At 47.6% G+C, this 143,832-nt stretch overlaps 2 long non-coding RNA genes across 4 annotated transcripts in view; both read left to right on the top strand.

Moving 5' to 3' along the window:
* The window catches only part of LOC109268405 (uncharacterized), a 12,197-nt gene extending 4,436 nt beyond the window's left edge, over positions 1 to 7,761 (top strand). Inside the window, exons 3-4 of one of the 2 annotated variants that reach the window (XR_008418104.1) lie at positions 3,122 to 4,697; positions 7,448 to 7,761. This is a non-coding gene — a long non-coding RNA (uncharacterized LOC109268405). Of the gene's footprint in view, positions 1 to 3,121; positions 4,698 to 6,612 lie in introns of both variants that reach the window. The other variant, XR_008418103.1, reaches the window with a different exon arrangement.
* A 35,570-nt stretch (positions 7,762 to 43,331) lies between these two features.
* Positions 43,332 to 78,143, top strand: LOC109268395 (uncharacterized). Of its 2 annotated transcripts, XR_002080634.2 has the most exons (7): positions 43,332 to 44,060; positions 44,313 to 44,713; positions 64,846 to 64,977; positions 69,091 to 69,249; positions 70,690 to 70,787; positions 75,866 to 76,470; positions 76,630 to 78,143. It is a non-coding gene; the product is annotated as an uncharacterized LOC109268395 (long non-coding RNA). The 2 variants fall into 2 exon arrangements; XR_002080629.2 differs by having other exon boundaries at positions 75,866 to 78,143.
* The last annotated feature ends 65,689 nt before the right edge of the window (positions 78,144 to 143,832 follow it).

Genomic DNA, 143,832 nt, shown 5'->3' with positions numbered 1-143,832 from the left:
CAAACTTGGCCCTTGACTTTGCTTCCTAGTTTCCTCTCCTCTTGGTCTCCGAGATTTCCCGTACGTGAGCCTCACGGTTCTCTATCACAACAGGGAGGGCCCGACAGATCTGAGTTTGAATCCTGGTCTTGCCATTTACTAGTTGTTTGACCTCTGTCAAGGGATTTAACTCTTGGGGTCTCCGTTTTATGATCCGTAAAATAGTTTCGTGGTGATGAGAAAACCCAACGAGCTCTCAGCGTGTATTAGGCATTCAGTGAAAGGAAGCGTTACTGTTTTTCTTGGCCAAGGAATTGGGGTTGTACTCACCTTCTGATATTTTTCCACTTTGGCTACCTTGAGTAGAAACTCCCATCATAGCCCCCTACCCTGGCTTCAAATCCAGACTTCCCTTCCTCCCTCCTGGCTCCCCATCCGGTCTGCTTTTGTATCAGGCAGATCGTACCTTTGGCTTCTAGTGGTTTCATCCATGTGAGTTTGGCTTTGAAGCCAACAACGACTGGGTTAAGAGATCTTCTTAAAGGAAGGCATAATACTCATCTTCTTAAAGGAAGGCATAATACTCATCTTCTTAAAGGAAGGCATAATACTCATCTTCTTAAAGGAAGGCATAATACTCTCTTCTTCAAAAAATTTATTAAAAGAATTTTTTTTTTTAACATTTATTCATTTTTGAGAGACAGAGAGACAAAGGGGCAGAGAGAGAGGCAGACACAAAATTCGAAGCAGGCCACAGGCTCCGAGCTGTCGGCACAGAGCCCGATGCGGGGCTCGAACCCACAAACTGTGAGATCACGACCCGAGCCAAAGTCGGACGCTTAACCGACTGAGCCCCCCAGGCGCCCCTCTTCCAATAATTTCTATTAACAATCTGATTTCAGTTTCCTGACCTCTTTGAACTCGGAATGAAGTTCTGGACCCAGCTTCCTGCAAGGATTGAGCACAGTCGGCTGGAACCAGGGGACCCTTTTACCTTCACCAATGCCACATTGCTGCCTTGTCCTGTTTCTTGGTGGAGATTTACATGTTTTTCATGCTGTCTCACTCAGTTTCCTCCGTCACCCGGTGGATTGTTCTTCGTTTACAGATGAAGAGCCTGACGTCCAAGGCAACTAAATGAGTTGTCCAAGGTCGCTCAGGAAGGAGGAGGGCTGGAGTCGAACCCTGTCTTTATGCCTCCACAACTTGTACTCTGTCTACCGTGGGCCTTCTCTGCATCCCAGTTTCATTATTTACCCCATGAAAACAGAAAGACTCTGTCGCATCAGATAGCTGTGAAGAGCCAAGCAGGAGGCATCCGTGTGGCTCTGGACAAAGTTGGTCAGAGCCGTTCAGAGCAGTTCTGACTATCTTGGGTAATCAGTGTCTAGACCGATCTTGTCACCAGGCAGGGCCGGAGGGATGGAGACCAGGTGGGGAGTGACTGTGTGGGGCCGTAGAACTAGGGGTGACACACAGGTCAAGTGAGGAAAGCCAGTCGAAGACGGGCCACGGTCTCAGATGCCCCGATGTGCACTACTCAGGGGTGACTGGAGGTAATAAACGACGCCTTCTCTGTATTGACTGCCAACTGGGTTGTCTATAGTGACGCTAAAATGAACTATTTAGTAAATCTAACCCAAATGGACTCCTGCTCACCAATTACCGGCCCCATTAACTTAGCACAAGTTTTCAACCTGTTTTGTACAGCTGATATAAAAGGGCCTCTGGTGACGGTAGGTGAGGTCTCCAGCAAAGTCTCAGAGTGGTGCTTCATGGAGATTCTTCCTGCAGTAACATCCCGAGTCAATCATGGACTTTCCGAGCTACTGAAGGAGCCCATCAGAAGCCATCTGAATGCGGGTGCGCCCCCTGGTGCGAGGTCCAGGCTTCCAGGGTGGGGGGCAGTCTAGCCGCGCTCCTTCCAGAATGGAGGCTAGACCAAGCTTATCTGTCTTGGCGGCACAGGCCAGGGTGAGGTGCCCACCGCAGAAACACTCTGAAAGTGGCAACCCAGCGTCCCCGCCAAGCTCGGCTGTACCCCAGCCGCCCTCGCCTGCCCTTGAACTAACTAATGCGTCCGCCTGGAGAACTGCGTGTCCCCGGTGAAAAATCTGTTAGCCTTTGGGCTCCTCTCCTAAATCCCTTTGTGGTCTGGCTGACTCCTGGGTTCTTGCAAAGGGGTCGAAACGTGTGCAGCCCAAGCCCCTGCTTTCTCGAGACGCGCGTGGCGAAGCGTGGGGGTGGTCTGTGCCGTGGCGAGCGTGTCCCCGCGCCACTGGCTGGGCGGCCGCGCTCCTTCTGTCGAGGGCGGTGGCAACGGCGTTCTGGGTGGGAGTCCGGCGCAAAGAACCCACACCCTCCCTGGAGCCTCCTTCCTTCCTCCGCCACTCCGCGGGGTCGCCCCCCAGCCTCCGAGTCTTGTTTCGCGTATTGGGACCACGTGCACGTGACGCGTTGCGAGCGGAGAGTCCCCCGCGGACGACACAGTTCTGCTTTCTTCCGCTCAGCTTACGAAATACGCGGGCAGTTTCCCGGGCCTGCGGTGAAACCGAGAAGGGGAGGGGCGCCTGGGCAGTTCCGTCGGTTACGTGGCTCAGGTCGTGAGCTCACCGTGGTGCGCGGGTTCGAGCCCCGCTTGGGCTCTGTGCTGACAGCTCGGAGACTGGAGCCCGCTTCCGATTCTGTGTCTCCCTCTCTTTCTCGCTCTCTGCCCTTCCCCAGCTCGCACTTTGTCTCTCAAAAATAAATAAATGTTAAAAAAAACCAAAAAACAAAACAGAGAAGGGGAAATGCAAAGGCTTCTGGGCCTGGGAGGCCCGGAGGAGTCAATGAATGTCTGTAGCCCTGCGTGGGTGCGCAGCCTGGAGCGCGCAGAGCGAGCATCTGGGGCGTCCACACCGCCCAGGAATCCGCAGGGCAGCCTGTGCCCTCTGCCTGGTGCCGGCGTAACCCGGCCTCTCCCGGAACTCACCGTGGCCGTGCAGGGGAACACGCTCCTTGCCGGAACGTGAGCCGGGCTATGGTGCCCTGATGTTTCCCCTCCTGTTTCTGGCTTCAAGGGAAGGGCCGGGGGGATCGCAGAATGCTGAAGGGACAGGCAAGGACCCCCTCCCACCTGTGTGTCCTTCCCTGCCCGCAGATGGTGGCAAGATCCTGCATGCCGTGACTCCTCCAGGGTGGACGCCAGGCTTCTTCATCTGAGCGTCCTAGTGCCGAGCCCGGGGCAGGCCCTTCTGAAGGCCACGTCTGCCCACCCGGGCCCTGGCAGCGGGTCCCCCTGGGCTCCCAGTGGAATGAGCCAGAACCTGCTCACTGGGGTCAGCAGGCCCGGGCTCAGTCACCGGGAGCTACCTCTAGGGTTAAGACCTGTGCTGCCCGCTGGTCCTCTCAAACTAGGTCTCTTCCTGTGCACCGATGAGAAAAATCAGGGCTGCAGCCTTCCGGGATGTACTAAAGAGGAAACGAGATGGTGTCTGTCACTGCCCTGTAGGGCGCCTGGGACAGAAACAGGCACCCAGCAAAGGTAAGTGGGCTCCCTCCCTTCTGTCTCCCTCCTTTTGTTTCTAGGTTTTCCATACTCGCGAACTGTTCTGTCTCCGGGAGGAGTGAACACAGCACTGGGCTTCGAGAATGAGCGCCGGGATTTTCCTGCAGGATTTGCCTCCTTCCAGCCTCCTCACTTGGAGCGAAGCCCTCCCGAGAGGCAGCCCAGAGGACTCCTCCAGGACGTGGGGCCTGGCCTCACACTGCGGAGTTGAAGTCTCGCTCTCCAGTGCTTTGCTGGGCGGTCGCACTGCCCCTCTCTCTGTTTCTTCGTCTGCGATACGAGAAGGACCACGGTTCCCGTTTCCTTGGGTTGTCGTGGGGATCGGAGGAGACCGAAGTACCTGTGAAACGCTTGGTGAGACTCCGTAAGGTTGAGCTACTTCTTCCTCATCTGCAAACTAACGTGGGGATCATACTCCCGACCGTGGCCGCGCTGAGAAGACCAGCAGGCCGAGTAAAGAGTGTGAACACGCCTTTGGAGTCTGCAGAATATGCTATACATACAGGAGTCATTGTTACGCCGCCCTCGGAGCCTTTCCGGTGGCCTCTCGTGGACCATGTGCTCTTCCAGCGGAAACGACAGCTCCAACTTTGTGTCCCCACGAACTTCTCTTTTAGCGTCTGTAACTCCGATTGGCCTTTCTGTTCACACGCCTGACCCCTCACTCGATTGTACTCTCCTTGTGCTAAAGGAACGCATCCGGTTCGTTCCCGTACCCCCAGCGCCCAGCCAAGGGTGCGCAATAAATGTCCACAGAATGAGGGGCGCCTGGGTGGCTCAGTCGGTGAGGTGTCCGACTTCGGCTCAGGTCATGATCTCGCGGTTGGTGAGTTCGAGCCCCGCATCAGGCTCTCCGCTGTCAGCACAGAGCCTGCTTCGGATCCTCTGTCTCCCTCTCTCTCTGCCCCTCCCCTCCCCAAAAGTAAAGAAAGATTAACAAAAATATATCCGCAGAACGAATCTAGGACTTCAAAGGGACAGAGGTTGACCAGAAAGCCCTTGCCCCTAGCTCTGCTCCTTTATAATTTACTGATATTTCCCTCTCTTTGGGGAAGAAGGGAAATCTCATTAGATCGTGAGCATGTTAGTCTGGATATGGGTACAAACAGCTGTACAAGACCCAGCATTGGCCCGGCTGGGCCGTGAGCAGAGACCCTGATATGACGTGGTGAGTTTTCCTCTCCTGTTTCCTGCTTCGAGGTGGGGGGCTGGGGGGGGATTCTGATTTGTTTGGTTTGCACTGGAAATAATAGAGGTGGTAGGGGGCTGTGGGTTCTGGGTTGGTTGGTTTGCATTTGAAAGTCAGGCTCACTGGAGAGCTGTGGGACTGTCTCTAGAATCTGCCAACCCTAGGAGGGGAGGGGAAGTTCCTCCAGGATCGGCAAGGCCCCAAGAGGTCAAAGCATCAGAATACAGAAGTTGCTAGAAGCCTGGGGTAGAAGAAATCTTATTTGGAAATGCTTGATGAGTGACATATAGAAAACAAGCGTCTGCAGTCACATGCCATTTCCTGTCTGGCTTTTGGGGCCTGGTGTGGCCAGATCAGGGCAGGCACCATGGAAAAACGGCAGGGACATTTGAGCATCAGACGTGGTACCTTGGGAACGCTCGCTAGCATCTGGGGGTGTGGGGGATGGGTGCGCTGAACTGTGTGTCTAGTCTCTAGGTCTTGGTTGTGGGTTATCGGAGAAGAAGAGAAGGAAATCTTTCCCTGTGCGCAGAACTCTCAGGGCAAGCCCCTCCCCTGTGGGACAAAAGCGCAAATCCCTCCTCAAGAGGGAGAGGAAGAGAGAGACGTGAGGATGTGCCATGGCAATGGCTTCATCCGAGTCGTGGAGGACAGTGGTGCCTTCCTTCCTTCCCTCCTTCCTTTCCTCCCTCACCCTCCCTTCCTCCTTCCCTCCCTTCCTCTGTCCCTCCCTTCCTCCCTTCCCTCCCTCCCTTCCTTCCCTCCCTCCCTTCCTTCCCTCCCTTCCTCCCTCCCTCCCTTCCCTCCCTCCCTTCCCTCCCTCCCTTCCTTCCCTCCCTTCCTTCCTCCCCTCCCTCCCTCCTTTCCTCCCTTCCTTCCTTCCTTCCCTCCCTCCCTCCCTCCTTTCCTCCCTTCCTTCCCTCCCTCCCTCCTTTCCTCCCTTCTTTCCTTCTCTCCCTCCCTCCTTTCCTCTCTTCCTTCCTTCCCTCCCTCCCTCCTTTCCTCCCTTCCTTCCCTCCCTCCCTCCTTCCCTCCCTCCCTCCCTTCCTTCCTTCCTTCCCTCCCTCCCTCCTTCCCTTCCTTCCTTCCTTCCCTCCCTCCCTCACCCCTTCCTCCCTCCCTTCCTTCCCTCCCTCCCTCACCCCTTCCTCCCTTCCTTCCTTCCTTCCTTCCTTCCTTCCTCTCTCACCCCTCCCTCCCTTCCTTCCCTTCCCTCCCTCCCTTCCTTCCCTTCCCTCCCTCCCTCCTTTCCTCCCTTCCTTCCCTTCCCTCCCTCCCTCCTTTCCTCCCTTCCTTCCCTCCCTCCCTCCTTTCCTCCCTTCCTTCCCTCCCTCCCTCCTTTCCTCCCTTCTTTCCTTCCCTCCCTCCCTCCTTTCCTCTCTTCCTTCCTTCCCTCCCTCCCTCCTTCCCTCCCTCCCTCTCTCCCTCCCTCCCTTCCCTTCCTTCCTTCCTTCCTTCCTTCCTTCCTTCCTTCCTTCCTCTCTCACCCCTCCCTCCCTTCTTTCCTTTCCCTCCCTCCCTTCCTTCCCTTCCCTCCCTCCCTCCCTTCCTTTCCTTCCCTCCTTCCTTCCCTCCCATCTCCTTCCTTCCTTCCTTCCTTCCTTCCTTCCTTCCTTCCTTCCTTCCTCCCTTCCAAAATGTGATTGCTTGCTGAGTCAGTGGGTGCTGGGATGCAGGTGTGAACAAGGGGCGCCCCTTGCCTCAAAGGGCTCCCCAGCTAATCCACAACAGAAGCAAATAAATGCACCCGGCAGTCGGTTGGGCGGGGGGCAGGGGAGAATGGGTGAATTAGAGGTGGTGGGGCCGTCTCTGAGGCTCTGAGACCCTTCTTCTCCGTTGTTCGGTTGGTCTCCTGGCCTCACTGTGTGTGGCTCTTTGACTCCATCATCCACAGATCTCTGTGGACGCCAAGCTCAGTGTTGAATGGCACGAGAACTGGCTAGTTTGCCGTCAGAGACGAGGTCCGCTCACCAGGGCCCCTTTGTAATCAGCGCTGAAATCTGACCTGCACGGGAGACCCTGTCCTGAGCACGCTTCTCTTCCACGCCCGTGTGTCAAGGTCCATGGCCTCCACTGAGCTTAAACACACACGTGTGTCTCAGCTCCCTGCCCCGTCAGCTGGAGGCCAAGGGAGCCCCTCTAGAGACTGGACACTGCTGAGAGCCACAGGCATGGTGGGACCGTCTCCTGGGGGGGGGCCTCGGTCCGTTCGCCAGGGTCAGTACCACCCTCTTCAAACCCAATTGCTTATTGACCTGCCTTCCAGCTCCTTTGGGCCACCTCGAAGCCACTGAGGCCAAAATGACAAGCATAAAGATCGTAGCTACAAAGGGCTAGGTTAATAACAACTCTACTGACTTAATACTACTTGAATAACCCTTTACTATCTACAGGCCATATTTATCGCCGGTATATCCCCTACACCTCACCAAAAAACCCACGAAGTGCGTATTTACTGTTATTTCCCCCTCTGCGAAGTGGACTTTATCAGGATGTTTTGTGGCTTGTCCGCGATCGCAGAGCCAGCGACGGAAGGTGACGTTTTCCTGCCGTCAAGCTCAGTGGTCTGGACACTACTCCCCTAAGTTACTGCAAATGAATGGCCTATAGGACTTTCCAGAGCAGCTCCGTTTGAGGGTTGTTTATTGGTGGAAAAACAAAACGGCGTTTCAGGACCAGATCTTTTGGGGAAACACTCTTCGCACATAATGAAATGATTTTCTTTACAGTGGGTTCTTTAGAGCCTTTCCCTTGTCCGTCCTCAAGCCGTCCATGCGACCCTGTGGGACCTAAGCTGGCAGGAGGGCCTCCGAGGTGGCGTGGAAGCTGAGAAGAATTGCACAGAAGAGGCCGCGGCACAGAATCGAGCCCCGAAGGGAAACATACCAGCGTCGTTAACACATGAAGGTCAAATCCAGGCTGCTCAGTGTGCATCCAGAGCTCCTGAGTCGCCGGGCCAAGGCGGACCTCCCCCCTGCTTGGCCCCGGCTGCCGACGGTGCCCAAGATGCCGGGAGCCGGCTGTTCTCTTACTAAATTAGGCATCTATTGGGGCGCCTGGGTGGCTCAGTCGGTTAAGCGTCCGACTTCGGCTCAGGTCATGATCTCACGGTCCGCGAGTTCGAGCCCTGCGTCGGGCTCTGTGCTGACCGCTCAGAGCCTGGAGCCCATTTCAGATTCTGTGTCTCCCTCTCTCTCTGCCCCTCCCCTGTTCATACTCTGTCTCTCTCTGTCTCAAAAATAAATAAACGTTAAAAAAAAAATTTAAATTAGGCATCCATTTCGTTTGGCCGTCCGCGTTTTGAGAAGCTGTGGGGACAATCCCTGTGGTCCTCTGCTAGACGAGGGAGGCCCGGGGAAGTTGGTGGTGGCCAAGGATAACAAAAAGAAAAAGGGAGTGACTTTGTGGGAGAATGGCTCTCAAAGCACTTCTGTTTTTGTCTCGGGGAAGGTCGCGAGGGAAATGAGACAAGATTAAAAGGGAAAGACGGCCTATCTTCTCTGATGGATTCTTGAATAATTTCCAGCAAACTTCGTTCTCCTCACCGTTGGTGTTTGGGGGGAGGTGGTGCGGGGCCCATGACGGAGACCCGACCTCTTGGTGAACGTCCGAAATGAGAGTGGGTCCAGTTCGCTGGTCACCACAGTGGAGGCAGGTTGTCCCGTGGCAGCTACAGGGACTCCTCCTCAGCTGGGCAGGGCCTTCCTCTGAGTGGCCAGCTTCTACCTCGTCCGCTCATTCGTCAGCCTCCTGGGGTTCAACCTGCCCATCCCTTTTAGTAGCTAATCACCTTTCGCTCTATTAGCATTTTTTTTTTTTAATTAAAAAAATGCTTTTAATGTTTATTTATTTTTGAGAGAGAGCGTGAGCAGGGGAGGGGCAGAGAGAGAGGGAGACACAGAATCCGAAGCAGGCTCCGGGCTCCCAGCCGTCAGCACAGAGCCCGACGCGGGGCTCGAACTCGCGAACCGCAAGATCATGACCTGAGCCGAAGTCGGAGGCTCAACCGACCGAGCCCCCCAGGCGCCCCGTCAGCAATTCTTTATATTAACATTGCCTGGCTCCGTTTTCTGCTGTCGTGCCTCACCTCTGCATGAATCCTGACTGACACGGGTCATCGCAGTCTTTGAGCTTGTTATCTTTTCCTGGTGGACCCACTCTTGGCATCATAGTGAAATTGCTCTCCTCTCTGAGAGTGCTTGTTTGCTTTAAAGCCGAAAAGTTACTTGGTTTTACGGTCGTGTGGTGGGTCCATCTTTTTTTGGGTTAGTATTTGCTTGAATTTGTTTTCTTTTGGCTTACCCTCCACTTTCTGCATCTTTGTTTTTAAGGTGTGTTTGTTGGTAACTAACATACAGTTGCAATTTGTTCATTCTGGTCCTTGGGATGTTGGCCTTTCTGGGGTTCTGTCGGGAAGCTGGGTGTTCCGAGGGCCTTTGTCTTTGAGAGTCTTGAAATCTCTGAGCTTTCAGGTCAATCACCAAAAGGTGCCAAGAGCGAGAACCATCTCTCCTGGCTTCCTTTCTCTTCAGGCTTTTAGCTCCTGAAATCCTTGCTTCCTTAGTGGGCTTCCAATATGTTTAGATAGAAAAATTTTTGTCTCGCTTTTGTAATTGTCTTGGAAGGAGGGTTGTTATGAAACAAGTTCATCTGCCATAGCTGCGAGGGGGAATCTGGAGATATTCAGGCAGGAAAGTAGATTGGTTTCTTTAAGAAACTGGCTGGACCTAGGGGCACCTGGGTGGCTCAGTGGGTTGAGCATCTGACTTTGGCTCCGGTCATGATCTTGTAGTTTATGAGTTCTACCTGTGCATCAGGCTCTGTGCTGACAGCTCAGAGCCTGGAGTCTGCTTCAGATTCTGTGTCTTCCTCTCTCTCTGTCCTTATCCCGCTCTCTCTCTCTCTCTCTCTCTCAAAAATAAATAAACATTTAAAAAAATTGAAAAAAAAAAGAAACCGGCAGAACCTAAAGAAGCACCCCAAACAAGACAAAGGGAGGTGAAGCATATGTCACCCAGAGCACTCCCAACCCATGCTGGGAGCACCTCACTCAGGAGGTGAAGAAATGTCATGCCTATTTTTTTTTTTAAGTTTATTTATTTTTTTTGAGAGAGAGCCAGAGCACAAGCTGGGGAGGAGCAAAGAGAGAGAGAGAGAGAGAGAGAGAGGGAAAATCCCAAGCAGGCTCCACACCGTCAGCGAAGAGCCAGACGTGGGGCTCAGTCCCATGAACCGTGAGATCACGACCTGAGCTGAAACCAAGAGTCAGATGCCCAACAAACTGAGCCACCCAGGCGCCCCTGTAATGCCTGTTAAGAACTGATAAAAGATGGGAGCCTTAGGTCCACGGGGGGTGAATGCTTGATTGAAATGAGGGAAACAGGGGAAGGTGGGGGTGGTCCATGGAAGCACCCCAGCCACTGCTATGTCAAGAGAAGCTGATGGAAGGCAGCCATGGCCAGAAGCCTCTGATGCTGGAATAAATATCTGGAATCTCTGCGAAGGGACCCCCAGATTGAATTGACTCGATGATTAAAAAAACGTTTACACAGATAGTTGGAGCTTGGTATTTCTGTAGTTGTAGTTGTATTTCTTTGCGTGCTGCTCTGTATCCTATTTTTATTTAAGTTTTGGATAATTGTCAGTTATTCTGCTACAGGGCCTGGCACGTAGAAAACCTTAGGGGCGCTAGCGGGGGGAGCCCTGAGCATGATTGCATTTGCCCCAAATTCAGTGGTTTAAGCAGGAGCAAACTGGAGTCCGGTGGGGCTCTTACCTTTGGTGAACATTGTCTTTCCCGTGGAAAGTGCCGGTTATTTAAGCAATTTCCACACCCAACGTGGGGCTCGAACTCACGACCCCAAGATCAAGAGTTGCAGGTTTTACGATCTGTGCCAGCCAGACGCCCCTGTGTTTTGTTAACAAATGTGAGTTCCCCATCTTTGCCCCTTTCTCACGGAGAACGTAAATCCCGCAAAGCCAGGTGGAGTTCAAGAGTGTGCTGTTTGCCCCTGACGAACACAGGACTGATAGATTTACGTCTAAAAGACCCCTTAAAGGAGTCAGGTCCAGAGTCAAGTACGGGACAGTCACCCAGCCCAATAATAAGTGAAGGACAGAGGATGATACCAAAGGCCATTCTGTTTCCGCGGTCTGATTGGGAACAGGGCTGGCCCTGGGAGCAAAGGGGAGGGGACCCATTTCGGGGTTCTCCCTAAACCATCCGAAAACAGCTTCTGAGCTATGGCCCAGAGTGCGAGCAGTGATGTGGGAGAAACGTACAGCCTCTCCTGACTTTTCATTTCATTTGGTTCTATAATCATCCTAATAACTACCACATCCCGAGTTCTCTCTCTGTGTCAGGCAATGTTTTACGTATATTAGCTAACTTTCCCTCCGTCACACAGCTTTCTAGTGTCAGAATTAAGATTCATAGCCCGGCAGTCTGGCTCCAGCCCCTGCCCTCGTGCTCTGTTGCCTTTTTCTAGGCAAATTTGCTTCGTCTTCGATGGTGGTTCACCTCCAACTCGGTGAACTTGCCCCAAACCGAAGCCCCCCTTCCCCTGCCTCCCGGACCTGCTGCCGTGACGATTTCAGGTTCTGCTACTTCTTCCCACGTGGAAAGCGGGAGTTGTCCTGGGCCTCTGCTGGTCACTGCACGACTCACGTGAGACACACCCCAGTTTGTATCGATCGGATCCCTCAGGTCTGCCTAAAATTTTGTGTCCTCATCCAATGCTAACTGCCTGCTCCTTCCTCCGTCCCTTCCTGCCTGGACTGTTGCAGGAATTAGCAGCCCGCCCGTGGGCCCTCTGGCTCCAGTTCCCCTGGCCTCCACCTGCTCGCCTTGCCTGGTCCCTTCATGCCAATCTCCTGTTTAAAAAGCCTCTGATGGCCCTCTCCAACCCTGCTAGAACCTGAGGAGCAGTGGCTCTAGAGTTAGCCAGGTTGTGAGTCCCAGCTTCACCACTTTTTAAAAATGTTTTATGTATTATTTTTGAGAGAGAGACAGAGCACAAGCGGGGGGAAGGGCAGAGAGAGAGGGAGACGCAGAATCCGAAGCAGGTTCCAGGCTCTGAGCTGTCAGCACAGAGCCCGACGTGGGGCTCGAACCCGTGAACCCTGAGATCGTGACCTGAGCCAACGCTTAACTGACCGAGCCACCCAGGCGCCCCGAATTGTATGATATTTTCAGCCCAATTTCTTGCATATCCCCCATAAAATTTCCCTGTTTTAGCCACCCTAAACCTCATCACTCCACGATTCATCAGCATTTAGACTCAGGGTCCACTTTTTTTTTTTTTTTAAAGATAGTCCTTTCCCCATATTCCATTCAATATGGTTAAACCATATTGAAAGAAGCAAGAGTGAGAAAAAAGGATCCAGGAGTCGTGAATTCTAGGGTGACTAAAAGTCCTCCGGCTGCGCTAGCATAAGATTGGGGTCCGAGGAGGCACACAGTTCCTTTTCAGTCCTGTGTCTCTCCTCCTCGCACACGCCTGGAGCTGAGTGGGGAACGTTGCGGGTGTGGACTGAGAAATGGATTCAGCTGGAAGCAGATAACATTTAATAGGGGCAGAGAAGCTCTCCAACAGCCAGTGTTTATTGCTTATTATGTATGTATGTGGCAGGGCTGTGCTGACACTTGAGACACATTATCTCTCTCTTTCAACCTTCAAGACACATCTGTGAGATGCTGCTGTCACTCTCTCCATTTTACAGATTGGGAGACTGAGATTTAGGGAGCGAAGGGACTTGTCAGGATTTGAACCCAAGCTGTCTGATGCAGGAATCTATTATTTATTATCTTTGAAATATTCTCCAAAACCCTGCTGGACAAAGGGGGCCGATTAGATGAGTGGATTTCAAGTTTTTACCTTGATACACAGTAAAAAAATACATTTTATGTTGTGACCATGGTACACACACACACACACACACACACACACCCTCCCCACACAGACTCACACACATACACACAAACACCCTCCTTACACAAATACACATATGCACACACACGCTCTCCTCACACATCTCACACATGTGCATGCACACACACAGGTATGCTGACATATATTTACATATCCACATCTAAAAATGTACAACACAAAAGTTTCACAAAATAATAATTGCTCTTTCTCTGTGTTTTCTATTAGATTTCTATCTTATTGTAAAAAAAGCTAATTTGTAACCCGCCAGATTTGTAGGTGGTGACCTTCACGTTGAAAACCAGCAAATTAGAAGATTTTTAGCTCCTTTTCAGGTCATTGGATCCTTGTGTATCTTTATGTCTTGGAAACCCCATAAGGTTTATCTCGTCCATTAATCATTCTGGGAAATACCTTCTCATCCTGTGAGACGTAAACATTTAGCATCACATGGTTATAATATCTTAGGGTATTGTGTTGTAGAAATTATTAAAAATGTATTTTGTAGAGGTTTTTTTTTTGGTGTTTTGTAACAGGAGAATTTGCTTTTATTTCTCTTACCAGAAGAAATTGTATTATACTGATCATTTCCATATGTACTTTTCAAGTTGCTTGGCTGGGTTAACTTTTTTTTTTCTTTAAGTTACAAGGGCATTGTATTCAAATAAAAGGAACAACCATAATAGTATTAATTAGGAGAGCAATAAGGCTTTGGTCGCCATGCAAATGAGCATAATTGAAACAGAATTGCAGTTTGCAAATGGATTTTGAAACTTTCGTGGAAGAACTTGGATAAATATTCTCAGAGCTAAAGCAACTGCAGTCTGTATATGTAAATGAGATCAATTAATTTTAGCAGGGCAAATGAGACAGTCAATGATTTTCAAAATCTAGTAATTCGGTAACCATTAGTTTCATTAGTCTTTCTGTTTTAAACTTAATTATTCAAATATAGAACCAGATGGAAGTGTAATTTATGGCGAACTCACCCTTAAGTTAATCACAGGCGAGCCTTTCCTCCTACGGATGGAAGAACTGAGGATGGAATTGTAAACGATCAGTGCGGGACGTGGAATCTTCTGGTCATGGCTTGTTGGGGTCCACTTGGGCGAGAGCGTAGGATAAGAGAAAACGGTCATGGACTGAGACCAGAGTTTGGAACTCAGCGTTGAGTCTATCTTAGCATGGGCTGTGAGGAGGCAGCTTTCTTAGATCTAAAGGACCTCAGTTTCCTCATCTCTTAAATTAGGAAGTTATACCTGTATTGCACTCAGAGCCGCCGTGAGGACAAAATGAGGAAATATGTGTTGTCATTACGTAAGCGAGAGGCATGGGGGATCAGAGACGTTGAGCCACCTGCCTCGCGTCCCAGAGCTAGAAAGACATGGAGGTTCCCATCCAAGGCTGTCGGGTTCCAAGTGCTGAGCTTTATTTTTCTGAATCAAGGCCTTTATACCGTGTGGATGCAGCCAGTGGTCCAAGGTGGGCTTTTTTTTTTTTTTTTTTTTGCAGACAAGTGTACATTTCACCGCAGATTCTATTTCACTCCGGGGAAGTAGCAAATATGAATTGGTTTACGGTGGTTGGAACTTCTTTCTCAGAGTCTAGGAGGCGGGTCAGCAGGAGGATCGTAGAGCGGCAGAGAATCATCTGACCCCCAATAAGGAAAAAAACATCGGGGTGCAAGGGATCAGGAAAGGTACATGACTTTCCTGGCTTCCTACAGGACATCCCCCCCTGGGATGTCCACCCTGACCTTAGCTTCTCTGTGTCCCTGGCATAGAACGCCTCAGGGTCCCTTCCCTGCCTTCCCCTCCCCTCTGCAATCACTCCTCCTCTTGGGGCCCCCACCCCCTTCCCTTCTGCCTCCCATCCTCCAGGCTGAACCTCCCTGAGGGTCCTGTTTGCCTTTTCCACCGCTGTGGGCAACGGTCCCTGCCTCACAGCACTCCCCTCCCACGCCCGCTGCCATGGGCACGTCAGCACCCTCAGGTTCTCCACCTGGTGTCACTGTCCCCGATCAGGCCCTTGATAGCTCTTCTGTGAGCTCTTCCCCTAGGGTTCATGGACTCCTGCCTCCTGTCTCTGGTCTCTGCCTGCTGCCAGCCGCTCGGCATATTTGGCCAGATTAGGTGACCCGGGGAAAGGCTCCGATCCTGGCCCTCCGGTTGCAAACTCTCAGTCTCCTCTTGCGTGTTGGTCAAACGCTGTGGCAATCTGGTGCCGAGCTCCTTTCCTAAGCTGTTTTCTGTGGCTCATCTTCAGAAACCATCTGCCTTTTCTCCCTTCTGAGGATACACACGCATGGGGGTGACGGCCTCCTCCGAGGGCTGGGAGCTCGAGGACGCTCAGTCCGTCGTGTTCGTCTCTGGGTCTCTCCTGCACAGCCCAGCGCCTGGTGAGGGGCTGCTGTTCAGAAAGCTCTGGTTAAGTGGCTCCCCGGTAGGCCTGACCTCGCCCTCCCTACGCCTCAGAATCTTCATGCAGTTTCAAACCTTTTTCAATTTCTTCTTCTTCTTTTTAACGGAGGGGAATTTAATTTTTTGCGAAATGTATCGTATCTGGTAAAGAGTATAAAAAGCATATGATGAGTAGTTAATGATGACAAGTTGGAGACCGTGTACCAATCGCCCAGGTTGAGACAGGCCATGACCGGCACCTTGGAAATCCTCTCTCTGCTCTTTTTGGATACGCTGTTTCTGTTTCTTTTGTTCAGTTTCATCTCTGCCACCCCTCAAGGAAGCCACAGTCCTGAATCTTGTGTTAATCACTGTCCCATGTTTCTTTAAGTGGCTCACCAGTTATGAATAACCCTGGATAAGAAACAGTTGTGTTGCTTTGTCTGTTTTTCAACTTTTATTTTATTTTATTTTATTTTATTTTATTTTATTTTAATTTTAAAGAGAGAAAGAGACAGAGAGGCACAGGGAGAGGGAGGGAGAGAATCTTAAGCGGGCTCCACGCTCCGTGCAGAGCCTGATGCAAGGCTCAGTCTCGCTACTGACCTTGAGATCATGACCTGAGCCGAAATCAAGAGTCGGATGTTTGACTGACTGGGCCATCCAGGCTGCCCTGGTTTTGAACTTTAAATGATTTGAATAATTCTGACTGCGTTAGGACCATGGCCTACTTTTTTGCATGCAACATTATTATTTAGATTAATAGCACGAATATATAGCTTAATTCATGCGGGTGAATGGAGCGATGGTTCATTCATTCCCCCTGTTCTACAATAACCCATTTCATTCTATTTATGAGTCTGTTCTAATGTTCCAGTAGTGATGGATATTATTCTAGAATAGTATTTGAATTATTTCCAGGTGTGTGGGGCGCCCGGGTGGCTCAGTCGGTTGAGCGTCCGACTTCGGCTCAGGTCATCATCTCACGGCTCGTGAGTTCGAGTCCCGCGTCGGGCTCTGTGCGGACAACTTGGAGCCTGGAGCCTGCTTCTGATTCTGTGTCTTCCTCTCTCTCTGCCCCTCCCCCACTCTGACTTCTCATCTGACTTTTACTTGTTTGCCAAAGGTGTGAAGTGACATCTGACTGTGACTTAAATGTATATTGCCCTAATGACTAGAGACTGAGAATCTTTTAATATACTTATTGGTCATTAGCGTCCCCTCGTCTGTGACAAAGTGTCTTTTGCCGTTAAAATTTTGTTTTCAAATGTCTTTCGATCATTTTTCTCTATTAGCTTATATATCTTTTGAAAATTAATTTCTAAGTGTTCTTTATGTATTCCAAATACTAATTGTTTGTTGGTTACGTGCATCGAAAATACCATCTCCAAATTTGTGGGCTGTCTTTTTTCTCCCCTTGTGGAATCTTTTCATGTAAACAGTTAAATATTAATTATAAAAGTTTTCAAATGTACACAAAATATAGACAGGCTAGTGCAGCAAACCCCTTTAATTCCTCGACCGTCTTCCCAAACTATCAATTTTCTGTCATTTTGGTCTTACATTTCTTGACTACCACATTTTAATGTTAGAATATTGAAACAATCTCAAATGTATCACTTTATGTATGGGATGTTTTGGTAAATAAAATCTTAATGGGGCAAAAATTTCAATTTTTTCCTCTATGGATTATACTTTTGGTGTCCAGTTAAAAAAATCCTTTGCAACTCTGAGGTACGAATGATCTTATATACTTCTCACACCATGATGAAGGATCAGTTCTTTTTCTCCCAGCCTGCTATAGGCTACTATTTTTATGATATATAATAAAAACTAATTACCAGAAAGATGAAATTTTTAAAAACATATGAATAATAGAAGACCCAATTTTTATTATTAGATTCAACAAAACCAAAGTTATTTTGTCCCATTGGTAGAAAGGTTTCTAGTGTATACCCTCCATTTTTGTAGCAAATAAATCGCAGATCAGTTTAAGAAAAGTCTGTGGTCTGTGAGTTACTTTGAGTAGCCTTGTTCTATTATATTGTTCTCTAATAGTTTTATTATTTGCTCTTTTACATTTCAGTCTTTAGTTGACCTGGAGTTGATTTAATATAGTTATGTGTGAGGTAGAAACCCAATTTCATATTTCCCACATAAATACTCAATTGTCCTAGCGCCATTTATTAAAAAGACCGTCCATTCATCATTGATCTGCAGTCACTTTTGTCATAAATCGAGTGTCTGTGTAGGGGTGGATTTGCCTCTGGGCTTACTGTTCTTTTCATTTGCTTATTTGAAAATTAAATAATGTACTTCTAAATAAACCACAGGGGTCAAAGAGAAGAAGTCATAGTAGAAATGAGAAAATATTTGGAGTCAAATGATAATGAAAGTAGCGTATCAACATCTGTGGGACGCAGGTAGAGCGGTGTTTCGAGGAGAATTTATAGCTTAGCCTATATCAGAAAAGTGTAAAGTTAATGGTATAAGTTTGTATCTTAAGAAGCTAGGTAAGGGTACAAATGAAAAGTTGCAGGAAAGAAGTAATAAAGATCAAAGGAGAAGTCAATCAAGTAATATCAGGGAAACGGTAGAGAAAATTAACAAAGCCAAAATTTTGTTATTTGAAAAGATGAATAAAATTATAAACCTTCAGTAAGACTAGTCAAAAAATAAAAATGTAAGAAGAAAACACACACTATCAACATCAAGAATGAAAGAGAAGAAATTACAACAGAATCTAAGGATATTAAAAAGAAGAGTAAGGGAATATTATGAGCAACTTTATGCCGATAAATTTAATAGCTTTGAAGAAATTAAAAAAGATTCCATGGGAAACACAACTTACAAAAAGAAACTTAAGAAGAAATAAAATATCTGAATAGTCATCTCTGTCTGCATATCTCATAGTGAAAAACCTTCCCATAAAATACTGAAATGAGACAAAGACATCACAAGAAAGCTACGCACCAATATCTCTCATGAATATAGATACAGAAATCATCAACAAGATATCAGCAAATTGAACCCGACAACATATAAAAAGAATCATACACCACAACCAAGCCCCACATAATTATAGTCTGGATCTTTGCAGAGGAGCAAAGACAACACAATAAAGCAGAGACGGCCTTTAGCAAACGGTGCTGGAACTAACTTTCATCCACATGCAAAAAAGTGAACCCAGACCCAGACCTTACACCTGACACAAAGATTACCTCAAAATGTATCGCAGACTTAAATGTACAATGCAAAGCTCCTAGAAGACAACATAGGAGAAAATTTATAGGGCGCAGGGTGCGGTGGTCACTTCTCGTACAGAACACAGGGGCATGGGCCATGAAAGGAAAGAAATGAGAAGGCCAACTTCAAACATGTCTGCTCTGTGGAAGACGCTGTCAACAGAATACAAATACAAGCCACAGGCTGAGAGAAAATACTGGAAAGAGCCACATCTGACAAAGGAGGGTTATCCAAAATATGCACAGAACCCTTCAAACCCAACAATAAAGAAAACAACTTGACTGAAGCGGGCCAAAGACCTCAATAGATACCTTAGCGAAGGAGATACACAGATGAGAAATAAACCTACGAAAAGATGCTCCACGTCGTACATCATCGGGGAGATGCCAACGAAAACAACCACGAGGTGTTGCTGCACACCCGTTAGAATGACACAAATCCAGAACACGGACAATGCCCGATGCCAACAGCGTTGTGGAGCAGGAGGAACTCTCACTGAGTGCTGGTGGGAATGCAGAGTGGTGCAGCCACTTGGAAGGACAGTTTGATGGTGTCTTACAAAACTGGACGTATTTCGGCAATTTCACGCCTCGATATTTACACAGAGGAGTTGAAGATTTCTGTCAACGTGAAATCCAGCCCGTGGATATTTGTAACAGCGTTATTCAGGATTGCCCAAGCTTGGATGGAACCACGATGTCCTTCATCGTGAATGGATGAATAAGCCAGGGTACGCTCAGATACTGGAGTATCATTAGTGCCCAAAAGAAAGGAACTATCAAACCACGGAAAGGAGATGAAGGAGACTTAAGTGCATACTGCTAAGTACAAGAAGACCATCGGAAAAGTGTCCATTCTCTATGCTTTCAATTATGGGACATTCTGGAAAAGGCAAAGCTACAGAGACAGTAAAAAGGTCAGTGGTTATTGGGGGAGAGGGAGGGATGAGTAGCTGGAGCACAGAGGATTTTTAGTGAAAACACTTATGATACTACGATGGTCCGTACATGTAGTAATTACACATTTGTTCAAACCCATAGGACGTAAAACGCGAAGAGTGAACCCTACCATGAAGTACGCACTTTGAATGATTGCTTACCTGTGAAATGTTTGTCAAAACTCTTCAAGGTGGATATGTAAAATAGGTGAAGTTTATTATCCGTAAGTTACACTTTAATTGGGGCATCTGGGTGGCTCAGTCAGTCGAGTGTCGGACTCTTGATTTCAGCTCAGGTCATGATCCCAGGGTCGTGAGATTGAACTCCACGCTTAGCTTAAGATTCTCTCTCTCTCTCCCTCTGTCCCTCCCCTCTGCTCACGTGCTCCCTCTATGAGACAAAAAAATACATATACTTTAATAAAAACATTAAACATGATAGTGGTTTATCAAAGAACCATACGGAGAGTGTAAAGACAAACTATAAATCTACATTTTCAACAGCTACGATGTTTTTGATAGCTAAAGACCTACAAAGAAGACGAATCTAATAGAAAAAAATTGGACTAGAACTAGGCCAAGCATTTCAGAGAAAAGGAAATGTGAAATGGCCCATAAGCATATGCAAAGATGCTCTATGTCCTCAGAAATCAGGGAAATGCAGAATCAATGCCAAGTAAACACCATTTCCGCCCCGCCCCCCCCCCACCAGACAGACGGGCAAAATGTTTGTATTGAGAATAGGAAACAGAACTTTGCAGCACGCTGGAGGGGGTGTGAAATGTGTACGAACATGTCGGGAAAATTGACATTATCTTTTCAGGTAGATCCGTGTGGTACGTCGGACTCAGTGATACCTCGTCCCTCATAGGCTCACACAACAAATATCCCCTTGTTTGTGTGACGCAGGACTGCAGACCTATGTGACGTTGCATGTAATAGCAAAAAGTTGGAAACAACCCCAATGTTCATCAAGAGGAGAACGCATAGATAAATTGTGGTTGTTCCCCTGACGGACTACCGTACTTTGGCAAAGTGAACGAACCTTAGCTTCGTGCATCGACAACAGTGAACCTTAAAAGAAAAGTACAGTGAGTTGAATGATAAAAGCAAGTTTCTGAAGAATATGTTATTTGTATAGAGTCCTCAAAAATACAAGACTTCACAATTGTTTAGAGATAGATATTATCTGGTTATGTGAAAACGAGGCACCATAAACTCAAAATTCAGGATCATGTTTTCCTGTGGGATGAGGGAAAGGGGGAGAGGAACGCGCAATGAATCGTTAAGAATCTTCCTCACTCGGATCACAATGGTGTCCGTGTTGTAATTCTGCATACTTTATTCATTTCCTATATTGTTTTGTATGGATGATATTTTCATGATAGACCGTTTTGAAGGCTTTTTAAAGAGTCTTAAAAAATATCTCTAGCCCTTGACCTAGCATCCTCAGTGAGGCATTACAAATGCATCGCAAGTTACGTGAAGAACTTACCTGTATCGAAAGAAGAGAAATGAGACGGATCCTTCAGCAAGAGACGGGGAGCCCTTCATTTGTGGGGTCTGGAACACCAGGAGGTGCCTGGGGGTGTGGGCAGTGAGCAGCTTTAGCTCAAGGCCCTGGTGTGGAAGCCACACCGGCACCAGGGCGGGAGCCGACAGGGGACTGTCAGGGGCCGGGAAGGGCCCGCCAGGCCTTCCGGAGAGCAACGGCACTGCTGAGCGATCCAGACCAAGACTCAGGGCCTTGTTTTCCTGGTTCGGACACAACCCACCACAGGGAGAGGGACCACATAAAATCACTTCAGGTGGTTTTCTCGCTGGCCTTGACGAATGAGGAGCCTAAATGAGGCTTCAGATGATGTTGAAAAAAAAATAATGTGGTGTTTCTTGCAGTTGGAGAACAATGGACTCTTAATCCCTACCCAACACCAAAGAAGTGAATCAGCAGCCGTACGATGATTTTGTAACAGGACATTCATGATAGCGTTATTTATTACATCAAAAGTGGGGATAGTCATATGTAAATCTGTAAGTCTAAGTATCTATAATGTGTGCACACATGTGATAACATATATACTCGTGTGATATATCTTCTAAATCATATACCCTTGCACGTTGTATAAATAAACATCATGCATGTAACAAATACATACCAAAAATACAGTATACAAATATAAATATATACTTACACAACATAAATTAATATACAATAAAAGTAGTTATATAAATATATGTCTATTATAGTAAATGTATAAACATATGTTTGTAAGTACTTAAATGTTTGTCAACTTGTTGATATTATAGGTACTATTTTTACGAATGCCCTGGTATAGCTGGTAAAATGGTCACCGATGTCATTTGTGAGTGGTGAGATTAGAGATTATTCTTAATCTTGTACGTTCTTACTTTTCCACACGGTCCACAAAAACATGTATTACTTATTAAAAATTAAGCACCTGGTGGTTGATTTCAGGACAAGGGCATAACCGGATAGACCCGGGGCACCTCCCTCTTCCTGCATCCCAGGCCATCTGGTATCACTCAGTGACACACAGGTGCTGTGGCCCCGTGCGCTTTCCTTCGAGGGAGGCTCCCCACACGCTGTGCGGCTTCTGGTCCCGGGGTGGCTGCTCAGTGTGCAGGGTCCTTTTCACGAGCCTCAGTGACTAACCTTATAAATGGCTCTGGCATAAGTCTTGCAGTTTTGGCTGAAACAACATCGACCAAAAACGAGAGGGAAGGACAATTTCAGACCAAATTTCATAGCATCTTCGTGGGAAGGTTGGATGAGGTGAGCTCACACGTTGTGCGGAGCAGTGATGGCAACGAATTGAAGGCACGTGTCTCTGGTGGCGGTGGCGGTGGCGGGGGGAGGGGGGCTGCCCATCCCTGGGGTGGCCAGAGCCTCTGATGTGAGGCTGTCGGGCCTTCTCTTCTTTTGATCTGGTGGCTGGGGTCACTTTCAAGTGCTGAAGGTGACGAAGTTGTTTCTTCAGGATGTCTTCTTTATTGCCTGGTGAGAGACACAGGGCATGATTGTGGCCGAAGGATGGAGGCTGGAGGGTGCGGTCCACAGGCAGTGGGGGCAGAGGCAGCGGGTGGGAGCAGAGTATAGCAGGAAAGCATCTGCAGGCAGGAAGTCTGGAGACGAGGTCTGGTGACTAAAGAAATCACCAAAGGCCTATTTATTGAGCACTTACCTTATGCTAGGCCCTTACTGGGCTGCTTCCTCGGGAGGGCTTCGTTTAGTCCTTACCCCCTGACTTGTTCGAGGTAGGTGCTAGCATTCTCCTTAGCAGACAGGTCGACCAAACTTCTCCAGGTAACATGGCTTCCCCAGGGGGGTGGACGGAGGGGGTACAGCTTGGGTGAGCCTGGACTCAGGCCACCTGACTCTCAAGCCTGGTCCCTTAGTCACCCTAATGTTGTCCCTTCTCCTCTGCTTGGCACCAAGGTCTAGCATCATTCTTGCCTTTTGCTAAAACTGAAGGTTTTAGTCTACTGTCAGCACCTGGATAAAAACGAAGTATGGTTTACTTAGCGCTCCTCGTTTCTAATGGGCGGGACGATTTTGTCATCGGTGTCTCAATGACTGAAAGAGCAGGCATTTCCACGAACAGCATGGAGAGCAGAAACAGAACTGCACGATGCCACTGTCAGAGCTGGGACACCTGCTGCCATCGTGGCTCATGCTGGCCCACTGTGTACGTATGGCCGCAACCGTGCCATTGATGGAATTTTCTTTTTCTTTTTTTTTCTAAGTTCATTTTGAGAGAGGCAGAGACAGGGCGAGCTGGGGGGAGAGGCAGAGAGAGAGAGGGAGAGAGATGACCCCAAGCAGGCTCTGTGCTGCCAGCGCAGAGCCCGATGTGGGGCTTGAACTCACAAACCATGAGATCATGACCCAAGCCGAACCCAAGAGTCGGAGGCTTCATCGACTGAGTCACCCAGGAACCCCCCATTGGTGGAATTTTCTAATTAACTTGCCAAAATGGCCTAGTCCAAGCCACAACTTCTAAGTCCATTTCACAAAGATATGAAAACTGTCTTGTCAGGACAGCAAATCAATAGCAAAGTTAATATTGATGGAAAACCTTAAGTTTAGAGGGGCCAAGAATGACACGGAATTCCTAATCACAAGCTAAAAATCAGGCCAATAAAGAACCCGATCTTCTAGCATGCAATTGAAATCCAACTTGCCTTAATAAAGTTGGGAGTGTAACTCTTGACCCCATGCTATTTCCTTGCCTGGAAAGGAGAAGCCAGGGCTTGCTCCACTGCCCACGAGCTGAGGGGCCCTGGTCCGGAATTTAATGCCTCCGAGCCTCAGTATCTTCATCTGTGAAATGGGGATTTTCATCTTTGTCTCACAGGATATCTCACAGGAGTGTCATGATTGCTAAGGAGGAATCAGGCAAAACACCGGCACGTGGGCTAGACGGCGTGGAGGGCTCTTGGCCAATGGTGGGGAGGGAGCTCTACTTAGGGCTGGATCAGAAAGCCATTCTCCCCAACCAGGAGGACTCTCCTGACGACCTGAGTTCTCTAATCCTGTTGGTCAACGTCTCCTGAGTGGGCTAGCCTTCTTAGGATGGTTGTTGTGGTTGTTGTTTTGTTTAACTTCTAAGAAAACTTGGGGCGGTGTTTTGAGCAAATGCCTGCCAAGCTCTCTTGCAAAGATAGAGGCCAGCCATTGGAAGAATATTGAAGACAATATGAAGACCATCTCATGAGTTAGACGGCCCTGGTTTCAAATTCTTATGACCTTGAGTTAGTTATTTGACCTTCCTGAGTTTCAGTTTTGCCATCTGTCACATGTTCATTCAGCCAGTATTTATTGAGCACCTACCATGCGTCAGCCCTGGAGACAGAGTCGTGAGGGAGAGGACGGGGTGGGACAATGAGACGGTCTGATGATTAGGGCAGTGGAAGGAGCATGAGGCTGGGCCATGGGTCCTGGTCTGGGGTCAGCGGGCCTCCTGCACGGAGTGGTGTTTCTGGTGGGACCTGAGGAGATGCCACAGGACCCTGTCTTCAGAGGGGCTGCAGTAAGACCATTTCTGTGTAAACACCTGGGGACTGTCCTACGTGTATTTTTATGCTCTGGAGAACAGCTGGATGAGCTGTGGAATGAGAATGGCCCCTTATGGGTCACCCCGTCCTTTCTGGTTTTCTGATCTGGTGACTGGTACAGAGTTGTCAGCCTTGGGAGGTGGGGAGCTTGTTAAAAACACACGTGCCTGGGGAGCCTGGGTGGCTCAGTCGGTTGAGCTTCTGACTTCGGCTCAGGTCCTGATCTCACGGTCTGTGGGTTTGAGCCCTGCATCGGGCTCTGTGCTGATGGCTCAGAGCCTGGAGCCTGCTTCCGATTCTGTGTCTCCCTCTCTCTCTGCTCCTCCCCTGCTCATCCTCTGTCTCTCTCTGTCTCAAAAATAAATAAAAACATTAAAAAAATAAAAAAAAAACCCAAAACCACATGCCTGAGACTCCTCCCCCGAGGATACCAATTCAGTAGAGGAAATGAATCTGGAGTTTTAAACAACGTTCCAGGTGATTCTGATCTAGGCTCATTGCTTCTCCTAACCCCGTACTAAAGAAGGAGATTTGAGATCCAGGACGGGCGGGGGAGTTCCCTGAGGCCACGCAGCAAGTGGAGGGTGATGTCAAGGGGTTCGGAGAATGAGGTGAGGTGAGAGGGCCGAGCAAAGGAGTCCTGGGAGCTTAGCTCTTCGGGTGTGTTCAGGATAAGCACTTCACAGTCCCCCGCATGTTTGTATTTTTCTAAGCATCTTGGGTGTCGGCAGCCAGGGAGCTGATGTGAACCCATCCTGGTGTCGTCGGTTGCTGAGACAGGAGCCTGGGCTGGGCTGGGCTGGGCTGGGCTGGGCTGGGGGGGGGGTGTGGTTCCTGGGCTGCCAGAATGATCCTGGCAGGTGTCTCCTGCGGCTGACAGAGGGATTGGGAAGCCGGGCTGGGAAGTGGCCCTGCCATCTCTTCCCCTAATTCAGTTCCGCCCTGATACCCAGGATGTCCAATCGCTGTGGAGATGAGATGGCAACGTGACCATTGTGTCGGTGTCACAGTCTGTTATTTTCCAATGCGCGTGGAGATCCGTAATTGCCATGACACCCATGAGGTCTCCCTCCCCCGGCAGCGCCATGAGCCGCTGGAACACGTTGTAATTAAGTCTCCTCATTGCGCCCTCCTGCCTCCTGCCCCACGGATGTGTGGCACCAGGCGCTGATCAGACCCCAGTCGCAATGGCCACGTTCGTGCCGTCTCTGAGCAACTGTGTGCGCACTCCTTTCGCTGTCTCTGCTCACATTTGGCCCAGGTAGTGTGGGGCGAGATTGTGCTGATGAATTTAAAATGACAAAATCTCTTGGACAGGTGCCAGGATTGGCTGACAAGGCTCCTGGCACAGTGCGTCCGTGATTTGGACTGTCCTTAAAGCACCCCATTCCGCCCCTGACTGATACTTATGCAGCCGATTCTGTCTTGCTTGCTGAATTAATCGAGGTGGCATAGGGCACATTTGGGAAGAGGTCCGACTGCTTCCTGTCCAACAAGATAGACAACAGAGGACTTAAGGATAAAAGTCCATCTTGACTTTTATTAAGTTTCCTCTGCAACACAATTATGTCCTTCATTTTGACTCTGAGCAATACCAAATACCAATCCAATCCCAGCCCGTTCGCTTCTGGTCGGCCGTCTACACATTTTCCTTGCAAAAGTAAATTTGGAACTTCTATAATTACTTGGGAAAGATAGGCTAGGGTGGGATTTTCTTTGACTCAGTCGGCTAAGCGTCCGACTTCGGCTCAGGTCGCGATCTCACGGTCCGTGGGTTCGAGCCCCGCGTCGGGCTCTGTGCTGACAGCCCGGAGCCTGGAGCCTGCTTCGGATTCTGTGTCTCCCTCTCTCTCTGCCCCTTCCCCATTCACACTCTGTCTCTGTCTCTCTCTCTCTCAAAAATTAATAAACGTCAAAAAAATTTTTTAACTGGTATTTAAAAAATGTATTTTTATGTTGTAAACAGCCAGAGTTCTGCTGATACGTCGTTAAACTATATCTATTTTTTTCTACAGTTGGCACAAATAACAGCAGCTGAGGAAAAGAGTGATGCGATATGTAGGCAATGCTTTTAGGCGGGAGGGGGAACATAACAGTGGTGATATTAATCCCCAATATGATAAGTTGTATTTACGTGATCTTCCCTGTGCGAGCACGCTGGGTGTGTAACTCATCGTATATAATTTTATCCTTTTAAGAACACTTCAGGTAGATCTTATACCCAGTTCACAAAGAAAGAAGATCAAGGTTGGGAAGTTCCATAACTTTCCCAAGGCCAAAGATCCCTAAACTATCAGAATTGTACCAAACTCAGACCCGTCTATCTTCAAATTCACGTTCTTCCCCCCGCCCCCCCCCACCGCCCCCAAATCATAACAAAGGCGTTAAGGGGACACTTCCATTTTCAAAACTTCCCCCCTATTTCTCAAGAGTAGGAGCAAAGCTTTTCCTAATGTTTTTCCTTCATAGCGCATTTCCTTGATTGAAAAGTCACTGTCAATTTAATCATGACTTTTTTGTCAGGGAAGAATAAAAATAAACGTTTCTACTCCACTGTCTGTACTTGTTAAATAGAAGACAGCCCAACATCAAAACTGTTAAATTGCTGCGGTTAATATTATGCTTGTCATTTTGTTATTTATGATGTATTTTTCCCATTAAAGAAATATGGTCAGTGTTATCGGCGTAACGCTGTGGGGGTGAAGGACCCAAGTTCTTGTCTGCAGAGCTAGCCGAGTGAGAAGAAAGAGTAGAGGGTTTCCGAAGTGGGGGTGAGAGTGCCATGCTCTCCTTTGTGATTTCTTCGAGGATTACTCGGGCAGCACAGGGGAAGGCCCGGGGTTAGGAGCTGGAGACAGGGAGGCTAGGTGAGGGCCACAGCCCAGGACAGAGGAGAGCCCCGATCTGGGCTGCTGAGACGGGGAGGAGGGAGTGGGTTGGCCATGGGGAGGTGGGAGGGGAGGGGAGCGGGCTGGATGAGGTGATGGATGGAATATTCTGGCACGGGAAAGGGAGGGGCTTTAGGATTCCTGCTCTATCTGGATACAAGACTGTGGCTGGGGTGTCTGGGGAGGACTTCCGAGGGGGAGAACAAGACAGGGCTGGGACTTTTCCAAACGTAATTACCATTTCATAAATACAGCACTATGCTTTGTGTTCTGAGTTGTCATTAACAGCCCGAGCGATTTCTCATTTATATGCAAGGAGGCACAGTGCTCACAGAAAACTGCAAACAGTGGTTTAATATCTCCCCATAGGTGAGTTGATCAAGCTACAGCCGAACATTGCATGTGTGCCTGGGGACATTATTTTGCTAAAAACACCTCTCTGTATTTGTGACCGACAATCATCTGCATTCATTCAATGTGTTTTTGTTAAGGAATGTAGTCTACTATTTTCTTAGAGTTATCATTTACTGCTAATGTTGCTTTCTTTTTCTTTTCTTTTCTTTCTTTCTTTCTTTCTTTCTTTCTTTCTTTCTTTCTTTCTTTCACCATTTATTTTTTCTATGTGATGGGGCTAGGGAAAGAAAAAGAAACTATCATACCCATGGTGATGGCTCCCCAAATTTTGAAAGGAAGATTCCCCACGATCCCATATGAGAGGTCAAATGCCCCCTTAGGAGCCGACTGGAAACTGTAGAGCAAAGCACGTCTTCAACGTGAGGTTCCCTGAAGAGAACAGAGACTTGGTGAGTCTCAGTGGCAGCACGGGCTTCTGGGAAACACACAAACTTTAGAGTCGGAATGAATGGGTTTGTGTCCCAGTTCCGACTCTTACGAGCTGGGCGACCTTGACCCGGGCCAGCTTTTTTCTTTTCTAGTGCCTTCTCTGGAAACCGAGGGAGAGTTATGCCTTCCTTACTTAGTAGTGAGTGTAAGTGAGCTGTTTCACGCAAAAGAATTTTGTAAAATACGAAGGGCTCTACAGTGTTGAGTCCTTTTACACTTATTACATTGGTACCAAATGATTTTTTTTTTCTGACCATCACTTCCTACTTTAGGCTGTGCTCATTTCTCCCCCTCTAGACTCCCACACCACCCCAAACTGTACCTCGATCATTCATTCATTCCTTCGACACCCCAAACTGTACCTCGATCATTCATTCATTCCTTCGACAAATGTACGCACGGGGCATCTGCTAGGGAGCACCGCCCCCTGTGTTAAAACTACCCGCACAGTTTCTGAAGAGGCTATTTGATTTTTGAAGGCAGGGATTTGCTTTTCCTCTTCTTGAAGGAAAGGAGCATCTATGTGTTTGTTGCAGTCAGGGAAATTGGTATCGTCTTTCTTAGCAGAGAGCCTGATGAACCGGTACGTGTTTATTGAGCTGAACTGAGGCCTGCATGTGTCACGAGCCCACATGTGGTCTAGTTATGTTCCACATCAAGGGAACGTATTATGTCCCAGTCAAGGGAGAGGAAGAGGAGTTAAGAAGCCAACTGATCATTCTCTTCGAAGACATGGTTACGCAATTAACGATGCGACGATATTAGAACGCTTTAATTTTTAATAAACTAATTCTTCCAACTTAGCTGAATTAACATCCTGACCTATTTGGACCTCTTGGCTTGCTAATCTTTGCCCGACCTGCAGTTTTGTGTTTGCCCAGCTTCACACACACACACACACACACACACACACACACACGTGCACACACACAAGTTATTTTATCTTTTTTTAAAAAAATTGTTTATTTAAGTTGAAGTTAGTTAACATATCATGGAGTATCGGTTTCAGGAGTAGAATTTAGTGATTCGTCACATACCTACAACACCCAGTGTTCATCCCAACAAGTGCCCTCCTTAATGCCCATCACCTATTTAGCCCATCCCCCCACCCAGCAACTCTCAGTTTGTTCTCTGTATTTAAGAGTCTCTTCTGTAACTCTTAAATACCGAGTTATTCTATCTCGAAGCTTGTCTATCTACTCTGGAGCAGCACCTCCATGGACCTATCACTTGGAACAAGCCTATTTGATGGGACAGCAGGGCCTCCCAGCCTATGCCGTACCCTTGCAGGCCACCTTTCCTCGTATGGCCTGCACCCATGGATCATTCAGGATACACTGCTCCCATAGAGAAAGAACATATCCACCTACTTCCGAAATGGAAGCTCCCCCAGATAGAGGCATAAAATCCCCCCACCCCAACACAACTTTATACACTTCAAATTTGCTCTGTACCTGTAGATACGATTAAAGTACCTAGAGTCTGTCTACAGATATATTTTGAGTCTTGGTGTGTGTGTGTCAGTTCCTGTCTGTGGGACGTGGGGGATAAAAAGAAGTATGTGAGATCTGAAACTTGCCTTCAGGGCTTTTGATCTTATTGGAGAGATGCAACGTGAATTCGAGAAGGTGTGTTAAGATTACTCCACAAAGAGATGGTGTGACATGATAGGAAGAACACGACCAACAGAGAAACCAGAGCTCTTGACTGGGTCTATGGTCAGCTTTCCCTCTTGTTTAGGGCGTCCCTGTCCTCTCGGATCTCAGAGATCTGCTCTTATGGTGAGTTGCTTGATGATTTCACTTGAACAAAGGTTTCTGCCGCTGGTGAAAAATAAGGTTAAAGGCACTCAGTTTCTAAGGTCCTTCTGGTTTGTGCGGTTTACTCTTCCAAGAGAAGTCACAAGAGAGCAAGGTTCGTTCAGTCTTATCTTGACTGCAACCATCGTAAGTAGAATCCTTAAGACACAGACAAACATTTACTAAGTGTTAAATGATCAGTAGCTTGTTCCTTTCCTCTCTTTTTCTTCCTGACACCTTTTACTTTTTCTCCCCTAATATGGCGAAGCTCGACTAGATCTCGCGGCCTCAACTTAAAATCCAGTAAGTTCCACACTTGAGCTGCAGTTACTGGCTCTGGGCAAAGACAAGTGCGATTAACCACAACACCCTAAGTTTGGCCAAATAGAATTCGTTGGCTGTACCAGTATCCAGGAGACTTCTGTCTCTACTTGCTGCTGAAGGTCCTGGTGAATCCACGAGCAAAGCCCGTCTTGGGATAAACTCTACTTCTTGGGCATGTTGGTTTTGGAGGCGGGCGGTCCTGAGCTGGCTTCACTAGGACTGGCATCTTTATCCTGCTACTTTTGTGCTCTTCTCTGGACTATTTGGATGGGGAGCGGTTGCTCTGATTTCTCCCCAGAAATGTGGCTTGCTGTTATGAGCTGTTTATTCAGTCAGCCCTTTGAATATTGCGCGAATGTTTTCCATCAGTTATTATAGCGGGTTGCTGGCCATTGGGATGGTAATAAAATCTCTGACCCAAGGAAAGAATGTTTCACACATACCTAGCAACCAGAGAGAACTCGTAAAAAGTTCATTGCAAGGCAACGCCATGGGTCCTGGTGTATCTCCCCGTGAGCATTGCCGCAGAACTACTCTAGAGCAGATGTCTCTCCTCTATAGCTTCCAGAACTTTGTGGACGTTCCAAAACTTCCCTTCATAAAGCAGGGTACTTCCAGAACTTCCCTCTTTTGTGAAACTTCCAGAATTGTTCAATTAAAATGCATGTAGGTCAAAGATTCTCTGCTTTTCCTAATCATTGTATGTCCTTCCATTTTTCCACCTCTCACTTGCTCTAAAGGACTACTAGATCTTTCCTCTTCCCCCTTTTTCTCTTCTTTGTTCTAATCAGGTTGGAAGGAAGAACATCTCAAAGGAGGCAAGTTTCATCCAGGTGAGCCCAAAGCAGAGGCAGCTGTCCTGGTGAGTGGCTCCAGATCATGTGACGGTTGAGAAGCTGTGAAATGTATAAATTGAATATTTAAGGAGTATATTGAAGCTTTGAAGTTTAATGTGCTTGACATAGTAAAAATAAGCTGAGCTCAGAAATGAAGGAGGAATCACCTCTGATGTGCACATCACTTTGTAAAGTCTGTCTTGCCATCTTGATGATGATACACTAATCCATACATCTTTTCCCCACTTTCCTGTAAAACTTAAAGGAGTCTGCTTCCTCTGAGTAGGAAAGATATCAAGGATAATCATTACATGTAATACACCTCCTGAATGAGAGGCAGCCCATTGACCAAGGTTTTGAAAAGTCTCTTCAAAGGAAATGCCCTGATGGAGAAATGCGGCAGTGGTGTTTTCAATGGACGTGTGACACAAGGAGTTTCAAAGAAGATTTCCAGGAGGAAATAATACTGTAAAATTTCATTGTAAAAATGTAATTGCTAGTTTATTGTTTTCCTAGGTAAATGTTTCTCCTCTACGTGGCTGTCTGATTTTTTGCCTTTTTTGTGAGATATGATCTTGTGGTTTTTCTTCATAAGACTGTTAATGTGGCTTACATTGATTTACTTTTGAATATGGAACAAGCTTTGCATTCACGAGATAAACTCCACTTGATAATGGTATGTTCTTCTTTTTACATATTCCAAGATTTGATTTGCTATTATTTCGTCGAAGATTTTTAAGTTTCTTTTCAAGAGGATTCTTGGTCACTAATTTTCTTTTTTGGTGCTGTCTTTGTCTGGTTTTGGTATCAGGGTAATGCTTGTCTTGAAAAATGATCCCTCTTCTATTTTCTGGAAGAGATTGTGTAGCATGGATGCTGTTTCTTCTTTAAATGTTTCTGAAATTTGTAAGAGACATCTTCTGGGCCTGGACTTGTCTTTCATGGAAAGTTTTAAACTACATATTTGATTAATTTCATAGTTATAGGACTCTTTAGTTTCTCTATTTCCTCTTGTAAATTTGGGTAATTTGTGATTTTCAAGTAATTGTTCCATTTCACAGAAATTGTTGAATTTATGTTCATATTACTGTTCGTAGTGTTGTCCTATTATCTTTCTAAGATGGGAAGGGTCTGTATTAAAATTCCCTGGTTTATTCCTGATATCAGTAATTTGTGTCTTTTTTGTGTGTATGTGAGAGTTGCCACACATTTGTAATTTCTATCAATCTTTAAAAAAACAGGTATATTGATTTTCTCTATTTTCTGCTTTCTGTTTCACTGATTTCTGTTATTATTTCCTGCCTTCTGCTTGATTTAAGTTTATTTTGTTCTTTTGTCTGTGGTTTCTTAAGGCAACAACTTCAGTTATTAATGTGAGAACTTTCTTCTTTTTAAATTCATGTTATAACTTTCCTGCTAAGCATTGTTTTAACTGCATCCGACACATTATCAGATGTTGTAGTTTACTTTTGTGCAGTTAAAAATATTTTATAATTTCTCTGAGACCTCTTCTCTAACCCATATTTCTAAGTGCAGTTTTAGTTTTCAAGTATTTGGGATTTTTCTGCTACCTGTTTGTTATTGGTTTCTGGCTTCATTTCACTACGGTCAAAGAACGTGTGTGATTTCCATGCTTTTAAATGTGTTGAGGTTCGTTTGATGACACTTGATGGGGTTCCATGAATATTTGAAAATAACACGTATACTGCTACTGTTTGGTAGAGTGCTCTATAAATGTCCGTTGGATCCAGTTTGCTGAAGAAGTTATTCAGCTCTCCTATATCCTTGCTATTTTTCTGCCAACTTGTTCCATCTATTACTGAATAAAGAGGGTTGAAATTGCCAATGATAGTTATGGATTTGTGTATTTCTATATTCAGTTCTGGCAGCTTTTGCCAGTTGGGTTATTTCTTTTCAATAGATTCAGAAAATACCTGCCTTTTAATTGGTATGTTTAGATCCTTTACATTTAATGTGTCAACGGCATATTATTACGTATGCCTTTCCTTTTACTGTTTGTTTTATTTGTTCTATTTTTTTGTTCCTCGTTTCCCCCTTTCTTGTCTTCTTTTGGGTTATTTGTACAATTTTTAGTATTTAATTTTATCTATAGTGACCTTTGGTATAACTCTCTGTATAATTTTTTTAAGTGTTTGGCCACATTTTTCTGTAAAGGAGCAGACCGTAACTATTTTAGGCTTTGCATGCCATGTGGCCTGTTTTGCAAACTACTCAATTGTACCATTAGAGTGTAAAAGCAGCCTCAGACAGTATGTAAGTGAGTGATCATAGTTATATTCCAATAAAACATCACTTAGAAAAAATGGATGGCAAGCTGGATTTGGCGTGTCGGCCATAGTTTTCCAACCCTTGCTCTAGGTATTATAATATCCACATTCAATTTTTCATAGTATACTCTTAATGTTTTATCACTTTAAGTAGAATGTAGAAATTTTGCCACTATGTATAACCCTTTCCCCTTTATGTTATAGTAGTCTTAAATACTATAATCAACATACTTTACAAAGCCATCAATCTTATGATTTTTCCTTTCAACTGCCAAATATATTTTAAAGAATTCTATCAGAAAAGAATGATTTCTCACACTGACTCGGATATTATTCTCGGCTGTCCTTCCTTCCTTCCTGATGTTACAAGTTTCCTTTTGCTCTCATTTCTCTTCCGTCTGAAGAACTTTAACAATTCTTTTAGAGTAGGTCTGCTATCAATGAATGCTCTTAGCTTTCTTTTCTTTTCTTTTTAATGTTTATTTATTTATTTTGAGGGAGAGAGAGAGAGCGTGAGCGGGGTGGGACAGAAAGAGAGGGACAGAGAGAATCCCAAGCAGGCTCTGCGTTGTCGGTGCAGAGCCTGATGTGGGGATTGATCTCATAAACTGTGAGATCTTGACCTGAGGTGAAATCAAGAGTTGGATGCTTAACTAACTGAGCCACCCAGGCACCTCTCTTAGTTTCGTACCATCTGAAACTGTTTGGATTTTATCTTCATTTCTGAAAGATATTTTTCTGGGCATAGGATTTTAGCTGGCAATTCTTTTCATTCGGTACTTTAAAATAATGTTGTTTCACTTGCTCCTGGCCTCCATGTTTTCTGGTGAAAAATTCACAATTGTTTGAATCACTGTTTTCTGTAGGTAGCACATGGTTTTCTTCCAGCTGCTTTTAAGATCTTTCTTTGTGTTTCAAGAATTTGATTCTGATGTGTCTGGATGTGCATTTCTTTGAGTTTATCCTATTTAGGATTCAATTAGCTTCTCAAACATGTAGGTGCATGTTAGATTGAGGATTTTTTCCAGCTATATTGCTTCAAATACTTTTCAGTAATGCACTCTCCTTCTGGGACTCTAATGACACAAATGTAGACCTTTCTTATTATCTCCTAGATTCCTGAGGCTCTGGTCATTTTTTAAATAATTTCTCTCTCTCTCTCTCTCTCTTGTTCAGATTGGATGAATTTTATAACTCTTTCCTATGTCATCTCTATTTTACTATTCAGCTGATTCATGGAGGGTTTCTATTTTCTTATTTTATTTTTCTATAGTTTTTGGTTCTTCTTTTGCATCTTTGCTGAGCCTTTCTATTATTCCACTGGTTTAAAGAGCATTATGATTGCTTTCCAGTACATTTTTGTAATAGCCGCTTTAAAGTCTTTACAGATAATTCCAACAACTGTATTAGCTTGACATTGGCCTTTGGTGATTGTCTTTTCTCATGTAAGTTGAAATTTTCCTGGATCTTCGTTTGCTGAGTAATTTTGAGCCGCATCCTAGACATTTTGAGTACCGTGTTATTTTCAGATCTTTTGCAGTAGAGTTTAGATCTGTTCTGTGCATGCGCCCCACCCAGTGGTCTTTCTGCAGTTTGGGTGGTAGTGTCTCTTCTTTTATTCAGCTCTTGAATTTTTTGGTATGCTGTTTAGGATAAGATCTGCTATACATGTGCAGCTCAGGGGCGAGGCACAGGGTTTAGGAACAACATAAGGGGATTGCTTTCCTGAGTCCCTCTCTCTCCTATCTCTCTGGTATTGTCTGTTTCTTTGGGTCTCCTTGGTTTTGGTCCTCTGGGTAGAAAGCTTGTGTTTTAGTTATTCTATTCTGCCATACCCTTCTGTATCTGTGCCCGCATTCAGGATCAAGTGGTGAGAGAACCAGAGAGAGAAAAAAAAAAGCAATTGGGTTTCCTTTACCTGTTTGGAATCATATCTTTACTGGGGAGAAAGCTTTTCTTCCCTTGGAGTCTGTTATTGCCACGGTCCCTGCAGACATGGGACTGCTTGGAGGCTGTGGCAGGAAACCCAGGGATTTCAATACTCTCTTCAAGTGTTAGGAGCTCCCTCTTCTATTCCTCAGAGCAGAACTAGAGGACTTCCTTTGGACCTTTCTCTGTTTGTGCCCTGTTCTGCACTTCTGGGCTGCTGACACGTATCCAAGCCAGGGAATGCTAGAGAAAAAAGATGGTAAACATATTGTCAGGTCAATGGTACTCTTACTTCTAAGCTTCTCCCCATTCTGCCTGCTATTCTTTACTTTTCAGGCTCACACAGATGTTCCATGAGTTCTGTCTATTCTTTGTGCCCGTCTTCAGCTGGGGACATGGTACTGTGTGCTTGCCGCATCTGACTCAGAACTGGAACAGAGAAACTTACCAGGAACTGAGCTCCAAAACTGCCTGCAACTTAGAGTGGCCGGGGCCAAGTGTGACTACGTAGAAGAGGGGGACAGAGGCTACTGTAGGAGGTAAACATGTGGATGATGTGTGTCAGATTAAGACATTTCAGCTTTCTACTGAAAGCTATTGGACGATACTCAAATTTTGTGAGCAGGTGATACAAAATTCTTTGTACTGAGTATGGCTTTGGCTTACAAAGTGTGACAGGTAGTCTCCAAAGAGGAACTGCTTCTGTTTGGAGGGATCTTTCAGAACTTCTGCTGTCTCAAAATAGTCACTCTCATCTGAATACTCTGGCTGGCCACCTGGACCCAGGCTGTGCCATCAGACATTTCTGCTTATCGCCATCAGGTCCAACCTTTAGCAGCTTCCGGTGTCCTGGCAAGGGACGATTCAGGTATTTCCTCTTTCCTGATCTTCTTTCCTCGTTACATCTCTGGAAGACATCCCGTTCTTTAATCTCAGCATGGGTACGTGTGTACCAAGCAACAGAACAAATATTGAGAAAGAAATATACGTGGAGGTTGGTGGAGTAACCCAGTGGAGGCTGGCTGGTGTCGCCCTTGGGTGGGCATTTGCTCAGCACTCTTGTTGGCTGGACCCCAGGACAACACCCTTCTGCATGGCCTGGTGATCCCCAGTAGCAAGTCTTTCTCCTGAAACATTTCATGAAGTGGCTCAGTCAACTGAAAACAACCCCAACAAGTGTTCTGTAGGTATGATTTACTGGCTAAGGCCTCAAAGAGGCCTTGGTTTGTCCAGTTGCTCAGTTAGTTGATTTGTCACGTCATGTGCCCTTTCTAAGCCTGTTTGCTCATCTTCAAGTGGGGCGAGTGATGGTACCTATAACTTTGGGTCCTGGCGCAGGTTAAGTGAGAGGAGGTCTGTAAGGCTCTCGTCAGGAACCTGTTCATGATAATAGTGCAACAGATATGAAACACCCTTAGCGATGTTGGTGCGTTTGTCGCCTCCCCGCATCGTTGTCAGCTTGTCTGCCTCTTGAGACTCAGATTTGTGCTCCTCCGAGAACTTTTTGCAGGAACTAAAGGTGAGGCAGGAAGACAATGGGAGTCATTCTTTACCCTTCATTACCAAGAATAAGGACCTGCCCATTTTTTACCTTAAGATGAGATAAAAACCCATCTTAGTGTAGCTTCTGTCCATCAGCTCTAATTCTCCTTCTTTGGGTTCTATACAACACATCAGATCCTTTGTCCACACCATGGGTCCTGTGGACATTTTAAGAAAGTAATTTCAGTCCTTATTACATCCTTCTTTACTAAACAAGCATTTTGCCTTTCCCAGTGTAGTAAGATTATACCAGGATTCGTCTCTAGGCTCCTAGGTTTTATCCACTTTTTAGGCTGAGGTATCCATGTTTGCAGCCTCCAAATTCTCTACAGAAAGGGCAAAACATAGCGACAAATCAACCTGCATAAATGCACAGAGCGTCACTCTGCATGAGGCATGTGTACGTGGAGAAGAGAAGTGGCCCCACACTTTATAACATCCAGCCGAATCCTTTGGGGTTGACAGTGGAGGGTGAATCTATCTGCATATTTGAGGGGTGGAGGGGGCTCAGGGTTGGAGGCTGAGGTGGGCCTCTAGAGTTTACAGCACCGGAGGGATGACACTCCTTCCTCTTAGAACCCCTCATCAATCATGGCTGCTAAGGCCACCAGTCAAGACTGCATCAGGGCTACTGACTATTCTTTTCTCTTTGTTTCAGACTGAATGTTTGGTCCGTCCAACGTAGACCCAAAGGCAAGTCTCAAGGACAGGAAAAAGCGCCATCTTCCCACACTCTGTTTCTTCCTCAAAGATCTACCTTTTCTCAAGATGATGGGATTTTTCTCTTCTTTCAGGGGATACTCAGTCTTACCCACAGGGCTGGGGGCCTCTCCTTATATTCTGAGCAGGTCCAAAGCATTAGAGCACAAGAGCCCAGCATCTCCGCAAGGACCTCTTGATTATAGTTTGGCTTTCTGTGTGTTTTCCAATGGGGGGAAAGCGGTGGTCATACCGATGTGACCTTGAGGTTCTGATCACAACTAAAGTCCTCCTTATCATTTTAAAAGTTGACATTCTGTTCATTCCAGGGATCTTGGTAAGTGTGATTCCGTCCTGAGAGATAAGTGCACTTTTGGTGTTGGCTGTAAAATCATGTTATTGTCACAAAACTGATGGCCAGGCCTTGGATCATAGTAAATTTCCAGTGTCAATATTGCTCATGGCTGCCATTCTCTCTTTTGGACACATTTGTCCTACTGTGTGCTTTGGCTAGGACCAACCTTTTTCATTCCTATTTTAAACCTCTCCAGATATCATTAACCTCATTTTTCAAATGGGGAAATAGAAGCTTAGGGACATTGAGCAATTTCTTAAAAATCACATGGCTATGGTGAAGCAGGTTTAGAATCCAGGCCCGTCTGACTTCAACACTCAGGCTGTTTCTCCCTCATAGCTGACATTCATCTTCCTCTTTGGGCCCGGCATCTCTCTTACAACAACCTAGCATTACATGACATGTTCAGTGGTGAGAATGTTGCCTTCAGATGTTCTGGCGATGGACCTGAATTCCCACTCTTTGCAAATAAATACTTCCGTAGAGGAAGGATCAACCTCCATCTTTGTGACCAGGTACAACACTGTGTCACCAAACATGAGAGTGCAATGGCCAGGGTCTCATCACTAAAGGCATTTTCAGATAAGTATGTGAAGTGCGGTGGTTGGAACACAGAAGGCGCTCCGTCACTGGCGGTTCTTTTCCCGATGGAGGCAGAGGTACAAGAAGATAAAAGAATGTAAGTCAAGGGCTCTCACAGGGGTAAAAACCAACAGGGTCGGTTGCTGCATAAAAGATGCTCAGAAAATCCTTCCCAGTCATCCACCTCCAATAGACTGTTTGCTCCCTTGAGCGGAGAAGGCCAGACCAGACAGATAGGGAAGCGGCAATCTGTGAAAACCATCTGTAAGTGCTGACGGGACTTTGGCAGGGAGGCAGACCGGGATCTGTTCCTACTGATCTGTAAATCCAGCTTTCAAAACTGCTCCCCATGGGAGGCCTGGGATGGCTTAGAGTATTTCGTGGGTCAAGTTCAGGAACAACTGAGAGAGTGTTGCAGCAGGGCGGGAGGAAATGCCCCTGGACCCACTGCGGAGGACATTCCTCAGGTCTCGTCTCAGATGTCACCTCTGCAGAAAGGTCCTACTTGCCAGGTTCCCTGCTATGAATTGTATTTCTCCATATATTTCAGAGATCAACCACCTGAATCTTACTTATTTACTTAGCTTCTCCCAGCTATGATGTAAGCTTCATGAGGGCAGAGACTTCATTTGTCTTTTCTTGTCTTTATAGAAGTAGAGAGTCTGGCATATGGGGGACGCTGTAGAAATATTTGTTGATTGATTGGTTGCATGAATGAAGGAGCGGGCAGACAAGATGGTGAGGGATGGTGGGGAACCAGTGAGTGGAAGGAACCCAGCATTTGGAAGGATACTCTTTTGCTCCCAATCTCGATCCTAGAGTAACTGACGCCTGACCTCAACCTAGAAAGGTTTGTTTTCTTGTCTATAAAAATCTGTTTCATGGAATTATTATCAATACTGAATGACAGAACAGCGAAGTGACTGGCACAATGGCTGACATACAGGAGTACGACTAGACATTAGTGTCACTGTCTTCCCTCCAAGTACATAAGCACAACCACACATCTACCTTATGATAAGTAAGGTTCAAGTCAACATCTACTTCCGGTCCCCCCCACCCTAAGCCCTTGGGATCTGGAGATAAGTACGTTTCAACCTCTGGCCTCATCGTACCATTTAGTTAGAAACATAAAAATCAAGTTTGGAGCCGTGGATACGGAGTGGCATTTTCCTCATTAGTTAATAATGTAAGTGCCTACTTGATATTTCACACAGTTACTGAATTTGATTTTATCTCCAAACCAAGCCTAAGAGGTAGGTAGTATTATCTTAATTTTGCATATGAAGAAATCGAGGCTCAGAGAAGTGAAGTAACTTGCCCAAGGTCACTTGTCCTTGGACCTTGTCCTTGGCGTCCTAAGGGCCCCATACGAGTTCCATCAATGTCAATGTTCTTTCGACTGTGTTTTACACCTGCCCATTCCTTACAACTCCATCGGTGACTTTAGAGAAATTTCGGTTCTTTTCTCACCTATTTGCATGGGCAACGTGTATTCCCCTGATTCTAATTAGACCTTTCTTCTTGGAGTCCATGGAGGTTTTGATATATGCCTGCTTTTATTTAAGCTGCTGGCTGCGACAGCTTGGTTTATTTCATTTATTATAAAAGATGTGCACATATCATGTATTATGCTCTAGGGAAACTTAGTGAATCATCCTGTGATTCAAAATATCAAACGAGTGGTTTTTTTTTTTGAACTGCAGCCATCATTTGGTGCAATCCTGGTTGAGCCGTTAGGAAGTTTTCCCTGATGGCCATTATTGTTTTACAGTGACAACCCACAGGCTAAATTGAAAAATAATAATAAAATGCATGAAGGATAAACTACGCCCACATCTAATAGCATCACACAAATTAAATGCCGAGTAAAACAAACCAGGTACAGAAGATTCCATTCCCGTATAGTTCTACTTACATAGAGTTCCAACGCAGGCAGAGTTAATCTATGGGGAAAGAAGTCAAGAAGGGGGGGCGGGGGGTGGGTAGCATCCTGAGGAGGCAGGAGGAAAGTTTCTGGGTGCTGGTCATATGCCATTTTTTTTTATTTGGGTGCTAGTTACACAGACACGTTCATTTTGGTATATTCACTGAGCTGTCCACTTAAAAACTTGTGCGCTTTTCATATGCATGGTATAACTCCATAAAAGTTAAGTTTTTGAACACCACTGTGTGCTAAACCCTACAGCAGGGTCTGCACAACCTAATGAGTTCACAACTATAATCTTGACACACTTTCCAAGTTGATCTAGTTTATAACTATTTGACGGATGTAGAAACCGAGGCTCAGAGTATAAATTCACCTGAGATCCCATAATGAATAAATGATAGAGCTGAGCTTTCAAATCTAGAAGAACTGACTGCACAGCAGGCTGCCTTTCTATTTATGGCATGTTGAAATTGTTTAGCAGTCGTTTTGAGAAGCTTACCATTGAAATTAGCGAGACGTGCAGAAATCCAGGTGGACTAATTTTTTTTAAATGTTTATTTATTTTTGAGAGGGAGAGAGAGATAGAGATAGAGAAAGCAGGGGAGGGGCAGAGAGAGACAGAGAGAGGGAGAGCGAAAATCCCAAGCAGATTCCGGACTGTCAGCACGGAGCCCAATGCAGGGCTTGAACTCACGAACCATGAGTTTATGACCTGAGCCAAAAGCAAGAGCTGGACGCTTAATGGACTGAGCCACCGAGATGCCCTTGAATGGCCGATGTTCTTTTCCCTATGCCACGCTGCCTCTTTGTAAGTAAGAGCTTACTGTGTGCACGGCAGCCTTTTCCAGTTTTGAGCCGTGCACGCTGGCTGCTCATTAAACGGAAAGACTTCTCCTTGTAACTTCCAGCCTCTTACCCTTCCTTGTGTCCTTCGGTGTGGCCTGGAGAAGCACGATTAATAGCTCTTATTTACACAGGACCAGCCATGTGCCAGGGACTTTACACATTTTCCCTTTGAATTCTCACTAGCATCCCTCGAATGAGGGACCGTATTTTTCCCATTTATGGATAAAAAAGATTGAGGGTCAGAAAGGCTCAAGTTGGGTACCATTTTCTCCCTTCCAGTCTTCAAGAAAATTGAGCATCAGGGACGTTAATAACTCACCCGAGGTCACACAGCAAATAGGTGGCAGGTTTGCAGCTCAGGTCCAAGTTCAAAGCTCATGGTTTTTGAATCTCTCCAGTGCGCCCCCTCTCTTCCCTTGGTCAGTCTGTTAAATGCCGGACCGGCTGCCAGCGTGTCCTGACCCCCCCCCACTACCGTCCAAAGTTTTTACTTCCCAGCACATGCTCCCGTGGACACCTGCTAGTTCCCTTCCTGCTACCTGGCTCCCACGGGAGCTGCCATATTCGTACGTGACCCTGTCCCTGGTCACAGCTGATTGGTTCATGGGGGTTCCTGCTCCAAGCGGCTCCCGGCTCCACCGGGGGCGAGGTCAGAGGTCTGCACGGAGGAAGGACTTCTGAGAACTCAAATCAAACATCGAAATACATGAATGGAAACTAGATTAGCTTCAGAGTGTGTGGTAGTGACCGGAAACGCCCGGGTGAGAGGTTTCAGCTCAAAGGAAGCATTTTTTCACAGCAAGAGAGACCCAGTGCCCGGGAGAGGAGGGAGCTTCGGCGTTCTGATGTTGGCTCAAAGGCGGGCGTCCCCTTGGACGCCTGCTAGACGGGACAGTCCAGCCAGCCAGGCGATGGGCTGAGCTGCTTTGCGGCTTCCAGGCTTCCCTGAACGTGGGGCACGTGAGTCCTTTATCACAGCTGTCCTAGCCTGCTCAGGCTGCCACAGTGAAATGTCACCGCTGCGGGGCTTGAACAGCGGAAATGTACGTGCTCACGGTTGCAGAGGCTGGGAAGTCCAGGGTCAAGGTGCCAGCAGGCCTGGTTTCTGGCGCAAGCTCTCTTCTTGGCGTGCAGACAGCTGCCTGCCCGCTGTGTCCTCACACGGTGGGGACAGAGTCTGGTCTCTCTGGTCTCTTCTCATAGACACCACTTCTAGCAGATCAAGGCGCCACCCTTATGACATCATTTAACCTGAACTGTCTCCTAAAGGGTCACATCACCAAAGAAAGCCCACCCTGGGGGTTAGGCTTCCGCGTCTGAATTCTGGGTGGGGGGCTGGGGGGACGCATTTCAGTCTGGAGCAACGATCCTGGGGTCTCTCTGTTTACCAGACAACTGAAGCAAATGTTTCACAAACACACTTCTGTTTTGTTATGCCTTATTTTATAGTATTAAAAAAATTTTTTTAATGTTTTTATTTATTTTTGAGAGCTCGAGAGAGCAAGCAGGGGAGGGACAGAGAGAGAGGGAGACACAGAATCTGAAACAGGCTCCAGGCTCTGAGCTGTCAGCAGCACAGAGCCCGACGCGGGGCTCGAACCCACGAACCGTGAGATCATGACCTGAACCGAAGTCGGTCGCTTAACCGACGGAACCGCCCAGGCGCCCCTCTCCCCTTTATTGTGTATTTAGTTTTCTTGCTGTCCCACTTCTGTTGATAAATGCTTAACACTTTTTATGGTGTGGCACCAACCGTGGTTAAAAAAAAAAGAAAGATAAATAACCAGACATTCCCTAATGTAATTATCACAGCAGGATATGATGAACGTGTTATTACTCTCATTTTATGTATAAGATGATGAATTTCGGAGAGGTTGGGTGCCTCTCTCTAGTGGTCCAGCTTGTATGGGGGAAATCTTGGTCTCAAAAACGACTGATATTTGCCTGGAACTATCCAGGGCTCCCCACGTCCTCCTTGGCGGTATCTTCTAGCTTTGAGAGGGTACTATTCTTGGTCTACCTTTAGAGGGTGGGTGGCAGGTCCGGGTCCGTATTTGCAGTCATCACTGAGCCCCCCCCCCCCCCCCCAAGCAGCCCCTTCACACCCCACCTGTTCCCTCTCCTTGCACGCAGGGACCCTGGGGCTTGTGTGTTTCCTCCAGCAGCAACCATGGGACTTTGGAGGCTAGAAGAGTGTGGGAGCAACCTGCCCGCAGGTTAGGGTAGGGGCTCACATCTCTGCCGTTGTTACCTCGTCTGGAGCTACTTGGATCAAAGCAGAATCTTCTCTACTTCGCCTGATCCCTGAGCAGACGGTGGGCAGCTCCCGGGCGGGAGAGTATCTCCACCTCTGGGGTCTAGCACAGACCGGGGGCAGGTCGGTCTTCAGGGAGAGCATCAGTAAGCAAACAAGGACACCTCTCGTCGTACTAATGCCAATAATGTTGACAACTAGCCTCATCGCATAATTGCCGAACGCCAGCTCTGAGAGCTTCCTGGATTGCTTTCGTCTAATTTTCACGTTAACGTGATGATGCAGGTCTTATTTTGATCTCCGTTACCAAGTTTTTTTTTTTTTTTATGTGTTTTATTTTTTATCTTTGAGAGAGTGAGACAGACAGACAGACAGACTGTGAGCAGGTGAGGGGCAGAGAGAGAGAGGGAGACGCAGAATCCGAAGCAGGCTCCAGGCTCCGAGCTGTCAGCCCAGAGCCCGATGTGGGGCTTGAACCCACCAACTGTGAGATCATGACCTGAGCTGAAGTCAGACACATAACTGACTGAGCCACCCAGGCGCCCCTTGATCTCCATTTTAGACACGGGAGTACTCGGTCACAGAGGGGTTACATAACCCACATGCTCCCTTCCACACGGCTAACGAGCGGCACCCAGAAGGTAAATGCTGGCACCTTCGCTGTAGAACCCGAGATCCTCACTGCTGTGGACACAGCCTCCTCTTTCCCCCCCGGGCTCCTATCCTGGGTCTCAGGACTGGGCTCAGGGACCTGGGCTGCGAGTCTAGTAGAGTTTACGTCGACCCCTCCGATACTCCGGCATTTCTTCCTGGGTATTGTATAGATTGGATGCAGTTCTGAGAGCCTCTCAGCGCTCTGATTACATTGTTGGTTTATGCTGCTTTGGTTTCAGGTCATGAGGCAAGAAGGAAACCGTCTCGAACTCCCGCCAAGCCGTTCTGCCCAGCGAGCCTCTTCCCACAAGCGTGGGGCTCCGGGCGTGCCCGAGGCCCCCGCCAGCCGAGGCGCTTTCCTGCCTTCAAAGGCCCACCTTGAGTGCCTGCCAGAATCCGGCAACAGATTCTGGTCCAACTCATGCAAACCGCAGAACTCCAGGGCGGTTGAGGCCACGGAACACTGAGTTGAGATCAAGTGGCTTAATACCAAAAGAAAACATCTTCAAAGTTTTGTTGGAGGGAAAGCCAAACAGAGATAATGTTGAAGTCTCCAGCTTGCTAGTTCCTTTCTATTTGGTCAGCGCTTGATAGGATATGACGTCTGAGTGCCCCTGCCCACAGCTTTATCGTCGAAGAGGTGAGCGCGTTTACGTGGACCAAGGGACCCCAGAAAGGGGTCTTGGACCGCTGGGGATCGCCAGAGGCGTTTTTCCATTCCAGGTCCGCGGGGTGCTGATTTTGCATTGTTTCTCTTTGTTCCTCCTCAACACTGCTCTGTAGATTCCAATCTTTGGGGCCACATTTTATAGAGCTGGGAAGTGGAGTTCGCGGGAGAAGGAAGGAAAATAGCATTTCACTGATGGTGGTAGAAAGTGGCAGGGCTGGAGCCCAGTTGGCACGTCCTGGTTCCAAGTCCGGAGCTTTGGAACCACGTCTCAGGGTCCAACACATTCCCCCCCTTTGCCGTCGGGGAGCCTCGCACCCCCACGGGGCTCCACATGGGGTGGGAGCGTGGGGTCAGGAGGAGCGTGCCCATCGTGGACAGCACGAGCAGAGTGCTGTCTTGGCTGCTGGTGCCGGGCCACCCTCTCTGGGCTTCTTTGTCACCAGCCTCTGTTCGTGCCCACGCAGCATGAGCAGACGTGACGTGAGCGTATGCATTTCGGGGGCCTGGGGGGCAGAGTCTGGCCTAGAGATCAGCGTGGGGGAAGTTTATCCACGAGCCCTCTTTAGATTAAGAGCAATTGGAAAAAAAGAAGAATGAAAAAAGAAAAGAGCAATCGAAAGGAAGGACAGGAGCAGGGCGGGCAGATGGGGAAGTTCGACCGTGTTAAGCCGCAGAGGTTTGGGATTTGTGACCCAGAGCAGTTAGCTCTTACCTTAGTGAGGGCAGGAAGACGAAGAGGTTGAGGGACACTGGGCAGAAGTGGGGCGTGCAGGGTTGCGGTGTAATTGCACAGATGGGGGGGCCCGGGGACGACCCCCAAGGGCTCTGTGCAGTGGAGAAGATAATGAGGAAGCCGAGGTGGAAACCGAGCCCCTTCTCTTGCTAACCGGGTGGTCTGGGGCTGGTGTCGGGATGACCGATGGCTCTAGTTGAGGGGAGACGGCTCCCTGAGCAGCGCAGGGGGCCGGGCTCTACCCGGACCGACACCAGCTTTCCGGGGCAGGACCGAAGCCACAGAGTCTCAGTCGTCGGGGAGGGGGTCGCGAAACACCCCCGGTGGGTCACAGGGAGCCCTCCTAGAAGCCATGCTACGCTAAGGGGGCGGCTGAAGGTTTAGCTAAAGCTTTTCCCTCCTTCGTGTTCGGAGTCCCAGCTTCCAAAGAGGAGCCGGAGGAAGGAATCCAAATGGGTCACTTGGCAGAAACAGCTCGTCATCCCGGGTGCCCGCAGCATGGGGGTGCGCACTGTGGACTGGCGGGAGACGAGGCGGGCGCACGCACCTCGGGGGGGGGGGCTCTGAATGCCGTGCCAGTGCGTCTGGACTTGGGCGTCCAGCCGGCCTGCGCTGCCTCAGAGCCAGAAAGGTGGCGCGGGGGTGGCCTGTGACCTGAGACGGGCACATTTATAGAGGGCAGTGCCTCCGAGGTGGAGGCAACGAGGACGTAAAGCAAAGAGCAGCAGGGTGGCTTCGGTGCTGTTGGACGCGGGACACATCGCAGGTGAGGGATGGTCAGGGCTTAGCAGCTGATTTCGGGGGCGCGAGGAGGTGCGGGGACGACACGGCCAGCGACTGAGGGTGAGTCCAGGGTAATTAGGGTGGGAAATTCCGCAGCGTCCTCCGGGCCCTCCCTCAGGACAGAGGCCGTGCCTCTCCTGCCTCCGCATTGGCAACGCCTTGCCGAGCACGAGCTGGCGGAATGCAGCGAACTTCAGGAATGCCATCGGCCCCCGTCTCTTGCTTCCCACGGCCTCGACTGGACCAGGTGGCTCCTTCCCTCTGCCCGAGCCTCGCGACCTGACTGCGCCTGCCCGAGGTTCCCGGACTCCTGGACTCCAGATGCCGAGGACTCCTTGGCTTCTGTCCGAGCGCAGCTCCCAGCAGCCTGGGCAGGTGGCCTGGGGACGTGACGAACAGCGAGCGTCCGGTGTTATTGCTTGGGGACGCGGGCCAGGTTGTGGGGGGCCGGAGTTAGCGAAGCAAAATACAGGGCCCCCGGTTCCGTTTGAACTTCGGACACAAAGGGAGTGCGTATCAGGCAGTGCACGGGACACACTCCCTTGCCAACATCTGAGTTTCGGAGCTCGCTGGGTGTCCTGGGTTTTCCTGGCAAGCCCGCCTGTGTCCCCCCCGTCCCCCACCCCGGCCTGGTTTGCATGCATGGAGGGGACTTTGCACCTCCCGGTCCCCAGGGGTAGCTCTACCGACGGCACAAAAGGAGGCAGCAGACCCCCGCCCTGGCCAGCCCCCGTCCTCGCTGCCAGCGGCCGTGTGCCTTCATTGGCAGCTGGGCGGGCGGCTGGACCGTCATCCATCACGCCGCCACCAAGGCGTGCTAACAGACCGCTGCGGTTCCAGTACATTGATGACGGTTACCATCCTAATGAAGATTTGTGGCCCTGCCCGAGGAGTCCGTTTGTTGTCTCCAGCAGATGGGACGACGCCCTTGGGAGCGGCTGACGGGAGGGGAGGTTCCGGGCACGGGGGTGGGGGGGAAAGGACACAGTGGCCAGACGAGCGCCTCCGCTCAGGATCTTAGTCGTGTCTTCCGCTGTATCAGGATGCCAGGCAGGGAAGGTTCCTCCAAGGAGTCAGCTGGAACCCCCTGTCCACGCTTTCTCTGTCTTCCCTGCTGGGTTAATGCTTCCATGTTAAGACAGGGTAATTCACACACTCCTTCCGTAGAGGGAGGGAGGCCGTGCCAGGCTGAACGCGCCAGCCCTGGCTTTGACCCACTAGGTGGCCTCGTGGAGGTCGTGCCTCCTCCTTGGGCCTGTCTCGCCCGCTCCAAATGCGGGCGTTGGACCACACAGCCACCAAGGGCCCCTCGAAGCCAGAGACTAGATGGTGAAGTTCAATCCCATCGCACACTGGGGCAACTAAGGGCCCTGGACATTGAGCCCCAGGGCTTTCGGCATAATCGAAGCATAGAGCCCCACTGTTGGCTGTGGTCCAGGGTGAAATTTTGGTCCGAGCCCACGGCTTGCTCTGAGCAGCTCTTTACCATTCAGAACGGAGGTCATGATCCAACCCACGGCGACATTACGGCTAAGGACATTTTGCTGAAGCCGCGTCCTGACCTCATAGCACAGCAGGAACCCAGATCCACAGGGAAGCAGCTGGAGCACGATGAAATTAGACACGTTCTGCTCTGTGTGACCTTGGGCATGCCATTGAACTTAATGAGATCTCAGTATCTGCATTTGGAGACTGGAGTTGTCAATTTGTGAGCGTTGAGGGTCCACAAATGCAAAATGCCCAGGAGAATGTTTGCTTTGTGGGAGGGGCTGGCTCAGCAGGTGGCAACAGGCCCCCCCCCCAAAGGTGTCTCCCATTACTCTACCCCCATTCTCTGGGTTCGGGCCCTCTGGCCTCACTTCTGGGCTCACTGCTGTTCCGGGACCGTGCTCGCCCTGAGTGCTGTCCTATCTCAGGACCTTGCACTTGGGTCGCTTCAGGCCGAAGCAGCCCTCTCCCAGATACGTGCACGGCTCATTCCTCACTTCCTGCAGGTGCTCACGGCCACGCCACATCGTCCAACCTCTCTAACGTGTCATTCCCTTGTCACAGTGCAACTTCCTGTACGTTTCACATACTTATCTATTTGCCTGGTTGCTTCCCCTTGGGTAAAGTGTAAGCTTCAGGAAGTCGGGGTTCTGGATGATTAGAAAAATTTTTTTTTAATGTTTATTTATTTCTGAGAGAGAGAGAGTGAGACAGGGCATGAACGGGGGAGGGCCAGAGAGAGGGAGACATGGAATCCGAAGCAGGCTCCGGGCTGTCAGCACAGAGCCCGACGCGGGGCTCGAACCACCAACCATGAGAACATGACCTGAGCCGAAGTCAGTCCCTTCGGCTGAGCCACGGTGAGCTCACGGACTGAGCCACCCAGGTGCCCCTGTAGATTATTTTTTTTTAAATGTTTATTTATTTTTGAGAGAGAGAGAGAGAGAGAGAGAGTGCACATGTGCGAGGAGGGGAGGGGCAGAGAGAGAGGGAGACAGAGCACCTGAATCTCATGAACCCTGAGATCATAACCTGAGCCAAAGTCAGACGCTTAACCAACTGAGCCACCAGGCGCCCCCTCGCTTATTTTTATCACTAATGAATCTCCACTTAAAACAGTGCCCGGCACACAGAAAGCACTGGAAAATATTTGTTGAACGAGTGAATGAATGAAGGAATGCACGAGTGACGGGAGGGAAACGCTCTCGAAGCAGCCGCATGGAGGCCAGCATTGGGAGGTGATGACTAGGAGGCAGGAGGCCACCAGAGTCATGCTCTGCAGGACCCTCAGAGCAGGGAGGGGGCGGTGGGGTGACAGGGGGGTGGGATGGGTGGGTGGCTTTCTGGACATGGAGGTGATAGGATAAGCTGAAGTGTCACTTGGAGGGGTGACAGACAGGGACGTGTCACAGAGGACTCCAGTTGTGGGTAAATGCAGGTTCTGAGCTGGAGATCGCCTTGGGGGGCAGGTTTGCAATGCCCCCATCCGGGGGCCTTTCTGACAGGGGACACTGGAAGGAAAGTGAACTGTACCTCCCTCGGAGGAGCCGGGTTCTGCTTCAACCTTTAAGGTGAGGCCACCATTCGACCTGAAGCCATGCGGCTCATCTTCCGGGGCTGCGGATGGTTCCATCACGAAGGGACGGGGAAGGTGTGATAGAGCCCATCTGAGGTCCGTGGGTCCGTGTGGCACCCCGGGCAAAGCTAAGCTTTAAAGTTAGACCAATTTGGGGGCCCCTGGGTGGCTCAGTCGGTTAAGCGTCTGACTTCGGCTCAGGTCGTGATCTCACGGTTTGTGAGTTCGAGCCCCACGTCGGGCTCTGGGCTGACAGCTCGGAGCCTGGAGCCTGCTTCGGATTCTGTGTCTCCTTCTCTCTTCACCCTTCCCCAACTTGTGCTCTGTCTCCCTATGTCTCTCAAAAAATAAATAAAATGTAAAGTTAGACCAATTTGGTTTCAAAGCTAACCCTTGTCACTTACTAGTTAAATTTCACTGGACTCAGTTTCCTCATTCTCTACAATGAGACGGTAATTCTGACCTCATAAAAATGCGAAGTTCACGTGATGCCATGTCTCAAACCCTGTGCCAGGCACACAGTACAGAGCGAATAATTCACTCATTTCCTTCCTCCTCTTCCTGGCTTTCCATAGGACACCCAGATCCTGATTTCTCTGCCCCCACTAGCCACTCACCCCTATGCTGATGGAGTTGCATGATACAAAGCTTATAATGCTCTTAACCCGTTCACACCTAAGAAACTTAGTATTTCCACGCCAACGTGCCCCACGGATTATGGCGAAAGGCCGCTGAATACGTAAGAGGAAAAGCTATTGCTTTGCTCGGTGTTGCTTGACGGGATTACACAGAAAGGGTAAGAATTCTACCCTTCTTTCTCTGCCATCACCTTTCTGTTAGATTTTTCTCACACCAGGTGTCCAAGTCCCAGAGAGAACACTTCTTCTTCCCCGTCTGACATTTTCAAATGTGTTGATACTTACCCAACGGAGTGATTCTCCTGGAGACGCTGCCACTCAAAGCTCCAACCTGAATGAAGAAGCCCCCAGAATTCTATTTATGTCGTAAGGAACATATTCCACCTCAGAGCGTCAAAGACTTCGCAAGCACACCTGCCGCGAAGAGTGCAGTACGGCTCCGGAGTGATTCGAATTTTCCTTCCACCAAAAAAATAATTTTGGCAGCTTGGGATCAATATCTTCCCTCCCATATGTTTCATAGTCTCTGTAAAGTATAATTGAAGACACCCTTCTCAACAGTACTTTTCGGTGTGAATGCACTCCGAAATCCTAAAAAGGTAATTTGAAAAGGAAGGAGACTAACGTTTGGCTTGTACCTAGCGCGGCGAGATAGTGTTATTATGCACCTTGCATTTGCGATCTCATTTAAGCTGCACAGCTGTGAGAGAAACATAGTATCAGGCTTCTTGCGCAGAAAGGGAGGCTGAGGCTCTGTCAGCTTAGGTCACTGGCCTGAGGTCCCACCGTCAGCGGTGGCGGGATCAGGATCCGAAGCCCGCGTTGTCTGACTCCAAAGCTCGCCCTCTCTGAACGTGGCCTTGGACTCTCCACACCGAGTTCCGAATTCTCCACCCTTCCTGCCTTCAGGCCTTTTGTTTTCACCGAGAACAGAAACTGAATCAGTGGAGGGACCCGAAACCCGGAGACCAGATTTTGGAAGAACGTTCTTGGCCCACACTTCCAGGCGGACCGCGTCCAGTTCGTCTTCGCTTAGACGGCATTGGTGTCCTTATTTCCTGGCATGGAAACGGAAGCCAAGTTGGACAGGGGAGCCCACGACCTTGGACTGAAAGAGATTTGACTCTATTCTAGGAAATGCCTGCCTTTCTCCGGGAGGTGAGAGGGAAGTGGTCCCGGCCAGGGGAGACGGATTCTTTCCGCTGTGGCTCTGACAAGCCATCCTGGCAAATGTCCCAGCCAAACTTTCTGGGCTGCTTTCGTGCTCCGCTGCATGATTCCTTGGTAGGGTAGGATTTGGCTCCGAGGCTCCCTCCGCCCATCAATCTTCATTTTCGTTTGTTGCTGTAAAGATACATCTTGAAACATTCAAGAGGCGAAGGAGGAGTTCATCCGTGTCACAGACAGCATGCTTCAAGGATTGCTGTTTTGTCAACCTGGCCAACTTGAATGTCAAAGAACGTGCTCTGGGAGGAAGTGGCCTTGGAAACCTTCCTTGCTTTGCATTCTGTCCCCGTCCCCACCTCCAAATTTATCCAGAGCAGCAATGACCCATTTTATTGTTGTGGCCGTGACCACGAGGGCAGGAATGCCTTCTGTGGCCCTGGGAGCTGGGTGGTCCTTTGACCCCGTGGTATTCCCAGTTGGCACGGCCCCAGTCCGCTTCCTGGAGGTCAGTGGACTTCTGTCGGCTGCTGGGGGATTTCTGCGCGACTCAGCAAACACACTGGCAGTTCCCTCAGCGTCCACACAGTGATGATGTTAATTTCCTTAGTGCCAGGACCTGTGTGACTTCTAACTCTCACGCATTTGTGAAACTGATGAGTTGTTGACTGTCCCCTAATATGTCCTGCGTTTCTGGTTGTGAGGAACTCCAGATAGAGGAAACGTTCTGACAACTGGAAACTTAGTTGAATGCGTCAGCACTTCTTAGGAAGTGGAGAACTTCTCAGGAGAATGGGAGCCCCTGTGTGCTGTGCTCTTGAAGTTCGGCTTCCAGGGAAATGTCTTCATGGGGGCCCCGAAGAACAGGGAACATTAACTGAGTTCCTGCAGTCGAGCTCCTATGTTTGTGACCTCTGCTACCTACTTTATTTACACGATCTTACTTACTTTCTGGCAAGCAAATTCCTATTCTACAGAAAAGGAAACTCGTGCTCAAGGAAGGCAAGGGGGTGATAGTGTTGAACTTCCAAATGGGACCGTACGCGGAAAGACTGAGCAAAACCCCTTGTCAGTCTGCTAAGATGTTTCCCAGCGGGGTGAATCCTGAGGCTAATTCTCCATCGTTTAAGGGAGGACCTTTAATCGTGTTTTAGTTCACCAAGATTGTGCTCTATCCCTCGGGACAGACTCGCGTTAACCAAACTCATAAGGCTGATATAAAACACACACCCATTGCCAATATATTAAATTAGTATGGGAGGCATAACTACCACAGTGGCCAAGATGCTTGCAGTGGCCCAAATGGCACCTTCTCTTTTTGTGGGCAAGTTGCACGGGAAAGCAAATTACAATTGGAAAGATCCTTCGTAGAAATGCATTCAGGGTATGCATTATATGCTATGCAATTTAAGTGTCCTGTGGCCTTAGGCTCCAGAAGCTTCTTCCATCAGTTTTCAAACTAGAGCCAAACTTGCCCCAGAGCCTGGACAGGCTGAATCCCTAGACCTGGATCCCTCTCCCTTGGCTACTGCTGGCGTGGGCACAGCTTGGTGACTGTCCCTTTCTCTACTTCTAGGAATGACCAAGCTCTTTCAGCTTAACTTTGTCAATGGCTCCAGCCACAATAGCTTGGCTTACAAGCCATTCTGGTTTTTTATTTTTTCAGCTAAATTTGAATATCCCAGCTTTGATCTGGTGTCTGTGGCGCTATTATTAACTCTCTGTTATTAACTCGATTTTTTCTAATTTCCAAGTTGTTGGCCACCCCCATAGCTGTTTCCCTGCAGAGATAATATCAAAGCTGTAGGATTTGGGGAAGCATGAATTAGACAGCGTAGGGGAACGAGTCCAGCATGAGGCAGCTGGTTCATTAATTCCATGCCTTTTTTTTTTTTTTTTTTTTTGCAAGAGGGTTAAAACTGACCAAAATCAGCTACCCAGATCTCTCTCTCTCTCATTGACCTCAGAAGACAATGTTAAATCATCATTTCTTTTTGCCATTCATCCCAAACTGGGGAGCAGGGGCAAGTTTCTCTTTAAAAAAAATTTTTTTTTAATGTTTATTTACTTTTGAAGGAGAGAGAGAGACAGACAGAGCATGCGCAGGGAGGAGCAGAGGGCTATGGAGACACAGAATCCGAAGCAGGTTCCAGGCTCTAAGCTGTCAGCACAGAGCCCCATGTGGGGCTTGAACCCACAAACCATGAGATCGTGACCTGAACCAAAGTCGGACACTTAACCGACTGAGCCACCCAAGGTGTCCTGCAAGTTTTTCTTTTAAAAAAGACTTTTAGCAGCGTCTGGGTGGCCCAGTCAGTTAAGCATCCAACTCTCAATTTTGGCTCAGGTCATGATCTCATGTTTCATGGGATTGAGCCCCGTATCGGGCTCTGTGCTGACAGTGTGGAGCCTGCTTGAGATTCTCTGTCTCCCTCTCTCTCTGCCCCTCCCCTACTTGCTCTGTCTCTGTCTCTCTCAAAATAAATAAATAAACTTAAACAAAAAGACGTTTTGCTCATAATAATGGTCTATCTTTTCCACAAATGTGACTTTGATTCCATACCATAGAATCTTTGAGCTGGAAGCCATCTTTCTCAAACTCCTGTCGTCAAAGTTGGCTACAATGTCATCAGAAGAATAGAAACCACATCCCTGGGGAAGGAGAACTTGGTACTTCCTTCTGCACACACAGTCGTTTTGAGAAAGCCTTTACGGCTGTCGGACTTCAGTCTCCATGGTGATAACTTAAGTTTGGCTTCATTGGGGGCAAGAGCAAGAATGATGTCATCCAATCGTCCATACAAGGCATCTTGGTATTGGCCAAGATGGACAGCCAAGTTTTCTGTGCATCCTAGACTGTACTTGTCTCCTTAAAGGGTGAGAAAATGGTTTCGTGATTAAGAACTAACATTTCAAAGTGTTTTGTTTTTGATCATCGCATTTGACCCCTGATGAGGGGGTTATTGATTTGATTCCCATTTTGTAAGTTAAAAAACTGACAGCAGATAAATCATTTGGCCAATCATTTGGTATACAGCGCATGTCTCTTTTGACTTGAAATACAGGACTGTTAGCAGGATTCCATGCTTCTTCCTAGTTTCTATGCTTGAGTTCACCTCTGGCCCTTAGAATGAGTTACACATCACAATTAGGAAAGAAATAACCATATGCCACTGTGAAGGTCAAGTTAAAAAAATTTTTTTTAATGTTTATTTGTTTTTTGAGAGAGACAGAGACAGAATGCGAGTGGGTTAGGGACAGAGAGAGAGGGAGACACAGAATCCGAAGCAGGCCCCAGGTTCCGAGCTGTCAGCGCAGAGCCCGACACGGGGCTCGAACTCACGAGCTGTGAGATCACGACCTGAGCCGAGGTCGGACGCTCAACTGACTGAGCCACCCAGGCGCCCCTGTGAAGGTCAACTTTATGTGTCAACTTGGCTAAACCACAGTACTTAGATTTGGTGGAATATTATTCTAGAGGCTCCTGTGAAGATATTTTCTATATGAGACTAACGCTTAAATCAATAGACTTTGGGTAAAGCAGATTGCTCTTCATAATATGGTGGGCCTCATCCAATCAGTTGAAGGACTTAATAGAAGAATACTGACCTTCTCCTGAGAGGAAGGAGCCCTGACAGAGACCACATTTTAGACTCAAGCCGCAACTCTTTTTTTGGGTCACCAGGCTGCCAGCCTACCCTGTAGATTTTGGACCTGACAAGCCTCCACACGAGCCAATTCCTTAAACGAAATCTGTTTATGCGCGCCCTCTCGGTTCTATTTCTCTGGAGAACCCTGGCTAATATCGATTTTGGTGCCGTGGAGTGGGGTGTTGTTAACAGATACCTCAGATTACTCAAGTGGCTCTAGAACTGGGTCGTGGGGAGAGCTGGAAGAGTTTTGGAGGTGCCTGACAGGAAAAGCCAAGATTACCTTGAAGAGACTCTTGACAGAAACAAGAATGTCAGTGGTGCTGCTGGTGAGGTCTCAGGTGGGAATGAGGAACGTGTTATTGGAAACTGGAGGAAAGGTGGTCCTCGTTACGAAGGGGCAAAACGCTTGGCGGAACTGGGTGTGGTGTTTTGTGGAAGGTAGAACTTGTAGGTGATTCACCGGGATATTTAGCGGAGGCGATTCCTTTTTTTTTTTTTTAAGTTTATTTATTTATTTTGAGAGACAGAAAGCACCAGCAGGGGAAGGGCAGAGAGAGAGAGAGAGGGGGAGAGAATCCCAGACAGGCTCCGTGCGGTCAGCACAGAGCCCGAGGCAGGGCTCAAGCCCACAAACAATGGGATCGTGACCTGAACTGAAGTCGAGAGTTGGACGCTTGACCAACTGAGCCCCCAGGCATCCTTAGCTGAGGAGATTCCTACATAGAGCATTGTGGCTGCTGCCTGGCTTCCCCTTGCTGCCTGATAACAAAATGTGACAGGGGAGACATAAATTGAAGAAAGAACTGTTAGGCCAAAGGGAACGAGTACTTGAAGATCTGGAATGTTTCAGCCTATCTGTATGGCCCCAGATGAGAACGCTCGGTCTGGAGAGAACACCGAGCGTGTGGCTGGACAACCATTTGGCTATCAAGTGACTACAGGTATGACTCATGGATCCAATTAGCTATCTCAGCAGAAGGGCTTGGACCGAAGGGGACGGAGACAGGACACGATGAAGGAACGCTGCTGGGCTTCTGAGATTTTGCAGGACGAGCCAATAGGGCTCTCTGGCTGTGAACGTGTGTTGTCCTTCCAAAAAACATGGAACTCCTGCCCAGGGCCTCAGGGCAGGGCTGCCTCCCTGGGGGACCAGAAAAGGGAGCCAAAGAGGCTTATGACCTCAAGCCTTTCATCTTCTTGACTTTTTCCCTTTGAATAGTAATGTCTGCCCTATGCCTGCCCTGCCGTTGTGTTTTGGGAGCAGATCCCTTGTCTGGCTTCACAGAAGAATTTTGCCTCGGGACGCATCATACCTTGAGTCTCACCCATATGTGACCCAGTTGGTATTTCGATGAGATCGTGACCTTGGAGTTGGTGCTGGAGTGGGTTAAGGTTGGGGGGGGCTGTTGGGATGGGGAGAGTGTGTTTTACATTTTAGGGGGCCCAAGGGTGGCATGTTATGGATGTTATGGGCTGCAATGTGTCCTCCCAAATCTACATGCTGAGGTCCTAGCGCCCCCCCCCCCCCCCCAGTTACGTCACAATGTGGCCACAGTTGGAGATCAGGCCTTCCCAAAGGTGATGAGGTAAAATGATGGTAAAGTGAGGCACAATGAGGTTGTATGGTGGGCCTAATCCAATAGGACCAGCGTCCTTGCAGGAAGAGATTAGAACCCAGACACATAGACTGAGAGGCGACCACGTGACGACACAGGGAGGAGGCAGCCATCAGCGAGCCAAGGAGGGAGGCCTCAGAAGAAACCGAACTTCCCAACATCTTGATCTTGAACGTCCAGCCTCCAGAACTGTGAGAAAATAGACCCCTGTTGTTGAAGCCCCCCAGTCTGTGGTATTTTGTTATGGCGGCCCTAGTAGACTAAAATGGTCACCAGTATCAATTAGATAATTTAGTGGCGGGGTGAGGGGGGGGGGCACAAGCCACACCATGTTGGTGGCATTAAGAAGATAGATCTTGGTTATTTCACTGATCTTGTTATTTTAAAACTGATATTGTGTAGACTCGACTTTGATTACATGTTCCTTCATCTCTGATTTTTTTTTTTTTCCATGTAAAATTACTTTCTCTTTAGTCTATTGCCCTAATAGCCCGGGGGGAAATATTTGCTCCTGAGGGTCATGGTTCAAATCTGCTTCATTTTGGTCAGAATATCTTTCTTTCCTCGTAAACAAAATTACACTGTGATTTTAAGTACAGAAACTCTTAGAAGGAAAAGTCTGCTTTGGATTCCAAGAAAGTTTCCTCTTATTATATTATTATATTTCATCTTTATTGTAGACTTCAGGACTCCTATTTTGCTTCCAGACACTCCCTGGAACCAAGCTCTCCCAAACCAGTGTCTTCCCCCAGAAAGAATCGTAGGACCAAGGACAGTCCTTGGTCCCCCCTCCGGCTTCTCCCCAGGAGCACTCTAAAGAATCCCACTTTTATTTGCCCAGATTCCAACATTTAAGCACACATACATATGAAAAAAAATAACTGAAAATTCCCAATTGGCATCTCATCTTCTGGCTGTAGTTACCAACCCTGAAAGAAGAGAAGTAGCCGTGAAAAGGTGAAAGAGAATCCCGCCAATATTTGTCGATAGACTCAACATCGTTTCTGTGCAGTAATGACACGAGTTCATGAACATCTCTTCTTGTTAATTTACTTGCCTGGTTAACCAGAAGATCTCTCTTGTTTCACCTCAAAAAAAACTGTCAATCTTGAAAAGTTCCCATACTAAGAAAACTCCGCGTTCAATAAAATTGATTTTTTTAAATGATTGTGTCTCTTGACTTTATATTCCTGTTAGAACGATAAAAGGTTGTCCAGAAGAGTGTAGGAGATTGAAATGCTCAGGCAGGAAATGGGGGGTATTTCCATATGCCTGGGATGTTATTTTTTCTATCTTTAAAGTAGAATGTTCCCCCAAACTCCTCTTTGCCCCTGCAAAGAAAAAAACGTAAACAAAACTAGACCGTTATAGATCCTGGTTAATTGGGTTTCAGGAGATTTTGAACTTCCGGGATTTTTGTGCGTCGTTATAGCTCTGGTTGATGGTACATTTGAAGGACAGGTTGCAGGTGAATGAGGGAGACTGACTCTGTCACATACTCGCTGTGCATCAAGGCCAAGTCATTCCGACTCCGGGCCCTGATGGGGGAACCATAATATCTGCCTCACAAATTTTCATGTGCATCAAATGAGATAATGGATGTGAATTTACTCTTGAAACCATAACGGGGCTGTGCAGATGTTAGTCATTATTTTCAAACAGCATCTGTGACCTAGTTTTGATTGTGGTTTACTTTTGGAAGGAAGAGCATTGTAACTGCAGCTTGGCTCTTCTGGAACGAAACTAATTCAGGGACCTTAACTACCAGTGATCACATTACAGGCAGATACCCTGCTGTCGAGGTAGACTGACCCCAAGGATGATTGTTCCTTGCTAATTAATGATCAGAAGCATTTCCATCAGCGTACTAAATTCTGAAAATCCGTTTAAATAAAAATCATACTCGTCCGCAGAGCATCGCCTCCAGATTCGGTCGCCGTGCTCCGTTTAGAGAAGGAAAATACTCGTTGGAGGTTTTCCATGTTCAAATATTTCCATCATTTGTAAGAACTTGCTTTTGTCACTCGTGCATCCTTTCTCAAGCAAATTTTTTGATCGTTCTTTCATCAGGTACATTTTCCTATTAGATGGTTTTATAGAAGGGACTGTTTTTTATTGCCTAATTGCCATATGGAAGAGATTAATCATTAAAACAAAAATAAAAGGGGCGTCTGGGTGGCTCAGGCAATGTCTCTATTGCTTTCCTGGCCCAGGGAGGATTTGGCCTTTCTGGCTTGCCCACCGAGTTGACCTTTGCTTTCTGGGCATAGTTTAATCCCGACAGCTTTTATCTGTCATCAGGAAAGTTGGTTTCGAGTCTTTTACGGTCACATTGTTTTTGCTGCCCTCCCCAGATCTTATCCTACAAATCAGCACTGCCTTTTCTTCTCTTGGCCACCTGGTGTGGGTGAACCTTCATGAAGCAATCCTTCCCGTGGGGTTTGTCTGCTTGAAGAAGACCTGGTGTGGTGAAGAGAAAGGGAGGGGGCTGGGCTCCGGGGGACCCGGGTTTCTGCCTTGGATTAACTCCAGAGTGTTGCCAATGTGGCTGGCACGCTCTGGGCCTCTGTTGATTCCTCTGAAAAATAAGCCATTTGGAGGAGCTGTCCTCCAAGATTTTCCCCCAAATTTAGCTTTCCCATAGTTCTCGGGCATGTAGGACGCGGAAAGAATACGTGCTTCAGAGCCCGGCAGACCTGAGCTCCCAACGACTTTGAGAGAAGTTACGAAAGTTCGTTGAGCCTCAGTGTTCTTGTCTGTAAAATAGTGTTGATTATAAGCATTAAATGTACAGAAAATACTTCTGTATGGAAAATGCCACGATACGGAAAAGAGACAATTACCATTTCCCTTCTCCTCTTCCCGTCGCCTCCTAAAAAATTAAAGGAAAGCGACACGTGGAAATGAAATCGGAAGCTATCGGCATATTTCACTGCGGAGAAGGAACGTGCCCGAGGACTGGCCCCTGCCCCTCCAATGCTCTTGGAGAACGTGGGGCTGGGATGAGGCTCGCAGAAGCTTCTGGTCCACTGACCCTCTAAGAGACGCTGGGTGGAGCATCATTTGAAGCTTCTCTAGTAACCGTTGCAGAAGGAACGGGGGACACATGATCCGACAGAGGACACGGGGAACGTGGGTAGCGTGAAGACAGAGAGACGTGGGAAACGTAGCGACAACTGTGACTCCTAAGGACGTTTTCGGTGACTCTTGCAAGACAGCGGAGCAGAGAGAGGATCAGAAAACTGAGGCGGCTCCAGGAAGGGGCACCTGCAGCCGTCGTGCCTCGGTGGCTTTCTCCCCTCCAGTGGAAATCACGATTAGGTTCCAGGGTAACACGAGAAGGTCAGAACTGACAGCAGCCTTTGGAAATCTGGTCTCACCTAAAGTCCACGTTTTATTTCCTCCCCCATCTCCCGATGGCGTAGTGCAGAACCGCTCTGTCTGCCTTCCTCTCGAGGGGAAGCCGGGACACAGGAGTTCAGGGGAGGCGCCTGGAGCCTAAGCCTGGGGATGAAATGAACGTAGCGGTGGGAAACGCAAGCATCTAAATTTAAGTAAAATGGAAAATTAAGCCCCTTGTGCTAGTGCAGTTTGGCAGACGTGGGGCTTAGCAGGGTAGCTGTGAAATAAACGTCTCAGTGCTCTGAGGTGCCCGTGCACTCTCTATAAACCAACCATGCGACACGGTTACCGGAAAAGTAAACTCAAGAGTAAAATGCATTATCAGAGGATTTACGATTTTTGGGGCAGAGAGAAGGAGAGACAGAATTCCAAGCAGGCTCCATGCCAGCAGCGCAGAAACCCCATGCGGGGCTCGAACTTACCAAGCGCGAGACTGTGACCTGAGCCGAGATCGAGAGCTGGACGCTTAACCGACTGCACCACCCCGGTGTCCCTACGGTGTTGTTCTCACCGTCAAGGTTACAGATGAAAAGGAAATGGGGGTCATACTGACCCAGGTGGATCACTGGGGGTTTGCCCACGCCGGTCACTTTGGAATGCCTCTCCCAGGCTGGTGCTCAGGGGGGCGTTGTTCCTCCTTCAAGACCCTCGTGGACATCTAGACCTTCTGTGCGCCAGCCCATGCTGTACGGTAATCCACAGCGGTCATTCACACACAGCCCCTGTTCAAGCCAGGGGCTCCCGGGGGGCACAGACCATTTGTCGTTAGCCTTGCATCCCTGTGGCCATTCGGGAATACCATTAGAGCTCTCTACCTGTTTGTCGAATACCCTGATTAATGAGAAGATTTTCACAAGCATTTAATGATTCATCTACCTGTTTAACAGTACTGACGGAGCTGCTACGAAGGTCATGAGGTGACTGCACCAGATGAGATCGTGCACAGACCCTGTCTCAAGGCGTCTTGGTCCAGCCGAGATCTGTCATACGAAGAGCAGCTAGAGGAATTGGGGATACTTAACGAGGGTACAAAGGTCTTAGGAAGAGCTCGGCAGGGCTTGCGATATTTAAAGGGCTGGAAGGGAGAGCGTGTGCAGCCTGGGGGATTCCAGAGAGGAAAGTCGGTGGGAGTTTGAGGGAGGGAGATTCCAGATAGTAGGAGGAGTCCCAGGGGTCGATGGAATGGTTTGCCCTGCAAACGGCAAACCGCGCCAGAGTGGGAGTGTTTGTGGCCGACGCCTGTGACGCCCGCCTGAACGGAGGGGATGTCTGCTAGGAAAGAAGATGCACAGCCAAGCCCTGGGTGGGGGGGTCTCCTCTGGTCCCAGAGAGTCTTGTGTTTTCCCTGGAAGAGTGGTTTCACAGAGTGGATGTTTGGTCCCAAGCTCTTACCTTTGTCCGCTAAAAATAAAGCCCAAAGGCAAAAGGCAACGAAAGGTCTACTTGTTGAGGAACATTTCTAGGGGCTGCTCCAGTAAGACCCAAGAGAGAGTTCAGTGGCCTGCCTGACATAGACTCAGGGGGTCACCTCGTTTGTCTCTGCTTCTCCGGTAGCCGTCAATCTAATGGGTGTGATGCTTGACGTATGGACAGAGCATCCTTCATAGGCACCATGTTGCTGTGCAAACTTCAGCGGGTTTGTCACCTCTCTGGGCTTTAACGAAACAGCCCTCGAGGGCCCTGCCAGCTCTCACATGCCAGCCTTTGTGTTTTATTCCAAAATGTCTTCTCTACCGACAGGGAGGCCGCTGACTGAGTCAAATAACGCCCTCGTCTGTGTATTCACGAAGATAAATGCAATCCCTTGCTCACCCATGTAAATCGGGCTCCGGAAATAAATGAGTAAGACGGTTTTGATGGCTATTAAACTGGTACCTGCAGAAGTATGGAGAGTTTTACATTTGCTGGAAGGGAGAGAGGTCATCATTTATTCTCTCTCGCCCGCCAGATCTACGAATTTTTTTCCTCTTCTCCCTGGATTGTTTTTCTGGCATTTCCCATCTCCAGGAAACACATGAAATATGTTATTTGAGAAATTTCGCAGGCGCGTTTCAAAATTGGGTGGAAACAATGTAGAAAAAGATATCTTTGTTGATTCGGAAAAATAAGTGGGACTTGGAAAAGCAGAAGTTATTTCGGATTTAAGGGTTTGAATGACATTCCTGCGCAACAACCCGGCCAGCTCCTTTCTGTTTTTTAAATTTTTTTTGGCAAAGGTTAAGATTTTGAGCACGTAGACTTTGAATGCAAAAGTCGTCTCTTATTTTTGTCCCAGTTCAGATTATTGACTCTGATAGGCCCAGAAGAGATGGAATTGATAAAAATAGCAAATTGCTGTTGTTTTTACATCTCGGAAAGGACGACATCTATGACTTCTGACAACTGTTTCCTAGAAGGAGCTGGAATGCCCTAGAGCAGCCTTGCGAAGAGCTACGCCAACACCGTCAGGTTAACCGATGACAGTTCGTGGACTTTGGAACCTAAGTCTGCTTGATGTCTGTGGCACCACGTAGACATCTACACCATTTTAACAGCAACACGAAGTCCGTTCACGTCCATCATCTCCTTTTCATTATGAAGGTGGCACCTGTTAATTGCATCAAATTCGGAAATATACTTAACATGATGCCCATGATAAGGCCGAGCAGCAGAGACTTAAAAAAAACAACTACAGATGCAGCCATGTCAGACTACTTTATGACTTTATATGACTTTTGAGGGCTTTAAGACCAAGCCACATCCCGGGGGGCAGAGGAGGGGGTTCCCCACTGAGGGAATGTGCCGGTGCTTAATTATCCTGGGAGGATGTAAATCTTGGAGCAGGGAAGGAGATGGGCCTTGCTCATGGCTTACAAATTAATTCTTCTAGGACAAACTCTCTGGGGTCAGAGGTCAGCCTGGCCCAGTTTCTGAAGCACAGAGCAGCGTGGTGCGGGATAGTGGTCGGTGACCTGCCGTTGTCCTGGAGGGTCAGATTGGCAGCCAGTCACCTGGGAGATGGCCCGGGAAGGTGGGTGTGGACCCGGGACTGCAGACATAAATGCTTTTGTCCACACCAGTTCCCCTCCATTGTCCCTAATGCTCTGTATCTTGTTGTGCACAGCAATCTGGGCTTGGGGGTGATCGTCGTAGACGCGGGGGTAATACCAGCAGTCGTAGTAATGACAATGACAATTAGACTCCCCTATAGAGCGTGTTACATTCTAGGCACTATTCTGAATACCGGGCGTGAACTCATTTTGCCCCCACGGCACCGTTATGAATTAGGTACTGGTATTTTCCCAGTTTGGCAAATTAGGGAGCTGAGGCACAGGCAGGCCCTGGCAGGGAGGGTCCCGGAGGTGAGCGCTGCACCGTAGAGGCTCTGCGGGGACCGGACCCCAGGGAGCGTGCCACAGAACCAGGTGGGCTAAGCGATGTGCTTCCCCCGGAAAAGAGTGGGGAGAGGTGGCAGATACAGCGGTGGGGGAAAGGGCGCAGCCAGCTGCCGCGGAGGCCGCCCAACAAGGGTGCGGGCTCGAAACAGGGGGACCTGGCCCACGGCACGGTCAAGGCAGCATCGGAAGCAAGCAGCGGCCGCTTCAGGAAGTTGAGATTCTCGCTAACGAGTTGGGGGCAGGGTCACGGGGTGTGGGTAACATATCAAGTGTATAAAACAGAATGAAGAATCTGGGGCTCCTGGGGGGCTCAGTCGATTAAGCGTCTTGACTCTTGATTTCGGCGCAGGTCATGATCTCACGGTCCGTGAGTTCGAGCCCCACATCGGGCTCTGCACTGACGGCACGGAGCCTGCTTGGGATTCTCTGCCTCCCTTTCTCTCTGCCCCATGAGTGCGCTCTCTCTCTCTCTCGCTCTGTCTCTCTCAAAAGTTAATAAATAAACCTCAAAAAATAACAATATGTAAAAATCACCCATAGAGTCACCCCTGAAAGGTAACGACTCTGCACATTTTGGTATATATACACGTTTGTGTGGACATGTGCATAAAATGTGTCTCCCCTCGATTTCATATTATAAAAAGTTTTCAAACATATTGCACAGTTGAGAGAATTATGGACAAACGATGCTTTTTCATGTGGTTTTACACGCTGAGCCTGTTTCTCTCTCACTGAAATTTGTTATGAACATGGTTTTTAGCGGCTGTGGAATACTTTATTGGGGAGCTCTCCCACAGATGGTCTTAGCAAAGGGAAGAAAACTTCCCAAGCTCCTCTCCCCACTACTCTTGCCCACCCTGGGACCCCTGTGCCCCTGCGCTCTCCCCTCTCTGTTGTAACCAGGAAAGAACTTCCCAGAATAATGGTTGACCTGAGCAGGTGTGCAATACATATTTATGGACTAAATGAATTTAACCAATGCCTGTTTTGGCAGCATTCACCGTCCCCAGTTCTGTCCATCATCTACGTAAACGTGGAAAGAAACGTACTGATTTGCATTTTTACACTGTTTCATAAGAATGATCTTCCAGGGACCCCTGGGTGTCTCAGTAAGCGGAGCATTAAACTCTAGACTTTGGCTCAGGTCGTGAGATTAAGACCTACGCTGGGTCTTATCTCTTAAGATTCTCTCTCTCCCTCTGTACCCCCCTTTCTCTCTCTCTCTCTGTCTCCAAAAAAAAAATTATCTTTAAGAAGTGTTAACTATTAAATCAAGGGTTAGGAGCACTTTACAGACTTCTTGCTGTGTTTGGCAAACCGTTTGTAGAATGCCTTTGGGAGAGTGCTACTGTCCTCTATCTTTGCAGGATTTAGTTTTATCAGCGTGGAAGCACTCATCAACTCAGCTAGCCGTATTATTCAAGATGTCATGTGAACTTAGCTGCAAAGAGCAATGCATTGAGTTGGGAGTAAGTGTAGATACTCAGCTGGATTTTGAAAAGTGGTTCTCCTGAGTGATTTCTCTCCTCTCCATTGCAAACCTGTTTCAAAAAGAGATGCTACCTCTCTCCTCGGTGGATTCTCGGTCTGGCCTCACATGAACTTGCCTGGGTGGGACCCAGGGATTCCGACCTAGAATTCCTTGTAACCAATCTAATCTCTTCGTCTGCAGCCTCTGCTTTGCTGGGTCCAGGACGAGGGTCATTGCAGCTCAGCAGTGAGTGAATACTCTTGGCCATAAAACTCTCTGCCAACGAAAGACATGGTAAATATAGAGCAATGCAGTCTGGTGGTCATGGCTAAGGTGAGTAGGGATGCTGATATGATTCTGAGCGACATTCTCAATGCCTCAGTGTACAAATGAACGGGATATTGAATCCCTGAAGATCAGAAGGCTTCTTAAATGCAATGATCTATTCTCAATCACCTAGCAGGGGGAGGCCAGGTATTAGACAACTGAACTCTAAATATGATTTCACACACTCATGTCACTGCTCAGGTGTGATACCTCTCTCTTTACCAAACTTTTTTTTTTTTTTTTTTTAATCTTTCCTCCAAAGCTCTCAAACCACACAATTCAGCTACTAACCGAGGCTCACCTTTTTGGATTCCCCTGCTGTACTGTGGTCGAGGTGCTAATTAGCAGGGAAAGGGCCAAATGGCAGGCGGCCAGAAGGAAAAGAGACGTCAAAAGACCCGCACAAACCACAAATGGGACAGCCTGTGCCCTTGTAAAGTTGAGACACGCCTCTTAGGAGCGAAGCATAAAAGTCCCCCCTCCGCCCCCTGCCGCTTCTGAACATGGTCAGGTTCGGCAGCAGGCTCCAGCCTCCTCACCTGGTAATTGGGGAGTGGAATAACACCTCTCCTCCGGCTTGCCAAGAGGAGTAAATAAAATCAGATAAGGGGCAGCAGGCTAGGAAGCGATCCCCTGTTGAGCACCCCCGTTGTGTCAGGCAATGTTTTCCATTTAATTCTCCCACTGGCTCTGCAAGGCTTGATGGATGGGCCAACCATGGCGGGGACACCTGCTGAATGTCACATACGAAGTGGCCTGACCTCACTGCAAAGCCTTTGCTCTTGCTGCTGAGCCATGGTGAGGTGCGTGGCATTTTGTGGACACTCGGTCATGTCTGTTATTAGTGGAGAGGACGGAGAAACGATGATCCCCTTGTTACGAATGAAAACAACAGATATTTAAAGCTGTTGGGAGCCTTTGTGCTCCGGGTTTCAACATGGGATTTACCTGTCCTATTTTAACCAGTTCGCATGAGCATTTGTTGTATAACCAGCACATGCTGTTCCTGCATATAACTTCGGTTACATAAATCTAAAGCCTGCTGACTGCTGGCGATCTTTAAAATGTAACGAGCTGAAGGATTCGTTTTGAGCCTTGGGGCAGGATGGCTTTAACCATTCCCCGAGCTCAGCTTTTAGGAGGATAAGTCTGCTGCATCTTTGCCATAATCCAACTGAAGCCTGGATTCCAAGCAACAGTGGATGAGATTTAAGTCTCTAAGAACGATATAAACTTAAATAAAACAAGGCTTAAGCGTAAAGTCCCTGCAAAGTCCCTGTGTCCACATTCCATCAGGATGACGTAATAGAAGTTTGGAAGCAGGCAGCCTCTCCCTTCGGGTCCCCTGACCGCTCCGCAAGACGGAAGTCAACGGGGGTGGTGATCCGTGACTCTCAGAAGCCACAGATCACGGTGGGCTTTCTGAAGCCGGACGTACTTGGCTGTTGGCGGGTTTCTCAACTACAAAGAAGATCTCTGTTAAAAAGAAACAAAGCGAACTAGGAAAAGTTTTGGGTAATTGAAATCAAATTTTGTGTCAAAAGAGGAGCGAAGTAGGAGTTAGCTTTCTTCTCATTGGAGAAAAATCTCTATGCGGATAAAAACATCCTAACATTTAGTCTCGTCTATTTTGCTGGTGAGTCGAAATCAGGGCAGTGAGATCCAAGGAAGGGAAAGGATTTGGGAGCTTTCTCCCTCCCCCCACCCTCATCTCCCATGGGATTCTTTCTCCTCCATTGGAGCCAAAATGCAGCAGATCGTGGCCATGTGGCCCCCAAGCTGAGGACAGATGTCACCTCAGCCCATATGAAGAGATGCAGGGTATGACCTACACTGGGTCACTCAGCCCCTCCGTGTCTCACATTTTTCATCTGCAGAATGGGATAATAAAAGTATCTACCTCAATGGGTTGCATGCAGATCAAATGGGTTTTAAACATTAATTCAATGTGTAAGTTTAAATTAAATGGGCAAATCTCTCAGAACGGACCCAGGCACATTGTAGGAGCGAAGGGTTTGCGATTCTTCTATCGTGAAGACGAGAGCGTGGTCCTGGGTATGTGTGAAGTCTTTGGAATCCACCTGACCTGCCTCCAAAACCCAGTTCTACCAGATGCCTGACCTTGGTTGGCCAAGTCGCATGAAGTCTCTGAGGCTCTTTCTTTCTCAAATTTAAAAACGGAGATGTCAATTCCTAACACTAGTAGCATTTTGAGGAAGAAGAAAGGATTGCATTTGATGATACATGATGATATCTGGCTCATGGCTAATTCTCTTACGAAGTATTTGTGGAAGAAAGTACCCCTGTGGCTGTAAGCACATAGTCCCACACACATCCAAATACAATCATGTTGGACTACTTTCCCTTTTTCGTTTTCAACTTTTGGATACATTGTAGAGAACCCAACTTAAAATCCCCAACCAGGGGAAAACCTAGGTTTCCTTTTTTGGCAAATGACCTCAGAAAAGAAGTGTATTAAGTCAGCTCAGGCTGCTATAAAAAACTCCAGAGACCGAGGGGGCTTAACCAACAGACATTTATTTCCTCAGCTCTGGAGACTGGAAGTGCAAGGTCAAGGTGTGTCCGGGCTGGTTTCTGCTGAGGCGTCTCTTCCCGGCTGGCAGACGGCCATCTTCTCCTGTGTCCTCACACAGTCTTTTCTCACTGGTGAGCCTCTCTAGTGTCTTCCTCTTCTCAAATGGACACCAGTTTCATTGGATTAGGGCCACATCCTTATAACCTCATTTAACCTTAATTACCTAAGTTAAGGTCCTATCCCCAAATATAGTTCCCCTGGAGGTTAGGGCTGCAACATGTGAATTTTGGGGTTCAGTCCATAGTAGGAAGCTTTTATATCACTTTTTCTTTCCTCATTCATGCTGACTCACTCATTCAGAGAAACATCGTGTTGTATTTAGCCATTCGGAAGCCAAGGAGATCGGCCTCGGAAATCCCATCAACCTTTTGGTTGAGGATCTCTGTCTTTGGCCCTGGGAGGAAATACGTTTCTGTTGTCCAAGCCACTTGGTCTGTGGTCCTCTCTTGTGGCAGCCCTCGCAAATGAATCCACGCCCTTACTGAACTAATATGTACTTTTAAAAATTAAGCACCTACTACGTTCCAATATTTCTTATGATTCTGAATGTGTAGGTCCTGCTTCAGATTTGACAAATTGGAATTTGAACCCCAAAGACCTGCCCTGCCTGTTCTTCCACGTCTAACCTCTGACCGTCACGTCACGAGTCTCAAAAATCAGCCATCAGATACTTCTGCCTTTCAGTGGCCCGCACGGCACCTCATCGGATCTTCTACCTAATTTCTCTAGTGAGCAATGGAGTCTGGAATCGGATCCAGTAGTAAAAAGAGGAGGCTGTGTTTGAGCTAGGGTGAGCCTCCCCTGGGACCTACGACCTGTTTTGCCAGAGACATTCCAGACTTTCTCTTGTTCTGAAACATGCAACTTTTTTGTGGAACTTATGGAACTGTTTTACTCCTGAAAATGTCCTATAATATAATCGGTCCCATTGGCATTGGGAAAGCTTATTGGATGCAACAGAACTGACTCTTTCACCAAAAACTCAACATGCACTCGGTTCACTTTTGCTTGATGAATGAATATCTCACCCAGCTTACACTTGTGTGAATCAGCCTTTTCTTGTATGGGTTTCTCTGGTTGAGCTCCTGGTGAATGTTTAGCTCATCTCCTTCCAGACCCTCCCTGACACCTCCAGGTTTACCATACCCTTGGCTCGGATGTCAGGTGAGTCACTTGGTTTTTCTTACTCTGTGTAGGTCGCCGGGCTGGGTGAGGTTCAGGCGAGCTCATGACCGTGAAAGCATTTTGAAATCTGAGATGTGGTACCGATTGTTACTATGATACTATCTGGAAGGGTACAGTTTGTTATTTTCCCTAAGAAGCCATTTCTTCACTTCTATCATTCTCTATAAATATCTCCTATTTACACTGTAGCTTCTGACCGTGTCTTTATAACTAACTGTTAGATCAAAAAAGACTCCTGAGGCTGGATCTTATTTAATTATCCTTGATTTCCAGCAAGGCCGGCCTAGGCTAGGGGATAGAGAAGCTTCTTAATAATTTTTTTTTTTTTTCTGATACAGGGACTTCCAGGCCATGGTGGTGGATGGAGTGCAGGATTTCCGTCTCTCGAGGACCCACCCGAAGAACAAAATTGCAAAAGCCGACAAAGAGCCCCAGCGGCAAAGTAATCAAGCATGAGAAGTTGCAAAATGTGATGTTGTATCCCGTCAGAGGCAGGGGTAAGGAGGGATACAAAGTTCTTGACACATCTAGCTATTTCTCTGCCCCATGCCCTCATGTTATACACAAAGACAGGAATTTAGAAGATTATGTGCTTTCCCCATCAGTGCTGCTAAATTTAGAGAAAGCGTGAGAAGGTCTTGAATAAGATAAATCCCACCCCACGGGAGATGCTGGAGGCTTGTCTCCTCCGGGGCCTCTGAGCCAGAGACAGAGGCGTTTTCTGGGAGAAATCCTGTGGCGTGCTGAGACGGGGCAGCCGAATGCTTAGTTAGCACCTGCGTGTTATGGGAATCCCAAGCTGGAAAAAAAAATGACCCAGAACTGGGGGGTCTGTCTTTTAAAACTTTTGGGGAGAACCCATCAGAAGCAGGTGGAGAACTGCGCTGTGGGGCCTCTTCCACCCAGTGTTCGAAATCAGTTCATTTGGAATTTGTTGAGTCTTGGTTTACGGCTTAGTAGAGGGAACGTTCTTGCGACCATCCTCCCTACGGAAGAGAACAAGTGTATTTTGCATCGTCTTCTCCTACTTTGGCTCAGTTGGCCGCTTTCCACGTCTAGCTACTACCTGTCCTGGTTTCTACTTTCTCCCAACTTCAGAGGTTCACGCTTGCGAATGTGTGCGTGTGGGACTGAAGGGAAGTTTCCGTCTGTTCTCTATTAGGACTCTCCTCCATGACTCGTTACCTTCAGCCGAAAAGTTCTTCTAAGCAGATTCAAGCGGTTGTCAGAGAAAGCACAGTTTGAGGTTATTTTGAGCGTTTGGGTGTCTCCACGTCCAGTCGAGGGCCTCTGAAACCTGCCAGCGGTCCGTCCCACTTCCTCTGCATTAGATCTATTTTTATTGTGATTCTTGCTGTTATCACCGGAAGACTGGACAACTCTCTGGTGAAGGAGGATTCTGGAAGATGAGAACTGTTTGTTCTCAGGTTTCCCCCCTTGTTTTAGGGCCACGTGCAATTCACCCAGCCTGTTTGTGATTGCCGGGGGCCTCCCCGGGGCCATCGGAATCTCAGGGTCAAAGACCTCCCCCGCTCCCCCACCCCCCATGCCAAGGATGCTGCCGCTTGGGGTTCAGAGTCCAGGCTGCTGGGTCCATCATCTCTCCTCATGCAGGAGTTCTTGTTTAGGGTCCACGTTCAGTGTCTCTGGAATTGGTTTCAATAGGGGATTTCTTCTCTGTCTAGATTACATGTCCCTCGAGGGTATGATCTTGAACTTCTGTTATGGCGAGGAGTCAGCTGACATCCGCTGGATGTTCCCTTTGCTTTAGACATGTTCGGTAGCTCCCCAAGTCCTCAGGACAGTGAGCGGAAATGATCACAGAGGGATGAAGAAACTTGCCCGTGGTCACACGGTTGTTAGAGGAAGCACCGGAAACCGAACCCCCCCCCCCCCCCCCGGCTTGCGTTCTTTCCACCTTGTTGTCTGTTCTGCAGGCTGCCATTGAGGTTGACCGTCTCCACAAGGGTTCACCGGATGGTCCATGACGACGATGGTCACAGGGTAGAAAGGATGGGACTCTATGAATTTCTTGGTAAGCGAGGATGATAGCTTTGCTCACCAAATCTCAGGATGTGTCACGGGGGACAAGCCCTTGGGCGCAGAGGACCGGAGAAAGGGGTGTCCTCTCTGCCAGGTAGAAATCTTCAAGAAGGAGGTCTCAGAAGGAATTTGGGGGATAAGGTGGCTCTGCAGGCCAGATCTCAGAGCTTCAAAGTCAAAGATGCGTTACTTACAGGATAAAGTCCCTGTCAGTTAGTGTGACACATCCTGCTCACAATCGGACCGTTGTCTGTGGGTCCGGCCGCCGTTTCCACGACCCTCACCCTGCCCCACACAGACAGCCTGCTATTGACCGCTGCCCATGCTTCCCCTGCCTAGAATGTTCCTGTTCCCTCTGTATCTCTCCGCACTTTGAATGAGGTCTACTCTTCCTTTAAGTCTGAACTCTGCTGTCTCATCAAAAGCCTTTTCTGGGCACAGTCCTGATAGAAGCTTTTCAAGGGTACAGATGACACTCCGTTTCTTTGCCCTCGGGACTTAGCACTATGGATAATGCACAGGAGACCCTACACTGAGTGTTTCTTGTGAGGATGAATGGATAAATTCCTGGCACAGCAGGGAGAGGCCATGTGGGGCTGAGATATCCTGCTGATCAGGAGACCCGAGCTCAGTCCTCACTCAGACCCCTATAGGCTTTGTGCCCTCAGGCAAATGACTTACCTCCAATACTGAGATTCCCCGTCTATGAAATGATGTTAAAGCCTTGCTCACCAGGTTTATGAGATTAAAAATAAGATAAGAAATGCACACTGTGATGCAGGATTGGCTATGGGTTAAAAATCCCATCCACCCACACAAAATTAAAGATTGATAAATTACACTGCATTCAAATTAAGAAGTTCTGATCCCCAAAGGACACCATCAAGGAAGTGAAAAGACAAGCTACAAACTAGGGGGACCTAAACGTGACATCAGTAACTGCCCACCTCTAGGAGTAAGAACCCCTCGTGCCAATATAAAAAAATCTCCCCAGTAAATACGGACAAACGCACAAGCAGGCCTCTTGCAGAAGAGGAGACACATCGGATGAATAAACGTATGGAAAGGGAGATCGAGAGCACACTGAGATGCCTTTTGGGATCCATTTGACTGGCAAAATTGACATTTCCGTGTTTTGCAAGGAATATGGGTCAGTGGTGTTCCTGCTACTTTGCAGTGGAAAAGCAGTCATTTTGAAAAGCAACTCATGATCAAACAAATCGGGAGACTGTAGATGCTGGCGAGGATGTGGAGACACGGGAACCCTCTTGCACTGTTGGCGGGAATGCAGACTGGTGCAGCCGCTCTGGAAAACAGCGTGGAGGTTCCTCAAAAATTCAAAATAGATCTATGCTATGACCCAGCAACAGCACTGCTAGGGATTTACCCGAGGGATCCAGGAGTGCCGATGCAGAGGGGCACTCGTACCCCAATGTTTATAACGGCACTTTCAACAATAGCCAAATTATGGAAAGAACCTAAATGTCCACCAACTGACGGATGGATACAGAAGATGTGGTTTATATACACAATGGAATACCACGTGGCAAGGAGAAAGAATGAAATCTGGCCCTTTGTAGCAACGCGGATGGAGCTGGAGAGTGTTATGCTAAGTGAAATAAGTCCCACAGAGAAAGACAACCTCTGGTGGGGGAGGGGAGACAGACGCTGGTATATGGGAGAAGCACAAGATAAATGTTAATTAGAAGTGTCTAGTTCTGGGCTTGGATGGTAAGGTCAGGGAGTTCTTTCTGCTTTTTTTTTTTTAATTTAATTTAATTTTTTTCAAATTTTTTTTTTTAAATTTTTTTTAACGTTTTTTTAAATTTATTTTTGAGACAGAGAAAGACAGAGCATGAACGGGGGAGGGGCAGAGAGAGAGGGAGACACAGAATCGGAAGCAGGCTCCAGGCTCTGAGCCGTCAGCCCAGAGCCCGACGCGGGGCTCGAACTCATGGACCGTGAGATCGTGACCTGAGCTGAAGTCAGCCGCCCAACCGACTGAGCCACCCAGGCGCCCCGAAATTTTTATTGAACTTCTATTTAGCTACCATAATATTGGTTTCAGGAGTACAATTTAGGGATTTGTCACTTCATATCACACCTAGTGCTCATTTTATTTATTTTTAAAAATATTTACTTATTTATTTTGAGAGAGAGAGAGAGAGCACGAGCACAGGCAGGGGAAGATCCGAAAGAGAGGGAGAGAGATTGAATCCCAAGCCGGCTCCGTGCTGTCAGCGCAGAACCGGACGTGGGGCTCGAACTCAGGAACGGTGAGATCGTGACCTGAGCCGCCATCAAGAGTCAGATGCCTGACCGACCCAGGGGCCCCTCCAGGGCTCATTTTAAACAAATAAGCCCAGACAATGCAAGGTCATGCAAAGCTCCATGATGACGGGCCGGTGTGCCATCGCCGATTCAATTCAGTTCAGCTCAGTATATCTTTTCCTCAAATACCTTCGTTACGTTTTCTACCGTGTGTGCACGTGGGTCCATGTTCCAAGTGTTTGGGTGGTTGGAAGGGGAGTAAGAAAGGCGGAGTGACTCTGGGTCAGTTTGTAATTGACCACAAACGTAGAATGATCACTGACTGTCAAGAACGTATGATCTTGGGAAGAGTCGCTGCCCTTCCGTGCCTCAGTTTCCCTGTCTCTGAAGAGAAGAATGGACCCAGTGGCCTGGAATTGCCAAGTTTCTGCGGCCCCTCCCTCCATCCCTCCTCACTGTGCTCACCTTTTCCTCAGCCTTCTCCTCGCTCCGGGATGTCCTCCCCAGTCGCTCTCTCGGGGAGCCTGGGGACGACCAGCGGAGGGCCACGTGCCGAAATCTGGCCGCACATCCCCGCTGGCATCTACGCTTCCTGCTCCGTCCCTCCAATCACGTTTGTTAATCACACAATTTAGTGCCCTAGTAAACACGGCCGCTGCTTCATTTCCCCGCAAGCGTCCTTGGCCCCGGTGGCCGGGGAAGATTTGTTTCCAGTCATGAACCAAATATGAAGGTCACATGATTTCGTGATTCTTTTTCCTTTCCAAAGAAATATGGGAGGCTTACGCGGGCCAACCTTCCAATTAATCCTGAGAACAGCTGCCTTCGAGGTGGGTGAGCCTGAATATTATTCACTCTCGCGGTCATTTATCAAAGAAAAGAAACGGTCTGCCGGCCTCCGATAGCTTTGATGCACTGGAGTCTAGAATGTGGTGCAGCTGGAAGATCCCTGTTTCACGGGTACGACCCAGGTCGTTACTTGGACCTGCGTGGGCTCTCGAGCAGCCGGGACGGTGAACCTTCTGTGCCCGTGGTGCGGACTGCCCTGCGTACTCACACGCGGTGCCTGAGTCGGCATCCACCTGCTGGTTACAGGGCTTTGGGACACCCAGGAGCCCCCCAGTGGCCCTGCAGGTGCCTGTTTACGCCCGGTGGCTCTTACCTCGCTTGCCTCCTTAGCTCCGGTGAGCAGGGGCTCTGTCAGTCGTTAAGTGCCACTGGACGGACGGCGGGCCACCTCCCATAAGAAGAGCCCAGGAGGAAAGCAGCAGAGAGAACCTGTCGCATCAAAAACAAAACCAGCAGGGGCCCCTGGGTGGCTCAGTCGGTTGAGCGTCCGACTTCGGCTCAGGTCATGGTCTCGCGGTTTGTTGAGTTCGAGCCCCAGGCCAGTCTCTCTGCTGCCAGCATGGAGCCCCCTTCGGATCTTCCGTCCCCCCTTCTCTCTGCCACTCCCCCGCCCGCACGCTCTCAAAAATAAATAAACGTTTAAAAGCAAAACAAAGCAAAACAAAACAGTGTGTCTATTTCAAACAGCTGTATTCAGGATCCTAGGAGGATTTCACTTGCCCCTAAATCTATGTAGGCAAGGAGATCTCTTTTAGTGCAGGTTCCCCCAAATTCCGCTTCGTCCTGTCTGATGGATGGATTCCCCGTGATCGGAATGGACCGGAACACAGAAGTCCTCCATGGTCGCAGGAGATAAATCCATTAGGAATGGAGTGGTGAATTATGTTCTGGAACGGCAGGGACCGGGGAAATTAGGTGGTAGCATATTGAGGGAGCACAAAATGAAGCAGAGAGAGAGAGAGAGAGAGAGAGAGAGCGAGTGAGCGAGCCTGAAAATGCTGAGCGGATCCCGAACAATGGTCAGGGCTCCATGTAAGAGGGCAGCCCTCTTACATGGGTGAGATTAACTTTTTGTGGGTGGGGCTATCTCATAGAATCTCTCTCTGGAAGGTGACTTAGGAATTTTCATCCCGTTCCCAGGCAGGGAAATGGAGAAACATCTTCTGTGCTTGGAGGGGATACATTCAGGTTCACATTCCTCAGGGCGTGTGTCATTGGCTTCTGACCTAAGCAGACTGCTCGGTCCTTGACCCTCTTCCGGGGGTATCCAGCCCATGCCCTCAACTGTCACACACTTGCTTGGGCCCTCACGTCTCTGGTCTCATCCCTGATCTCACTCCTGGGGGTTTGGCTCACACATCCAACTCTCTCCTAGCTCTCACCCACCTCAGATTTCATGTCTGAACTGAATCCACTGGCCCCCAAACCTGCTCTGATTTCGGGACTATCACCAATTCCTCACTGAGGCTGGAATTCTGATGTCATCGTGTATTAGCCCGGGCCTTCAGAACCTACAGAACAGGATGCGTATGTATAGAAAGAGATTTATTACGAGGAATCGACTCACGCAATTATGGGAGCTGAGAAGTTTCAAGATCTTCAGGTTGAGTCGATCAGCAGGCTCGAGCCCCAGGAAAAGCCAGTGTTTCGGTCTGAGCCCAAAGGCAGGAAAAGGCCCAAACGCCAATTCGAAGGTGGGTCAGGCCGGAAGAATCCTCTCTTACGCAGGACTGTCAGCCTTTATGGTCTACTCACACCTTCAACTGATTGTGTAAGGCCCACCCAGACTAGGGAGGACAATGCCCCTTACTCAGTCCACACACAAACAGTTAATCACATCCCAAACACCCTCACAGAACCACCCAGAATTGTGTTCGACCATATATCTTGAGCACCTGGTGGCCCAGTCAGGGGCCACATAATAAGCTAACTTGTCATTTCGCTGCACAGGTGCTCAGTTTCAACTCAGCAGGCAAGTCATCTTCTCTCAGATGCTCCCATCCCTCCGCTCCGCGGCGTTGCCATATTCTCGAGAGCGCTCGTGGCTCATTCTGCGCCTTCAAGGGCTGATAAGCAACCTGCCGGACCTCTCTGCTCCCAGAGTCAAATAGGCCACTCACACATCTTTGCATCTTGACCCAGTGGTCTCTTGGCTGTGTCCCCAGTGTGCTCTCTTGCAAATGTGTGCACGTGCCTCATTCTAGAAGATATGATTACGATGTGGGACCCTGTGTCTCTGTGCAGCTCGATGCATCTCCCAGCCAAGAATGGGCATGAGAAGCCGGGAAGACCCGAGTTTGAATCCCGACTATATTAATTTCTAGCTGCGTGATCTGGATGGAGCTACTTAATTTCTCCGAACAGCAGATTCCTTTATCTGGACAGCGGTGCTAAAAACCTTTCTTCCAGCGCGGGGGACTGTTACAGAAAATGCCCAAACGGTGTCTGGGTCCTAGTACACGTCAAAAACTTTTGTCTGATCCAAGAAGTGGACTTACAACCTTTCTCTCCTAACATTTCATGAAGTCATCACATGCTGGACGCACGGTCCTCAGGTATGATTTTCTCCCCATTTTAGCGGGGCTTTGCCCCAACGCACTCTATTGTCTACATAATTTTTGGAAGCATTCGAATATATGTTCAGTGTTAGTAATCTCTTTCTCTCTCCCCTTTCTCTTGTGGCTGATGACCTGGCCCGAATCTTCACTTGGGAGTAAGGACCAGTGCTAAAGTTCTAAGCTACAGAAGTCTGCAATCTGCAGTCGCCAGGCACGACCTAGCGCCGTTCTACCGTTGGCGTGACCCCCGTAAGACCAGAGGATGCTGTGCTCTGGGCCTCGAAGGCACCACCGTGAATCCCCACCCTGATTCTTCCCAGGAGAAGCGAAGCGTTGAAAATTATATTCAGCTGCAGGAGTTTTCAGCCTCACATTCGGAAAGAGCAGAAGTTGCTAGAGGCTATTTTCAGAGAACTCCTAATAAGTACAGAACCCAAATACAGACATGGTTGTTAACACCCTGGGAAATGCCAAATCCAAGCTGGATCGCAGCCAGCAGAGACATGGAAAGTCCTAGATAGCTTATCTCAGAGCCAATCTGTATTACTCGGGAGGCGCAAAAGGCAATTGCAAGGGAGGACACGAGCTCTCCTTCTAGGCCCTACCTCAGCGCCTTGGACCGACAACATCAAGGTGCATCGGGCATTTTCTGAATCTGCGAGTAGGTCCCTTGTCCTGCCCTGTGTTCTATCCTGTGCTTCCAGCCTGCTTCTCCTTCAACCCACCCATTCTTCCTGACCCGTTTCATTCATTCCTGGGGCTTCAGGAACCTTCTCTCCCTCAACAAATGACTCCTTGTGATAGATCTCCAGGCTTGAGTTTTTAAACAAGTTTATTCTATTTATTTGTTTGTTTGTTTATTTATTTATTTAGAGAGAGAGAGAGACAGAGAGAGGAGAGAGAGAGAGAGCACATGGGGGAGAGGCAGAGAGAGGCAGCGAGAGAATCCCAAGAAGGCTCCACGCTGTCTGCATAGCCTGACGCGGGGCTCGATCCCACGAACCGGGAGATCACGACGTGAGCTGAAATCAAGAGTTGGATGCTCAACCACCCGAGCCACCCAGGCCCCCCAGCCTTGACTTTTTGTCTGCATGTCAGGCACCTGTTTAAGCCCGCGACAGACACCTAAACTCAGCAGGCTTTTCTCCAGCTCTGTTACTCAGCACTGGGACACAGGTGCTTTGACTGCAAGCCAAGAGCTTTCTGCTCTCCACAACGACGCCTTGGGTGGTTGACGTGGTGGCTAATTGAAGTTAAAGCCCCCATTTAGAATGGTTTTGGGGGAAGGTGACAGAAAGTCTGACTGTGGCAATGATTAGAATTTGGATTCTGAAGATTTGGGTTCAAACCTCAAGATGCAACCTTCATACCTTTCAGGCAGCATGGCTTCGAGAAATCATTTCCATTTGCAAACAGTAGAGCAGGAGAAGACACAATTAGTATAATTAGGTTAATAGCCTATATACGTATTATCTATATACAGGTTAATTATATGTATATATTGTAATTATGATTATATATGACGTATAACATGTATCTTATGTATGGATGTTGTATATTTATACATGTCACACGCAAACATGTATTATATGTATGTATATTATCTGTACATACAACCTAATAATATATAATTAGTGTAAGTAGGATAATAAAAGTTAGTTGTGACGTTGTGTTTACCTCGTGCTAGGCACTGATCTAAGTGCTTCTATATATTAGCTCATTTAATTCTCAAAACAATTCTGTTAAGGATCATACTATTATGGTTCAAACTTTTAAAAAATGTTTACGTAGTTATTGTGAGAAACAGAGCGAGAGAGAGAGAGAGAGAGAGAGCGAGAGGGGGCAGGGGAGGGGCAGAGGGAGGGGGAGCCAGAGAATCCCAAGCAGGTTCCGTGCTGACAGCGCAGAGCCCGATGCGGGGTTCAAACTCACGAACTGTGAGATCATGACGTGCCCCGAAATCAAGAGTCGGACGCTTAACCGACTGAGCCCCCCGGGCCCCCCTCAAACTTTTCAGAGTAGGGAAGGGAGTCAGAGTTATGTGGTCCGTTCCCGCCCGTGTTTGCAGGGGGGTCGGCGTGAGGCACAGTGCACAATGCTTCTGCCCGGCGCCTGCCACGGCAGGTTGGTGTCCTTACCCTTTCCCTCCTCCTTCCCCTGCCCACCAAAATGCTGTCACCTTTACTTGACGTCTTCTGTAGCTTAAATATGTGCATTTTTAGTTTTGCAATGTAGACACGTTTGTATTAAACGGCAAATGCATACCGTTCTCCAAATGTCTCCCTACATGTCCGTATCCCTAAAGCTTTCCACTTAACCCTCCCAGGAAGGTGAGCGCCTCTCTAGGTCGAGACTCACCTGCTAAGGAGGTGATAAATCACAGGCACTGTCAACTTTTAACATGTGGTACTCTCTTTTTTCTGAAAACCCTTTTCAGTGGCTGTGAGGGCACAGAGATGACCTTCAGAGGTCAGTGCTTCCTGCATGCATTCCAGGGCTGAAATCCAGGTCCCCCATTGGGATGTGATGGCCGGGATGCATCAAGGGCAGAGGGATGGCCCTGATTTTCAGCTGACCCAGGCTCACTGGCCCACGGGTACTCTCCAGCCCGGTCCTGGCGCTGCTTAAACGGGCAACGCATCCACACAGGGCCAACGTGATGGTCTTGGTTTTAAATACAAAATCATGGTGCCCACAGAAGAGGCCACCTAGCCAGTGTAGGTCAATGGCTCTATTGATTCTGTGAGTTGTATCAACACTCTGGGTGTGATCTATTAATAAGGATTTAAAAAGGAAGGGGTACTCATAGAGAAAGAAGCAGAGGTGTAGGCTTGATGGTAGAACTTACATAAGACGTGTTGCACCCCAAAGCGTAGGGAGAGACAGAGCAGCAGTCTTGCCTTGGGCCATGGATGAGGGTGCAGCAATGGGTAGCTGGGGTGCCCTGGAAACTGGGGAAGAGTGGCCCACGGGCATCGTCATCTTCTGGCTGGTGGTGTAAGAGGGAACAAAAAGGTCGTATCTTGTGTTTTTGAAAGAAGAACAGGAAAATTCCAGTGGGGTAGTGTTTGAGATTCCAACTTCAATGGAATCAATGGGCAGAAACCAAGGGACCGAGATGCAAAAGTATAAAATGACATTTGTATCCTTTCCTTGCTGAATCCAATATACCTTTGGTGGCTTTGTTTTGATGACCAGGAAAATAAGTGAACAGGAGACTTGAAAGAAGCCGAATGCTCCAAATTTTTCCATAAAAGGAAAACAGATGGGAGATCCAAGTGGTCTGGAGGTCTCAGTGAAAATTTAGAAACGCGTCAGGCGACCACTAATTTGGGGATAAGAAAGTGTTCAAGATTTTTTTCTGCGTGCTTCAGAATGTAATTTCCCCTTTGGCACCTTTGAGAAAAATCCATTCAACATTAATAGGCTTTTCAAAGCTTTTACTCTTCCTCTTGGGGATCCGGGATGTCTCTTGAACTCAAGGTGGCGTAGTAGAGTGGTTTCGAGCACAGGTTTTGTAACCATACCTCCAGAGTTCACGTTCTAGCTCCACCACTCATAGCTGTGTGATCTTGGGCAGGCATGGAACTTCTCTGTGCCTTGGTTCTGTCGTTTATGGAATCTGATCGTTGTAGTGTCTATGTAATAGGGTTGTCGAGAGGAGGAAACAAGGGGGCTACTGTAAAGCCTGGGACGAGGTGCTGGGACACAGCGCGTGCTAGTCAGTGGGGCTGTTGAGTTACCATGTGGCACCTTGTTGGCGTTAACTGCAGTGTGGATTCTAACTCTGTGTGGGAAGTGATTATTTTGGATTTTCGACTCATACCGAGTGATGTTGTTTATAAATTATTACCATAGAATGAAGTCAAGAATGCATCTCCAACATTTCTTTTTTTTTAAATTTAAATTCAAGTTAGTTAACATACGGTGTAGTCGTGGCTTCAGGAGTAGAAGCCAGTGATTCGTCTCCCACTTATGACACCCAGCGCTCATCCCAACAAGTGCCCTCCTTAATGCCCATCAACCATCTAGCCCATTCCCCCCCCCACCTCCCCACCAGCAGCCCTCAGTTTGTTCTCTATATTTAAGAGTCTTTTATGGTTTGCCTCCCGCTCTGTTTTTATCTTAGTTTTCCTTCCCTTTCCCTATGTTCATCTGTTGTGTTTCTCAAATTCCACATAGAAGTGAAATCATATGATATCTGTCTTTCTCTGGCTGACTTTATTTCACTTAGCGCAATACCCTCCAGTTCCATCTATGTTGTTGCCGATGGCAGGATTTCATTCTTTCTCATCGCTGAGTAGTATTTCACTGTGTGTCCATACCACAACTTCTTTATCCATTCGTCAGTCGATGGACGTTGGGCTCTTCCCATAATGTGGCTATTGTCGATAGTGCTGCTATAAGCGTTGGGATGCACGTGCCCCTTTGAATCAGCATTTTTGTATCCTTGGGATAAATTCCTAATAGTGCACCTTCAACATTTCTATTGGCCCCAGGGAGCAAGGAGGTGGGAACTGACCCAATAATGAGCCATGACGGCCCTTGAAATCTCTCCCCAAAGAGAAAGAGAATCTGGAGAGGATGTTGAGATAGAAAGCAGAAGTTTTTTGTTTTGTTTTGTTTTGCTTTACGAAGGTAATCATGCTAATCAAGACCTGGCATTTCATATGAAGAGCTTCACTTATGTAGCATGATGTTAATTCACTTGCATAAGAAAACCAAAGAAATCATGTTACAAGATGGATGCCCACCTTGTTGGCCAAGCTGAAGGCCCTCTGGAAGGGGAGGGGTTCGGTAGGCCACCAGGGCCTCTGAGTCCGTGGCACACTCTCTGAACCCTCGAGGCAGAGTGGACAAGCGTGCCGACCACTGTCAGGGTGCCTGGGCACTTCATGGCCGCATGCGGGCAGGAGGCAGAGAAGGTCCTTCTCTCGATACGTGTTTCAGTAAACGCTTCCACAGTAGGTCTCCCGGCAGGTCCCTGGAGGAAGTTTGGAGAATGTGGAAAGCCTGGGTCAGGGGAGTGCAGGACTGACTGAGAGCCAAACCTTCCTGAAGGAACCGATTTCCCCAGAGACTCAGGCGGCCCTGGATGTCCCAGCCAGCGGAGCTGATCAGAGGAAGGGAAGAGAAAGAATGGCGTTTCCTGGAGAGAGAGCCGCAAGAGACACGGCTGCCCTCTCAGGTACCGGAGCCGACTTGGGCAACTGGGATGTGGACACAGTGCCCAAGGGAAGTGGTGGCAAGGCTGGATAGATCACTGACCCCCACCGGGGGAGCCTCAGAATCAAAGCCCCTCTTCTGTCTCTGGCCTCCAATTGGTGAGGGCTGGGTACAAACAGGGTTCCTCCCTGATTCCTGGAACCCACGGAACCAGCGTGGGGTGGCCCATTGCTGCAAACACTGCCCTGCCCAGGCCTTCTGTGTGTGTAGACGCCCTTGCATTCGCTCTGCGTGTGGCACGAAAGGAGAAATAGGACAGCCAGTGGCCAACAGCATCCAGAATGGAGGGTTGGAGACACCTCGTCGTTCTTTCCTTTCTCTAGAAAGAACACACCTCCTCTTTGTGAAGGTCTGTAGAGTTTATCAGCGTTGAGCCCAGAAGGGACAAAGATGATCTCTGTAGGTGGCCCCCACCTCTTGTCCCAAGTCTCTCAAAAAATACTGAGAAGTGAAAAGGTCCGGAGTAACTTTTGGATGCGTTTTGTGTGCTCCCTCCCATGAATCTCCCTCAGGAGGCCTCAGTCAATGTTTGCTTTCAGGGCTTTCTTTGGCTGGGTGTTTCCCTTGCCACCACGGTCACAGAGATTGGTCTGGTAGAACCTAGGGAAAGGGGACATCCTAGGCCAAATCAGGAAACGGAAGTCAAATTGTCTATCTTCGATTCAGTTGATGCCCAAGCTTATGTGACCCTGAAACTTTTCTCACCGAAAAGCCGTGCACACCTGGGTTCCTCTGCACCCGGAGAGCGGAGAGTGCCTGAGGTCATACAAAATGAGCATCGTGGCCAGCGCTCAGCACAGCCAGGTGCTGTGTTTGGGTGCTAAGGGAGGAGTCTGCACCTGAAGGTGGGGCCCCGGCTGGGGACAGATGAGAGGAAAGACACCAAGAAAACAAGGGACGAGCCAATGGTCAGGAACTGAGTGGTGGTGACGGGACCATTCACTTTCGGGAAAACAAGGGCTTTCTATTGTCTTTAGTTATTATCAGTTTGTTCTGGTTCTGACTTCTAAGTGACATTTGACCTATAATTTGACTTAGAACTGGAAGGCACCCCAGACTGTCTGACTGTAGAAACACTTCATTCTTGACAGGCAAGGAAATGGTGGCCCAGAGAATGCTTATAACTGGTTGAGGCTTACAAAGATTGGGCCAGAACTTTGATCCACTAGATTGAATGATATCAAGGTTTTTTTTTTTAATGTTTATTTATTTATTTTTGAGAGAGAGTGAGCATGAGCAGGGAAGGGACAGAGAGAGAGGGAGAGAGAGAGGGAAACAGAGAATCCCAAGCAGGCTCCACACTGTCTGCATGGAGCCCGGTGCGGGGCTCTTAACCCTGAGATCATGACCTGAGCTGAAACCAAGAGTCGGACACGCAGCTGACCGAGCCACCCAGGTGCCCTGAATTATATCAGGGTTTATTTGGAAAATAGATATGAATTTCTTACTCTGCTCTAGACGTATTTAGACTCATGTTAAGAAGTAAAGAGTCTAGTTGGAAACCTTCACCCATGCCACAGCAACCAAGAAAAATCAATTTTATGGTCATAATATTCCTATTTCATAATGTATCAACAATTTTCAAGTGTTTGAGCTCTATACTTGTGAAGATAGATATTATTTCCCTTTTAGAAAGAAGGACACAGATATGCTCAGTGTGGCTGAGTCACTTGGCAATGAGCTTCCCATCAGGAAAGAATGGGGGCAGGATTAGACACCTGTGTGGGCTTGACTCACTGGGCCCACCCTCATCTCCCAGTAACAGACTTCAGTGGCTTTCTGCTTTCCAACTTGATATTTCTCCTGGATGATGGCACATTTATCCATGGACTGGTACATGCAGAGGGAAGAAAAGACGATTTTTCCTGAGTCTTTCTCTGAACTATCTCTCTGTGCTATTTTCTGATTTTTTTCCTCTGCTCACTCATATTCCTTTTTTTTTTTTTATCACTTATTCCTTTGTATGTTTCCCATTATTTGTATTAAATACAGCAAAACCTTGGTTGACGAGCACAATTCATTCCAGAGACGTGCTTGTAATCCAAAGCACTCGTGTATCGAAGTGAACTTCAAGAACCATTGGCTCAGTTGCGATCATGTGACGTTTGGCCTCATGTACTACTCGTATCGTAAGACAGTGCTCGTTGATCAAGCTAAAAGTTATCAAAAATGTTTGCTCATCTTGTGGAACACTCGCAGAACAATTTCCTCGCGATCTGAGGTTTTACTGTATTTCAAAAGTGCAAAACGTTGAAAGACTAACACCGAAGCTGGCAGACGATTTCCCACTGCCTGTTTTTTAAAACAAAGTTAAAAAAAGAACTTTATTGAGTTACAACTTATAGACCATAAAATCCACTCCCATACAATATACAGTTCAGGGGAATTTACTGTGTTCACAGTTGAGCAACCATGACCGCTGTCTAATTTTAGAGCAATCTTATCACCCCCGCCAAAGAAACCCTATACTCATTAGCGGTCACTTCCCATTAGCCATGACTTGAGCACCCAGCCCTAAGCAACCACCAGGCTCCTTTCCCTTTCCATGAATTTGTCTATTCTGTACATTTCGAATAAATGAAATCATGCAATGCGTGGTCTTTTGTGACTGGCCTTTTTCAAAAATCATGATGTTATCAAGGTTCATCTGTGTTGTAACATGAGTACTGCTTTTTTTTTTAACTGCTGAGTAATATTCCATTGTATAAATATGCCACATTTTGTTTGTATGTTCATCAGCTGATAGACATTTGGGTTATTTTCATCTTTTGACTCTTATGGATAACGCCACCGTGAACATTCACATACCAGTTTCCGCGTGACACATGTTTTCGTTTGTCTTGGGCATCTACCTCGCAGTGGAACTGCTGACTCACACGCTAACTTTATGTCTCGTATTTTGAGGAACGGCCAAGCTATTTTGCAAAGTGGCTGTTCCATTGAACAACTCCACCACCGGTGACTGGAAAACTCCAGTTTCTCCACATCCTTGCCCAAACTTGTTATTTTTCATTTTGTTCGTCAGTGCTTTTGTGGGCTGGTATTTTGTCTGCCTTTTTTAACTTTAGTCATTCTGGTGGGCGTGAAATAGTATCTTCCTGTTACACATTTCTTATCGATGCGTGATTTGCAAGTAATTTCCCTTATTCTGTGGGTTATACTTTCACTTTTATGATGTTTTTTGAAACACAAAAGTTTTTAATTTGTATGAATTCCAATTTATCTTTTTTTTTTTTTGTCACCTGTGCTATTCTTTTGTCTCTTGTGCTTTGGTGTCATAGCTAAAAAACTATTGCCTAACCCCAGGGCACCGAGATTTATTCCTATGTTTTCTTCTGGCAGTTTTATAGTTTTAGCTATTATATGTAGGTCTATGGTCCATTTTGAGTGGGTTTTTTCATATGGTGTGAGGAAGGGATCCAACTTCACTTTTTGTATGTGGCTATCCAGTTGTCCCAGTACCACTTGTGAAAATGGTATTCTCCCATTGAATTGTTTTGGCAGGCATGTTAAAAATCAATTGGCCTAAGGTCAGTTGTGTCACTTCCGTTTCAATAGCTCGTCTTAACATTCTCATTCACTATTTTTATACAGTAAAACCTTGGATTGCAAGTAACTTGTTCTGCGAGTGTTTTGCAGATGAGCAAGCATTTCTAATACACTTTAACTTGATAAATGAGTGATGTCACAATATGAGCAGTACATGGGGCCAAATGTCACGTGATCACAACTGAGCCAATGGTTCTTGAAATTCGCTTTGATATGTGAGTGCTTTAGATTATAAGCTTGTTTCTGGAATGAATTATGGTCGCAAACCAAGGTTCGACTGTATTTTATTCCACTCAAGGCAACACTACTGGCACACTATTGAATTAACAGAGCAAAGATAGTCTAAAAGTTTGAATGAATTTGTTTTTAGAGTTGGAAGAGGAAAAACCTCTCTGAGTAGGATAGAAAACCCAGCAGCTATAAAAGAAAAGACACATACAGAGAAATAAAAATTCCGAATTTGTGTTGGACACAGAGGAGCTAAAACACGGTAAAGTAAACAAATCTGGGGCACCTATCTGCAACACACGTGATGCATGAAAGGTGAATTTCCTTAACGTTTAAGTCTTTAAAGCTCATATAAATCAATAAGACAAAGTATGAAAAAAGCCAATAAAGAATATGCACAAGTAAAAAAACAAAAGGGGGGAAATGGACAAGAATCCCATTAAAAGCTGCTCAGCACATCCGTTAGTTAAGGAAGTTCTCATACACATTGAAATGCCACATTGCTTCATTAGCGAGGCAAACATTACAGTGCTGGTTCCTGCAAAGCGCTGCTCATACTGGGGCAATAGTGCGAGGAAAGGCACTCTCAAGCGTTCAGAGACTGTAGGTAGGCTTAAAATACCCACATCTCGTACCTTAGCAACTTCATTCTCAAGTTTCTAAAGATGGCTGGGTGATGGGGCTATTGGAAGCCAGATGCTTACTAGAGAATGTTGTTAGCTATTGACACGCATCTGCTCATTCTTCTGAAAATTGTGGTCAGATATTCATAACACGAGCTTTATCATTTTAACTACTCGTAAGCGTCTAGTTCGGTGGCCTTAAGTACACTCACATTGTTGTGAAACCATTACTACGGCCCGTCTCCAGAACTTTCCACAATCCCAAACTGAAACTCTGAACCCATGAAACCCTCACTCCTTATTTCTTCCTCCTCCCAGACCTTGGTAACCTCTATTCTACTTTCTGACTCTATGAATTGGATTATGTGAGATACCTCTTATAAGTGGAATCATACAATATTTGTCCTTTTGTATCTGGCTTATTTCATTTAGCATGATGTCCTTAAGATTCGCCCATGTTGTAGTGTGTATAAGAGTTTCCTTTATTATCAAGGTCAAATAATATTCCATTATATACATACACCGCATATTGCTTAGACATGCATCCCTTGATGGACACTTGGGTTGTTTCTACCTTTTGGCTCTTGTGAATAATCCTTCTGTGAACATGGATATATAGGAGTCTGCTTAGGTTCTCCACAGTGGTTGTGCCATCTTGCATTTCCACCGGCAACGTACAAGGGTCCTAATTTCTCCACATCCTTGCCAACACTTGTCTTGTGTTTTGCTTGTTTATCTTCTTCTTATTATTATTATAGGCATCCTTATTGCTCGTTCTTACAGCAAGCATTTACTGCGAGCTCCCAGGGGCCAAGTCTTGGGTGAAGCAGAGACTCTAGAGCTGTATAGTCCATGATATGCAGGGAGACGTGAGATTACAGTGGGGAGAAAGACACACAGATGCAGACTGGCCTTACCCCCATCAGCATGAAGTGGGCTAGCGGCACGCGCCCAGTCCGGTGGGAACGGTGCGGTAATATGGCTTGCCCGTTTGCTCTGTTATCTCTGGTAGTTACCAGCAAGCTAAAGGTAGTGAGTGCCGCACGTGGACAAGGAAAATTACGGAATAAAACTTAACGTTGAGAAATTTCTCCTCGTTTGCTTATTTTTCTCCCTGCGAATTGGGAAGACGAGCTTTCTTTGATTTTAGTATTGGAACCCCGGGGTTCTTTGGAGTGTATGCTGAACACCGCAGGCTTAAATGAACCATGGATTTCCAGGGAGATGAGAGAAAATGGAGGGGAAAATACCCCTTTGTAATGGTTTCATGTGCAACCTTGGCCGTGATGAGGAACGGTGAAGGCGGTAATAATACCACCACCTGGCAATTGTGGAGGGCATGTAACTCTTCAAAGCACCGCCACATAATTGGAGGAGGGGTGTCCATGCTGCAAAAAGCACTTTCTTTTTTTTCCTAATCTACAATCACTCATGTGCTTCATGCACCTGGTGGAAATTATATTTAACAGCACATGCAAATGCTTATTGCCCGAATGGGCTTATATTTTGCCTTGTTACTGTCTACGGTTTTCTTAATTTGGACTTTGTCAGCCACTTTTTGTACATTGCTGTCAATATCATCCTCTTGGGTAGTACATCCTCCTTGATGGATATCTTGGAGGTACTGCATAAAATGTATGTTTTGCAAATATCATCAAATGCTTCAAAGATCAGCTTTCAAACAAACAAACAAACAAAGATTTTACAGTCAGAATAGGAGAAGTCTAAACTGGTATTTCTTTGTGATATCCCGGGTTGATAGGCAACACATAAGTAATTGGTGCATTTAAAAATGTGATATTCGGGGTGCCTGGGTGGCTCAGTCGGTTAAGCCTCTGACTTCGACTCAGGTCATGATCTCGTGGTTTGTGAGTTGGAGCCCCGCGAGTTTGAGCCTCGCGTGGGGCTCTGTGCTGACAGCTCAGAGCCTGGATCCTGCTTCGGATTCTGTGTCTCCTCCTCTCTCTGCTCCTCCGATGCTCATGCGTGCTCTCTCTCTGTCTCTCAATAATAAATAAATGTTAAAAAAATTTTTTTTTAAATGTGGTATTTTTCACGATAATGAGAATTCTTCCCAGTGGTCAAGGAGGGGCTCTTAGATTTGTGTTCTTAATCCTTTTTAAATGACATCCAGAGGCTCTCAATCTTCTTTATAGAGCTGTAAAAACTGCTCTGGGTTTTTTTTTTTTTTGGAGGAAAGGAAGTGGGATTTGATAGCTAATAAAAGAAGAGTTTTTTTTTTCCTCACTTGGTCAGGATGGACAAGTAGAACTCGGTCATATGGCAATTCTACATCTTTAATTTTTCAAGGCGCTGCCGTGCTGTTTTCCTCAGTGGTGGCACTATTTTACATTTCCAGTATGGCGGAAGCTTGGGCAAATCTGACTGACTTCCTCAGGCTGTGGGAGGAAGGCGGAACGGTGGTTCTTCGGGATCTAAAGTGTCCAGAGACGAGTTCATGGGGGATTACGTCAGAAGTCCCGGGAGGATCCATGATTGGTCCTTGATTCATTCAAGAAATATGAGTTTATTATCTCTGTCACGAGTTGAATGTGTGGTCCCAAAGGATATGGTGGAGTCCTAATCCCTGTACCCGTGAATATGATCTTATTTGGAAATTGGGTCTTTACACATATAATCAAGTTAAGACGAGGCCATTCTGCGTTGGGGTGGGCCCTAATCCAATATTAATGCTGTCCTTAGAAGAAGAGATACAGAGAGCCCCCCCCTCGTGTGGAGATGAAGGCAGAGATTGGAGCGGGGCATTTCGAAGCCCAGGATTGCGGGCGAACCCTCAGAAGCTAGGAGAGAGGCAGTAACGGTTTCTCCCTCAAAACCCCCAGGAGCGCCAACCCTGAAGACTTCCCACCTCTGGAACTGGGAGGAAATAGATGTCTGTTGTTTTCAGCCACCTGGCTTGTGACGCATTGTCACGGGTAGGAAACACCCTGGAAAACGGCATACAACTTCAAAGGTAACACGGGTCTCCACGTACTGGGGAGTATCAGGTGGATGGGACAGTTCCATGCCACTGCCCTTGAAGAGGTCACACACCGATGGGGAAACAGGTGCGCTGGCAGCAGTGGGTCTTGGGGAAGACAGTGGGCTTTGGGGTCAGACAGTCGTGACTTCCAACCCTGAGCTGGTTTCTTAAATCTGTCCGGACCTTTTGGTTCCTCGTCTGTACGGTGCAGGGACCTGATACTTTCTTATCGGATTTTCGGTGGGCGCTTTCCGTCGCTGATGGATTTGAATTCTCTTGTTCTGCACCCTGAGGTCCTCAGCTGGCATTTGTTGCTAGAGGCCTGGACATGTTTTCTCTCCTTAGTCGGGTCATCCGTTTAGAGTCAGTCTCTGTTCTTTGGATTCCATCTTGGTCATTTCTGTCCTTGCACGGTGTTTATTTAAGGAACCGTTCTGTTGGGTGAAACCTCACAGCATTTAGGTTTTGGCTCAGTGCACTGGAACAATCTAAAGGGTATTATTTATAGCTAAAAACGTTTGTGCCCCCAAACCACATGATTTTCATCTCCTGACACCAAAGCAAGTCCTGGGTTGGGTGGGATCATTAAGCCTTCTGCGGTGTGGAGGACATCGGGTTGTTCAACAGCTGTCACTCGTCTGGGTAAATATCTTGGTCCTACCCTATCTGGTCAGTCCACACCGTGGACTTTATCCGGTGATGTACATGGCGCCCCCAATTATCATAATGTGGGCCGATGCTTTGTGAAGAACTCTTTGGCCATTGTTGGCAGGTATCAGGCAAGATATTTTCACAGCTCATGGCTTGCTTTCTCTGGACTCACTTGGGGTGTCTTGAAAGATACCTTCTGTAAAAAAAGAAGTCATTTGGGGTCTCACATGTTTTTCATATTCAGGTCTTGGCAAGACTTGAAAACACACAGGCGATTTTCTTCTGTTTGGTCTATACACCTGTGTAGGAATGAGCCAGGATGGATGAAGTTTGTCCTCTTTGAGAAATCATTTTATTCCCAGCCAATACCATGACCTTAAGGCGCATTCCAGCAATATCTCCAAAGGCAGTTGGGAGAATGGGCCACAAAAACATCAGGGCTTCCTAATCGAGAACTGAAGTTAGACCGGGGTAGACTGTGGAGCAGGAAATATTTGAAGAAAAAAGAGCTGCGTTTTTCTTCTTTCGTTGCCAGAAAGCCAAAGCCAAAGCTGGAATTTTGTGGTTCCGGCGCTCTGAGTGCCTCCCAGTCATTTTACACAGATGGTTCTGGTTTAAGGGTGAGACACTTCATCCACCAGAGGGAAAGAGGCCCTGTTAACGTGCCTGAGTGGCCCAGTCTCCTGCCAAAGTACACTCTGCAGCCAGAGAAAATAAGAACTAAGAGAAGACGGTTCTAAAGCCACCAATTAGGATGCAAAATTGAATGAGAAAATTACTCGGCAACCCTGAAACTTGACCTTCCCTTCAGATTATGTCACCTTGGGAATACTGACTACGGCCTCTCGACTACACAGTCAGTCAGTCACCGGTTTACCAGAGACCCGCCACCTATAATGATGGTGGTGACATTTCAACGGTGCTTGCTTTTCCTTTGTCATTTGAGGAAACGGAGGCCCTGAGAAGCTTCGCGACTCGGCATTTGCCAAGGATTGTGGGAAATGCCAAAGTGGGATCCGCCTCGACTCTTTCCTTCCCTACGGATGGTGAAAACCTTTCCTGACCGTGTGCACCTTCCACACTCAACCTTCCTCCTCTCTGCTCCTTTTGCCACCCTCCCCACCTCCTCTCAGCCCTCCCTTGAGGCTCTCGGCCCCTTTCCACCCACCAAGGGTGAGTGGGGGCCGCCCACATCACGTCCCCACATCTTTCCCCTCCCCACCAAGCTGGCACTGCCCGAGAAAGTCCACATCTCCTTCAGCGCCCTCCTCTGAAAGGCCTTGCTGTGTATTCCTACAGTGACTGGATTGTGGGGGGAGCACATTTTTCCTTACCTGTCGACAGCCGGCTCTGTTGTCCCCTCCTGTGTGGAGCACGTCTCGGGTCTCACGGCACACAAGCCATTTCTCGACGACTGCTTTTACACTTTTGCTTTCCAAATATTCACTTAACGTTCGAACTGTGGGTTCCTCGTAGAGCGGGTCTACACTGTCAAGCACAGCGTTCTTAGCGTCCTGGAGTATCTGGGGCATTGAAGGGGGTCGATAATTTAGGTTCTTGTAGCCTTACGGCGTGGCCCAGCGGTTAGGGGCTTTCCTCTGACATACTCAGTTTATCCACATGGCTGGAACTTTCCTCCAGGCCTGTGTCACCCGGTCCAATGTATACACGGTCGTTGGGTTCAAATTTCAAACTCGAAAAAAACCCAAACAGGGGTATGTTACATTTATAGAACGCTTTGCGATTTGCCCTGTACTTTCATGAACGTTTTGATTTTTGGCTTTGTAGCATTCAAGAGAGGCAGGGAGGGCAGGCGTTCAACCCATGGTTGTCGTCCCCATTTTGCAGATGAGAACATGGAGGCTTGGAGAGTTTTGTTGATCTCCCCCTGGTGACAAAGCTAAGCAAATGGCAGAGCTGGGTTTTGTACCCAGGGCTTCTGAATCCCAGCTCAACATTTTCTAGCAACGTGGAATTGTTGTTAGAAAAGCATAACAATAATTTTGTGGGCTTCAGAAAACAAAAGAAAACCACGACCCGCCACGATAGCAACCATAACAAAGCTCTTGAACCCTTCAGGGTAGATGCTATCTATGTTTGTTGGCATGTCATGTGCTGAGATGCCACTGGCGTGTGAGCAGTGCCCAAAACCCAAGCGCGTAGGATGGGCCGTGATGGGCAAACATCGTCACAGCTCAGTGAGCTCAAAGATTTGCAAGCATAAAACATTTACCAAGACTTCGCCCCGCGAAGGAGTGAGCCAAGCCCCTGGGATGTGGCCATGTTACTCCATCAATAAAAAACTGAAAGAGACCTTGGCAGGGTTTCAGGGTTCACATCTGGGAAGAAAGGTATGATTCATCATTATTTTGTTCCTGTTTGCAAGTGTAGCCCAGGCCTTCCTTCGGAGCCAAGTTGGATTGATTTACTCTGGCATTTCCTCTTCTGTGGGCCCTCGGAATGGCATTTCCAGGTTCCCCTTGGGAAAAGATGTAGGGGAAGCTAAAATAATATAAATATAAATATAAATATAAATATAAATATAAATATAAATATAAATATAAATTAAATATAAATATAAATTAAATATAAATTAAATATAAATATAAATGTAAATTATATATAACTATAAATGTAAATATTTAAAACCAAATTTCCAGGGCGCCTGGGTGGCTTTGTCGGTTAAATGTCCGACTTCGGCTCAGGTCATGATCTCACGGTTTGTGAGTTCGAGCCCTGAGTCGGGCTCTGTGCTGACAGCTCAGAGCCCGGAGCCTGCTTCGGATTCTGTGTCTCCCTCTCTCTGTCCCTCCCCCGCTTGCGTGCGCGCTCTCTCTCTCTCTCTCTCTCTTTCAAAAATAAGTAAACCTTAAAAAAAATTTTAAGACCACATTTCCCATTCCAGTCTATGACCAGTTAAGTGAGTTTAGATGATGTCTCAACATTTAGAGATGAAGTCTGTCCCATCCTGAGGCTATCCCAGTTATTCGAGGTAAAGGAGATATTGGAACCTTTTTGGGTCTTTTAGGATGAGGCCCAGGGAAGGTCACTGTATGGCTAATTGAGCCACTGAACCGAGAGGTTTCACTGGAGAAACTTCTCAGAGGCACCCCATACCTGGCCCCTGCTCAGGTCTGGGGCACCCAGCCCTCCTCTCTCTCCCCTCTTCTTCCTGAGCCACGTAGTTTTTCCTTGGACAAGCCTCCATGACTGGCTTACTGGACACAAACCTTTTACTGGCTTCCCACTCTGCTGAGTGATCTGAGTCGGGCCCCAGACACAGTTTATCCTTGTCACGCTCTGGGAGCCACCACCTTGCCCAAGACCCTCTTTGAGTAGGGAGACAGCAGAGCGTGGAGGACAGAACATCACTCCTGGGATCTGAGCCCCGGATCAGCTCAGGACAAAGCATGAGACTCGATGGGACCATCGCAAGCCTGTGTCTCAGTTTCTCACGGTGTGGTGTGAACGGAGAGCACGTATGGGGTTAGTTTCCCGGCTTCTGTCCCTACTCCACATTCCTCAGCTTCCCTGTGTGTCAGTTTCCTTATTAATGAAATGACGATTATAGTACTTAACCCAGGGCCATAACGTATGCCTTTTATAATACCGCGGGTATAGAGGGAATTAGTCAAGATCATGGATATAAAGCATTTTCTACCATACCTTTCTCATGGTAAGAGCTCAATAAATGTCAGTTATTTTTATTCCCCTTATTAGAAAAGTGGCAGGACCTCTTTGTGAGTACCAAAGACGAGTGGTTCAGTTTAGTCGTGATAGAGACACCGGGGCCATGAGGGCCCACAGAAGAGAAGGAGGGTCCAGATCAGGTGCCTCAGATGCCGTGCAGGTGAGGTTGTGAGAAGGCGTCACCTACGCACTTGAATCAGAGGCTGCAGGGCTCTAAGCCCTGGGTTGGGACCAAGCCAGACCCCAGGTCTGGGAAGGAAATGGACTTCCCCCCTCGTTGGGGGTTTGGGAACCAACCTGGGAGGTGGCCCTGGACCTCGGAAGCCTCAGGCAGGGAGACCAGGATTCAGCAAATATTTAGGGCCCCCTCTGAGGGCCAGGTACCGTATGGATGTGGGGCACAGAAGAGAACAGACAGTCTCCGTCCAAGATGATTCTGGCTGTGGGGGTTGGCCCCAGAGTCAGCCTCCGCCTGAATATCAGAAAGCACACACCTCCAGAGGTGTTTTTAATTAAACAATCGTTCGATGCTGTTCTCTTTAAAGATTGTAAGCGCAAGCATTTTGCAACCACATGTACGAGGGGCTACACGTGCAAGTGTATTACTACGAGGACAGTAAAAGAGCGAGCGTTCAAAGGGTCGAGGTGCACGGTGTTACCGCCTGTGTGAACTCAGGTCTGCTTTCTCATCTGCTTAATCGCAAGATCATCATTTTGTCAGGTCGTGAGGAACATCGCAGGAGGTAGAGAAAGTGACTTTGCACGCTGGGCCGGCCGACGTTCACTGTCACTGCATCTTAAAATACCCTTTCCCCCTGAGAAATGAATAATCCATGTTTTTAACCTCTACCCACCCTTTGCCTTTTAAAGCTCTTGGGCAGATACTGCCATCTGCTTCTCTCTCATTTCGATGATTATAAGATAACTCGAGAAGCTAAAAGGTCTGTAATTTCCCTCAGAATTTCCTTGGTCATCCACTGCCCTGGGAGCTGGGCCTTTGAGAGAATCTTCCAGAAATTGCTGTGCTTTTTTGTAGTTGTCCCTTTGAGGTGAGCCCATTTCTGGCTGTCCTAGTCCTTCCTTTCCGGAGGCTCAGGGAGGGAGAGTGGTGACAGGTGCTGGGTACCGTCCCGTGTGGTAGTTCATAGCACGTGGTATCTCATATACGTTGACTAAATCAGCCAGAGACCCACAGAGGGAGCAAGTGACTCAAGGCTCAAGAACAGAGTCTACTGTGAAGGGAACTTGCCAAGCTGAGACTTGTGTCGGGAGCACTCCTCCCCGCCTCTATGGAGACCCTGATCTCACTCTGGCGGCACATCTCTCTCTCCCTCTGGCCTTCGCCTCCCCCAAGCCCATCCTGGTGGTGCCCCGAGCAGCCACGATAGTGTTGGCCCATCATGCATTTACGGTGTGGGGCAGGGCAGGGTCAGGAGGCTTGACGCTTTCACATTTTGGGTGACTGTTTGAGAAAGAATACGCGTGTGTTTGCCAGGAAGCACAGACCGGGTGCCTTGAACAAGAGTTTGCTTCCTCACAGTTCTGGAGGCTGGAAGTTAGAGATCAAGGCATTGGTAGGGTTGGAGTCTTCTGAGGTCTCTCTCCTGGGCTTGCAGGAGGCCTCCTTCCCTTCACATGTTCTGTGTGTGTGTGTGTGTGTGTGTGTGTGTGTGTGTGAGTCCCCACCTCTTCTTACAAGAATGCCAGTCCTCTTGGATTCGTGTCCGCTCTAGCGACCTCGTTTTAACTGAATTACCTCTTTAAAGACCTGATCTCCAGGCACAGGCACATTCTGAGGCCCAAGGGGGTCGAGGGCTACGGCATGCGCATGTCAGGCGGGCACAATTCTGTCTCTCACGGGAACACAAAGTTAGGATGACACACGAAGTTCAGGGCTCTGGAAGGGGTTCGTACAAGTGAGGGTCCCTGACTCCTAAGCGTTCTCAGCTTCCTGGTGCATTGGCTTCTGCGTCGGCAGCTTCCCTGTAGCTATTATGGTCCTGGCACCCGCAGAGAGAGGAAGGAGGCCACTCTGCCCTGAGGAGGGGCGGAGGGGCGGGGGCAGCAGGTTGCTGGATGAGTTACTTGTGGGGAAGGGGAATCTGAGGGAGCGGAGGAGGGGCCTAGATGTTGGCAGCCTGCCATGGGCTGACCCTGCAAGACCCGAAGGGCCCGAGTAGAAGATGATTAATTAAGGAGGTGGGTTGAATTCCTGCAAGAGTAAACTGATCCAGAGCAACACAACACAATACAACACAACACAACACATCACAACATAACACAGCACAACACACAGTACAATCCAACCCAACCCAACTCAACCCAACCCAAGAGCAACACCAGTGAGCATGATGCCAGATTATCCAGCATGGGATATGGTTCTTCCTGATGGACTCCATCCCTTCTTTCCTACTCCCAGTATCTTCCAGGCCCTGCAAAGTGAGCACAGTCACGTTCCACAGAAGATGTGCACCCTCACGTCCGCTCCCCGCTCACCGTCCGGGGCAGGTGCTGGCTGTCACCTGCACCCCGGGGGAAGCCCAAGGTCTGCAGATGAAGGCGACTTCCCCGAGATCCCCAGTGGTCAAGAACTGGGCCTTGCCTTCCAGCCAAGCCCTTTTCACTCCATTTCCCTTTGTGTGCCAGAGGCAACATCTTTAAAAAATAAATATTCATGCTAATGGGCCTCTCATGACAAGGCAGCAAACACTGGCGTCTTCGGGCCTGGGATACTGGCCATGCGATAAACCCGGAGGAGGGGACCGTACAGTCGAGAGGGGGACGGGAGGGTCAGAGAGCTGACCGGCCAGATGGAAGCTGTGGAAAGGACCTTGCCACTTTGATGTTCTCCCAGGGTAATGTTGCCCAGTACGGGAAGGTGTGGCCTCGTCAGACAATTCGAATGTTGTAGCAAACTGGGTGGGTCCGGCCTGGGAAACCAACCAAGGGAAGTCCAAGTGAGGAAATAGGGTGTGATTTCCTTCATGTCTGCTTGGTTCGTGTTCACTATACTTTGTAGTAATTACTCTAATTAGTGGTTTGAGCATGATGAAAGAAAATAATTATGAGTATTTAGAGCTGGTCAGTGGGTTACAGATCGGACAACCAAGCATAAGTTTGGCTGAATTTACTCGACGTCATAGTGAAAATTCACTACATTCCTCGTTACATTCATCTGGCAATAGTACCCCATGTGACACGAGTTCGGAGCCCCGTAAGAGCAGTTTTGGAGGCAGGGTCCCTGGCGTGATTGATCTTTGTGTCCCAGCATCTGTGACAGGCGCCATACCGTGGGGGCTGGTTGAGGGAATGAAACGAATTTGCATAAAGCTCCACCATATTGCATTCAGAAAGGTCGAGCACCTTTGCTCTGTATGTGAAGCCTACCTCTCAGGCACGTGAGAACAAAATGAAATGCTGAAAATGCACTATGCTCTTGGGGTCAGGGCGACCTGGTTGCTTTTCCTTCGTGAGTCCTGGTGAAGACAGACTTCCGGGTGATGTACTAAAGTGGGACCATTCCTTGGGCGTGCCCTGTCTGTTACTACCTCTGTTTCACTGCTTATTATTTATATGATTACGCTTCCTCCCTTGCAAGATGGTATCAAAACTACTTAGCTGATCCCTCTGTCAGGATTCCATGTATGTATTCTGTCCAGCACGGGGCAGGGGCACAGGAGACGCTCAGTAAATATCCGACGTCACTCTGCAGCATTATCGCCCCATTCTTGTCTCCTCCTTCCAGGGCTCCTGACAGCCCCTGCTTGTTCTCCACTCCTTCAGGTCAGCTCGCCCACTCTACCCTGAAGTCTCCCGGTCCCTCCAGTGTGCAATCAGATCTCAGTTCTTCACAGTCTTGTAGCACTGCCTCTTGCTTGGTGCACTTGACCGTCTCTCTAAGCACCCCCGTGGGAGACCAGGGATCACATCATCTGCTTCTCTCTTCTGCTTCCCTTTCACCCAAGTCTTAGAGCATGATTACAATTAGGTACGATTAGACCATCCTGATTTGGCCACTTACTAGCTGTGTGGCTTTGAGTCGCTCACTCTGCCTCTTGAGCCACAGTTTTCTTGTCTGCGGAAAACGGCATGATAACGTCTACCTTGTAGGGTTATGGTGATTAGAAAGAGTGATTTTTCGGGGCGCCTGGGTGGCTCAGTCAGTTGAGCGTCCGACTTCGGCTCAGGTCACAATCTCGCGGTCCGTGAGTTCGAGCCCCGCGTTGGGCTCTGTGCTGATGGCTCAGAGCCTGGAGCCTGTTTCGGATTCTGCGTCTCCCTCTCCCTCTGACCCTCCCCCGTTCATGCTCTGTCTCTTTCTGTCTCAAAAATAAATAAACATTAAAAAATTTTTTTAAAAAAAGAAAGAGTGATTTTTCAGTGCCTGGTGGGGTTTTTAGCACAAAGAAGGGGCTCCACAAACAGGGGACAGACAATGAAGATGGTAATGAGGGAAATATATTGATAGTAGCAACGAGTGACAGTACTGACGATCTAACCAGACGCTTGCAAATGATGTTTCTTATCCACCGTGTCTTAACCGGGATGAATTCAGCTATAAGGAATTCTGAACTTTGCAATAATCTTACGAGAAAGATGAGGGAACACGGTAGGAACAAATCATCTTGGAGGACTAACTGCGTTTTATCGCTGCATGAAAGTCAACCACTGAAGCCACGAAACCAGCGATAATAACTAATTCGCCCAAGATGGCACACCTAGAAGGGAGCACAGAGCCAGGAGTTTAGCTCAGGTTCTCCCGATCTCAAAGCTCAGGTTCTTTCATGGTCGGCTGTGGAAACAAGGAGCGACTCGAGGAGAGCAGAGCGGGCTTCGGTGCCCACCTATGAAGGGTGGGGTTACAGCCCTCTCACAGTGTCCTAGGGACGTGGTCCAGTTGGAGTTGGCTCAGGCTGTGTGAATCTTTGGCAAAATGTCAGTGCTGGGGAACGAGGGAAGACCCTACGAGGCTGAACTGATGTTATAACACTGGAGTGTGAAAAGCTCGGGGCTCCAGAGGCTTGGTGCCTTGCAGAAGCTTCTCTCCTTCAGGGCTCTGTAGACACACGGAGCCTTGGGCCAAACTCTGTTCCAAAGAACACAGTACACGGGAAAGTCCCGGGGGATGAGGTACGATCCATGGCCCGAGCGCAGTGATAAATGCCAAAGCTCCCTTTCTTAGTGAAAGCCAGTTGTCTTCTTCAGGATCTTCTTAGGAACAGGTCAGGGTTAGACTTAGGGGGCATCGTCCTCGGACCTGAAGCTCATAGAGTGGGGGGTCACGTAATTCACACGGAAACCCCGGAAGGTTGTAGCATCGCTTAGTTTGGAGGATCGCAGAAGCGACACAATTTTCCCAAGGTTCTACAGCTCCTAAGTGTTAGAGCAGGGGGTTGAACGGATGTTCTTTGCTTTTGTTGCTTGAGGTATTTGCCCTATTCCAGAGATGGGAGAGGAGATTCCAGGAGACCGGTAGGGACCCGGAAGGGAGGATGGTCACAATGTTTATTTGACACAATCGGGTGAGCGGATCGTCAGGTGGAAAGCTGAACGCCAAGCCCTGATGTTCCTGAAGAACTTCTCCGAGTGCTTTAAAACTGGACGTGTGTCTCGTCCTTTAGGACCACGCACGTGATGTCTGAACTCTGATCTCTCCTCATTGAAAGGAACAGAGTTTCGGGAAGGTTGGTCTTTGGAGCCAGATGAAATTGGTTCCAAACTCTAGTTCCACTATTGACTAACCTCTCTAGACTCAAGTCCGCCATTGAAAATGGGTATAACAAAGTCTGCCTTGTAGGATCACCGCGCGGGGTGGGGTCCAGGGTAAAGAAATCGCCTCGCCCTTCTTGCCGTTTCTGCTGTCATGACCCTCTTAGCGCTCTGCTGTCTGGGAGGCTGCATTCAGCAAGGACTTCAAAAGGAGAGAGAGATGGAGACGGAATAGGGGAGAGAGAAGTAGGACAGAAGAAGACAAGAGGAACTGCTTTCTTTTCCGATTTGCGCGCGGGAAAAGTGAACACCCCCGAGGGCTTCTGCTGCTCTCTGCTGGGCTTCCCTGCCCACCTGTCGTGTGGGGGATGTGGGAGGGAGCCCCGAAACCAGCTTCTTTTCCTTTGCGCTGTCCTTCAAGCTGTAGGGCGTGCTCTGCGTGCACAAAGTGTGTTTGCAACTCAGCTCTTCGACCAGCCTCTCCCACAGACAGAAGAGCAGCCTCCAGCCTCGTGCCTGGTGTGCAGTCCCTGGCGACCGGTGACTTCAAGGGCTCGGAGAGACTTGTTGGAAAATTCCAGTGCCGGCTCCACACACGGCGGCCACCACTATGGTTTCAGCCCGGAACCTGGGATCCATTGGGGTCGCTGGGCCCCCTTTCTCCAGGGAGAGAATTTTCCAGGGCCCGTCACCTGCCTGCTTCACAGCTGAGTCTGGAGAATACGTGCCCTGATCTGCCAATGAGTTTGTGGCCAAATGCCTCCACCTACTATTCAGTCAGGCGTTTGAGAGACGTTTATCAAGCACCTACTATGTCAGGTCCTGAGCCAAGTAGCCACGGTGCAACTACTGTGCTAATAATTTGTAAGGATCTAGTTGCCACTTTTTGAAGATGCAGCCAGGCCGCAAGCATATGAAGCGAGACACAACAGCGGCAGTGACGACGTTCACGGTGTTTTAGTTCTGTTTTAGGCTGGATACTCGTACTTCCGTTCCTGTGTCTACACCTCTTGTAACAGGGAGATCAGTCAGGAACTGATATAGTTGCTATCTCGGTCTCTCTTTTAAAAAATTTTTGAAATGCTTATTTATTTTTGAGGGGGGGGGGGAAGGGGCAGAGAGAGGGAAAGACCCAGAATCGGAATCAGGCTCTAGGTTCTGAGCCGTTAGCACAGAGCCTGACGCGGGGCCCGAACTCACGAACCGTGAGATCATGACCTGAGCCAAAGTCGGACACACAACTGACTGAGCCACCCAGGTGCCCCTCCCACCTATTTTTGAGTGTATTTATTTATTTGATTTATTTATTTAGAGAAAGCGAGTGAGCACGAGCAGGGGAGGGGCAGAGAGAGGAGAGAGAGAGAATCCCAAGGGGGTTCCACCCTGCCAGCATAGAGCCTGAGGTGGGGCTCAAACTTATAATCCATGAGATCATGACCTGAGCCAAGATCACGAGTCGGTCGCTTAACTGACCAAGCCATCAGGTGCCCCACGTTTTCTATCTCTTAAACATTTCATCGCTCGTCACCTCCCCAGGAAAGAAAATGCTTAGAAAGAAATATTTATTTCAAATGGTAAGTATTCCTCACGTGCCACGAACCTACCGCTTCTCTTCCGGGACGTCTCCTGGCTGAGGGAGCTTTGAGCAGTCGTCTGGGATCCTCATGCCAGCTTGGTATCGGCCGTGTGTCCGTGAGGCAGACGCAGAGGATTTTCCGGTCAGGTGTAACCGAAATGTATTTTCTCAACAAAGTCTGGCAGGCAATCCCATCTCCGCAAACGCATATCACATCTCATAAAGAAACCATGCATATTGCATGAGCCTCCAAATGTAGAAACAGATACTCATAAAATACAAGTCTCAAAATAAAACCGAAACATTTCAAAACAACAGCAGTGGCAACGCCACTAATTTATTTATTTAATCTTTTTTTTTTTTTTTCATCGAGATCAAGGGGGAGAAAAAGAAAAAAACCTTCCCACAGTCCTCGGGCAGAACCTGAAAATCCCAGCAGCCGCGGTGAGAGCTTGAGATGGGTCCTTAATACAGGTGTGGGAAAGCAAGAGACAGGCAGCCTCATGAACAAACAATGTCACTGAGCAAAATTTCTCCTGCTCTGGAAGTCGGCAAAGAGAACAGCAAAATCAAAGCAGCAGTTTTTTTTTTTTTTTTCAGAATAGGGTGAGAGGATCTCATTTCTAAATGATTTGAGGTCTTGGTGCCTGTGGGTGGGGGGTCGGGTTCCACCCGGGTGTGGTTGTTTTCACTCTCTGGTCTGGTCGTTTTCACTCCCTGGTCCTGTCGTTTTCGCTCTTGCTTGTGCGGTGGTCCCTGGCAGGTGCTGGGCTGCTTTCCTGCTTCTTGTTTTAGCCGGGTGCCTAGTGCTGTGCCCGAAGACCTGGGGCTTCATGATCGTCGACTGGGGACATTTCTCAGACCCTGTCCCAAGTAGTTCGCTCTAATTCCACCTCTGTCTCACTGAAGAACACATGTTAGTGTCTGTGTTAGGGAGATATGTTAGAGATAACCTTGAATGTGCTCCAATCTACGAAAATTAGTAGCATTTTAGGACTTGGTACTTTATTATTAGTGCCCTGGACATCTGCTGATTTTAGGTTTCTAGGATCTCTTTCTCCTTCTTATAGTAACCACTACATCCCTTCTTTTGGGAAATTGACCTTCCTTTCTTCTTTCCTTGAGGTTCTGGGACGTCCAGTCACAATGGTGGTAGGTAGTAGGAATTAAAAGCAAAGACTGATTTGAGAAGCATGTAGCCGAAAAGGTCAGCCGTACTTGGTAGCTGTTTGCACGTGAGAGGTGAGGACAGCACGGGGAGTCTGGAGGGACTCCCAGGTTTCTGGCTTGGGTGACCGTTGGGGCCAGAGAAACAGGGTGAGAAGCAAGTCACTGAGGGGACCCTGAGTGTGAGGGGTCTGTGGACTCTCCGCCCGAACTTCTCCCCAGCACTGCGCACCTCGCACCCCTGCATTTTTGCTCAGGCTTCCCCCTCGCTCAGGCTTGCCTTGTGAAGTCTCTCCCCAGCGAGCATTGATCGCTTCTCCCCTCCGTGTTCTCTGCATCCCACACAGATTTAGGCAGAGTTTCTAGAAGCCTGTACTCTTTGATTTGTTGGCCTTCCTTTCTTCTCCCCTAGACTACGTGCTCCCAGCACCCGGTGAAGGATGTTTAAGTATCGTGGAGGCTCTGGGGGGAAACCTACTAATGTCATGCTTCCATATTTTCACGGGCAAGAGTGATACCAATGACTTTGCACTCATTCGACAACCACCTTGAGGGATTTCCTGGCTGTGGGGTGGGTCTGTGCGACGTCGCCCTCACGCTCGCTTCTGATCCTCATTTATGTCCTGCAGCTGTTTCTGTAGTTCTGTGGTCACAGACCAGAGCAGGACCTCGTGGCTTCTGGTCGAGAAGCCCTGACACCTTGAGTTTATGATCACAGGGCTGTAACGAGTGAAGTCAGTACTTACAGGAACCCCATGGGGGGACCTGTGTCCCCCCCCTACCTTGACCACCCTGGCCTGCTGGTGTCAGCAAAGGCCACATTTCAGCTAGCTTTGCTCAGGTACAGAAGTCAGGAAAAAAGAAATCTGTCATAAGAGCATAAGGGTGCACACACACACACACACACACACACACACCACACCATTACGTTCACTTCAGCAACTGACAAACATCCATTTCGTTGGAGGAAAAGAGGGATCATCCCCATTCCTGTTTCCAGGTACCTGTGGTGTTTGACATTAGGATTGCCATTAGATTTTTTTTGTTTTGTTTTCTTGTTAAGCTGTTTTGGGTGCGTAGAATCAGATGGGGAGAGGGGAAGACAGAAGTTGCAAATCGTTTTTTTTGTAGTGCTGGGGGGAAAAAAAGAGCACACCTAGCAAGTTTGTGGATTGATAGCACACCTTGGCCCTGATCCCAAGTCAGCCTCAATTTCGGGGTCAGCACTCCATGTTCCCTGTGCTCCCTCAAAGCGCGGTCTTGTGAATTGCAGAACTTTTGGATTGACCCTGGTAAACAAGCAATTAACAACAGTTTCTGTCTGTTTCTGTCTGTTTCAAAGTCTAGTACCTTGAAATAGCAATTAAAAGCTATGCATACCTGGTCACATGGAATTCCCAGTCGGACTAATTACTACCCTCTGGGCATTTGATAGTTTTGAATGCATTCTACCATCAGAATCTGAACCCAATAAAGCGGAGATAAAAGGTGGGGGAAACAACTTGTTTCCTATCTTTTGCCCCTTTCTTTCTGTGCAGAGGTCTTCCACTAACGCCAACCTCCCACCCCCGGTGATAGAACGTTCCTCTTTTCCAGGGAAATCCTTTCGTTTTTCCGGCTGCTGCTCTTGGTGATTGTGTTGCTGCTGCGGGGTTTTCCAAGCCCACAATGCTGAGGGCCACTCTGCGTTTGCAGCCCAAAGCGCCCCTCCTGCTCCACACACACTCTGCCTCCGCCACAGATGTGTTGGTGCAGATGTGAATCCTCTCTGAAAACAAACTGAAGATTATTTCAAGAGTCAGTCTAATGAGTAGTGAATATGAGCTGATTACTGTATTTGCAGAGAACCTTATTTTCCCCCAACATTGTACGAAAGAGCCGCCTCGTGTTTCCTCGTAGGCTTGTAAATGTAAGCAATCAGAGTGTTTATGTAAACATTTAATGATGTCCACACTCATGTTTATGAATCAATGGGCTATCATAATTGCTTCTGTGTGAACCGATAGACACACGCGTAAACAGGACCCACGTAAACAGGCCCATGATATATTAGGAGGCCTCCTCGTGGAATTCAGAAAAATATGGTGATCAAACAAACATTTATACCACATGGAAAAATCCTCTAGGAAGAATGATAGGATTCATGCTTATCTACGATATAGTCAATGATACATATTTTTATTTGTGACAATTTCTTTGTGATTGAGGTGTGGTTTTTTTTGAACTGTGGTGAGAACACTTAACTGAGATTTACCCTCCCGAATTTTTAAGTACAACAGTAGAGCAATGTTACCTATAGGCAAAATGTTGTACAGTAGGGCTCTAGAACTTACTCATCTTGTGTCACTGAAACTTTATAACCATTGGACTGTTTTCTTCTCCTAGTGACTTGGGTTCTCGGGCTCTCAAAACCGCTTTCAATCTTGATTTTCTGATTCTACCAGGCATCGGATTATTTGCTCACGACCTCACAAACGTTCACAGAACAGACACTTCTTGATTTTGGGCTGTGCCATGTGGTTCAAAGTGTGGAATCACTGACAGAGACCCGGCTTTGGTTTCTGACGGTCTGGGGTACAAATCAGAGTTTCTCCATTTGCTCGTTGGCTCTGGGCAGGTCAACGCGTCTCTTGAGTTCCAGCTTCTTCAGCTCTAGGATGGGGAGATTTATTTACCGGATAGGGCTGGTGAAGATTTTTTTTCTTAGCATCCCTTAAAGTTTCTGGCAGATTGTAGGTGCACAACAAATGGTCATTTCTTCCCATCCCGCTTTCTCTACCTGGAGGCCTGTTCTAGAGCAGATATGAAAGAGAACGAGAAGAGCATTCCCTGAAATATTTCTGGCTTAAGTAGCTGGCAAAGCCAAGTAGCGTATGGAGACAAGGGAGAGAAGAAGGCACGCCGTGATGGTATTTTTGGCATATACACCTAGTGTTTTTTTGTTTTTTTTTAACACCTGGGCCAATTGATATTCCTTCAACCTGAAATGCTTTTTCTGGCCTATTCCTTCAAGTAGCACATGTCCTGCCCCAAGCTTTTCTTTATGACTTCCCCTGCCAGAGTCGCATATGAGCCCACGCGCCTCTGGACGTGTACGATCCCTCTCATGTTTGTCTTTGTATCTTTTTATAGCTGTTGTAGATTTGGGTTATAGTCTTCGCTGGAATTTACTGAGAGAAAAGCCACCTTTTGCTTCATCATTGTGTGTGGGCACCGAGGAGACCTGGCGAAGGGCTGTGTGTGGTAAGTTGTGACGGAGAGAGAGGTGTGAGTCTGGAGGTTGGAAAACCTGGGTTTTGATTCTAGCTTTGTTGTTTATTGTGTGATGTTGGGTGAGTCCCATAGACTTTCTTAGATGGTGTTTCCTCATTTATGCAATGGTTGCAACAATCCTATTGGTCATTCTTTTTTATAAGAGTCCCCAAATCCCATTCAAAAGGGGTGCAACACACAGGTGCCTGGGTGGCTCGGTCAGTTGAGCATTTGACTTCTGATTTTGGCTCAGGTCATGATCCCAAGGTCATGGGATCAAGCCCCACATCGGGCTCCACACTGAGCGTGGGATCTGCTTGTGATTCTCTCCCTCTCTCCCTCTGCCCCTCTCTCCTATTTGTGCGTTCTCTCTCTCTGATAATAATAATACTGATGATGATATTAAAAGGGGATACAATACAAACAAGATGAATGGAATGGTTTCTACTCTACCTTCATTATGGGACTGTTGGACAGCCATGGGAGACCACAGTTGTGGAAGTATTTGATAAATAATAAATGTTGTACACATGCTATTTAGAATCATTAGAAGCTCATTAAATATTTCCTGGATCAATGCTTAATGAAAATAAGATCCCTTCCCCTTTCTCTTCTATTGGCCTGGGAAGGAGGGTGGCAGGTTGAACATACACTTGTGGGGACAGGAGAAGCATCTCTCGTTGGAAGGGGACAGTCGAAGGAAGACAGCATCTGACACAGAGTAGGTGCTAAATAAATATGTGTTGAATACAGTTGATTGAGTTAACGTGGTAGTGGTTGGAAACCTATGTCTTAATGCAGGAAAATGCCGAGAGACCACAACGAGACAAGGGAACGTTGATTAGACATGTTCTTCTGGCTCTGACATTTCCCATTTCCTTTCCATGCGTTATTATTATGGTTTATTTTTTAGAGCACTTTACGCTTACTTATTTGCTAATGTCTTCACGTGTTTGTTTATTTATCTGATTAATCAGTGTCTCTCTCCCTTTGCCAGACGATAGGCAATCTCCATGAGGCAGCGATCTTTGGCTGTTTTACTCACCCCTGTATCCGCCGTGCCCAGAAAGGTGCCGGCACAGAATAGGCACTTCACAGATACTTGTGCAATTGATAAGTGATGCATTTTATTGTCTTCCTTACACAAGGAAGATATTTAGAAGACACATCTTTCTGGCCCCAGGATTTTTAAAAAATTTTTCCCCTGCACGTGGTCACTCTTATGAACCACCCAGTAGGGGGGACACGGTTTTGGAGGGCAGGATGGGGTACAGGGGTGGGGGTGTTTTTAACTCTCTTCGCTTTGATCAGCCTCACTTGTGAAGTGTCCGTTCCTCCTATTATTTACAATTAAATTTCTGGTTTCCTGCTTATCCCCGTCTTGGATTATCTTGTCTATTTATTGGTTAACTTGTTTGCCATTTGTCCCTTCCACTCAAAGCCAAGTAGTGATCTGAATCCAGACCGCTTGGGGTTGAATTCTGGTGCCATCACTGACCAACTGTATGGTTCTAGACAACTTGCTTAACCCTTCAAAGTCGTATTTTCCTCAACTGTAAAATGGGCATAATTGCAGTATTTGTCTCCCAAAGTTGTTGAATTTCTGAATGCACATAGGGCACTGAGAATAACACCAGGCACATAGTAAATGCTCAATGAAGTGCTGTTATTGTTTGAATGTAAGTTACAAGACGACAGGGGCGTTAGTGTTCTAATTTGTTGTGTTGTGCCCAGTGTCTGGGATAGAGTAGTTACTAAATATTGAGAAGTCAGTGAATAAATATGTCAGAACAACTAGTTGTCATGTAGACATTTGTCTTAACATCCTAGGCACAAGGAATTTTATGGAATAAACATTTTTAGGGAGCACCTGCTATATTCTAGACAGACTCTACCCATTCCCAGGGGAAATCTATCCATTTCTTTAGCTTTAGCAAATGGTTATTGACCACTTGCTATGTGCTAGGGGCTGTTCTAGGTGCTGTGGACAGTGGGGACGAGTCAGACACAAGCCCTGCCCCCAAGGAGCCCGTAGGGTGCAGAGGAAACAGTCCTGGGAGGTGAGGCCAGATTTCTGTCTTCAGGCAGCTTGTAGCTGAGCCTGGAAGTGATCAGGCCAGAATGCCACTGTGCTCAGTGGAGTTGCACCAAGGGCTGGGGACCCCGAATGGCTGGTTCCAGGGCAGTTGGGGACTAGAATTCTATGGTCTAAGCTGCTCAAAGTGTGGCTGCCAGAATCTGAGAGACAGACCTTAACAAAAATTTTACAAATTTTTTTGTTAAAAATTTAAAACATCTTAACAAAATGTTTAACAAAATTCTTGAGTGGTCTGCATGCCCAGTAAAGTTACTGACTAAACAGGAAAGGCATGATGCCTGTCTCACAGGCAGGAAACGGGCACCTGTCATTTTGGGGGCACACGTAGGAAACTGCACAGAACTGAGCTAAGCGGAAGTTGATGTTGGTGAAGTGTGGAGCTGTAACAGACCTCAAATTCCCAAAATGGGAGAACGGACCAACACAATATCTTCTAGATCCATCTGTGTTGCTGTAAATGGCAAGATCTCATCCCTTTTTATGGCTGAGTAATGTTCCATTGTATGTAAATTACCACATCTTCTTTATCCATTCATCAGCCAATGGATACTTGGGCTGTATTCATGTCTTGACTATTGTGAATAATGCTGAAATAAACATGGGGGTTCACGTATCTTTTCAAATTAAGTGTTTACATCTTCTTTGGGTAAATACCCAGTGGTGGAATTAGTGGTGTTTTTACTTTTAATTTTTTGAGATTGAATCCCTGTGTACGCCCGGAACTGATGGTGGGTCGACTACACTCACATGAAAATAAAGTGGGAAAATAGATTTAAAGGATCATTCGCTAAAGGACATTTAAGTAGATAAAAAGTCTTGTTAGAGACAAGTTATGAACTTAGCTTGGTACTATGAAAAGAAATCCAGGCCATACAGAGAACTTTGCGGCTCTAAGCTCAAATTAATAAGGGGGTGACAAAAGTCTCGGGAAAAGTGGGGTGTCTTCTAGGGCTGACCCAGATCCGAGTCCTGGCTCTATCCTTCGCTGGCTGTGTGCTCTTACTCAACAATTTACATTTCTGAGTCTCAGCTTTTTTATTGGAAAAAAAAAAAAAGGAATGCAATATAGCTCCTTTATGGGATGTTTTTGAGAATTAAATGTTATAACATATATAAAAAGAGTGCTGCGTATTCTAAATTTTTTTTTTAACGTTTATTTATTTTTGGGACAGAGAGAGACAGAGCATGAACTGGGGAGGGGCAGAGAGAGAGGGAGACACAGAATCGGAAGCAGGCTCCAGGCTCTGAGCCATCAGCCCAGAGCCTGACGCGGGGCTCGAACTCACGGACCGTGAGATCGTGACCTGAGCTAAGTCGGACGCTTAACCGACTGAGCCACCCAGGCGCCCCAATGCTGCGTATTCTAAAAGCATAATGGAGTTATTGCTATTGTTCTTACTAAGCTTTGTGCAGAAAGCAAAATACGTTTCAGAATATTGCATCAAGAAACTTTGTTCCTGGTCCCAGCTCTGCCACTGAGTAGTCGTGTGGCTTTGATGATGGCAGTGGGAGCTGAGATTTGCTGAAGTCTCACTACGCCCGAGGTTCTCAGCTTACGGCTTTCACACGCCACCCCCGTCAGTCATCGTAAGCCCTGTTGGCTCGTGGATATTTTCCTGTTGCAAATAAAGTCAGTGAGGCTCAGGGAGAGTGAGTAACGTCCCCAAATCTAGGACGAGCTGCGTGTCTGTCTGGCTCCCGAGCTCTCTTGGCTTCAATGTTTCTTCCTGTACCATGGAAGGAGATAGAATCAGCTTTCTCTCCAAGTTTTTTTTTTTTTTTTGATGAGATATTCTGTGATCTAATTAGGTATGGAAACATACATAAATGAAGACAGCAAGCATGGCTTTCTGTCCATACTCCCTTGTCTGTCATGGAACCGAGGCAGAGTAGACAATTGAATGGTGATTATTGAAATAGCCCAGATAAATCTCTGAAATCAAGTAATCACACTCTGAGCATGCCTGCGTCACTATTTTTTATTTAAAAACACTTTGTTATTTCTTTATTTCTTGTTTATTTTATTTTTTTATTTGGAGAGACAGAATAAGCGGGGGAGAGGCAGAGAGAGAATCCCAAGCTGAGAGCACGGAGCCCGTTACGGGGCTCGAACTCACAAACTGTGAGATCATGACCTGAACTGAAACTAAGAGCCGGGCGCTCGACCCCCTGAGCCACCCAGGCGGCCACGCATCACAATTTAGATGCATGCATCTAAGATCTGCCTTCATGGCCTCAAAATCCCAAGGACTTGTGCATTCTGGTGAGAAACAGTGATTTGGACCAGTCTGGGATGGGGCCTCTTGGCTAATCCCCTTGACGAATGTTTCCTGAACATTCCCCGTGCCAGGTTCTGGATGGGCGGCAGGGGTACAGGGATGGGAAAAAGCCAGTCCCTGTCACAAAGAGCCCATGGCGTGTGACAGTGATGGTCATGGTGTGCTGGGCTGTGGCATCTAGGGTAGCACAGACTCGAGCGTTCAGATGTTGAGCTACAGCCCCTGGTGAGGGGCCTCCAGGGAGCCTCAGGCATAGACAATTGAGCCAATGTCAGCAAGGGTGGAAGGCCACTGCGCATCAGTAAACAGGAGCTAATTACGGGACTTTTTAAAGGTATATCATAATTTTGAAATCCCAGCTGCAGTGATCATTCATGCTTTAACAAGCTGATGAGTCATCTCAATGCAACAGGGACCAGAGTTCTTTGAACTGTATTTCTTAGATCGTTTTATAGTTTCAGCTTCTATTTCTTTTAATTCTCTTCACACTTTTCATTGGCTGAGCACATCCTTTCTTCATAACCGGGAAGAGTCACTGTTGGCCTTGAAGATGACAATAAATTCAGAATTTATAGCCCCCAGGTTATTTACATTTTGCCTAAGGAGTAAGATTTGAGCCCTCAGCCCTCAGACAAGCCTTTCTTGAAGACGTCGCCCTCGTCGTTAGTCGTATTGTCTTGTAAAAATACACGGTCATTGCCTTCTTCATAAGGGGTTGCGATTGTCCATTTATCTGTTTTGTCCCCACTACATAGGGCTCAGTGAATATGTGTTGAACTGACTTGATCCACATTTCCAGGTGTATTCATTTCTGACGGCGGGTGTAACAAAGTCCCATAAACTGGGTGGCTTAGAACAGCATGATTGTACTCTTTCATTTCTGGAGGCTAGAAGGCCAAAGTCAAGGTGTCGGCAGGGCCCTGTTCCCTCTAAAACTCTGGGTAGAATTCTTCCTTGCCTCTTTTTAGCTTCTGATGGTTGGCTGGCAATCTTCAGTGTTCCTTGGCTTGTAAACGCCTCACTCCGCCCATCTGCCTTCCCGTGGCTTTCTTTCTGTGTCTTCCCATCGTCTTCCCTGTGTGCAAGTCTGGCTGTATGTCCACATTTCTTTTTATTGTAAGGACATCAGTCATTTGGATTAGGGCCCACCCTTAATGACCTCATTTTAACCTGGTTAAATCTGCAAAGACCTTATTTCCAAATAAGGTGACATGTCAAGGTACTGAAGGGTTAGGACTTCAACGTATTTTAGGCGGATGCAATTCAACTCTTTTTTTTTTAAATTTTTTTTAATGTTTATTTATTTTTGAGACAGAGATAGAGCATGAACGGGGGAGGGTTAGAGAGAGAGAGAGAGGGAGACTCAGAATTGGAAGCAGGCTCCAGGCTCTGAGCTGTCAGCACAGAGCCCGACGTGGGGCTCGAACTCACGGACTGTGAGATCATGACCTGAGCCGAAGTCAGACGCTTAACCAACTGAGCCACCCAGGCGCCCCGCCATTCAACTCTTAACACCACGCTAGGGAGCTAGGGGGTTTATGTGGTTAACAATATTTGGTTAGCTTTGCAGAAGGCTGCAGTGGACGTGGACAAGGCTGGGGGCTTCCTTGGGGCTTCACTTGAGGAGGGAAGGCTGTGAAAAGCCAGCCTTTAACCAAAGGCTGAGCCCCTCCTTCTGAGGCTCTGCTGAGGATATTTTGCCTCTTATCTTGCCAGAACATTGCTTTATAACTTCTGGGTCCAGCCTGCTAAATAGGACCCTGACATCTACCCAAAGGGTTAGAGTCTGTTCCTGCCTTTCGGGCTCCACTCTCTGACTTCAGTCATCAGCATCGTCTCTTTTGCGATCTGGGTCCATTCGAACCAACTCTGGGCTCGCTTTGCCCTGTGGGCTCCTTATAGCAGTAAATACAGCAACATGGTTTCCTTTAGTTAAGAACCTCAGAGATCCCTCTTTTAATACCTAAGGAGAGGTCTAAGGCCCGTCATCTCTGGCTCTCATGACAGCCCCACAGGGGACGCTGCACTGGGGTAGGGTGGAAATGATCTCTTTGGAGTAAGAGACATGATGGAAGTTTTTATACCTATTCCTGTTGATATCTGAATAAATCAGCCTCCGAAATGGCCAACAGCTCCTTTGAATCAAGCCGGAAAGCAGGAGTGGACGAGACAAAGACAACCAGGTCATGGAACACGGTCCTCTGCTCTCCTGTGTGCGGCTCTCTGGGCTTTATGCCTTCTGCTGCCTGTGCGGGGCTCTGGAATGCTCGAGTGCTCCATGGAGCACTCTGGCCTCAAGGCTGAGGGGAATCCATCATGTTTCAAAGTAAGTGGAAGATCGGCCTTCCAAACCCTGCCCACGAGTTAGCGCTCCGCTGCCTCCTCTGACATCCTGGTTATAAATGGTGTTCTGAAAGTTTCCAAGGTTGGGCAACCAAAGAGAAACCCGAGCAATAGGCTTGACAGACACGTGTGCTGACAGAGAGACTTCATTAGTGGCCAAGGTCCCAAGTCACTCTGGCGTCTCTGGTTCTTATCTCTCTCTCTCTGTCGCCTCAGAGGCATGTGGGAGGCTAAGAGGCTGGGAGGGCAGATACCACGCTGGCTGTTTTTGTCAGCCAAGCCGCAGAAGGGAACCACACGGCCCCGAGGCCAACCTTGGCCGACCACAGGGGCCAGCTCTCAGGAGGGACCATGGGGACAGCAAGGTTTGGGTTTCCGCTTTCTCACAGGAAGACTCAATTGACTGCCTCGGGACCACAGGCGCCTTGCCGAGCAGGGGTGACTCAGCTTCCTCTGTGTGCCACACGGCCTCGCTGAAAGCAGGAGCCCTGACAGCCTGGGGTTCCTCATGCCCGTGTGCTGCCTTTCCACTTCCTGCTCTGGAAAACCTCCAGAAAGTATTCAAGTCTCTGTTTACCTGAAGACTCCCTGGGCAAACAAGTCTGCCCCTTGAATGCCCATGGCGTTTGACACTTGACAAGAACCTTTCCTCACTCGTTGGTTTAGCCACTGTGCACACCTGTTCTGAGCCGGTCGGGAGGCCCTTGCCATTGCTGTTACACAGATGAGGACAGCGAGACCCAGCCCAAGGCCACGTGGCGTGTTGACGGAGGGATTCTGGGATACTCACTCAGGACCTTACTGCGTTCTCTCGGGTGGTCATGTGCCCTTGTCATGTGCTCACCGCGTATGACAAAAGCGTTTGCTGACTGAGTGTCTGATTGTAATTTTCATCCGTTGTGAGATCGATCATGAGGGCTGAGTGAGCTGTCATGGCGGTGTGGGAAGGACACAGGCTTCAGAGAGACGATTCAGCTCAAGCTACACTGAGACCCTTATTAGCTGTGTGATTTCAGATAAGGAGCGAGTTTTGTGAGCTGCAGGGTCCTGTGAATAAGGGAGATAAGAACGCTGAGTTTCAGGGCAGTTCCAAGATTTAAGTGAGATCACATGGGTCAAGGGAGAGCATAGCGCCTGCTACGTAGAACGAGGGCAACAATTCAAGGCTCTCAGTCGTGCTTAGCTTCCGAAACTTCGGATCGAAGCAAATCTTGCAGACATTTTCTTTCTACGTGGAGCAAGGCCTTTGCTTGGTATTTTTGAAAAACGAAGGACGTAAACACACACAGTAAATAAAGTATGGTCCTGGCTCATTGAGTCACTATCTTCAGGAAATGAGCTATGTCACATACGTGAACTTCCTAGTTCAAGACTCCGCGTTGTAAGCACGAAGGTTTGTCATCATTTCTTTTGACCTAGTTCAGATAGATAACGTTTTTAGCCTTTTTAACAGACGAGTTATCCTCGGCATCGGGGATTCTCTGTGTCTGTGTTTCTCACTCATCGCTGACCATCCTACCTTCATTGCACCTTGTTCTTGCCCACCTTTGAGGGACCCCAGAGACACTCACCGAGGGGAAGAAGGAGCGTTGGGTCTGAAATTTCAGGCTCAGAAACAATACTCAGCATTTTGAGAAAATGCACAAGCAGTCAGGATGTTCTTTCTTAAAAGATACTCTTTCTTTATTCCACCAATTAGATGTTTCCTGTGGATCAGCAAGTTTTCTTTGAAGTTGAATATATATCTAGGAGATGTTGACCCTCTTGATGTTCAAATCTTAGATGTCAAGTTCCTTATAGTTAGGAATTCTGTTACAGTCATCGCCATATACCCAGGGCTGGTTCACGGCGGATTCTTTCTTAAAAAATTATTTATTTATTTTGAGAGAGAGAGAGAGAGACAGAGGGAGAGAGAGAGAGAACATGTGTGTGAGCAGGGGAGGGGCAGAGAGAGTGGGGGAGAGAGAATCCCAGGCAGGCTCTGCACTGTCAGAACAGAGGCTGACGTGGGGCTTGAACCCATGAATCGTTGAGATCATGACCTGAGCTGAAATCCAGAGTCGGCCACTTAGCCAACTGAGCCACTCAGGCATCCTTCGTATCAGATTCTTAATGAGCCGTTCTTGAATGAGCAAGACTGAAGCATTCATTCCTTCATTTAACAAGCATATACCTTGAATAAACCAGAATAATTGTTCAGATGGATAAGCCAGCAGACTGCTTTCAGGAGCCCCAAACAGGCATGTTACCTGAACAGAATAATGGGGCGAGACCGGGTCAGGAGACGAGGACATCAGGCAGAGGGGCAAGGCAGGGCGCATCGTGGTTGAAGGTGCCAACTGTGAATGAATCGAGTGAGTCTCCTCACTGGGTGTGGACCAGGTGACGAGAAGAGAGAGATCTCCCACCATAAACAGCCAGAGCCAAATGAGCGAGGAGTCATTTGACCACGGAGAGGCTGGCAAGGTGTTCTGGGAGAGCTGGGGCTGGGAGGTGCCGTGCTTCTGGGAAATCAAAGCCGCTCACTCAGCACAAATACAACCTCATCTCACATGTAGGAAAGGGGCTGGCATGATTAATACCTGCGGAGGACCAGGGACTATTGTGACCCTATCTGCCAGTGGGGACTTTGAATGTTGATGCAGCCTTTGCCTGACTGAACAGGAAGGGTGTAAGCACTTCCAGGGAGGAGACGTTTACTTTGTGGTTTAGTGACCTTTTTTAGGGCCACTGTTGTTTCTTGATAAGGAGGGTTTAAATAATTCAAAATTTTTGTATTTTTTATTTCGAGAATTACACTGTGGTGGGAAATGGGAGAACGTGTTTGAAGTCACGCCCGTGACTTACATAGACGTTCACTCTGCATTCATTTGGCACGTTTTATTGAACACCTATCCGGTGCGGGTCTTGAACTGGGAGCTCAAAGGTGGGCAAAGTCTGTCCCTTCCACTTCTAGTGGAAAAGGGTGACTCACAAATCATGACAATACATTGTGCTGAGTAGAGAAGGGGGGATAAATAAAAGAAGGCAGAGGAGGGGGTGCTTAATTATGCTATTAGCAGTCAGAAGAGTGTCACGGAAGATGTGCTGGGGTTTCAGGGATGAGTAGGAGTTTTCTAGTTGCGGAGAAAATAGCACTTTAGTGGCGCCTGGGTGGCTCAGTCGGTTAAGCGTCTGACTTTGGCTCAGGTCACCATCTCACGGTTCGTGAGTTCGAGCCCGCATCGGGCTCTGGGCTGACGGCTCGGAGCCTGAAGCCTGCTTCGGATTCTGTGTTTCCCTCTCTCTCTGCTCCTCCCCTGCTCACGCTCTGTCTCTGTCTCTCAAAAAGTGAATAAACATGAAAAAAAATATATTAAAAAAAAAAAGAAAACAGCACTTTAGGTAGTGAAAATGGCTTGGATAATTGCCCAAATGCAGGCAGATGCCCTTGTTTGGGAAATAATGATTAGAGTAGTGTAGCTAGAGTAGCTTGCTAAAAAACATAAAGGAGGCCCGGCAGATAGACATTGAATTTCAGATAGACATTGAATTTCAGATAGACATTGAATATTCTTTTAACATCTCCATGTCCCACATATTGAAAGAGGCATGCATATACTGAAAACATTATTCGCTGTTTATCCAGACGCAAATTTAGCTGGGCATTTGTATTTTTATTTGCTAAATCTGGTGACCGGAGGCTAGAGTACAAAAGCGGGTAGACCATCTGAATTCAAGTCTTCGAAATCCGTGCCAGAAAATTTCCACTCCGACATGGCGAGGTGGTCTTGGAAGGTCTTTAGACTGAGAAGTGATATAATTAGATTTCTGTTTTGGAAATATTACTGTGGCTCCATGGAGGGTGATTTCGAAAGGGGGAAGCCGGAAGTAAGGACATGAATTTAAAAAGAGCGAAAACGGGGCCCTGACCTGGGACAGTAACCGAGGGATCGGCCAGCAGCACACTCCAGGGATATTTTGGAGATAGAAGCAGGAGAACGAGCTGAGCAGGAGAAGAGAAGTGGTGAGTATTTGTGTTGGCGTTTCTTCCTAACTGTGGACACAACGTATTTGTCCTTGAAGGCTTATGGCCTTTTTTCAGGAAACGTTCATTTCTTTTGAGAGAGAGACAGCATGAGCAGGGGAGGGGCCGAGAGAAGGGGAGAGAGAATACCACGTGGGCCTTGATCCCAGGAACCCCAAGGCCATGACCTGAGTTGAAACCAAGAGTCGGAGGCTCAATGCACTGAACCACCCAGGGCCCCTAAAGCTTAAGACCTTCTGAACGTTCGTTCCCAATAGATTTGGGGGAGCGGATTCTACGGAGCCTGGGTTATATACTCTGGCTAACCTCTGAGGCAGACAGTCGCATCTCGATTACGCGGCCAAGTCCATGCTGGGTACAGGTGGAAACACTTAGGGCCATAACGTTAGAAGGGTCTATAAAAGGGAATGTCTTCCATACTTTCTTAGGAGAGATTTATTTTTCTAAAGAAAGTGTATATTTTGGAAAGGAGGGACAGCGTTTATTTCCGAGCTGAAATGCACCTCCCGAGTTATAGAACATACTTGAGTTCTTCAGACTTGTAGGGAAGTCACAGAATCGTGTTAGAAGAAACCCCGTGGTCCCTCTCCTCTTGTTATAGTTGGGGGGCTGGTGTCTTCGAGAAGAGAGATGGCCGGTGCAGGGTGGCGGACCTGAGGCCGGGGCGTAGGATTCATCACTCCTGCTAAAGTGTAAACTAGGATTTGCACAATTCTTAGGCTTTCTCTGAACATCTCGAGTTTGGAAACACAGTGCCGTTCTTTGTAACTACCAAATTGCAAAGAATTTCTCCTTGAGCTTTTTCAGTTAGAATGCGAGTATTAATCCAAGTTGTTTTTAAAGGATTTCGTGAAATTGTGTCACTTAAGAACAGCCACAGTCCTGACAGTCCTGTTGAAATAGATCGGCACCGTCTAATTCCTGAAGGTGTTCAGGGTTTTGGGAATTTGGAAAAAGAAGCGTTTATATAAATAGGAAATAATCGTTATTTGTCGGATGCACTTTGTGCTGCCTGATGCTGACATTTTGGCAAAGGTAAACTTTCCTTTCAGCTTTCGGAGCCAAGCTGTGTTTAAAAAGAATGGAGTGAAAAGTATTGTATTTACATCTCAAGGATGAAACGTCTATCCTTCTTAGAAATCTTAGGAATGCTGTCTGGGACCACAGCACAGCCTGCCCATGCTTTTTTAATTCCTGGGAGGCCTTCCCTGCTAGAACATACCAGAACAACGCCGCATTCCTGTTGGAGGGATTTGCACCCAATAAAGGACATCAAAATCCTCTCTCCTCTCCTGAGCGATGAGAAACCACAACCAAATGTGTCCTGAGCTATGAGTTATCTGTTCCACATTTTCAATCCTCCTGGACAACTTGAGTTTGTTTTTAATATCCTGGTTCACTGGACATCTGTGCTTTCATATCCGGTATGCAGTGCCTTCCAGCCCCTCCTGGGACAGGAAGGTGTGGAGAAGCAGAGAGCAGGGGTTCTGGATTGAGAGGGTCCTGGGACTGTGGTCTTTACTGGTATGATTTCTTTGTCTTTCTTTTTTTAAATAAATTTTTATCTATTTATTTTGAAAGACAGACAGAGCGAGTGGGGGAGGGGCAGAGAGAGAGAGAGAGAGAGAGAGAGACAGAGAGGGAGAAAGGGGAGAGAGAATCCCAAGCAGGTTCCGCACTGTCAGCGCGGAGCCCGATGCGGGGCTCGATTTCACGGACCGTGAGATCACGACCTGAGCCAAAACCAAGAGTCGGACGCTTAACTGACTGAACCCCCCGGGGCACCTCTTCACTGGTGTCATTTCTAACCTCCCCACCTCTCCTGACACAGCCCTGGGCCCTTCACGGGGATTTGCCACGTTCATTCCTCCCTGTTAACGGAGACCAAAAGTGTCATAAGCCGTAAGTGCTAATCACCAAGGGAGGCATCTAGACAGGCAGGGCCCCCAGAGGACTCTTAGGGTTGGTACCGAACACACTCTAAATAAGCCAGCCCTTGATGGATCAGGTGTCTCCCAACCTCACCACCCACGCCTGCCCTTCCGGCTCCCCGTCCTGGACCCCGTTGATTTCCTCAGCAGTAGGTCTTGAATATCTTTGCGCACCGGTGTTCTGGGCGTTGGCGCGTTTGGTTTTGGCAATGAACAAACAGGCCTGCGTGCGCCACGTGTTCCTTGCCCCTGACCTATTGATAGCCAGGGGCCCCAAGTTCTTGGTGTCGAGGTAAATTCTATGCGGGTGTAAAAAAAAAAAAGCTTCCGTTTTCATTTGAGGATAATCTAAAAATTAGCACGAACTATGATCTGGATTGATTGCAAGATTGGCCTACAAGGCTCCTGCCGCAGGATCTCGGCGTCCGGGTTTACATTTGTGTCACTGAGCACATCAGAGCCGGCGACTGTTAAAATGACAGTCACCTTCCGGTGTGCTGTCTCCCGAGTTGGAGGCCAGCAGTGTTCTCTTCTTTCGCATGCGTAGTATGTATTCCTCAAATTGAATTAGCGCTGGTCTACAGCAGCCTCCACACGACTCCCAAACTTTGACGACACAGGTTTTGTGGGGGGCGGGAAAATGGCCCGCCAAAGATGCCCACACCCTAATGTCTATGAATATGGTACATCGCATGTGTACAGGTGCAGTTCAGGGAGATTATCCTGCACTCCCTGGGTGGCCCTTGAAAGCGGGAGTGAGGCACACACCCCGAAGAGCTCAAAAGAGATAGTCCAGCGAATATGGGCACATGTACGTTCACACCCGCCCTATTCATAATACTCAAAAGGTGGCGAGGACCGATGTCTACGAGTGGTTGTATCTACACGATGGAATAGTACTCAGTCCCCGAAGGGAATGAAATACTGATAAATGCTGCCGTGTGGCATCTGATACACGTCAGAACTTAATTCCTCTGAGCGGAGCAGGGCTCACTTGGGTCACTGGAGCTGAAGGCATCTCGGCCACCATGTCCGCTGATAAATGCCCTTCTCCCTACGTCTGACTTTGCCAGAAGGGCCCTGCTAGGAAACTCTCTTGGGGTTGGAGGTGAGGAGGGGTTATGAAGGAGAGAATGAATGACAGGCTGTCAGCGGCCCCGGTGACCGAGTGTCTGGGCCCGTAGGCAGGGTTTCTGGAAGAATGGTGTAGTAAGTGGCTTCCAAGTTTCAGTTTGGAAACCTCTACACTTTCCTCACACCCCCAGGAAGAAAGGACTAAACTGTGCTGTACGTCGTTTTGTCCTAAAACTTCCTCTCTCTGCATTTTCCTAACTTCTGTAAAAATAACGTCACGTTGACACGAGAGTCATTGGTGAGGGGCGCCTGGGTGGCTCGGTCGGTTAAGCGTCCGACTTCAGCTCAGGTCATGATCTCACGGTCCGTGAGTTCGAGCCCCGCGTCGGGCTCTGTGCTGACAGCTTGGAGCCTGGAGCCTGTTTCAGATTCTGTGTCTCCCTCTCTCTCTGCTCCTCCCCTGTTCATGCTCTGTCTCTCTCTGTCTCAAAAATAAATAACGTTAAAAAAAACAAAACAAAACAGAGAGTCATTGGTGAAAATATAAGCCAATGCAATGGAGTTTATAAACTTTAAGAGAAGTAAATGTTTGGATTGTCTTGTTTCAATTAAGATGCCGTGCCTTTGGCCTTTCTTTTTTTCTTTTTTAATTTCTTTATAAGTTTGTTTATTTATTTATTTACTTAAATATGAAATGTATTGTCAAATTGGTTTCCATATAACACCCAGGGCTCATCCCAACAGGCGCCCTCCTCAATGCCCATCACCCACCCTCTCCTCCCTCTCACCCCCCATCAACCTTTAGTTTACTCTCAGTATTTAACAGTCTCTTATGGTTTGGTTCCCTCCCTCTCTAACTTTTTTTTTCCTTCCCCTCCCCCATGGGCTTCTGTCAAGTTTCTCAGGATCCACATAAGAGGGAAAACATATGGTATCTATCTTTCTCTGCCTGACTTATTTCACTTAGCATCACACTCTCCAGTTCCATCCACGTTGCTGCAAAGGGCCAGATTTCATTCTTTCTCATTGCCAAGTAGTACTCCATTGTGTATATAAACCACGACTTTGTCCATTCCTTTGGCCTTTCAAGAATAAGGGGACTCTGTTCTGTGTTTGAATGTACTGTGCCCTGAGATTAACTTCTGAACAAGCAGAAAATGGAAGGGACAGGGGAAGGTAAAGGGATGAAGGGGAGGGAGGGGTGGAGAGATGTGGTAGGACGCACAGGTTTTGAATCGGAGAGGCCTGGATTCCGACCCCAGTTCTGTGCTTATTGGCTGTGTGATTTCATGGAAGTTGATTAACCTCTCTGAGCTTCGGTTTCCTTATCAATAAAATGACTACAATCATAACCACTAACTTGGTTTGGGGGATGATTAAATGAGATAATGTGTGTGGCTTTGCCTGGCCAAGGAGGCCCTCGAGTGAAGGAATGCTAACCCTTGGCGGTATTACTCTTTTCTGACTTGCCTGTGGATTGCTCTCCAATTCCAGAGTACCCTCGAGAGTCTATAGTCGCCCAAGATAGTGTCATTCTGCTGTGGTGTCCTCGGCCTCATTTTTCAAGCCACCCACTTCAACTTCTTTAATGACGCTGGCCCTTATCCCACGGGTTAAGAGGGACCCTTCTCCCCTCCCTCCTTCTTTCCCTCTTTCAGTTGAAATGGGCGTGAAAATTCTATTATATTCCAAGCCCTGGGTTAGAAGTAAGGGTTGTGAGGTCCCAGGGACTTGGTCTTGGGCCCTCAGAAGTTCACGGTCACGTAAAAGAGACACAAAGGAGAGAGCCGGGAGTCTGGGTCGGGGAGGTGGGGGAGGAAGTGTGCCGTCCCCGAGGGGACACGTCGTCCTGAAGCCTGGGAGGATTTAGTGGGGGGTCAAGTGGTACCACTCCGGGAAAGGGGGGTGCGCTCTGGGGACAGGGGCTTACGGTTCGGGGGCCGGCTGGGTGCTCAGAGTGACCAGAGTGGAGTGAGGTGCCCAGGGGCACGAGGAGGTGATAACGCAGGGGTCAGGAAGACCAGGCAGCCTCGGGCCTCTGCCACCCACACAAGGGGTTCGCACCCCCCTCTCCCGGCAGCAGGGGAGGGAGAACGGGGTGCAAAGCTGGCAGTAGGCCAGCATCTACACTGCTGGGGAAAGATTTGCGGAGGTGGTGGTATCTGGGAAAGGGGTCAGAGACTTATTTTAAAATCCAGCTGAGCCATGCGAGGGTCGGAGCTCAGAGACAGGGCAGGTGGACGGGAAGAGATGGGATTCAAGAGATGGTTGGGAACAGCTTCGCCAGGAACAGTGAGGCGTGCTGGGGAACGGAGGCCCCAGAGCACTGCCCGTCAGAGCGGGAAAGCAGGCCTGGGGGCGCCTTTCCTCACTTCCTCCACGGCAGTGGCTTCTCTCCGGGCAGACGCGACCGTCTCACCCCAAGGATGACCCGGGAACTGCCTCCTGTCACAACGGGAGGCCGTCTGTAGACACACATTGCGCCAACCGATGCTGGACACGGAATTCCCGCGGAAGCCAAGATTCCGCGGTCAGGCTATTTCGAGCCAGTTTTCTTGCTGGTGGGCAGGAAGTTGTATCCTTGGTCCCTCCCGGTCAGCCTGAGCGTCTCCTGCTCCTCCTCTGTGTCCCGGCCACGGGCTAGGGGGAGATAAACATGGCCTCCAGCTCTCTGTCCCCCTCCTGCCAGCCTTTCTGGCCTTGGTCTGTGTTCCGGTTACTTCTGTGTGGAATCTTCGTGGCCCAAGCGCTGTGTCGTCGGCAGGCTGGCCAGGACCCCGGGCCGGTGTCCACTGGAAATTTCGAGTTGTCCTAGCATAGTAGGACGGTCTGAAACTCCTTTGTGAGGCAGACCCAGGCCCGGCAGGTGGGCCCGTGGCCCCCTTGTGTCCGGGCAGCTGCGAGGGCGCATCAGGGCTCCAAGTCCAGGCTGGGTTCTTTCGTTTCCACGAGTGCGCACACCGTCCACCAACAGAATGATTACCGGCCGGTCGGCAGCTTGCACCGCACCCGTTCGGGTTCTTCGCCCACAGCGTCGCACAGTGCCTGCCATGGGAGAGGCACAATTTTCCAGCCTAGGGAAACGGGAAATCCGGGCTGCCATGCCAGCCCTGTGCCGTGAGTGGCGAGGTTCTTGTGCAGGTCTCTGAAAGTCTCGGTGCCCCCGTAAGAATGTTGACACAGCACGGGGTAAGACGAATGTCGCCCAGACAGCACGTTGCATGGCTCTCGCAGGGGTTTGACCGGGTCCGTACCCATGAGCAAAGGGGCATGTTAGGAATTTCTATGGTGGAGTATTATTCCACGGTGTGGATGTACCAGCTTGTCTATTCATTCAGGACTTGATGGACGTTTGAGTCGTTTCTGGCTTTTGGACACAATAGACGAGTTGCTGTATGCAGGTGTTTGAGTGGATGTACGTCCTCACTTCTCTCGGGCACATCCGTTCGTGTGGGCCTGGTAAGCCTGATGGTAAGTCTGTGCCTAAGTTTATAAGCAGTTGCCAAGCTAGTTTCCAAAATGGCTGTGTTAATGATTCGTTGCTTTAGAAAGTGAACTTTTGTTTGGAGACAACTGTACACTCACGCACGGTTGTAAGAAATAAGGACCCTGAGTGACCCGGAGAGCCCATGTGTCTTTGACCCCCTTCCCCTGGTGGCACCGTCTCCCCTGGGGCTGAGGTACAATGCCACGAGCCAGGATTTTAGCATGGTTGTGATCAAGATGCCGGCCACTCCCCCTACCCCCAGGATTCCTCGCACCGTCCTTTCCCAGCCCCTCTTTCCTTCCCATCCCACCCCTTCCTTAACCTCTGGTAACCAGTAAGGAGTTGTGTGGTCGTTATTCCAAGAATGTTGGAGAAATGGAGTCATACACTACGCAACCTCCAGGCATTGGGGTTTTCTCACCCAGCGCGATTCTCTGGAGGTACATCCAGGTCGTCGGGTCTATCAATGGTTCATTCCATTTTACACGCAAGGAGTATTCTGGGGCTCGAGCGTGCCTCACTGTTTGCCCATTCTCCAATAGAAGGACATCTGACTTGCTTCCCGTTTTAGGCTACTAGAATCAAGTCGCTGTAAACATTCGTGTATAAGTTTTTGTGTTAAACACACACACACACACACAACAACAACAACAACAACAACAACTCCGCTACGCAATTGCTGGGTCATATGGTCGCTGTGTATTTAGTTTTATAGGAAGCTGCAAACCGTTTTCCAGCCCGGCTGAATATATTGCCGCCAGCTGAACGATTCATTTTCTTCAGTTTCTCACCAGCTTTTTATTTCTTCAGTTTCTTCTAGGCATTTCCTTCCCCCTGAAGGGCTCAACACCATGCCCCTGAAACTGTCATTTCTACAACTTGAAACTATTATTTTTGTTACGCTTTCCATGACGCAGCTCAGTGTCCCTCAAGTGAAGTGTTTTCAGAAGTCAAAAACAAAGAAGGATAAAAGTTGGTGTTTCATATACACTGGTGGGGTTGGTACCCAGAGCTATCTACACAGCACTCTGCTTCTCTTTTCCACTTGGCCGCTGGGATGCTCAGCACCGAGTGTTACGTGAATTGTCAGAGTCCCCCGTTAGCCTCCTTTTATTCCTCGTTCATTTCACTTTATTCTGCTTGCTATAAATAATTTATTTGCCTAAGTTGTCTTGGGCATCCCTATTTCGTGTTCCCGTAGACGCTTAACTTAGTTTATCACTGTTCACAAAAGTGAATTAGGACCATGCCCACGGGTATGTCTCACACCTTGTCTAAAGAGCTCCTTCAGAATAATGTTCCTTGCATTGGCCTGTTTCCCCTAAAGATGTCTTCTGAGTGTTTATTTATCCATTTATCACGTATTTCAGAGAACCTGCATGGATTTTGCGTGGGTTTTGCCTCAACGAGGTCACCGTCTGGAAGGGAAGGTTAAGCGATGAATCTGAGTAACCGTAAAAGCAGGCAAAAAGTGCTGAGCCATTTACAAGAATTAAGAGGCTTGAGGAGTTCAGGGATGGGAGAGATTATGTCTACAGAAGAGAAGTGGGAGGCTCCTTTTAATAGTTTCACGATTTAAAAAAATTAATATCTGCAGCATCAGCTATTTTAAATCCTTTCAGGAGTTAGCTGCAGTTGTATTAACTTCTGTGACCAGTAAGGGAGGTGCCCCAGGGAAAGGAGCCTGTAGGTTATTTGGGGAAGGGGGAAAATGGGCTGTGTTGGGGCTAAGGAGCCAACCAAGAGGGGAGGCAGCTAGGGAAAGGAAGATCATCGCCTGTCTCGGGAAAACCCAACTCCTGTTGAGTAGTGAGAGGACTATGATTTTGAGACAAATGAAGGCACATCTTATCCGCCTGAGATTACGCTGAAGAACCCGCCACTTTTAGAAATCCCAAAAGTGGGAATGGGGAGGGGGTTAAAGGCTCGGGCGCATCCCAGTGGGAGTGTGGAGAACTGGCTGCTTTTCTGGGGTCCTGAGAGAGGAGGGCGCCTAGACCCGTGTGCTTCCTGCCTGCAAAGTTTCTGCTCTGTGCCACAGGCTTCTCCCATACGGTGAAGGCAGCACACGTATGACCTCAGGGAAGCCCAGGGAACCCCGAGACCCACGCAGGCCAGGCTGGTTCCCTACTGCGGACGCTTGAGAGCATGTTGTCCCGTGTTTACTGAATTATGAGCAACAGACGTCCCTTTCTGAACTGTCATCTAGCTGTGCCTCTCCTGAGTGCCTTAGGAATCCCAATTTTGGAGATCAGGATATTGGGGCACAGAGAAGTTACGTAACTTTCCCAAAGTCCCAAGCTAGCGAGAGACAGAGCCAGGATTTGAACCTAGCAAGGCTAGTCTGTCTTAAGGAGATGTGCATAATCATCTCAACGTTATTGTAATCAAGTCCCCCCAAAGCACAGAAATCTAACACAGATTTGGATACGGTTACCCCATGTGTGTCACTTAAATTTACCGTGCAAATTCCTTTACATCATTTGAAAAGGGAGCTGATAGCATCTGTCTCCCTGGTTGAGCTGAGGATTAAGTTAGGTTATGTGGGTTAAATAGGTAAAACAGTTACAGTGCCCTTGACCCTAGTAAAATAATGACCAAGAGAGCTCTGGACGAAGAGGAAACTTGGGTCTAACCCCACCTCCATTTCCTGTCAATAAAATAGGGTGCTGATGTTTTCACAAGCTCACATAGAGACATGAAAATGCATTGAGAGTGACACATGGCTGAACGATGTCAACGGTCACCAGTCTGAAGGGGCCATCGGACCCGCGGACCTCCGAAGTGTCTCCCAGGCTGGTTACAAGTCAGGTTTTTTGACAACCGACTGTAAGTTGTTACAGGTAAAATGGGACGGTTCATGTAGTTGTTGGAAGTTTGAACTTGGCCGAGGCTCTATGGAGGCTTCCGTTTTTTATTTAGATCTGACTTGGATGAGAGGGTTTCTTTGCCCGTTGAAGGTCTTACAGGCATCTCAGACTCAACATATCTAAACATGAGCTCATTTCATCTGAATCTCCCCTGTAGTTTCCTCTCAGTCAATGGCACCACCATCTACTGTGTTGTCCGGCGAGAAATCTAGGGTCATCTTTGATTCGGCCTCCTGCCTTACCTCCTTCTCTGAGCGCGAGCACACTCAGCTGTCAGATGTGCTGAATCCTCCTGACGGCTTCTCCTGCCGCATGCTCCCCTTTCTCTGTCCCCTGCATCAACCCAGTGTCCCACCCAGGAACTCGCTTCTCAAGGCCCGCCTCTAGTCCTGAGAAAACGGTTTCCGTGGTCAACATCATCATCATCATCACCACGCCCGGAATTTATCAAACACTTATTTGTGCCGGCACATTTAAATGTATATGTATCTACATGTGGTGTGAGAATATATATATTCACTTAATTTACAAAACACATAACCCTTGCCATGTGCCGAATACTGTTTCAAGGACATCGTACATACTGACCCATTTAATTCTCACAACAACCCAATCGGGTCGTGGTGTTATTATCTCCATTTCACAGATGAGGAAGCTGAGGCAGAGAGGTTAAGTAACTTGCTCAAGGTTACACAGATGGAAACCGACGGAGCTCCAACTGGAACCTAAGGAGTCTGGCTCCGGTGCCACAGATCATCATCATGATAGCTGCTGTTTCAAGACCGTTCTGATCCCCATGTCTTCCAAAATTAAACCCAAGAGGCACAGTGGGGGTTTTCCCTCTTTTCGTGGCAAATTCCAAAGACGTGAAAGAATAGAGAGGTATAATATGTAATGCACAATAGCAGCGACCAGTCCCCTCTTCATCTGCTTTGTCCAAAGCTTCCTATAATCAGTTACAAATTCTCACCCCGGCCTCTGCGTTCTTATCAGGTGTTTGCAGTTAGGAGATAAAGACCCACGGTATCTTCAAATCAAGCAGGCAGTTGAAGTGATGAACCTTTCCTTCCTAATTGCAGCCGAAACCACAAGGTGGGCCCCCCATCGTAAGCAGCGAGGGGAAAGGAGAAGGCCGGTTGGGGGGAGGGAAGGGCGGGGTTGCTGAGACGGCGTGAGCATGCGAGTCTCCGACTCAGCCTCTGTGGCTCACCAGGCCCTCCCCGCTGACCCACTTTCTCTGGCCACCAAAAAGAAGAGAGATGTTGCAGAGATGTTATAATGCGGGAGCTGATAGCATCTAGTCTGTTCCCACCAGATAAGCATTCCCAAAGCTGCCTTTTGTCTGCCAAGGCAGAGGGGGCCAAGGTGCTGCCGTAATGAGTTGAGACAATAGCCCACTATGAGCTGTGGGACGTCTGTGCCCTGTCTGTCCCCTGCACAGTCCAGGGTTTCTTGGCTTCTTGGTCTGGGTTGAAAGGCTGACATTCATGGTAGTGAATGGGACATTTTTAATCGCTGGTCTATACCCCACAGCATTCTGCCCAGGGACAATTGAGCAGGGCAAGAAGAATGATAATAAATGAGCCCAAGACTTCAGGCTCCCAAATTAAGGATGCTGTTGGTGGTTACAGAGAAAACAATCTGACGTGTGTTTTTATTAATCCTCTGCCCGTGCATCTGGGACGAGCGTACAGACGCTAAAATTCGAGCCAGACGGCTCTGGCTCCCTTCGGAAACTGCCAGATCCCATCTTCAGAAGTAACAGAGCACCAGTTCCTTTGTTTATTTTCCGGAGTAAAATACTAATTCATGCAAATGAATCACTGAACTAGGTCTGTTAGACAGCTTCTCATTTTCTTAATGGTTCCCATTTTCTGGACACCCAAGAGCACGTTTCTAAAGATGTTAATCATCCAGATTTTTCCACATGTATTTTATGCTAAATCTATACTGCTTGGAATGCCCATAATGGTTCTTCTTCGCTCTTGCTTCTCTGTCTTCAAACTTGATTTCCTTCTTTACCAACCTTCAATTCTTACCAATCGTTTATACCCAAGTATAAACATTTTAAATCTTTCGAATTCAAGATTATTTTTGAAATGGGAATATTTATTTTCTCGTGGGAGTTGGCAAGGTTTCATTTCTTTGGTGAAATAAGAAGCCTGAACTTAACTTTTTTAATTTGGTGTGTAACGTACATGTAATAAACTACATAGAAAGCCATTATCTTAAGTACAACTTGTTAAAAACTTTATATACATCTGTATACCCAGCGTGCAGAATAAATGGAGTATTCCTGCGATCCACCTTTTCTGTCCCTTTATTATCAATACTCCACTCTTGATAAAACCGCATTTTGACTTCTCTTACCACCAATGAAATTTTCCTACTCTCGAACTTCATATAAATGCAGTATGCACTCTTTTGTGTCTGACTTCTTTTGCTTGAAGTAATGCTTTTTAGATTCATCCATGTTATGTCTTCCTCAGTGGTTGGTTATTGTTTTATTGCTATGGACGAGTCCATTATTTATTTGAGTGTACCATAATTTATGTATCCGTTCTTCTGTTGATAGTTGTTTAAATTGTTTCCAGCTTTTGGCAGTTGTGAGTAAACTTGTTCATACTTTTTTGGTGGACAAATATACTCGTTTCTCTCGGGGACAAAGTAGTAAGTGTGGTTGGTGATTTTATCCCCCAACAGATTGAAAGGAAAGACCCATTGGTCTTGTCCTATGTTACTAGCATTACTGTTGAAATCCTTCTAGCTGGATCAACAGCTGGAGAATAGGTGGGTATGAGCAAGTCTCAGCTCAACTCCCGGCTTCTAGAAAACGATCACCTGGCATTCTTCTGCTCCACCAAGATGCAACTTCCTCTTGGGGCGCCTGGGTGGCTCAGTCGGTTAAGCGTCTGATTCTTGATTTTTGGCTCAGGTCACGATCTCATGGTTTGTGAGTTTATTTATTTATTTAAAAAAATTTTTTTTAACGTTTATTTATTTTTGAGACAGAGAGAGACAGAACATGAACGGGGGAGGGTCAGAGAGAGGGAGACACAGAATCTGAAACAGGCTCCAGGCTCTGAGCCGTCAGCACAGAGCCCGACGCAGGGCTCGAACTCACGGACCGCGAGATCATGACCTGAGCCGAAGTCGGCCGCTTAACCGACTGAGCCACCCAGGCGCCCCTGGTTTGTGAGTTTAAACCCTGTGTCGGGCTCCGCACTGCAGCATGGAGCCTGCTTGGGATTCTCTCTCTCCCTCTCCCTCTCTGCCCCACCCCCTGCCCAAATAAATAAATAAACATTTAAAAAAGGTGACCTCCTCTTTATCCTACTTACGGTTTTCCTGGTATTTGGAATGGTTACAAATTAAGACGTATAACTGTCATTTTCAGGAGGCAAGTTTCTGCGTGTCTCTAGTCCTACGTACAGAGGTTCCTTGTACAGTCAGCTGATGCCAGGATTCCTGTGTTTGGAAGAAATACTTCGACAAGTGGTCGGTGTTCAAGGGGGTTGTGTGTTGACAAGAGGTAAAATTTAGAGAGGTTTGCAGGAGACCACGGGAGGAATCATTCGGCCTTGAGAGTAGGGAAGAGGAGGAAGCCAGTAAGGCTCAAGCCCTTTGGGGTGTTTCCAAAGCACTTTAATGTGATAACATCCACTATCACGTTTAAAAATGCTGATGCGGTAGACGGTATTACTGATCATCTATATTTGGTGCCGCTTTCTGTGGGAGGATTTTAGATCCCCACACGCTGAGAACTCAGGCTTGGCCATGTGACGTGCTTTGGTCAATAAATCGTGAGTGAAATTGATGTGCGTCATTTTCCAAGCAAAAGCTTGAAGAGTCAGTGAGTGATTCCCTCTTCCGTGAAGATTGGCTGCGTTCCAGGTAGCAAACGCTCTGTCAGCCTCCATCCACAGAGAAGAAGACGGGCACAGAGCCAGAGGCAACTGTAGATGAACATGTAGGGCGAATAGACAGTAAAACTGTATTATTGGAAGCCACTAAGATTTGGGGTCATCTGTTAATTTAGTCTTACCTGATTGAGTCAGCTCGGTTCTGCTTTGTAAATTCTCCTTTATTCCCTGCGGCTCCAGCCATGGAAATCTCTAGCAAATTATGCTCTGCTCCTAAGTACATTGTATGAATAATTTTTGTTGTTGAATCAGGGCAGGGGATGCATTTTGGATCCGGGTTGAGGCAGTGCTGAAGTCACACCTACTGAGCCAGAAGAGAAAGGATGATCTAGAGAATGCTAGCATCCCTGGAATGCACAGAAATGGTAGGAGACACTTTGACATTCCCAGGCCACGGAGGGCGAGGTTGAAGCCATTTTAACCAGATATCTAAAAAGCTAGGGACTCCCTTCTGACATCTGGGTAACCTTTGATGGAGCTAACTTGTCAGACAAAATGTACCAGTGCTATTCTACATAATTTTCACGTGTAGTTATTCTTCCTTTTCCAGACTCAGTTTAGGAGGTTAACGATGGCGAGGGCGTTGGTTGAAAGAACCTGACAGGTTGAGAGGAGAGATGGCTGGACATGGTTAGTATAAGCCTGGGATGTCTGAAGCAATAGACGACACTGGGGATTGATGAAATGGCCTCAAATCCTTGAGATTGTTCCATTTTCATTTTGAGAAGTGGGGGTTTACTATTTACTGAACTTTGGCCATCCCCACGCGCCCCCCCCCCCCCCCCCAAAATTAGTTCCAAGTAGGAGGAAATTCCAGCCTGGTTGTGGCATTTAGCTGCCTGTCAGGTTGACTCCCCAGTGAGCCCGGAATTGTCACCTTTTTCTTTGGTTTTGCTGGAATTTTTATAAGGGCGGGGGTGGGAGAGGACTGGGCCTCCCTCCGTAGCGAGTGGTCTTTTTCTTCTGTTTAGGAGAACGCAGCAACACAGACAGGGCTGTAGTGACATTTCCTTACTCAACACGATCTGGCTCTTTATTTATTCAAGGCGCAGGAGTTCTGTCTTTTTGAGGGAGCACGGTGGCGACATGACAGTGACTTCTCGGCTGCAGCTGACGGTGGCCATCCAGGCTGCCTCCCCACGTCCAGGGGCCTCTTCCCTTTCCCAGAGTCAGCGTGCCTTTGTCGTATCCACCGGTGCCAGCAGAGAACTCAGAGTGTCACCTGCAGAAGGTGATGTGATGCCTTGGCATCTACGGTGACTCCAGTGTGCATTTCTCTCCCTAGTTCCTCTAAGGTCCAGACTCAGACGTCCCGCTGCTGACTTGACTCTGCCCTTTGACGTCTGACAGGCATCCATCCACTCTGACTTATCCAACACGGAGCTCGACTCCCACCGCCCTCCCCGCCGCGGTCTGTAACCTGATTGCATTCCTGTCTTTCCATTCTCCCTCACGAAAATGGCAGACACTATGTCGCCTCCCGCCTTCTGGAGAAAAATGCCGAGTGGGGTGTTTTTGTTTTGCATCCTCAGCCACCGTATTTCAAAAATATTTCCCCAGTCTACCCATGGTTTCCTTTACACGTAATCAAACGGCCATCACCTCTTGCCTCGACTACCGAACTCTCCCTGAAACCCGTATCCCTGCTTCCTCTTCTGTCTTCAAATAGGCCATTCTCCCTACAGGTGCCAGAGAGTTCTTTTGACAGTTTAGATTGGGTCACTTTTCTCTTGCGGTGCTGCCTTTGGCACTCCACTGCTCCCAGGACGAAACCCAGATTGTGTCCCGTGCCTGCAAAGGCTCTATGCGACCTGGCTCCAGCCCGCAAGACCGAGGGCCGTCTTGTTCCCCCGGAGTCCTTACCCCCAGCCACACGGGTCTTTCCCAGGGGGCCAAGTTCTCTCCTCCCCAGAGCCTTGGCCTCAGGGTTCCCTCTGTCCGGAGAACTCCTCCCTGGCTGCCTCCTGTCTGCTTCCTCACAAAACCTAGGTCTCAAGGGTCAATGCCTCTTCCTCCAAGAAATGTTCCAGTCTCCCCCAGGCGTCCTCTGGAATATCACTCTGCCTACCTCTTGTACAGAATTTACATTTATTTATTTATTCATTTAAGTGTATTTATTTCGAGAGAGAGAGAGAGGGAGAAGGCAAGTGAAGGAGGGGCCGAGAGAGAGAGGGGAAGAGAGAGAGAGAGAGAATCCCAATCTGCACTGAAGGTCCAGAGCCTGATGCAGGACTCGAACCCACAACCTACAAGATCATGACCTGAACCAAAGTCCAGTGCCTAACTGGCTGAGCTTGCCCAGGTACCCCCAGGATTTACCAATATTTAAATGATACTGTTCTTTTGTTTTTTTGTTTTACTTGACTGGAGTTAGTTCCTCCTCCCCTCCCTCCAAGTGAGGCTATTTGAGGACGTGAACATTACCTTGCTTGTGGCTCTGAGCCCAGCTTTGAGTAATCCTGGCACACAATGGGCACTTAATAAATACTTCCAGAAAGAATAAATGAACAGGTTGTGAAAGCGTGTTTTTTCTAGGGATGTCACGTGGTCCTCGTATCCCCTGCGCTGAGGTCAGAGCGGCAGCCAGCAGCCTCAGCAGAGCCAACGATCGTGGTCGATGGAACGGTGGCCTCGCCACGATGCCCGTGACCCGATCCCCGGGATCTGTGGCTATGTCTCCTTCCACGGCAGAGGGACTTTGCACGATGGTCTTGAGATGGGGGGGCTCATTCCGGGTTACGTGGCGGGCCCCATGTGATCACGAGGGGCCCCGTGAGAGGGAGGCGAGAGGGCGGGAGTCGGGGAAGTTGAGGAAGAACGGGGAATCGCGATTGTTACATTTGCAGTAGGAAATGAGCAGCACGTTGTGGCTGGCCCTCGGGGGGGTCTGAGATTTCCAGGGGATCAGACAGTGGCCCCGCTGCGAGCTGGAACAGGAGCCAAAGGAATGACGAGGCCCCTGTGTGCTTCTCGAATGAACACGTCCCACACGTGGTTTCACCACCTCTGTGTTCCCATTGTCTGATACCGTGAATGGCACGTTGTAGGTGCCTGGCAACTGGTTCTTGGGCAAAGGCGTGTGGTTCCTCCTATAGGCTCCCTGAATATTTAGAAGACGCTTTGGGAAGGACTGGGAATTCTCAAAAGAGCAGGTGGGACAAATACAGCCGGTCCTCAACAGCCAGAGTGGCTCAATCCCGACAACGCTCTCAAATCTCTAAATGCATGAATAAGAGAATGGTAGTCTGGATTGTTCATTTCATGCCCGATCACACTTCGATGAACAAGCACCTATTTTCTGGGCTTATATTTACACGAGAAATCGTTTACATTTTATTAATACCATATTTTTTTTTTAATGCGAGAGCTGCTTTGCTCTCTCTTTTATCTTTCACAAAATGTGTCACGAACACAGCGATGGGAGGTCAGTCTCAAACCAGGTGAACGTGTGGCTGCCGGGGAGTAGCTTGGCTCACTGCTACCCTGGTGACTTGGTGGCCGCACGCTCGAGATAATCTCTCAGCAACGTGCAAATGAATACTCATTATGAGTCCGTGGAATCTTCGGGGAACAGAAGACATTATGGTGTTAAATCCTGAATCTATGTCTGTGATTTATTATTGTGTGCCTAGAACCATCTGGCCCTGAGAAACACAGATTAAAAGTCTGGGGACTCCCTGAAGCATCCAGAAATGGGTGGGGGGCACTTGTCTGACCCTGGGGTGATGACTAATGTCTTGGGGGTAATGCCCGGGTGACACTGTCCTCAGACAGGTGGAGGGGGTTGGATGACACTCTCTTGGGTCGCTGCTGGTTTTGGAGATGGGAATTCCCGGTAGCAATTTTTAGTGGTTCGTGTTACAACTTTTATTTTTGCCCCTACCGACTGTTTTTCTGGGTTTCACTGTTCAGTATTCCTTTCCTTTATGGAAGTAGGATTTTTGAAACCTTTCAAATTCAGAGCAGTGGTTTTGTTTCTGCTCTTCCCACCTTCCCTGGATGAAGATTTAAGAATGGCTTCTAGGTCGGCAGGTATCGTTTTGTAACTTAGGTTTCATGTGGTCTAGAGAAAGTCCTCCAGGTATCTGATCAGTTCTGACACCTCTAGATGCCACGACCCTGGGAATTAGTCACACCGAGAAGGCAAGTGGCATTTACATCCCATCCACTCCCCTTTGGAAACTTGCAGGGAGGGTCCCCTGCAGAGAAATGGAGATTGGTATTCAAAGTCAGTGAGTGGCTCATCCCCCAGGATCACCGGAAGCTGTTCCCCCAAGACCATTTCCATTTCCATTGCCATGGCAGGCTTTGAATAGAACTGATACATGTTGGAAATGCAAATGGGTTTCATTGGAGCAAAGTGAGTGACAGGGTGAGCTAGTGTCCCCACTTTTTGCCGGTTGCTTCCTGCCACAATCTTTCAGGCAGCTGTTCTGGACAAAAAAAAGGATAGCTCCAGATTCACATGGCCAGGATAAGGGTCACGATGCTCTTAAAGCCCCATTCCAAAATTCCTTCCAGCATGGTGTGAGGCATGACAGATGCGAGGAGCATATGCCCTGCAGACTCCCCAGGGTCAATCTGCTCCCGATACAGTTTTTAGCATAAATGATGGAGCTAAACACTTCGAGGAAAGCCAACATCAGTATCAACGCTTCACACACTACGATGTGCTTCCATAGACATCACTTTATTGTGTTAACCCTCCTTGTCTATCCCAGAAGGAGAAATGAGGCATGGCCGGGTGAGGACCCGGGCCGGATCTGATCCCCCCTGACCTGCCTCCAGCAAGAGTCCAGCTTGGTCAGACTAGGAGGAATCCCCTCCACCCTCAATGTCTCCTCTTCGGAATTTTCCATCCCCTAACCCCCCAAACCCGCTCCTTGGCTGTCAGTCCTCACTTCTTATACTTGGGCTTGGGGTTGAGCCCAGTCCTATCCTGAGGTCTCTTTTCCCCCGATGACAACAGTTCTCGAATACAATCTGCTCTCACCACTTTAACTACTGTCCGGCTCCGGTTTTCATGAACAAGTGTCAATAGGCACGTTAGGAACGACAGCCAACATCTGGATGACACAGACCCCGTTCTAAAGCGTTTCGGAACCTGTTGTCTAATTGAAGCCGCATCACCACGCTGTGAGGCAGGGATGAGAAATCCTGCGGATCAGAAGAGGGTACGTGTCTCTCCATCCAGGTTGGGTTACCTGTGGACATTCATCGCGGAAGGTGGTAGAGGGAAAACTCACCCCAAGTCTAAGTCTTTATCCTTTCAACTTGGACTCAAACAAAGAGACTTTTTTTTTTTTAAATTTCCTGAGAACTGGGGGCCAAGGTAGTCTCTGGAGATTTTAAGGGAAACGATGACAAAAATAAAAAGGACTAAGATCTTTGTAAATGCTTTATTAGTTCACAAAACCCTTTCACGTACGCACTCTTACATGGGATTCTGGGAAGGAACCACGTCCCGATGTTTTTGCAAATGAAGAAACCAAGTTTGGGAAGTTAAGTAACAGAGCTCTGGTCGCCAAGTTAATAGGTAGCTCAGTCCTGTGACTTTAGAATTTGTGACCTATGAAACCATGCCCCTCTCGAAATAAGTAGGTCGCCTTCGACTAGAATGGAGGGACAAAGCAAGTTTTCACAGATTAAACAAACCGACACACAAACAACCTCAAACCAAAACAAAAAATACAATAGGTCTACACTGGGTAGAGCGTTCCTCAGAAACTTTCCACCCTCTCTGGTCATCCTTCCTCAATGGCTTCCCGCCCCATACTCCTGTCGACTTTCTTTCGAAGTTTTGGTTTCCATCACTTAGGTTCCCAGTGGTCACCCTGCCACTGGCGATTTGTCGCTCACCCTCCCAGACGCACAACCTTTTAGGTTTTGGGATTTAATCTTTATTTACATTCTCATCCTGGGTTGTAGAATCCAGTTAGTTTTACCTCGACGATATCATGAGGAAAATGCATCGAGGAATACATGTATGTTTTCCAGCAGTCTCTACTTGTGTCTGTCCCCAAACAAAAATCAAAGCACACCCTGATGCGTGATTTACACACGTTGCTAGACAACTGGATGCGTGCTAGTATGTACACAGAATCTCCTCAACTTGCATAGGTACATTTCATAAAATATAGACAGAACTATAATCAGTTTATACCCCGAAGAACAAAGAGTAACATGGGGAAGCTATTCTTCCCTAAATAGAAACCTCTTTATTATTTATCTTGTTATTAAAGTATACCTACTAACCCGTTAAAAAACCCAATGCAGAAATGTATAAAAAATAAAATGGAAGCGCCTTATGATCTACTCCCATGAGAGAACTATTGGTAACAGTTTGGCAAATATACTTTTAGCTTTTAGATTTTCTAACAGGTATAAGTACGCACATGTGAATATTAGATTATTTTTGGTAGAAGTGGAGTTATAAGCACTAATGTGTATTTTTAAATTTAACAGCATATCAGGAAGATCTTCTCATCTCTATTTATATATCTGTTTATATGACCATATACTTACATAGTCTTCTGTATTTATATCTATATCTTTATCTCCATATATATGTGTGTCCATATGCATATCTTATCTTTTTCACTTACATATAATATTATATTACCTGGATGTGCTCTGATTTATTTAATTGATCCCATATTGACAGATGGCTTGGACATTTCAGTGTTTTGCCATCAAAGATAACGATTCAGGAGCACCTGACTGGCTCATGTGGTAGAACACATGACTCTTGACCTTGGGGTTGTAAGTTTGAGCCCTACGTTGGAGATAGAGATTACCTAAAAACTAAAATAAAAAAAAAAAAAAATGATGCAGTGAATACACTTCATACATACGTTTGAACAACTGTCCAGTTACTTCCTTAGGCACAAATTTCCCCAAGTGGAATTGCCATTCCGACACCTAACTGCCGAATTGTTTTCCAGTCAAGTTTGCCAGTATACAATTTCCATCAGCAGGGTAGGTGAGTTCCCTTCTCTAGATCCCTGTGACGATGCTAAGCATCGTCAATCCTTGAAATCTTCCGAGGCAGATTTTTTTCACTTAATATAATTCCACTCAAGCTCTAATATTTTCCCTTTGGAAGATAATCCAATTAAAAGTGTAAAAAAAAAAAAAATAAAGTCAGCCACAGCGGTAAATCTAAATATAATGTCAATTAAAGTTATGCAGAGTGAGCTTGGCCAATGATGAGTCCTAAAAAGCTGTTAGAAACACACACAGATGAGACGTTCCCTTTCCTTTGATTGAACAATGGCAGCCAGGGGAAAATCAGAGAGACTCCCGGCAACAGGCAACACGACATTTGACATGGCTTTACAAAGCAAGCAGGAGGGTGTGGTGCTGTTTCAAATAGTGCAGAACAGAAACAACAGAAGAGGAAATCTACACTACGTACACGTCTATATTCTTCATCTGGTCCCAATTATGGTGCAGGTGCATACCTCCTCGTCGGTCTCGCTGACCATCCATCATTATTCCATCTGTCCACACATCTACGTAGGCGTCTGTCCATTATTCAGTAGCTGCTATTGTGTTCACTGTGTTGACCGAGTCAACACGCAGTGTCAATTTCTGTGCCAGATGTCCTCAGGGCCCTGTGTCTCTGCCCCTCTCAGCTCTGCATGCCTGTGTCTGGCTTCATTCTGTAAACAAGATCTGACCTCGTGGCTGTTGGACCTACATCCTGTTATCTTCATAGAACCGCCAAACAAAAGATGCTTATCTTTCCCACGTTCACGTATCAATCCCAGGGAAGGAACTGATTAGCTTTGCTTGGAACCTGTTCCCCTCATAGAATAATTCTCTGTGGTCAAGGGATGGAGTGTTTTTATCGGCTAACAGGGGTCCTTGGGCGGCCCTGTTCTGAGAAAGACATGCGCTGTTGACATGATTATCAGGAAAAGGGGGGTCGGTAATGGGATTAGACAGAGCTAGAGCTACTGATGTTTTCCATGAGAGGGAGGTGGGGGTAAAGTGTGTGTGCGGTGCTAAGGAAACACTAGGAAGGGAATGTACTGTGTGCAAAGAGTTAGGAGTGGAATTAAGGGCAGAACAAAAAGCAAAATGTGGTTGGGAAGTCATGAGTAATTTTGTTGGGCTGGAGGATATGATCTGTGGTGGGAAATGGTGGGCTATGAGGCAGGAGAGAAAGTCAGGAATGAAATGGAACGCTCAGGACTTAGAACAGCATCTCCTTGGAAGAGAGATAGGAGATAGCGTCCATTCTGGAGGGTGGATTAAAGGACAGGGATTTGGGATTGACCGAGGGGTAGATGGATGGCAGTGTTTGCTTCGAAGCTGGTGCAGCTGTCCAGGTGACTGACGTAAGAAGGTAGGGAGACAAGAAGAGAAAAGTTCATGTGGCCAACAGCAAAAGGGACTTCCCGTCTCTTTGTAGAATTTCACACTTGGGGCTGGATCTCCAGTATCTCCAGTGCCCCGCTGGTCATCCGCCCAGGAGTTGATACGTGACTCTTTCTTTCTAGGTAAGACCTCTCTCTTCCTAGGCCCACCTGCAGGGAAAGTGTGGTCATTTCTGAGTTGTGCCCACCTACTTCCTCACCCTGGCCACAAACGTGCCTCCCATTCTACCTTTAGTTCATCCTCAGGCTGGGCTTTTGCAGTCTGCTTTGTGCTCCAATGAGCACCTTCTTCCTCATTATTTTCCCAGAAGAGGACTTCCCATTCCCCTTTCCTGTGTTTGCACAACTGTAATGGGACATATTAAAATTATGAGACAATTGGGGCATCCATAAAACTCTTTTTAAAAAAAAAAATTTTTTTTAACGTTTATTTATTTTTGAGACAGAGAGAGACAGAGCATGAACGGGGGAGGGTCAGAGAGAGAGGGAGACACAGAATCTGAAACAGGCTCCAGGCTCTGAGTGGTCAGCACAGAGCCCGACGCGGGGCTCGAACTCATGGACCGCGAGATCATGGCCTGAGCCGAAGTCGGACGCTCAGCCGACTGAGCCACCCAGGCGCCCCTCCATAAAACTCTTGAGTGAAGCATCCTGGGATGTTTGAATCGGTACAAGAATCTCCTAGTTCATTCATTAAGCATCCACCTGGGGCGAAGCACTGTGCTGTCACTTTGCATATCTTATCTCATTAATCATCAAACAGCCTTGGAAACATTCATTTACTCAGGCAGGCAACATATATGTATCGAAAACCCATTATGTGCCAGGCACGTAATTCCAGAGTAGTGGAAATACTAAAATGAACATGGAATCAAGATCTTACCCTTACGAATATTATAGTCTAGTGGGCAAACTAGGCAATAAATAATCAAATATACAGATCGGTGATATAATTTGGGGTCTTGGATTCCTCAATGCACCTTCCCCATGTAGCCCATCCCCCCTCCCACAACCCCTCCAGCAACCCTGTTTGTTCTCCATACGTAAGCCTCTTCTGTTGTGCCGCCCTCCCTGTTTTTATACTATTTTTGATTCCTTTCCCTTGTGTTCATCTGTTCTGTGTCTTAAAGTCCTCATATGAGTGAAGTCACACGATATTCGTCTTTCTCTCGCTGACTAATTTCGCTTAGCATAATATCCTCTAGTTCCATCCACAAAGTGGCAAATGGCAAGATTTCATCCTCTTTGATTGCCGAGTCATACTCCATTGTATATAGAGACCACATCTTCTTTATCCATTCCTCCCCCGGTGGACATTTGGGCTCTTTCCATCCTTTGGCTATTGTTGATCGTGCTGCTATAAACACGGGGGTGCATGTGTCCCTTCGAAACAGCACACCTGTATCCCGTGGATAAATGCCTAGTAGTGCGATTGCTGGGTCGTAGGGGAGTTCTATTTTTGAGGAACCTCTATGCTGTTTTCCAGAGTGGCTGCACCAGCTTGCGTTCCCACCAACGATGCAAAAGTGATCCTCTCTCTCCGCATCCTCGCCAACATCTGTCGTTGCCTGAGTTGTTCATGTTAGCCATTCTGACAGGTGTGAGGTTGTATTTCATTGTGGTTTCGATTTGTATTTCCCTGATGATGAGTGATGTTGAGCATTTTTTCATATGTTGGTTGGCCGTCTGGATTCTTCTTTGGAGAAGTGTCTATTCATGTCTTTTGGGGGCAGGTGGTTATTTTAGATAAGAAGGTCAGAGAAGGTCTTTCTGAGAGGTTACCTTTGAGGGGAGACCTTACGTAAGGGAGGGATCAAGCCATACACAACCCGAGGGAAAAGGCACAGAGAACAGCATGTGCAGAGGTCCTGAGGTAGAAAAGGGCTCAGCTACTTTGCAGAAGGGAAGACCGGTGTGTCTGGACCACACTGAGCAAAGGGACAGGGAAGGGAGATGTGTTTGGAGGGCATGGGCCTTGTGGGCACGCTCAGAATTCTGGATTTTGCTTTACCTGTGCTGGGAGGTCACCTGTGAGGTCTGAGATGAAGAGGGCCTAATATGCGATTTACTGATGTTTCAGCAGATTGCCTGGATCTTGTGAGGAGAAGAGATGGGCAGTGGGGTAATGAGTGGGGGCAGAGTGAAAACAGAGAGGGCTGTTAATCACTGCCGTTCGGGCAAAGGACGGCGGTGGCTTTTACGTTCTTCACTTAACAGGTGAGGAAATTGTAGTGCTTAGGATTTATACTGTTATCACAGACTCTCTAGCCTTTGAAGGAGTGCTAGGGTCTGAGTCATTCACTTTTTGAACCGGGTAAGAATAAGAGTTTAAGTGACGTGCCCAAGTGCAAATTGGCGATTAAGGGAAAGTTCTGGATTCAAAGTCCAGTCTGCCTGGCTCCAATACCAGAAGACTTTCATCAGTGCCAGAACGCCGTTCAGAAAAAAAACACAAGTTGATTTCTAGGAATCATTGCCTATGAAAGAGATTATCTTGATTGATAATATTAATCAAAAGAGAAATAAGAGAATATTCTCTCTCTCTCTCTCTCTCTTTACCATTGGCTAACTTATTACTTCATTTTTGGATATTGGAATTACGATACTCATTTTACAGAGAAAAAAAATAAGCATAATAATCAGGAAAAGGCACTAATAGAAATCAGTGAAGCAATAACTAATATCCCTAATCAAGGAGTATTGAATCTCTAACTTTTAATATTTTTTTATTTTTTATTTTTTTTTTTAATTTTTTTTTTAACATTTTTATTTATTTTTGAGACAGGGAGAGACAGAGCATGAACAAGGGAGGGTCAGAGAGAGGGAGACACAGAATCCGAAACAGGCTCCAGGCTCTGAGCCGTCAGCACAGAGCCCGACGCGGGGCTCGAACTCACGGACCGTGAGATCATGACCTGAGCCGAAGTCGGCTGCTTAACTGACTGAGCCACCCAGACGCCCCTCTAACTTTTAATATTTAAAAAACTGGTTTAGTATCTAATGTTTGTGTTTCAGATACTATATGCTTTGCGTATGGTATAGCTTCATCCTTAATACGAAATTTTAAGCTGGTATTGTTTCCCCCAATTGATTGGAAAAAAGGAAAAATAAGGCAGGGGTGGCTCACCAGTTAAGCATCCGACTCTTGGTTTCAGCTCAGGTCATGATCTCGCTGTTCGTGAGTTTCAGCCCCGCATCGGGCTCTGCGCTGACGGTGTGGAGCCTACTTGGGATTCTCTCTCTCCCTCTCTGCCCCTTCTCTCGTCACTTTCTCTCTCTCTCTCTCTCAAAATAAATAAATAAACTTAATTGAAAAAAATTTTTTTAAAGAAAAAATAAGACTCACAAAGTTTGAGTGATTTGCCTCCAATCCTAAGACTGGTAAAAGGCAAAATCGGAATTAAAACAAAACTCTGAACTCTCTCTGTGTGGAGGGGAGGGATTTGGTTGTGGCATCCAGTGGTGTAGCTCCTTCGGAGCTCCCTGACCCCCGTCACCCTCCTCCACATCCATTTACCAGTCAGCCCAGTACAAACACCCAAGGCTCAGAGTTACCAGGGTCAATAGCAGTCTTATGAGGCCAGTGCTATAGGCATAGTCAGGATGCTTGAGTTGTGTACTGTTTTCTTTGACTCAGTCACTATCCCATCATGACATTGGTTTGAACTGAAATGACCACGATGGAAAATAAAATAGACCAGTTAAAAAAAAAATCACACAGCAGGTAAAGAAGATTTAAACAGGGCAGGTGGTGTGTGTGTGTGTGTGTGTGTGTGTAAACAAAAAATTCTTATTCTCAGACTCCCTGATGTGGACAAAAGGGTTGAAATCATGAAAGGGGAGAAAAAATTATCCCTTTTGCAATATAAATTTTTCTTTCTAATTCTTCTTTCTTTCTTTCTTTCTTTCTTTCTTTCTTTCTTTCTTTCTTCTTTCTCCCACCCCTGTTCTAATAATTCTGTTTTCAAATATCATTTTTGTTGTTCCTTATGTTATTGGCTTTTTTTTTTTTTTTTTTTTTTTTTTGCAAATGATTGAGCTTATCTGAGAGAGTGGAAACACTGTCCAGATTCTCACGGTTTAATAGCTGGAAAGGGTAGACTTTTCCTTCTCATCTATCATTCATGGTTTGGTGCTGTGAGTTCACAAAGCCAGGAGCTTTCAAAAAGTGGAAAATAATACCGGGGAAGTAAGGAGAAGAAGAATGCTAGCATTCTGAAAGAGACTTCCAGCAGCCTGCTGCCCACTCATATGACACGACATAATCATTCTGCTGGCGGCTAGGGAGCGGAAAATGAATAGATAATCGTACCTCCAAAGTTCCATATTACCTCGCGTGAAGGGCAGACGCCCAGGGGACTGACGTACTCGCTTTCCTTAGCAATGGGAGGCCTTTACGTCTGCAAATTAAAGGAAACGATCTGAAGGGCCTTACTGGTTGGAACAGTAAGCCAGCTTGGTGTCCACTTCCCGTGATACCATGAGCATCTGGGATGACCCCTCCCAGAAACTACGGGGCCTAGTTACCCTGACTCAGTGTGTCAGTGGCCAACGTGATCAATACTCTGGACGCCTAAGTTCCACTTTCCTTGTCTCCTTTATGGATCAGTAAGTAGATGGGTAAAGTCTAACTCTCAGAAGTGCCCCCCACATAGTGAGAGTCGACATCTCTGTCTTGATCGTAGTTTTTATATCCGTACCTTCTTCTCCACGTTGACATCCTCGAGACTGATCCTCACGATTCATTTTTTCATATTAAGTCTGTTGTATTCTTCAGGTCTGATGTGTGTCACTTACTCCAGCTAGAACTTCCTTCTCTTATCAGGCTCCTGGGTGGCTCAGTCCGTTAAGCTTCTGACTTCGGTTCAGGTCGTGGTCTGTGAGTTCGAGCCCCGCGTCGGGCTCTGTGCTGACAGCTCAGAGCCTGGAGCCTGCTTCCGATTCTGTATCTCCCTCTCTCTCTGCCCCTCCCTTACTTGTGCTCTGTTTTTCCCTCTCAAAAATAAATAAACATTAAAAATTTTTTAATAAATAAAAGGAGGCACCTGTGTGGCTTAGTTGGGTAAGCATCTGACTCTTGGTTTCCACTCAGGCCATGATCTCATGGTTTGTGGGTTCGAGCCCTGCACCGGGCTTTGCACTGATGGTGCAGAGCCTGCTTGGGATTCTCCGTCTCCCTCTCCCTCTGTCCTTCCCCTGCTTGTGCGCTCTCTTTCTCTCTCTCAAAATAAATAAACAAACTTAAAAGAAAAAAAACCACACAACTTCCTTCCCTTATCAGCTACGATTTGCTTTTTCTTTATTCTGGGAGCTTACCTTCCAGTTCAGATAAGCTCCCTGGACCCCATTCCTTGACATTCTCTCCAAGGGTGATGCCAACAATGGATTCACAATGGAGTGCAAAACGAATGTTGTCTTCTGTTCTTCGTGCACTCACGTGCACAACGTCGAACAAACCTGGAAACACAATCACGTGCAGTACTGACGTGAGGCTCGAACTTACCAACCGTGAGATCGTGACCTGAGCTGAAATCGTGAGTCGGACGCTTAACCCGCTGAGCCGCCCAGTCCCCCCCGGGTTTATTTTTCTAAACCTACCCTTAGGCTCTCTCCTTAAATCTACATCTCATGCTACTTTCATGAAAACTTGAATTCAGGCTTCAGAAGTCCTATCAAACGATGGCAATGTAATGTCGCGAGGTAGGCAAATTGATGCTCATATTAGGTAAAAGTGGCTTAAAATAAAATTCATTTACAGCACCGTGGTGGAAACAAAAGAAGCAAGATAAGAATAACTATCCGATAGATTTAAAATTAACACCCATCTCAGTAAAAGAGCTTAGAGAATGGACAGATTGCTTTAAAATAGATTTAAAGAGTCAGTGTGGAGTGCTAAGAAATTATCCACGTGTGAGGTTGTGATTCTCAGCGCCTACTTCGGAAAATTTGTCATTTAGATAAAAATTAGAAATGTCATACAGCCTTTAGGAAAGTGGGGTTCCTCATCGTTGTCTGAAGGGTAAATGAGAAATAAAAAAGCAAAAGTGTGGAAGATGAGAGCACATTTGATACCAATATAAAGGACACACAGGATTATTGCGAAAGTAAAATCCATTCTGAGGAATGGATTAAAATGCTGAAAGGCATATAAGAAGTCTGAATACTGGCCCTGTGCGGCACAGTGCACAAAAATCACCACTGTGTGAAGATTATGACTGAGGACATTAGCATTTTCATTATTATTATTATTATTATTTTGCAAATTTACTCTTGAATTGTCATCAACTGT

Source organism: Panthera pardus, unplaced genomic scaffold (assembly GCF_024362965.1).
Source record: "Panthera pardus isolate Hobbes unplaced genomic scaffold, ASM2436296v1 HiC_scaffold_26, whole genome shotgun sequence".
Taxonomy (NCBI): domain Eukaryota; kingdom Metazoa; phylum Chordata; class Mammalia; order Carnivora; family Felidae; genus Panthera; species Panthera pardus.
Note: the sequence above shows the minus strand (reverse complement) of the source record. Positions and strands in the feature narration are given on the sequence as shown.